General features: G+C 35.5%; 1 protein-coding gene across 1 annotated transcript; it reads right to left on the bottom strand.

Moving 5' to 3' along the window:
- Positions 1–55,807: 55,807 nt before the first annotated feature.
- LOC118585196 (translation machinery-associated protein 7-like) lies at positions 55,808–56,033 on the bottom strand. Its single transcript, XM_036189442.1, has one exon. It carries the CDS (start codon positions 56,031–56,033, stop codon positions 55,839–55,841), a length of 195 nt encoding a protein of 64 aa, XP_036045335.1. The 3' UTR covers positions 55,808–55,838.
- Positions 56,034–144,179: the final 88,146 nt, after the last annotated feature.

Here is a 144,179-nt window from a genome sequence, read left to right as displayed (position 1 = left end):
TATAATTAGCATTGACTTATGAGTGAGTACATACCATGTTCTTCTCTCTGAGTCAAGGTTACCTCACTCAGGTTGATATTTTCTAATTCTATCCATTTGCCTACAAATTTCATGATGTCCTTTTTTTTCTGTGTAGTACATATATATATATATATATATATATATATATATATATATATATATATATATATCTCACATTTTCCTAATCCATTCTTCAGTTGAGGAGCACCTAGGTTTCTAGATATTATGAATAATGCTGCTATGAACATAGTTGAGTATGTGTCCCTGTAGTATGATTGAGTATGCCCAAGAGTGGTACAGCTGGGTCTTGAGGTAGATTGATTCCCAATTTTCTGAGAAAATGCCATACTGATTTCCAAAGTGGCTGTACCAGTTTGCACTCTCACCAACAATGGAGAAGTGTGCCCCTTGTTCCACATCCTCTCCAACATAAGCTGTCTTCAGTGCTTTTGATCTTAGCCATTCTGAGCAGTGTAAGATAGTATCTCAGATTTGTTTTGATTTGCATCTCACTGATAATTAAGGATGCTGAGCAATTCCTTAAATGTCTTTCAGTCTTTTGAAATTCTTCCTTTAAGAAGCCTCTGTTTAGCTCTATATCCCATTTTTTAATTGCAATGTTTGGTATTTTTATGTCTAGTTTCTTGAGTTCTTTATATATTTTGGAGATCAGCACTCTGTTAGATGTGGGATTGGTGAAAATCTGTTCCCATTCTGTAGGCTGTCATTTTGTCTTATTGACCATGTCCTTTGCCTTACAGAAGCTTCTCAGTTTCAAAAGGTCCCATTTATTAATTGTTGCTCTCCATGTCTGTGCTGGTGCTGTTATATTTAGGAAGTGGTCTTCTGTGCCAATGCTTTCAGGAATACTTCCTACTTTCTCTTCTATCAAGTTCAGTGTAACTGGATTAATGTTGAGGTCTTTGATCTACTTGGACTTGAATTTTGTGCATGGTGACAGATATGGATCCATTTGCAGGCTTCTACATGTTGACATCCAGTTATGCCAGCACCATTTGTTGAAGATGTTTTCTTTTTTCCATTGTATAGTTTTTGCTTCTTTTTCAAAAATCAGGTGTTCATAGGTATGTGGGTTAATTCCAGGGTCTTCAATTCAATTTCATAGGTCCACATGTTGGTTTTTATGCCAATACCAAGCTGTTTTTATTGCCATAGCTCTATAGTAGCACTTGATGTCAGGAATGGTGATGCCTCCAGAGGCATCTCCCAAGTTGTTTACTATTTATTTCACTTCTTTCATTTTCTAAACTGATCCTGGGGTGCTTTTGTGGTCTGGGATTCATAATTTATTGTTGGGCAGAAAGTGTCTAGGGCTTTGGAATTACTTAAATGAAAATCAGCAGGGTTGTGAACCTGCCTCAGTCTCATTAAAGCTGAGTAATGCTAGGTCTTCTGAGTAGGCAAGCAAAAGTAAAGTCCTAGGAGGGTTATTTGTAGTGTTCCTAGGAATGCAGTTCATGAAAACTGAAAGAAAAAAATCAATAACATCGTAGTAGAATATTTTTCAAGAACAAAGGGCAATGTACCTAAGAAAGGCAGATTGCTTTCTTTACCAATCCAATCTTCATCCAAAGAAGATATATGAATAGAAAGTAAAACATTATTTCCTTGACATTTCAAAGTTTGAGAATTGTGATTCCATTAATGTGTACTGATAACCATACACTCAACTTGTTTATTAATAATATATTACAAATCTTCATAAGCCTATTAGAACTCACAATCACTTTTCATGCTAAATCCTCACTATAGGTTAGGTTTGATCTGTTCCATTGAGCTTCTTTTTTCAATCCTTGTGGTAGGAATTGCAGCCCATAGATGGAGTATCATCTATATGAAAAAAAATAATGAAAAAAAAAAAAACAGTGCTTTCTTCTTATAGTATCAAATTTGAAGTGAACAGAGACACTTTTCTGGATGATTGTAGTTTAACAATATAGAAAATGAAGTTATTACTTCAGACAGGGGGCAGTGATAAGCCTGTTTTTATAGCTCTCTTCAGGGATAAATGTAGAGGGTTTTATTTGTTTGTTTGTTTGTTTAAGCTGAGGATCGAACCCAGGGCCTTGTCCTTGCTAAGCAAGCAGTCTACCACTGAGCTAAATCCCCAACCCAAAATGAAGAGATTTAAGTACTTTTAATAGACATGTTTTCAAACAATGATACAACATGTGAGATTAGAATGTAAGTAGATTTGTCTGGATTTAAAAAAAATAATAAAACTTGTTTAAAAATTGAACAAATATTTGAGATAGGAGAGAACACTAAAAAGATAAACAAGTTCACTATCTAGATTGTAAAATTAAAATGTATATGTATAAAATAGGATATACATTAAATATTCAAACTCAATAAGTATGCTGTACAACTGAAGTCATAGCAGCTATAGATTCTTTCATTGGTTCTTCATTAGGACCAGGATGTCAATAGTCAGTTTTGGAAGGAGGAGGAGCTCAGGGGACTTGAGTCCTCACTGTTGAAAACTTTGCTAATGTTTGATGCAGGAAGAGTGCTGTTTATTCATTTGTATGCTACTTGTGGCCCACCATGCTCCAGTGGGTATTTCCAATCCAAGGGTCATGCAAGTAACCCTACTTAAAATAAATTGACACCCAATGAAGATAAAAGTCTCTTGGAAAGAGACTGGTAGGGAGAATGCTTAGGGTTTGAGAAGAGTGATAAAAGAGCATAAGGAGAGAATAATCAGATTGTGTTATGTATGAAATTGTCACTTAATTTTGAAAAGCTAATATTTAAATTGTGCTGCATAAGTGAGATACTATCATTGCCTCGGTTTAATTTATCAATTTATTTGAATCTTGATGAAACCATAGAAAGTAGCTAAAGATATACTTTAAATAACATGATGTAGTGCCAGTAAGTAATTTTAACTGTCTTATTTTCAACTTCCTATTTGAGGAAAGTAAATGTCACTATATTAATGGGTTTATAGGGAATGGCACTTTTAGGAAGTGTGGCCTAGTTGGATTTGTGTGGCCTTGTTGGAGGAAGTGTGTTAACTGAGGGTAGGCTTTGGGCTTCCAGATGCTCAAAACAAGCCCAGTATCACTCCCTCTGCCTGCTGCCTTCAGATAGGAATATAGAACTCTCAGTTCCTTCTCTAGCAACATGACTGCCTGCATGCTGCCATGCAGCCTACCATGATGATAATGGGCTAAACCTCTGAACTGTAAGCAAACCCTAATTAAATAGCTTCCTTCATAAGAGCTGTTGTGGTCATGGAGTTCACAGCAATAAAACTGTAATTAAGGCAGACATACTTGAAAAATATCTTGAGTTTACCCCACACACCTAAGGTCATCAACATCAGGAAGCATACTGTCCTTTCAGACAGCATAGCATGCATAAAGGGATCCTTGATCATTAAGCTGGTCAGAACCAGAGGACACTCTTTGGGTTCTGGGTTTAAATTCTTTTACTTAAAGTTTTACAACTGGTTGAGATCACCTATGAACAAATGTCATGAGATTTTTTCAGATTTAACCCATGGAGGTACTAAATACAAAACAAACCATAAACCAAAGAAAACTTACAAAAATTAAAATTTAGACTCACTACAAGAATTTAACAACAGTAATGTTCCAAATCAAACTAAAATATTTATACTAAAAAATATAGGACACATACAAATTAAATACAATAAACTGAAGTAATTTGATAAGTTAGAGAGGGGATATTAGTAACTGCTATTAAAAGGAAAAGCACACCAATTGGTTGTCCAGTAACAAGTAGTTAGCCCTGAAAATTTCAACAGAAGTAACATTATATGGATGGGACAGGTTTATATATATTTCTGATACATTCATTTTAGAAAGCATTTACACATTTATTCATTTGAAAAGTAAAATATAATGTAGATATTATCTAGAAAAAATAAAATTTTTCATTAGTGGAAGTTTTGGAAAACAAGATGATTATAATTGCTTGATTAAATATATCTACTAAAATAATCAACTTTTGAATTTATGAATAAACTTTATCACAGATAAATATTGTGTACATTCCTGTGAATGATCTACAATAGCCACACCATTGGTTTTGAGTGAGTGATCTTTTTTGGTTAAATATATAACAAAAGTATAAGAATATAGCATGAGTAACAGAAAAAAGAAAAGAGCAATAAGAAACCAAACACCATCAAATGAAGACCTTCTTTGGAATTCACCTAGTAGAACATAGCTGAGGCAGCCAAGCAGATCATCTGGAGTTCCCAATTGAAGAGAAAACATGATGAGCTATCTTTTTTGTCTTTTACATGGATGAGTTTGCACATTCTCAAGAATTCTTATATTGTGAGATAAAGAAATGCAACCTCAGTAAGAGCTGTTTACATTCTAGCTGTTCTGAAGACACAGGTTTTCAACATCCTTAGCTATTGGTGTTTTTCTTTCTCCTTGTTACAGAGCCAGGAATAGCAGCTCATCCATGTACAAGGAGATATGGAGAAGTCTTGAAATAAGTATACTGGATTCTGGGGCAGTAGAGCCTGCCTCTTTGCCAGGTGTGTGTTTTCAATGAGTTTAAAAAGACATGACTACCCTACCAGTTGAATGTACATTGCAATAACATATCTCAGTAAAGACAAGTGAGAAACACAAAAGTGTGCAAGGAAAAGGGAAGATAGTTCAGACAGGATTCAGAATATAACCTTATAAATAATCATTTGAAAAAAATCCAGAGATACATATCATAAAATGGAGAATGAATCAGAGGAAAATGCTATGTAAAGGGAGTCTATCACATACTACCCTAAATAGGTCAGATTCTCTCTTGAGAATTATTTCCTTAGTTATATAAATTTATTTGGGAAAACAACTGCATGCAATATGGACAGCATCATTGCCTGTCTGGGAGATTCAGAGTATTGGGGAAAGTAAGCTAAACAGAACACATTCAAGATTTTCTAATTCCTTTCCACATATTCAATGGCCAGGTTATCCTGACCTTAACATCATGATAGACAGTACCTTGGATTTCAGGCCAAAGAAAATGCTTCTTGAGTTGCTTTTGTCAGAGTATTTTATTACTACTAATTACAAAGATAGTAATAAAAGAAGTAATAAGCCAGAAATTGTATTCTTCTTCCTCTCCTTTTCTTTTTGCAATATAAATTCATAGTTTATTAAATGTCTTTTCACATTTAATCTTTTGTCATCTTTAACATGTCTTTAATTGAAATAGAATTATATTAATACCATCCTACTTTTCCTCCTTCCTGCCCCTCCAAGTTATACTGCCTCAAATTCCTCCCATGACCCCCCTTCACTTTGGAGTTGATAGCCTTTTTTTATTTGATTATTATTGTTAAAATATATATGTGTAAATATTTATGTGAAAATGCTATGGGATGTCTTTCTGTATACTGTGAATATGTGTTGCTCCAATTGATTAATAAATAAACCCGCATTGACCTATGGCAGGACAGAATAGAGCCAGATGGAGGATCCAATTGCGATAGAGAGAGGAGAAAGGCAGGGTCAGGGAGGATGCTCAAGATGCCACCACCAGAAGTAAGATGTGAGAGAACATGTAACCCCAGGGCCATGTGAGAAAACATAGAATAATAAAAATGGGTTAATTTAAGATGAAAAGTCTGGCTAGCAAGAACCATGAGTCACAGGCTACACAGTTTGTAAATAATATTAAACCTCTGAGAGATTATCTTATAAGAAGCTGTGGGACCAGAGATGGGAGAGATTGGTCCAGACCACTTGGCTGGACAAGACTGGAGAAACTTCTGGATACATGAAAATGTATAGCAAAACAGTCCTCTGAGCTTGTTCATGTCCATATGTCCTCAAGGATGGCGACTTTACATCGGACAACCAATAAAGGAGCTCCTCCTTAGGACAGGCTAGCCCCCGCCCCCCAGCATTCATTAGTTTCTTGGCAAAATCCAGATACATAGACCAAAAGAGTAAAATAAATGTCCTAGTCATGTGTGCTGGTGACTGCAGACATCTGATATTTGACAGATAGCTAAAAAACATACACTTGAGAAAAGACAGTATTTTAATGAATGTTCCAAAGATACTGTCCATGCACACAAAAAAGTGAAATTTGAACCATTTTAGTACCCTCAATAAAATTATATTAATTGGGATAAGGGTTTGTCTATCTAGTTGATTTCCTCAAAGAACCTACTCTTTATTTCATGGATTCTTTGTATTGTTCTGTTTCTATTTTGTTGATTTCAGTCTTTAGTTGGATTATTTCCTGGCATCTATTCCTTCTGGGTGAGTTTGCTTCTTTTTGTTCTAGAGATTTTATGTATACTGTTAAGTCATTAGTGTGAGTTTTCTCCAACTTCTTTATATGGGCATTTAGAGCTATGAATTTTCCTCTTAGCATTGCTTTCATGGTGTCCCATAAGTTTGGGTATGCTGTACATTCATTATCATTGAATTCTAGCGAGTCCTTAATTTTTTTCTTTATTTCTTCCTTGACCCATTGGTGATTCAACTAAGCATTATTCAGTTTCAATGCATTTGTAGGATTTCTGTAATTTTGTTGTTGTTGTTGAAATATAACTTTAAGCAATCGTGGTCTGATAACAGGAGGTTATTCCTTTTTTTTGTATCTGTTGATATTTGCTTTGTGATTGAGTATGTGGTCAATTTTAGAGACCATGGGATGCTGAGAAGAATGTATATTCTTTTGTGTTAGGATGGAATGTTCTGTAGATATCTATTAAGGCGATTTGAGTCACAACATCTGTTTGATCCCTTATTTCTCTCTTAGGTTTCTGTCTGGAAGAACTGTCCATTGGTGAGAGTGGGATGTTGAGGTCTCCCACTTTTAGTGTGTGGAGTTTGATGTGTAATTTAAGATTTAGTATTGTTTCTCTACATATGTGGGTGCCCTTGTAATTGGGGCATAAATGTTCAGAATTAAGACTTCACCTTGGTGGATTTTTCCTGTGATGAATATGTAATGTCCTTCCCAATCTCCCTTGATTGATTTTAGCTTGAAGACTATTTTGTTAGATGAGGATAGCTACACCAGGTTGCTTCTTAAGTGCATTTGATTGGAAAGTCTTTTTTCAACCTTTTACTCTAAGGTAGAGTCTATCTTTGAAGTTGAGATGTGTTGCTTTTATGTAGTAACTGAATGTACCAGGCTTTACTGACTCCTCAAGGGAGGCCTTACATTTTCAGAGGGAATGGGGGTTGGGCTGGGGGAGAAGCCTCAGGGGCAGGTGAGAGGGAAGAGTGGGGCAATCTGTGGTTGGTATGTAAAATGAATAAAACAAATTAATAAAGAAAAATTCAATTAAAAGTTATATTAAAGTGGACCAGAAACATCAATTTGTAATCTAAAACTGCTAGAAGAAGTTATAGCCTGTACTCTAAGGTGTCGGTTTTGGAACAAGATTCTAATAGCTAAAGATTTAAGGCCAACAGTTGGCATCTGGGACATCATAAAACTAAAAACAACAACAACAACAAAACCAAACCACTATTGTAAAACTAGACAAAACAAAATAAAAGAACAAAATAAAAAATAAAATAAAAAACAAATAATTAATTGATGAAACCCACATAATAGGAGAGAATCTTTGACAGCTAAACATCTCACAGAGGTTTAAATTCCCAAATACTCTAAGAACTCAAGAAGCAGAGTGAAAGAAATTGCCCAATTGAAATGAGCTCGTAATCTAAATAGACGTTTTCAAACGAAGAAATAAAAATGACCAAAATATACCTTAAAACTTGTTCACAAACTTCAGCATTAGGGAAATGCAAATTAAAACAACATTGAGATTTCATCACACAAAGTCATAATTTACATTGAATGGCTTATAAAACACCTATAATATAAAAAATAATAATCATTTTTCTGATACAACTATCATTGTAAGTACTTTGTCAGATCATTCTCCACTTTTTAATAAAATCTTCAGCAATTCATTTGCTATTAGATTATATTCAACTGTATAATTAGTAGAGTTTTCAGGTATAAGAAAGCACAGAATATTTCAGTAACACTCTTAATCTCAAATCTCCTAATAACTTCTATACAGTTCAAGATTGTGATAAGAATCAGAAATGAGTACACAACTGAAAACATTACACATATCTGAACTTCTCATAGTAGCTTGTTTATCAAATGTTTGCTGTTAGAAATAGAGTGAGCACATATCCAAGAATACACATATTTGTTTGTAAATTTAATTGAATTCATTATCTCATTATATTTTAGAACCAAGATTTTTCAGAATGAAAAGATTTATTGTTTAACATTAAAAATTGAATCTAAAGCTTAGATGTAAATTTACTCCTTTTATATAGAAGTGAAATTAGAGTTATATGCATTTCATGCATAGTGTGTAAATTATTTTGAAATAATCTACCTGTTCGGGAAAAAAAAAAAAAAAAACTAAATGGATTACAGCATGGAAAATGTTAATAAAGTTAACGGCCTCTCTAAAAGTAAAATATCTGAATTATGAGCCCCTTGAAGATCACTGGTTATGGTTTGAAGAAGATGAGACATTGATAATGATGTTGTAGCGTTTGCTCAAGTCTTGAGCTCTTTACAAGAAGAATTCAACAGGATAAGAAGAAAGATGCAGCAGGAAAGTTTTATCAGAGCAGAGGTATACTCACAAAGTCAGTAGCATGAGGGGTCTTTCTATGGAAGCACCAGCTCGGAGGGTGAGGGGTCCTATCCTTTCATCTCTCTGTTCTGTCTTCTCTGTGTATTTCACCATTTGTGGATATATCATTTACTTTCCCGTTGTTGTAATAAGAGATCATTACCAATGAAAATTTATAGACGAAATAGGCTATGTGGTACTGATATTTTCAAATGTCCATGGACATCATGGCAGGGAGCAATGACAATAGGCATGCATGTTTGACACTGGAACAGTACTTGAACTCACCTCTTGAGACACAACCACAACCACAAGACACAGCCACAAGAGTGACAGAGAGACTGAAGGTAGAAAGAGCTTCTGAAATGCAACTCTTTGTTGAAATGTCTACCCTTTAGAACTTGACAGAAACTTACTCTACTAGTTATTTGGGAAAATATTTCATTGGAAGGTGGTTTTTGTTTTGTTTCTTGTGTGTGCGGGTGTGTGTGTGTGTGTGTGTATATGTGTGTGTGTGTGTGTGTGTGTGTGTGTGAGAGAGAGAGAGAGAGAGAGAGAGAGAGAGAGAGAGAGAGAGTTTTAAGGAAACAGTGAATTGCTGAATCTAAAATGCAACTAGAAAGACTAGCAAGCATGATTTGGAATACATATTGAAAATTCAATATATGTACAGAACATGTCAATACAACACATATAGCACCCTGAAATTATTTACAAGGCCTCTAATGGGCAATGAAGTTTCATTCTTGACCTCAATTTAATGTTTACTATGACCTTAAAATCAACTCCTTTTATCAGTGTCTTTCATATAGCAAAGTGATACTTCATCTGCAAAATATTTGATAACCTCAATTTGTGCTTTTGGATTATTGTCATTTTTATGTTTAGCTTAATTTTAGGACATGGCTCCTCTGATTATGAGGGACACATAGTAAAATCTTATCTAAACAAGTATATCAAAATGTTGGGCTTCCAAATGAGCTGTAGAAGACTCATAATCTGAGTTAGAGTTAGGATGGAACCTATGGTGGGAGGAGGGAACTGATTTCATCTGACTTCTACATGTACACCATGGCACATTAGCACATGCTTGCCCCCCCTGCCTCCAGCACAAACCCCAAAACACAGACACTGAGACACACAGACACACATGCATACACACACACACACACACACACACACACACACACACACACACACACAAGGGTAAACACATTCTAAATCATGATTTAGGGTTAACCCTTCATTCAAATCACCTTATCTGTAGTTTAGAGAAATAAGGAGTCCCATAAATTTAGATAAAGCATGGTGTGGTTTTCAATTGGACACAACTGTTATTGGATCTGATGATTGAAATTATGTCAATCCTGACATGCACACTACAGATAAATACATCACACTTACCAGTTAGCAAATGAATGTTCCCTAAGTGATGTTTAGTGTACAATATATGAAAACCAACTATGCAGATATTCCCCCATACCACTAGTTCAATATCTCTAGCTGAGTAGTTAGTACTAAAATATAAAGAAATTTGATTGAAAACACCCATTGTACTCTGTACTTAGGGCACATTCTGAACTAAAGCTTGCATTACAAATGCCTTGATTTTACCCCATTTAGTCTGATATTAGACTTTTAATTATCAGAAATGTAAAATGATATGTCTATATAAGTTTTAATTGTTATATTTTGGATGCTATGTAAAAGCAAAACAAAGATACTAAGCTACACTTTTGTTACAATACAATTTTCACATCAATGTGTAAAGAGTGAATTATCAATTCAGGGCAACTATCTTATTTCTCTAACCCTTATTTCACTTACATACCTCCTTATGTGTTTCTTGCCATCACTGCTCTGGCAAATCTTTCATTTAACATTAGTCCATTGCAGAGTCTGTTAGTCCTCCAAGTCCTTGAGTAAACACATTCAAACTCATAAAAAAAGCTAACCCAGAATCTCAAATCTCAAGTTCACTGAGTATAAGAAACAGAGTGGTGTTGCCTGTGGTAATACCACCTTGTCAAACCTGTGGTATTGCCAAGTGGAGTAAAGTAGAGTACCCAGAAAATAGCTCCATTGACCAAACATATCAGGAGAGTCAATGGGAAAAAGCCTATCTGTGCTGAATCATACACCTGCTAGTGGCTATGATGAATTTGTGAGAAATGTGTTCTCTACGGTGTAAGGAAAGCAGTTTATGGGTAAATTATGATCTGAGGGCATTTACTACAAAGCCATTGCCAGTGAGGACCAAATGTTTGGTAGTTGATATTGGTTCTCTCCAGCCCAGGCAGTGTCAGGCTGTTCAGAAGCTGTGAGTACTAAAGGAGTCCACTGCTGGAGAAGCCTAGATATGCTGAAACAGTTGCAAATACCACAATGACAGGACATCAAATTTGATATTCTTCATGTCTTCCATATATTTCTACTGACAAAAATTCAGTGCCAGGTGTTAATTGAATAATAAATATAGGGATCAGATTCATTTCTCACATAGTGGTGAAAAGGGTGAATTTACAACTTAGTGATAATAAAATAGTAAGTGGCAAACCATTAAAATTCAAAAAACTGAACAACCATGAGATTATCATAATATTTAGCTTATATGTACTTGGTTTCATTTATTTTTCCAATTTAAACTCTTACAAGGTAAGTGAATAAAAACTACAAAAATATAATCAAAATTTATATTAGTGTCATCCAATGAACATATTCCTTTCCCTTATTGTAAGTAAGAACTGCTGTTAAACACTTCCTATTGTTTTTCTTAGCTAGAGTACTGAATTTGCAGCATTTACAAATTCATAATGCTTTTTCTTCCATTTGCTCTGCTATTTCTAGCTGTAAACTTGATTTCAAACTGGAAAAGCATGCTTACATAAGTGTTATGAAATTGTACTTGCAGATCATCCAGCACATTTTTCATAAATCAAAATAAGCACATTTTTAGGAAGAATTCCAAAACATGCACACACAAAAAGTGATTGAGTTTTATTAGGAGGAAAAATCTCCTTTGACTGGAAAGGAATTAATTTATTATACATTTTAATGCAAAATTTGTGTATTTCAGATATTTATTAATGAAAAATATGTTTCATCTAGAATGGTCCAGAAGACAACAGCTAAAAAAGGTTTACAGAGAGTATACAAATACTTAGAAATATAAATAATCTTAGTGATGCAGTTTTTATTTGTGAGAGCCTTTGAAGTTCAGAGATGCAGAGTTCACTTATTTTCTGAATAGAGAAATGTTATTGCTGTGGGATAATGCTTTTGTACACTGGTTTACTAAAACACTGATTGGCCAGTAGCCAGGTAGGAAGTATAGGCAGAATAAGCAGACAAAGAGAATTCTGGGAAGAGGAAGGCTGAGTCAGGAGATGCCAGCCTGCTGTCCAGGGAGCAGCATGTAATGGCACACAGGTAAGGCCACAGAAAGTGTGGTGACATACAGATTAACAGAAATGGGTTAGTTTAAGTGTAAGAGCTAGATAGTAGTAAACCTAAAGTAATGAATGGGCAGTTATAATTAATATAAGCTTCTGAGTGATGATTTTATAAGTGACCTGTGGGACCACAGGGCTGGTGGGACTAGAGAAACTTCCAACTACAAATGGCATCCAACATGGGGCAAGAATTTTCACCCAAAACCTGAAAAAGCTTCAAAAAAAGGTTCTAAGATGAAGCCAAGAGCAACTTCCTAGTTGTGTCTCTCAGGAAAACTGTGATACAGAGACACCGAGGCCTGTAGGCAAGAGTTACATTATGTCAGGTTCACACTTTATGGGCTCCTGCTGAAGTACCCAGAGGCATCTCCAAGCCACATGGTGAATGGTGGATTTAGCTTTTGCTAGTACAAAAAGAGGTTTCTGGGCTACATACTGCTTTGATAGAGGCATAGACCCACTGCCTCCCAGAGTCGGCAGAACATTATCTCCACCATGTTGGAAAGATGAGGTAGGCAGAGCCAGCAGCCAAAGCTGCTTTTTCAGTCTTAATAATGCCACAGTTAAAAGCAATAGATTCAAATTAAGTCAGAGTCAGACTAAATAAACCTCTAAATGGTTTACACTGTATGTAAAAATGTATGTAGGCTTGAAAGAAAGAAGAAAGGGAGGATAGACAATTAAATAAAGAAATAGATAGTTTTTAAAAATAGTCTTTAAAGAGACAGTGAAGGTAATATAAAAATAAGCGATGTAAAGAAGGAAATCACACAGAGATTCTGGATTATGTTGTCTTTGGGATTTTTAACAGCAGAGAAACATTTGATTATAACAGCTGCTGAGTTAAATATATATATATATATATATATATATATATATATATATATATATATGATAATCTTGATTTCAAAATTCATGTTTAAGTATATGTTGCTTTGGAAGAGAAGTTCTGCTTTTGTTTCCACAGAAGATGAAAACCTATGGATTGCTATGATTTGAAAAGCCAAGACCCCCTGGAAGGTCTCTGATGACACCATGGCCCACATGATCCAACATTCAGAACAGCTTCAATGTAGTTGGCTCAGACAATGCAGCCTCACAGACATTTCCAGTCAGGACTTAATTATAATTCTTAATTTTCTCATAAGAATGCAGAGCCCTCTATCATCAGGAAGTAGCCTAGAAAATATGCCCATATTCCCCAAAAATGTATTATGTATGCTTGTCTTTGTTTAGGTTGTTGGTTACAAATTGTTATTGGTCATAGTCAATATCTTCCTAAAAGAAGAAAAGGGGATATGATATTGAAATATAGGAGGTAGATATGATTGATAAAAGGGTAGACTGTTGAATCTACATTTAAAGAGCAACTTGTTTAAAATGTTTTACATTGGCATAGATTTTAGTTTATTGATACAAATTTAAAGTTAATTTTGTTGTACTGTATGTACATTTCTACTCTTGGCTAAGATATTATGTTTGTACAGCTCATTTACATTCTAGTGGATAATTAAGAAATACAGATTAATAATTAGAATAATTAATCTTCTGTAATAGTCAAATTTATATTCATGTTAAGTTTTCTAGATATACATAGATATAATTCAATTAGATATGTAATCTTCAAATACTTCAAAGACATACAGAATGTGGCATTTAAAATGTTTTCAGAACTTTGACTTTCTGGACATTGAGACAAGTCTACTCCTGGCAGCACCAATCTACTTCAGAGAAGATAATGGACACTGAAGAAATTACAGAGTTTGCTTTCTTTGTGGCAAAAGATAGCCACTGGGCAAAAAATGTACCCTTTGTTGACTGCTTGATGATATGTTGTATAAACTAGATATGCAGGACCCATTAGGAAGGCGACCACTGAACTTTCCAAGGTGAGATGGTCCTTCAGCTTCCTGCTTCACAAAAGAAACTGGCAGATATTCTACAGGGCACAGAAAAAACATGACTGAGAGACTGGGTCTATGGGCTGAAGATGAATGTCCCAAGTAACAGAGGAATTTTAGGTAACTGTCCAGGCAGGCAGCAGTCTCTGTCATTCTAGATTTTTAGAAGTTGCTGACAATCCTCCTTCTTTTTACTTAGGTAATAGTGTATCCTTCTGTGGTCTTTGATGTTGTTGAAGACTAGATAGTTATAATTTTCCTTGGTTATGATAAAAGGTAAATTAGACATAAAACTTTAGGCTCAAATATAGGATAGACTATTGTTTTTAATTTTGCCAAATACAAATAGACTAGATATTGTAAGTGTATTCTTGCTTGATAACTGTTTATTATATGTAATTTTACTATGTTAAAGTTAAAGCCTTCCTTTTTCATTAAACAGAAAAGGGGAAATACTGTGGGATAACGCTTTTGTACACCAATTGGCCAATAGCCAGGCAGGAAGTATAGGTGGAATAAACAGACAAGGAGAATTCTAGGAAGAGGAAGGCTGAGTCAGGAGACACCAGCCTGCTGTCCAGGGAGCAGCATGTAATGACACACAGGTAAAGGCATGGAAGACATGGTAGCATATAGATGAATAAAAATGGGCTGAGTTTAAGTATAAGTGCTAGTAAGTAATAAGCCTGAACTCCTGGCCAAGCAGTTATAATTAATATAAGCTTCTGAGTGATTATTTTATAAGTGGGCTGCAGGACCATGGGGCTGGCAGGACTGGAGAAATTTCCAACTACATATCACATATATGTATATGCAACCATTAGGGTGAATAAAATCCAAACTGGCTAAAAACAAAAGATGTTGTGACCAGTTTAGAGGACAGACTGATTTGTAACAAAATACTAACCATGTAAAAGCAGAACTGAATAATAATTTGGAAGACCCACGGTCTTGTGAATCAGACTAGTATGAGGGATATATGACTTCTATCAATGAATAACTCATAATATACAAATAATGGAGACAAATATTTTTATTATGCTATCTTTATTTTTAACTTATTTAAATTATTTTCTTTTTAATTAGAATAAAACTACATCATTCCCTACCCTCTAATCCTTCTAACACCTCCTGTGTCCCACCCACTACTAAAATTCATGGCTGCTTTTTAAATAATTATTATTTTATGTATATGTATAAATATACACAAAAACATAAATCCATCATTCTGGGTGCTTGCATGTATGATTTTCATGATGTCCTTTTGTATTTTATAGGCAACTAGTGGGATCATCCCTAGGGAAATGTAATTCTCCCTGTCTTAGCAGTGATAAATTTTCTGTAACTTTTTAACAATGGGTGTGTCCACTTGAAAATTAATTCATCTATGCTGGCATGTTAACTAGTATTGAAATTATTCTGCCTTGTCAGAATAATTTATTATTTAATTATGGTTGCAGCATACCTGTCGTTTCTAAAATATAGAATTTCCCAGTAGACTCTCTATTTCTCTGGATATTGTAATTCCTCTGCCTCCCCCTCCATGATGTTTCCTTGTAGAGGTTATAGTCTAGATATGTCAGCAAATGCTGAGCATCCCATTGTCAGGTTTTCTCTGCATTTTCAGTAGTTGTGGTTTTTCTATGATGATCTCAGTCTAATGCCAAAAGAAGCTTCTGGGATGGATGAAAACTACAGTTATCTCTGTGTGTGTAAAGTTAAGCAGTTAGAACACCCTGAATTTAGGATTGTGGAATCAGTGGATTCTCTTCTAGATGGTTGGCTAGGTTTACATTACTATAAGAGACTTTCCTCTTAATAAATGGTCTTTAATATAATTATACACCTGTTGGTTACTGCCAAGATATTAATACCACTATTGAATTTCTAGGGGTTGCTTGCTCTGATGGTCATTATGATTCATATGTGTTAGCAGATAAGGGTTATTGATTGCTTTCCTCCTTTGGAAGCTTGAGTAGAAACTTAGAGAAGGATGAAAGCTAGTCTTCATGGAGAAGGGTTTAGGGTCAGATCCAGCTTGATTCTCTGGGTCCTTCATTGAAAATCCATGCTGTCTTCAGCAATAAGTGCTTATTATCAACTTCTGGGAGGCAACAAAGGACAATCACAATAGCCTATATTATGCAGAAGTCACTTGATTTCCCTAAGCAGCAACTCAAAAGAAAATTTCTTCTGCTTTGTATTCCAATTTTTCTTAGTTAGTCTAGGTTCTTAGGGGGGAATATTATTGCCCCAAATGACATAACCTCATATGCATACAAACAAACAGATATACATATACATACACATACCTATGCATTTTTTTATTTTTATATACATATATATTATACATGTGCAAACATACATACATGTACTATATGTTTTTGGGGGGTGTTTTTGGGCGGTTGGGTTTTTGAGACAGGGTTTTTCTGTAGCTTTGGACCCTGTCCTGGACTAGCTCTGCAGACCAGGCTGGCCTTGAACTCACAGAGATCCACCTGCCTCTGCCTCCTGAGTGCTAGGATTACAGGCGTGCTCCACTAACGCCTGGCTCATGTACTATATGTAATTATAAGTAAATGAAAAATAATTATTGCACCAGGCGGTGGTGGCGCACACCTGTAATCCCAGCACTCGAGAGGCAGAGGCAGGCAGATCTCTGTGAGTTTGAGGCTAGCCTGGTCTCCAAAGCCAGTTCCTGGAAAGGTGCAAAGCTACACAGATAAACCCTACCTCAAAAAGGCAAAAAAAAAAAAAAATTGCATATGACTTTTTCAAACATCTTTAGTGTTATTTATCTATCTTTTCTCCCATTGTTTCCATAGTGTCCATTCCCCAATTTACACCCTGTCCATGTCTTTTCCACTTTCCCCTTTATATCACAGGTTTCCTACTCTTTCTCTTTCCAGAGCTTCCAAATTTCCATGGTCGTCCTATACTTTACTGGCATGTAACATTATCCCAGAGTATATAATCACATCTAAAGATTTGGAGTTAAGAACTACAAAACAGAAATGATGTTAGGTATTTGACATTCTGAGTCTTGCTAACCTCATTCAAAACAATATTTTCTAGTTATATCCACTTATCTGCAAACTTTATGATTTCACTTTTTGTTATAGAAGTATTACACTGTGCATGGGTGCCTTATTTCATCATCTATTCATCAAAAGAATGAATTTTCATTTACTGGCTATTGTAAACAGAATGTCAATGTACATGACTGAGCCAATGTCTTGAGTTTTTTTTGACTATTGTCTACTTTTGTACAGGATGGTAGATATGGGGTTAATTTAATTCCTCTATATGTGGACACTCTGTTTTCCAGTATCATTTATGCTGAGGTTTTGAGCATATGCCAAAGAGTGGTACAGCTGGGTCTAGGGAAAATCCATTTTTTGCTTTTTGAGACTGCTCCAAACTGATTTATAAAAGGCTGCAGTAGTTCACAGTATCAGCAACAGTGATTGTCAGGGGTTATTATTATTATTATTATTATTATTATTACTATTATTATTATTATTATCACTATTCTGACTGGGATAAGATGAAATTTTAAAGTTGTTTTAATTTGTATTTCCTCAATTGCTAAAAATAACGAATACTTTTTGAGATACTTTTAAGCCATTTTTTGAGCACTCTCTGTACAGTCTACAGAATTTTAAATTTTATTACCTTGACTCTTTATTTTGAGTTCTTTATATATTCTGGATATTAATCCACTGTAAGATGGATGGCCATTAAAGATGTTTTCCCACTTGTGTTTTCCTCCTCACATGACAGAATTCTCTTGTTAAGCTCACCTTTCATTTGTTTGTCTTAATTCCTGGGCAAATGGAGGCCTATTCAGAAAATCCTTTCCTGAAGTCATATATTATTTTTATTGCTTATGTTTTCTTCTTGGAGCTTTAGCATTTTGGGTTTTACACTGAAGTTATTGATGATTTGCTGTTATTTTTTGTACAGGATGATAGATATGGATTGTTGTTGTTAGGGTTTCTATTGCTGTGACAAAATGTCACAACCAAAACTAACTTGGGAAGGAATGCACTTATACTGTTTACACTTCCATATCTACATTTATCATCCAAAAAGTTAGGACATGAACTCAAACACTACCATAACCTTCAAACAGGAGCTGATGCAGAGCCCATGGAGGGATGCTATTTATTCACATGGCTTGCTCTGCTTTCTTGTATAGCAGAGGACCACCAGCCTGGGGTAGCCCCACCCACAATTGGTGAGTCCTACCCCATCAATCACTAATTATGAAAATGTCACATAGGCTGGCCCATAGTCCATTTTATGGAGATTTTCCCTCTTCTCTCTGATGACTCTAGTTTGTGTCAAGTTGCCATAAAACTAGCCAAGACATGATCTAATCTTATTCTATATGTGGACATCCAGTTTTCCAGCCAGTACTATTCATTGAAAATATTCTTCCCCAGTGAAGTTTTTGGCATTTTTGTTGGATAGCAGATGTCTGTAACTACAGGTACACCTTTAGTGTCTTCTGTTGCATTCCATTGGTCTACATTTACGTTGTTAACCCAGTGCCATATTGTTTGTATTACAATATTTCTGTAAGGTACATTGGAAATCTGCTATAATAAACTTGGCAGCACTGGTTTTTTTTTTTCCCCATTCAAGTTTGCTTTGTGTAGTTGGGATAGTCTCTGATTCTATATGAATGGTAAAATGAATTGCTAAGTGACCTTATTAATAAAAAAAAAACCAGAGCCAGATATTGGGGTGGAAACTGAGAGATCAGAGGAATAGGACAAGCCACAGCCAATCTAACCTCACCAACTCCTCAGCTTCCAGAGAGAGCTTCTTTTTGGTCCCTGTCCTCTTACTTCCTCTCTCCGTTCATCCATATCAATGAATTTTTTTTATCTATTTCTATGAAGAACGTTGGGATTATAACTGAGGTTGTGGTGGTTTAAATAAGAATAGCCGGCCTCCATAGGCTGATATATTTGATTGTTTGTTTCTCAGTTAGGGGACTAGGTAGGAAGTACTAAGTGGTGTGGCTTTGTTGTCGGAGGTGTGACACTGTGGATAGACTTTGAGGTTTCAAAAGTATACATCAGGCTCAGTCTCTGTCTGCCTCCTGCTTGTGAATCATGTGTAATCTCTCAACTAATGTTCCATTACCATGCTTGCCTGCCTCCTGCCATAAGTTCCACAATGATAATCATGCACTCACTCTCTGGAACTGTAAGCATGCTCCCAATTAAATGCTTTGTGTTATATATCACCATGATCATAGTTTCTCTCTTTAGTAATTTAGCAAAGTAATTAAGACATGGGTGTACTGAATCAAAATTTTCTTTGGTAAAAGGGTCATTTTCACAATATTCATTCTACTGATCCATGAGCATGGAGTCTTACTATTTTCTAGCACAAGTGCAATGACTTTTTAAATTATTATGAAATTCTGAAAATGCTATATCTCAAGAAAATGTCTGAATGCACTAACTGATCATTTATAAGCACATTATAAGCACAGGAAATTATAGTTGGCAAGCTTTCTTTTAAAGGTCTTTTAAGTTAGAAAGGAAAAAATCCTACCCTAAATATATACTTCTCAGAGAAGTGTTTTCTGCTTTGCTTGCAAAAAAAAAAAAAAAAAAAAAAAAAAAACACTAGAAAATGCACCAACTAATGGATTCAACTTCAAATAAACAGCTGTTTATTAGAAAATGAAAAGGACATTTAATTCTACCATCATGTTTGAGCTTTGCTGAAGTAAAAACAAAAAAAATAGGAATATTATTTTATATTTTATTTTAATTTTTGCTACAAAATATTTTTAGTCAAAATGTTTATGAATATACATATATTCCAATATCTATATCTATTTCTATACATAGATAGATAGATAATAGATAGATAGATAGATAGATAGATAGATAGATAGATGATAGATAATCTGTAATTTCTTTGTATTTTGGAACCCAAAGCGGCCACACATGTATGATGTGTATGAAATCAAGCAAACATTATAGGTATTTGAATATCCTTTTGTATTTTATTTTAATTATCTGCTACACTATATTTTAAACAAACTTTATGAATATAGATATATATTTTTCTATTACATGTAATATATATATATATATATATATATATATATATATATATTATGCTATATTCTCTATAAATAATTTGGACCCCAAGGATGTCACACATATATGATGTTTGCAAAATTAAGCAAACATTATGTGTACTGCTATGAATAGATGTGCCAGGAATTATAAATACAACTGACTGTATTTTATTCTCATGCAATGGAATTGTGATTCAGAGAACTACATAAAAAAAGGAGTTTGCTGAACAAATCTGCGACTTGAGAGTCATTTAATAGGCAGTCCTATGCTGTGGAATATTCTGTATGTTGAATGTGTTGTTCTGATTGGTTATTAAAAAAACACTGATTGGCCAGTAGCCAGGTAGGAAGTATAGACAGGACAAGGAAAGAGGAGAATTCTGGGAAGTGGAAGGCTGAGGCAGAGAGACACTGCCAGCTGCTGCCATGAAAATATGTTAAGATACTGGTAAGCCATGTGAAAATAGATTAATAAAAATGGGTTGATTTAAGATATAAAAACAGTTAGCGCCTGGTGGTGGTGGTGGTGGTGGTGCACGCCATTAATCCCAGCACTTAGGAGGCAGAGCCAGGTTGATCTCTGTGAGTTCAAGACCAGCCTGGGCTACCAAGTGAGTCACTGGAAAGGCACAAAGCTACACAGAGAAACCCTGTCTTGCAAAACCAAAAAAAATAAAAAATAAAAAAGAAACAGTTAGCAAGAAGCCTGTCACTGCCATACAGTTTATAAATAATATAAGTCTCTGTGTGTTTATTTGGTTGGGACTTAGCACCTGTGACACTGGTGGGTGAGAAAGATTTGTCCTGACTGTGGGCCAGCCAGGAAAACTCTAGGTATAGTCCTGAGTAGGTGCCACCTAGGGAAAGACTGGTCTTTCCTTACTCTTTGCTGTTCAATAGTTACAACAATATAAGCAAGACTTGGGCAACAGTGAGACAGTTTCAATTAACTTCTTCAAGTAAACATACAATACAATATTGCCCTAATTATTAGACTCTTGATATTCATATAAGCATGATAGTTAGTTGCATCTAGTGTCTATATTTGAGAATGCAATAACCTGAGTTTTTAATGGTCATTATACATGAAAATAACTATGCTGAAATCAATTAAATCTTCTGTTAAATATATTGATTACAAGTGTACTAATACCTGGGCAGTAGTGGTGCACAGCTTTAAGCCCAGCATTCAGGAGGCAGAGGCAGGCAGATCTCTGAGTTTGAGGACATCCTGGTATACAGAATGAGTTCTAAGACAGCTAGAGTTACACAGAGAAACCCTGTCTTATAGACAATTTTCTAAGCAGTCTTATGAAATGAAAAACACACAGCCAAACAGAGAGGTGAAAGCCTTAGAGATCAGGGAAATAGGAATTGCCACCAGATAACCTTACCTCAATAAGCCACAGCTTCCAAAGTGCCATGTCTTCCTGTCTATCCAGGCTTTTATTGCCTTGCCTGCCAAGTGATTCATTAATGATGTCCTTTGAGGGAAAGACTGATTTTAGTTTAGGGCTTGCTAGGTTTGAATGACACAACAGCAGAAAAATCAAGGAAAGAGACATTACCTGTCATATATGCATGAACCCTCCCCTCTACCCCTCAAGATTAACTTTTCAACTTTTTCACTCCATTCTCAGTTCTTATCTCTGAGTTCCTTAATTTAAGTTTTTGGAGCTATTGAGTGAAGATACCCATTGAAAGAACAGAGGAAGTAGAGGTATCTTATGTACATTTTCCTTTATGGTGGTGATATTAAATTGTTGAAAAATGATCACTACTCCACTGACAGAAACCTTTTATTTTCCTTATTTTTCTATATTTGATTACTGTTTCCTTTCTAAAACTCTTGGGGTACATGAATGACTTTGTTGGCCCAATTTATGAAAGGCTCTTAATGTTTAAGTAATAGGTTCTACTGGCCATTAGCCATTATTGTGGCACTTCTGAGGTTACTTATGTGCTATTCTAAAAACTATTGTTAAGATGCAGAAAACTCTTGAAGCTAAATTGGGGGGGGGTAACAAAAATGGTTTTCTCTCTTCTAGAGGTACAAGGAAGTGGTTGCTATGAAATAAACATTAAAGAATGAGATGAGACAAAATGGGATAATAGGTATGTAAAAAGGTCTTCCTATTGTAAGTCAGACCAAAAATTGAAAGGTTTTATAGTGAACAGGAGAGTCTATAAATTAGTCACAATGTATCAATAGTGCCACTGTCCACAATCCTTTAAAATCTCCTCCCACAGGCTATGTAGTTTATGCGTATGAGAGATTTAAGTTCTATTTATACTATATCTAAAAGCAGATCTTTCAAATGGGGATAACAATAGTCCTTGCCACATAAGGTGCTTATAAAGATTAAAAAACTTAATACCTGAAAAGCACTCAGAACAGTACACTCAATACATCTTAACACTTATTAACACTAATAGGATTATGTCTGTCAGCTAACCCACAGCATCAGCCAGATAAGCCTTTTAAAGTTCACCTGAATATATGATTTGACTTTTATTTCTACATTTATATTGAAGCTGTATTCTGCACGTATTAACCCTTCCTTTTTTAACTACTATAGTATCATATTTGTCTTTATAGACCTAAACAAATTAAACTTACTCCAAATAATTAGTACTTGTTTTCATATTATCATTGACTGTTTAATTATCTTCTATTGCTTTTATTACTAAAGTTATCTGTGTATTTATGGCTTAGCTCTTAAAGGTAGCGACAGTTGGATTATGAATAGCAGGAAATTATTCAGGGACCATTCCATTTGTGGAAAAGCAACTTCATTAGAGAACTTAGATCAGTTCTGAATGTGACATGCACAAATTAGTCTTTACAGCCAAAGAAAAGGGTAGGGGCATGTGGATCAAAAAAATCGCTAATTATAGGTATAGAATATAAGGTGGACTGTTGGCTAAATCAGCCTTCAGGTATTATTGCTGAAAATAGATCAGCAAGACAAACTAGGGGGAAGCAAGAGACAAAGGATTTGGCCAAATAACCAAAGTGACTAAATGTGAAAGATGGGAAAGTTCTACCTAACAGAGATATTACTACAAAGACTGGGAGATAGAGATATAAAAAATACTCTTATCTCAGACAGAAAAGTGGAGCAAACCTTGATTCAATTTCCATGAGACTTTTATGGATCTTGAACAAATTCCAGATATATTTTGAAAAGTTCCCTCTGCTCTACAGATTTTTATTTATCCTTAATAATTATGTATTTTCCATATCCCTCATCATGAATATATTTTTAATTTATACTATCATACTTATTTTCATATTGTAGGCATCCTGACATGAGTGGGCATGTCCTAAAGAGAGACACTTGTACTCTTTGAATGTTGGACTATTGCATCAATGATCCTTAAGTAATGAAGTAAGGAATCTCAGAAAAATGAAGGTAAAGATAGAAGCCTTGTGCCACGTAAAGACAGAACAAGAAAAGAAATTTTATACCTTGTAGTTGAGACTGGAAACAAGATTATAATGGGTCATTGACAAAACCATACTCTGACTAGGACAGTTTAATCATGTAAAAATATCATCCCTTATTGAAACCTAAACCTCAAAACAGAACTCCTGGAGACAGACCTGGGTTCCACCAGATATCTTTCTTCCTTTTGTGACATTTCTCCTTTAAATACATTTTTATTTGTTTTTCTCTGCTGTTCACTATTTGGTGTTTATTTAGTTGGTGTATTAAAATTGGTTATAATGCACAGCTTCTTTGTCCTAACAGAGCTCAGGTTCTATCATTATTAAGCCTGGCAATAATATCTATCACCAAACCTGTGTGAAAAGAGGAAGAAAACACAACAACTGAAATTCCAGGTACTCATGAGTTGGAAGTACTAAAACCTAGAAATTTACACCTTGATGCCTCCAAGGACTGGGCTAGGTCCTCTGCATAATCGAGACAGTTGTGTAGCTTGATCTGCTTAAGGGTGCCCTGGCAATAAGATCAGGATCCATCTCTGGTGCAAGAGCTGGCTTTTTGGAGCCCACTACCTATGGTAGGACACAACATTGAGGCAGGGGGAGGCACTTAGACCTGGCACGACTGAATCTACCAGGCTCTTCTGACGCACCATGGGAGGCCATACCTCCTTATAGGAAGGAATGGGGGTTGGGTTGTAAGGAGGAAGGCCAGAGGGGCAGGAAGAAGGAAGAGGGAGATCTGTGATTGGTATGTAAAATGAATTAAAAATTTTCTTAATAAAAGAAAAGAGTGGTTAGCCTCTCCAATGAGGTTCCCTTGGAGAAAACTAAAAAGAAAAAGAATTCTCTTATTAAGTCTCTTACACAACCCAGTAACACCTAGTCAATAGATTTCATAAAGTTACACTTGAAAGTCAATGAGAGAGAGAGACTCACTTTTTCAGTGTAATTTAATGAATGAAATATTCATTGATGTGTATCTAAATGTGCAAAGAATAAGATTAATTATTTATGATGGAGGTAAAAATAAAACATAAAACAAAATTTATCATAAAGTGTAAATAATTTGATATCAGAAATGATTTTTACAGAGGGCTAGTAGTCTGATATATTTGAATAAAATTGTATGTTGATTGGACACAGTGCGTTTGAATTATATCATGCATGTGCTTGTATTTTGTATATGATGTGTGCACATGCATGTGTAGATGTATGTACATTTGGGCATGTTAATTCAAGCAAGTATGTGTTATGACATGTGGCAAGGTCAGAGCACAACCCTGGGTGATGGTCCACACTTTACACCTTGTTTGAGACAATCTCATCTTTTTTCACTATTAACTTTGCTAGAGTACTTAGAGCTTTTATTATTTCATTTCTTTATTTTATCCTTTAAATATGTTTACAAAAATAGCATGAGTAGAACCATTTAGAGAGAGGTTATAGTATTGAAATCTCACTAAAGTCATTTGCTTATATTTAGAAACCTAGAGTTATAATTACTGTCCTAATAATGACATACTTATAAAAATACCATATTTATAAAGAGATAATTATTTTGTTTTTAATTTATTGTTATCACAACAGCATCCTTCCATTGTGAATATGTAAGTATTGCCTCTGGTCTGTTCCTATTTTCTTCTTTGAAGTCAAATGTCTTTTTCAGCATCTCTATTGAAATGTCTGAGAGTGATAGCAGAGGACAATTAAGTTCAAGTGGATCCTGCCCAAAATACAAGTTAGAAATGTAAAGCTTAATTTGACTCTTGTAAATAAGGAAGGGATCCTTGCCTCTACCTTTTTATAGGAGCATTTTCTAAGAGAACATTTCCCTTTTCCCCCCTTAATTTTAATAATATATAATTGTTTAAAAACCTAAATAAGGGGCTGATGCTAAAGTTCACCAGTAATGAGCATTTGCTACTCTAGCTGAGGAATGAGGTTCATTTCCCATTTCTACACTGAATGACTCAAGACTCTACAAACTTCAGAAGCTGGGGAACTGATGTCCTCCTCATCCAAATTCCTATGATATCTGCAAACATGTACACACACACACACACACACACACACACACACACACAAACACACACACACACACACACACAAACACACACACACACACACACACACACAAATATAACCATATACACACACAAAATACATATACATTCACACACAATACACAGACACACACACTCACATACACAAACACACATACACACACACATATACCTGTACCAACACAATCACACAAAATATATAAACACCCACACACAGTACACACACACACACACACACACACACACACACACCCCAAAAATGATACAAGATGCACCTTTAAAAATAGTATTGTTAATTGGGTGGTGGTGGTGCATACCTTTAATCCCAGGACTTGGGAGGCAGAGCCAGGTGGATCTCTGTGAGTTTGAGGCTAGCCTGGTTTACAAAGCGAGATGCAGGACAGGCACCAAAGCCACACAGAGAAACTCTGTCTCGAAAAACAAAAAAACAAACAAACAAAAAAGTATTGTTGTTCCTCCATACACAATCCCTCAGGATCCATGGCTGCAGCCTTCCTTTCCCATTTCCGGCATCTCCTGTGGATCCTAGACTCCTCTAGCATTGCTCTGCCCACTCATTGCTATGTCCCAGCCCCAAACTCAATTAGATGTCCTCTGCACATCTACATGTCATACTTGACAGAAAACCAGGTGGGCTGTCCCCAGACATTCTCAACTCTGTTCCCATAAACCAAATCAGTCTCCTCTCTAACAGGGCAACTGTAGGCAGAAGTTTCTGTCTCAAGTAATCACATAGAGGCTTAATATTAATTATAAATGACTGACCAGTAGCTCAGGCTGTTACTAGCTGATTCTTCGTTTTAAATTAACCCTTATTTCTTATCTATGCTTTGCCAAGTGCCTTGGTACCCTTTTTTCAGGACAGCATGCCATCTTGCTTCTCTCTGTGTCTGCTCATGACTCTTGTCTCCACCCTTCTTCTCAGCATTCTCAGTTTTGCTCTTCTGCCTCACTAACATCCTCCTATTCAGCTATTGGCCAGCTTCTTTACTAAACCAATCACAGTGAGATATATTCATATAGTGCAAAGGAATATTCCACATTTCCCCCTTTTTGTCTAATTAAAAAGGAAATTTTCAACTTTAACATAATAAAATTATATACAACAAAACAAAAAAAGTAAGAATTACAGTTAAAATGTGCAGTATTATAGTAGGTAACCATTCCAGCTTTGACCTGGAAGTACTATCCCCTTTGAGGCTTCAGTAACTGTCATGCCTATAAGGTGGAGCCTAGAGAGGACCCTTAAAGACCTGAGATCTAGATGGGCCAGCTCTCATGGTTCCTGGATCCTGGACGCTGGAGGTAGATTAAGCAGAGTTATCCAGAGAACACCTCTGGACTGTGCTACACCTTTCCCAGTCCCTGTAACCTATCCCTTCACTTGTAAGTTACCCCACAAAACAAACCTTCCTTTCAACTGTGAGGAATTGCCTTCTTATTAAACCAATATAGTATATTTGTATTTGGCAAAAATCAGAGAAAATAATTCATTATCTATCTTATTTTAGTGAGTCTAAAGTTTCATATTTATTTACTTTTTCACCATATGGAAAACCCTAAGTCTAATTATTTAGTCTTTAACTCAAACAAAGACCCCAGAATGGTTTAATCTTACCTGATGACAGGGACATCTTGGTGCCTGGACAGTCACCGAGAATTCTTCTACACCGTTGGGGCATCTAACTTTGTCCTACAGATCTAGTATATCTGACAGACATTTCTGAGAAGCAGGAGATTTTGAAGGATTGTCCTATCTTTTCTTGGATAAGTTTGGCAGTCATCTTTTTTATGTCCTGCTAGTCCACTTTTGACAGTATACTATCAGTATTTGAGGCTAGGGCACCTTGTTGGCATAAAGAAATCCAACTCCATACGGAGGTTCTTCATCATCTCAGAAGTAAATTGGTGCTCCCAAGAGCATATGTGTCAAGAAAAGGCTTATGTTATACAAAAATATTAAATAAAATATTAAAAATATTAAACACATCTTTATATGACCTTGAAAACACACTTAAAATGACTATAAATTTTATTACTATAGATGACTAGTAATTTGCATTTCTTAATTATATACTGCATTTTAACTGAGTTGCATAAAAACAATACTCCAAACAAGAGTGGAAACATACAAACAGTATAACAAACTTAACTTTAAACTTTAACCAATAAACTAAAATCCGTACCAATGTAAAATGTTTTGAGATTAGCAGTTGTTTTGTGAATTAAAGTAGATTCAATAATATACCCTTTTATTTTCATCATTTTTATATCATATCCTTTTTTCCTTTAGAAAGAAACTCTTGAATTTAACTCTTTTGTTTGTTTTTTTTGTGACTCTTATCAATTTTTTAAAGTATTTTTATTTCATAATTAATTTAATTTTACACATCAGCCACAAATTCCCTTGTCCTCCATCCTTCCACCCCCAGGCTTTCCCCTCAATCCACTCCCTATTCCCAACTACTCCAAGGCAAGGTCTCCCCTGGGGAGTCAGCCCAGCCTGGTAGATTCAATTGAGGCAGGTCCATTCTCCACGTCCCTAAACCAAGGCTGAGCAAAGTGTCTCAGCATAGGCCCTAGGTTCTAAAAAGCCATTTCATGTATCAAGTACAGGTCCTGGTTCCACTGCCTGGGGGCCTCCAAAAAAGTTCAAGCTAATCAACTGTCTCACTTATCCAGAGGGCCTGGTCCAGTTCCATGGGGGCTCCTCATCTATTGGTTCACAGTTCAAGTGTTTCCATTAGTTTGGCTATTTGTCCGTGTTTTCCAATCATAGTCTCAATATCTCTTGCTCATATAATCCCTCCTCTATCTTGCCGATTGGACTTCCAAAGCTCCACCTGGGGCATGGCCATGGATCTCTGCATCTGCTTCCATCAGTCACTGGATGAGACTTCTATCATGCCAGTTAGGGTGTTCAGCCATCTAATCACCAGAGTAGGTCAGCTCAGGCATTCTATTGAGCATTGCTAGTAGTCTATAGTGTAGGTCTCTTTGTGGATTTCTGGGGACCTCTCTAGCACTCTACTTCTTCCTATTCCCCTGGGGTCTTCATTTATTATGGTTTTTCTTTCCTTGTTCTTCCATTCTGTTCCTGATCAGCTGGGACCTCCCACTCCCCTAAGCTTTCTTTCCCCATACACTTGCCCTCCATTACATCACCACCCACAGTTTGCTCATGTAGATCTCATATAATTCTCTGTCCTTGGGCAATCCCTGTGTTTTTATTAGGTTCCTCTTTACTAAGTAGCCCCTTTAGAGTTATGAGTTACAGTCTGGATATCCTGTGCTTTACATCTAGTATCCACTTCTGAGTGAGTACATACCATGTTTGTCTCTCTGTATCTGGGTTGTCTCACTCAGGATGATTTTTTTCTAGTTCCATCCATTTGCCTGCAAATTTCATGATGTCATTGTTTTTCTCTGCTGAGTAGTACTCCATTGTGGATATGCACCACATTTTATTTATCCATTTTCAGTTGAAGGGCATCTAGGTTGTTTCCAGGTTCTGGCTATTATAAATAATGCTGCTATGAACATAGTTGAGCATGTGCTCTTTGGTATGATTGAACATTCCTTGGGTATATGCCCAAGAGTGGTATAGGTGGATCTCAAGGGAGGTTGATTTCCAATTTTCTAAGAAAGTGCCATATTGATTTCCAAAGTGTCTGTACCAATTTGCATTAGCACCAACAGTGGAGGAGTGTTCCCCTTGCTCCACATCCTCCAACATAAGCTGTCTTCAGTGTTTTTGATCTTAGCCATTCTGACAGGTGTAAGATGGTATCTCAGAGTCATTTTGATTTGCATTTCTCTGATGACTAAGGATGTTGAGTAATTCCTTGAATATCTATCAGTCATTTGAGGTTCTTCTGTTGAGAATTCTCTGTTTAGCTCTATAGCCCATTTTTTAATTGGACTGTTGGGTATTTTAATGTCTATGAGTTCTTTGTATGTTCTGGATATTAATCCCTTGTCAGATGTGGAGTTGGTGAAGATCTTTTCCCATTCTGTAGGCTGTCATTTTGTTTTGTTGACCATGTCTTTTGCTCTACAAAAGCTTCTCAGTTTCAAGAGGTCCCATTTATTAATTGTTTTCTCCCAGTGTCTGTGATACTGTTGTTATATTTAGGAAGTGGTCTCAGGTACTAAAGCATTCAAGACAACTTCCTATTTTCTCTTCTATCAGGTTCAGAGTAACTGGATTTATGTTGAAGTCTTTGATCCACTTGGACTTAAGTTTTCTGCATGGTGACAGATATGGATCCATTTGCAGGCTTCTACATGTTGACATCCAGTTATGCCAGCACCATTTGTTGAAGATGCTTTCTTTTTTCCATTGTTTAGTTTTGGCTTTTTTGTCAAAAATCATATGTCCATAGGTGTGCAGGTTAATGCTGGGGTCTTCAATTCGATTCCATTTGTCCACATGTCAGTTTTTATGCCAGTACCAAGCTGTTTTATTACTATAGCTCTATAGTAGTGCTTGAAGTCAGATATCCTGATGCCTCCAGAGGTTTTTTGTTTGTTTGTTTGTTTGTTGTTTGTTTTTATACAGGATTCTTTTGGCTATCCTGGGATTTTGAATATTGTTCTTTCCAGGTCTGTGAAGAATTGTGTTGGGATTTTGATGGAGATTGCATTGAATATATAGATTGATTTTGGTAAGATTGCCATTTTTCTATGTTAATCCTACCTATCCATGAACATGGGAGATGTTTCCATTTTCTGACATTATCTTCAATTTCTTTCTTCAGGGACTTAAAGTTCTTGTCATACAGTTCCTTCATTTGTTTAGTTAGAGTTACTCCATGGTATTTTATATCATTTGTGGCTATTGTAAAGGAAGGGTGATGTATCTCTGATTTCTTTCTCAGCCTGTTTGTCATTTGTATATAGGAGGGCTACTGATTTTTTTTTTTTTTGAGTTAATCTTGTATCCTGCTACACTGCTGAAGCTGTTTATAACCAGTATGCATTACTTGGTCGAATTTTTTTGTGTCACTTATGTATACTATCATATTCTAACCAATCCCCTTCATTGATAACAAACATCCATAACCAATATTTTGGGAATGTGTGCATTGTTTTCTCTAGGCTGTTTCTTGTTGTCTAGGGGCACTGGTATCTTTGTAAGAACCCTGAGAAAATCAGGATAATCATTATGTCTTGGATGGAGAATTCTGTGAGGCTGGATCATCTCAGTCAACAACCTTGAAGTTATTCTGGATGGTAGACCACCTGCACCATCTGTTTTTATTGGTGCCTGATCTCCTTGTTCTGAAAATATATAAAATTTTAAAGGTAACATACACACCTGTATATTTAAGTTTCTATAAGTATAAACTATATATTGTTCACAAGTAAGCCAAATTGATTTTTTGTTTTATGTTTGAGCCAAATGTTTTTCTGTGACCTGCCTGGTCTGAAGAAAACACACAGAGGCTTATATTAATTAAAACTGTTCGTCAATTAGCTCAGGCCTACCACTCACTAGCACTTACACTTAAACTGAGCCCATTTTTGTTAATCTACGTGTTGCCACATGTTCCATGGCTTTACCTGTGTGTCATTACATGTTGTTTCCTGGATGGCAGGCTGGTGTCTCCTGAATTCTCTTTGTGTGCTTATACTGCCTATACTACCTGCCTGGTATTGGCCAACCAGTTTTACTAAACCAGTGTACAAAAGCATTATTCCACAGCATTTCCCTTTTTCTGTTTAATTAAAAAGGAAAGTTTAAAAATTAACATAGTAAAATTACATATAACAAAACAGTTATCAAGCAAGAATTACAGTTATAATATCTAGTCTATTTGTATTTGGCAAATTTAAAGAAAATATTTTATTTACCCTATGTTTGTGAGTCAAAAGTTTCATATCTAATTTATCTCTTATCTTAACCAAAAAAATTATAACTATCTAGTTTTCAACTACGTCAAAGAGCTCATAGGGATATATTATTACTTAAGTAAATAGGAAGAGCATTGTAAGCAACTTCCAAAAATATAGAATGGCAGAGACAGTTGACTACCTGGACAGTCATCCTGAGTTCCTGGGGCATTCATTTTCAGCCTATAAGCCAAGTCTCTCAGTCATTTTTGCCTGTGTCTTGTAGAATGTCTGTCAGTCCCCTCTGCAATGCAAGAACCTGAAGGACCATCTTGCCTTGGAAAGTTCAATGGTCACCTTTCTTTGGGTCGTGTATGTCCAGTTGATATGACATTTTGTCAAGCACTCAAGGCAAGAATAGTTCCTTGCCCAAATGGCTATTTTTGCCAAGAAGAAGATAAACATCATATGAAGTGTCTTCAATGCCCATCTTTCTCTTTGGAGTAAATCAGCTCTGCCAGGAACAGACATGTCTCATTGTCCATAAATCTAAGTTTTTAAAACATTTTAAATGCCATATTCTGTAGGTCTTTGAAGTGTTTGAATATTACTTACCTAATTGAATTATATCTATGTATACCTCAAAAATTTAACATGACCAAAAGTTTGATTATCATAGATGATTAGCTATTAATCTTTTTTTCTTTTTGTTATTAATTATATTTGTGTTTTAATTTTACACATCAGCCATGGGTTCCCCTGTCTCCCCCTCCCGAAGGCACCCCAAACTTCCCCCCAGCCCCTCCCCTCCATTCCCATCTCCTCCAGGGCCAAGACTCCCCTGGGGATTCAATTCAACCTGGTGGATTCAGTACAGGCAGCTCCTGTCCCCTCCATCCAGGCTGAGCAAAGTGTTCCTGCATAAGCCCTAGTTTCCAACAGCCAGCTCATGCACTAAGGACAGGTCCAGGTCCCACTGCCTGAGTGCCTCCCAAACAGTTCAAGCTATTCAATTGTCTCACTTATCCAGAGGGCCTGATCTTGTTGTGGGCTCCACAGCTTTTGGTTCATAATTCATGTGTTTCCATTAGTTTGGCTATTTGTCCCTGTGCTTTTCCAATCTTGGTCTCGACAATTCACACTCTTACAGACACTGAGAGAAACAATCAATCAATGGGACCTCTTGAAACCGAGAAGCTTTTGTAGAGCAAAGGACACGGTCAGCAAGACAAAGCAACAGCCTACAGAATGGGAAGATGTCTTCATCAACCCCACATCTGACAGAGGGCTGATATCCAGTATATATAAAGAACTCAACAAATTAGACATCAAAATGCCCAACAGTCCAATTAAGAAATGGGCTATAGAACGAAACAGAGAATTCTCAACAGAGGAAGTTCAAATGACTGAAAGACATTTAAGGAATTGCTCAACATCCCTAATTATCCGGGAAATGCAAATCAAAACGACTCTGAGATACCACCTTACACCTGTCAGAATGGCTAAGACCAAAAAACAGAAGACAGCTTATGCTGGAGAGGATGTGGAGCAAGGGGAACTCTCCTCCACTGCTGGTGGGAATGCAAGCTTGTACAGCCACTTTGGAAATCAATATGGTGCTTCCTTAGAAAATTGGGAATCCATCTCCCCCAAGACCCAGCTGTAGAAATCTTGGGCATATACCCAAGGAATGCTCAATCATACCACAAGGGCATTTGCTCAGATATGTTCATATCAGCATTGTTTGTAATAGCCAGAATCTAGAAACAACCTAGATGCCCTTCAACTGAAGAATGGATAAAGAAAATATGGTATATATACACAATGGAGTACTACTCAGCACAGAAAAACAATGACATCATGAGGTTTGCAGGCAAATGGATGGATCTAGAAAAAAAAAATCACCCTGAGTGAGGTAACCCAGACTCAGAAAGACAAACATGGTATGTATTCACTCATTGTAGGATACCAGATGTAAAAAAAAACGATTAGCTATTAATCTATATTTTTCAAATATACACTATAATTTCAAATGAGTGGAACAAACAAATATTTTAAACAAGTATAGAAATATATATACAGCATAACAAAATTAACTTTAAATTTGTATCAATAAACTAAAATCTATAGCAGGGTAAAATAATTATCTTATATTTCTATTTTGTATCTTCCTATTTATTTTAGAAAGATATTGACTATGACCAATAACAATTTGTAATGAATAATCTAAACAAAGACAAATACCTTTTATTCATGTTATGGGAATGTGAGTGTAATTTTCTAGACTACTTCCTGCTGGATGAAGGCACTGACAATCTAATGGAGATCCTGAGAGAATTAAAAATTATGGTCAAGTCCTGATTGAAATAGTCCATGAGGCTGCATTGTCTAATACAGTTGCCTTGAAACAATTCTAGGTGTTGGATCTTCTGGGCCATGGTGTCATCAGAGACCTTTCAGGGTTCTTTGCTCGTCAAACCCGATGTCAATTAATCTCAAACAAATCCATAGCCTCTTGCTTCCTGTGGAATCAAAAGCATAGCCTCCTTTCCAAAGCAACATATCCTTAGATCCAAATTTTGAAGTCTAGATACCTTTAAAATACATATTGACTTAATTTAGCATCCTTTACAATCAAATCTCTTTCTGGAGTTAAAAATGTCAAAGACGGCTAGGCAGCAGTGGAGCATGCTTTTAATTTCTAGCACTCAGGAGGCAAAGCCAGATGGATCTCTGTGAGCTCAAGGCCAGCCTGATCTACAGAGCAAGATCCAGGACAGCCACCAAAACTACAGGGAGAAACCCTGTCTTGAACAACAACAAAAACAACATAATCGAGATTCTCTCTGTAATATTCATCTTTATGTGGCTTATTTTTTATGCTACCTTTACTGCCTCTTTAAAGATTTTATTTTTTGAAACTATTTTTATATAACTGTCTATATTCATTTTCTTCTCTCTTCCAAGCCTATATACATTTTATACACAGTGTAAAGCATTTAAAGTTTTGTTCCACCTGAATCTGTCTTATTGTGAATCTCTTGCTTTAAAATGCAGCACCACTGTACTGAAATGGCAGCTATGGCTGCTGGCTCCACCCACCTCAGCTTTCCAACATGGTGGAACTACATTTACTGCCAGCTCTAGGGAAACCATGCTCACCAACTCTGGGAGGCAATGTGTAGCCCAGAAACCTCTTTCTTAAGTTTTTTTTTTGGTCTATACTATCAAAGGCTAAATCTACTAGGGAGCATAATGTGCAGCTTGGAGATGCCTCATTCCTGCCATTCTGCAGGTCAAGCCTGCACACCAGGAACCTGCTATAGAGTAGCTCAAGCCTGCAGGCTGTGGCAGGCCTGAGAAAGACAACTAGGAATCTGTTTGTAGCTCTGTTTTAGAATCTTTTTTTTTTTTTTTTTTTTAAAAAGCTCTCTCAGATTTTTGGTGGAAACTCTTGACCCATGGTTTGGCACCATTTGTAGCTAAATGTTTTTCTGTGTCCCACCCAGTCCACAGCTGCTCAGAGTCAAGTAAGCACACAGAGGCTTATATTAATTAATACTGCTCAGCCATTAGCTCAGGCCTACCACTGATTATCTCTTACACTCAAACTAAGCCCATTTCTGTTAATCTATATGACACCACATTTTTCATGGCTTTACCTGTGTGCCATTACATGTTGCTCTCTGAACAGTAAGCTGGTGTCTCCAGATTCAGCCTTCCTCTTCCCAGAATATATATATATATAATGGTCTTGTACTTCTTCTAGATTTATTTCATTATATTTGTAGCCAGGCATTTTGGGTGGTCATTCTAGATCAAACCTGATCATTTTTATATTTGAATGAATCCACAGCCTTTTATTTCCTGTGGAAATAAAAGAAGAACCTCTTTCCCAAAGTAACATATCTTTTGACATCCATTTTGAAGTCAAGACAATTTTAAAATATATAGGTTGGTTTTATTCAGCAGCTTTTATAACTAAATGTCTCCTAGCAGCTATCACTCCTTCCCTAGCAGTCAAAAGGTAACATAATAATATACAGTATCAAGACTTCCTGTGTATTTCCCTTTCCTTGTGGCATTTTTTTACTCCTTTTTAAAGAACTTTATTATTTTAAAATTATATATTTTTAAATCTATGACTGCATATATTATCCCTCTTCTCTCTCCAAAGCCTGTGTACATTTATAAATTCAATGTATTGTAAGACAAATTGCTAAATGGTCTTATTAATAAACACAAGCAAACAAAACAAAACAACAACAACAAAAAACCCCTCAGAGCCAGATAGTGGGGTAAAAACTGAGAGATCAGAGGAATAGGACAAGCCACAACCAACCTTACCTTACTAACTCCTCAGGCCCCAGACAGAGCTACTTCCTGTATACTCACACCTATATACCTTTCTGCATTCTGCCATCTTACTTCATCTCTTTACCCAGCTACATCACTGTAGTGGGAGTTTTCCTGTTCCTACCCGCCAGTCTCGCAGCTGCTTGGACCCAAGCAAACACATAAAGGCTTATATTACTTATAAACTGTATGGCCGTGGCAGGCTTCTTGCTATCTAGTTCTTATATCTTAAATTAACACATTTCTATAAATCTATACCTTGCCACATAGCTTGTAGCTTACTGGTATTTTACATCATGCTTCTCATCACCATGGCTCTCTACCTCAGCCTTCTACTTCCCAGAATTCTCCTTTCTCCTTGTCCCACCTATACTTCCTGCCTGGCTACTGATAAATCAACATTTATTGATTTATCAATCATCCACAGCACATCACTTCTTCTTTTGCCCAGCTGTATCACTTCCTATCTGGCTGTACAGACCTCCAGACCTCTATGGTTAACTAGCACTGGAATAAAAGGCATGTGCCATCATGTCTGGCTCTGTTCCCAATGGGGCCTTTAACTCATGGAGATTCAGATGAATCTCTGCCTCCTGAATGCTAGGATTAAAGGAATGTGCTACCACTGCCTGAACTCTATATTTAATATAGTGACTGGCTCTGTTTTCTGATCCCCCGATAAGCTTCATCAGGTGCACAAATAAAATATCACCATAATTCACCCATTCAGAGCCTTTTTTTTTCCTGTCTGGATCTGTTACTGAATATCTTTATATCTTTATTGTTTCTTGATTGCATGAGATGAATTTTCTTCTTCTTCTTCTTTTTTTTTTTTTTTTTTTTTTTTGATTTTTCGAGACAGGGTTTCTCTGTTTAACAGTCCTGGCTGTCCTGAAACTCACTCTGTAGACTAAAATGGCCTTGAACTTGCAGAGATCCACCTCCCTCTGCCTCCCAAGTGTTGGGATTAAAGGCATGTAATATGACTGCCTGGCTGCATGAGATGAAATCTTAAACTGGTATGTCAACTGGTCATATCAGCTGCTACCTTACCTTAGTGTATGGTAAAAATGCATGATGACTGCCTCTTCCCACAAGCGGCTGCCAAGAGATGGCTCTCTATACAGTAGCCCATGTAAGATGCTGCAAAATCCCTCAGAGTGGCTTAGTTCATGCCTGCCAAATCAAGTCCAAAAGACTAGGAAGCTGCTCCTGGCTCCATTTCTGTGTGTCTAGAACCCTTTCCCAAACTCTCTCAGGTTTTATGTGGATATAGGTGATGAATGTTTGGGTGTCATTTTGGGGCACCAGTTTCTGTCCCATAAGATGCTCCCAAGTAACTACACAGAAGCTTATTATTAATTATAAATGATCAGCCAATATCTCAGGCTTATTAAAAGCTAACTCTTACATTTAAATCCATATATATTTCTTCTCTATGCTTTGTGAAGTGGCTTGGTACCTTTCTGCAGTACAACATGCCCATCTTGCTTCTTCCTGTGTCTTCTTATGACTCCAGACTGTGCCTTTTTTCTTCCTAGCATTTACAATTTGGCTCCTCTGCCTAACCTAGGGACACCTGATCTTTAATAAAGAAGTTGGAAATACACACTAAATAAAAACAGCATCATCAACAAATGATGTTGTTTAAACTGGATGTCTACATGTAGAAGAATGTAAATAGATCCATTTTTATCATCCTGCACAAAACTCAAGTCCGAGTAGATCAAAGACCTTAATATCAAACAAGATACACTGAACCTAATTGAAGATAAAGTGGGGAATAACTTGGAACACATTAGCACAGCAGACAAATTTCTGAACAGAATACTGATAGCTCAGGCACTAAGGTCAACAATTAATAAATGTGACTTCATGAAACTGAAAAAAATCTGTAAGTCAAAGGACACTGTCAATCAGACAAAGAATCATCCTACAGAATAGGGAGCAATTTTTACTAACTCCGCTTCCACTAGAGGACTATAACAATCAGTAACATATTAGCTTCCCAGTGAATTATGATAAGGAATATAAATGATATTTTCTCCTGCCAATTATTTTGATTATATATTAATAATGTCAGTTTGTTTGATCAATAAATCACAAATGTACTGCTATTTGAATATGGTAAAATGTTAATTTATGAGGAAAACTTAAAATATACCTTCAACTATGAACAATTATACTATTTTGTAAAATCTATTGTATATGATTATGAATTACCTTAAAAATTAGCTTTTATTTTAGGATAATTTCACTCAGAACAATTCCACAGACTTTGAATTTAATAGTTCCTATTCTTTCATTGCTTTGTAAGTTTGGGATATTTTTTGTCACAATTAATAGAATGATATGAACGCATTATTTTTTAACTAGCTCACACTTAATGCAGATTCCATCAGAAATTACCTTTCTCTTAATACCTAGGAATATGACAAAAGTATCAATTTATGTTTTGGAAACCAAAACCCATATTCTATATTACATATCATCTGCTTTCATTAGCTTACTGTACTCACCCAAGTGAGTGTATTTTATATATTGATTTTTAACATCTATATCCAGGAATCAGATAATGTGTATTTAAAAGCCACAAACATATCAAAATTTCATTTTAAGAAGGCTTGGGAATTTATTGTTTTGTGTGGTAGAAATTGCTTCCATGAGATTCTTTTTTAGATTTCATATTCAATCCTAGAAGAGAGAGATGAGGTGGTAGAGATAGACAAACACAGACAGAGACAGAGAAAGATTGATTTCATGCATATGAGTGTTTTGACTGGATGCTTGTCCTAAACACACATGTGGTGCACAAGGAGACCAGAAGAAGCCATTGCTTTGCCATGAATTGGAGTTACACATGGTTGTGCACAGCTGAGTGGGTTCGGGGACTGTGTTCCATTAGAGCGGCAAGTACTTTTAACTGCACCTCTCCAGTCCCTGTAGGTGGTTTTATGAATTTCAGATAAAGACATGGTTTCCCTGCAATCTTCTGATACTCTCTAGCTGCAAATGTAGTTCCTGCAATGTGTGTGCTTCCTTCACTATCCTGACCTTGTACTCTGTCATCCCTGTAAGTTAAAGTGCTTGATCAGCTAAGGGTAATTTCTAGCTAGACCATCACTGAATCTTTTAAAAGTAATTTTCAGCAGGCAATTGAACACATTTTTTAATTTATTGTTTGAGGATTTGGACCTAGTGAAGGGATATTAGTCTCAGGGTTAATTTCATAGTTAAAACCTCCTCTGGAAACACAATCCTCTGATCAGACATGTTGGGCTCACAGACACATATGCAATTTTGTTCTTTCTCACTTTACCTTCATGAAGATTTTATACATTTCATGAAGAAGAATGTTAGTATAGGGATGGAGATATGTTGTGTTATTTACTAATTAATTTGCCTGCATTAATTTGGTTCTGATAGATACTTCAAATCTTTGGAAAATAATTCCAAGTTTGAAAATTATACTACTTTTCAAGATATTATGCAGATTTATTGAGCATAGTATATTTTTAAAACAAATCATAACTAATTTCGTAATTTTATCATGTTATTGGCAAAGATAGATTATCCTATTATTTTTAATAGTAAACTAACCAGGAGAAAACAGTTACCTCATAGAATATAAGTCTTTTCTTGGTGGCATAAAATTATATAAGAAATTATTCTCATTCTTTAATATTTTATTTTAACTAAAGGAAATGGTCTTGTTTATCTTCCACATTGGAAAATAAGGGTCAGATAAAGAAAGACACACAGTTCCTTGTGATTGAGTAATGTAACACTTCCCTTCACACATATGTTTGATAGTTAAGGACATTGCCTTAGGATGACATCAATAGACATAAATAGCATCATAGCTGCTATTTATTATTAGAACTTTTGGTCTTGTGCATTTTAGTCTGAAAAAAAAAATATATATATATATATATATATATATATATATAGAGAGAGAGAGAGAGAGAGAGGTGAGAGAGAGTAGGCTCATCAGCTCATGAAGATGTAATCACTAAAATTTGTAACAGTGGCCTAAACAACTGGAACAGTAGAAAGGGTTGTAAAACCATACCATAAACTACTAGTAAATATGAGACAAGATATATTTATTTAATCTTATTTAAATATATATATAATTTATGCATGCATTGAAACAGCATTTGTTACCCAGTCATATGTAAAGTTTCATTTTATACATTAAAATCAACTCAATTATTGATAAGATAAAACTCCAAAGACAATCCTAGCTGCTGGCTTGCCTGTGGTCTCCTTGATTGGTGAGATCAGACTACCTTAGCCATCAGCCTTACAGTTCTGGAGACAGCAATAGTAGCAGAACATCTAAGCATGAGGCACTGAGAAGACACTCTGTGATTCACCCTCCAAATCTTCTCTCTAACCTTACATAGAAGGAGGCTCAGGTTACCTTTCTGTGTTGCTCTTATACATGTACTAATTCAAACCTAAGGTATCCATCCTTACAATTCAATTAACTTCCCAAAGCTCACCAGAATGTGAAATCTTCCATATCTCTAAATGCCTTTACCTAAGACATTAGGAGCTAAGACAGCTGTGCTCAACCTTTGAGTAACGATCCCTTTGGGATCAAATAACCCCTTCACAGGAGTCATCCATGACCACCAGAAAAGACAGATATTGACATGACAATTCAAAAGGTAGTAAAATTACAGTTATGAAATAGCAATGAAAATTTTATGGTTGAGGATCACTATGAAATAAGGGACTGTGTTAAAGGGTCACAACATTAGGGAGATTGAGAACCACAGACCTAAGATGTAACTGTTGAGAGGACACCACATTCAGATCATAACATTCCCAAGGTTTCCCACTCTAAATATTATTAAAAGAGTATTATTTATAATAGATTGAAGTTTACTATAGCAAAATGTATAAATAGCAACTAATTAACAGTTATTGTATACAAGGTTGCTATCGCTAGAATTTTGTTGAATGATGAACATTGTAAATCTTATAAATGGATCAAAATCAAGAGAATAGTTTTAAGAAATGACGAGTTATAAAACTGTATCTTGTGTATTTTGTATATTTATCCATTTATTCAGTCATTACTCACTAAAAGCAAGGTGATCTCACAGCCACAACAGGTTTTGTGTAAAAATACTAGCAACATTTCTGCCTCCAACAAGCTTGCAGTTACAGAATGAATCTTGTGCACTAGAGTCATCCAGACACTTACATGAAAAATATTTAATTATTTTTGTTAAGGTAACTTATAAACTCTGTGCAAGTAAATGAAACAGAGCACAACTAAGTGTTCCCAAGGTCTATTTTAATTGTATAAATTAAGCATTTCTGACTTAAGATTGCATTGAGATATTGGTGATTAAAATAACACAATGTAAGACTATCTTTGTGCTATGGGATATTCTCTATGCTATGAATGTGCTGCTCTGATTGGTTAATAAATAAAACATTGATTGGCCAGTAGGAAGGCAGAAAGTATAGGGGGCACTAACAGAGAGGAGAATTGAGAGAAACGGAAGGAAGGAAGAGAGACCTGCCAGCCACTGCCATGACAAGTGAGATGTAAGGGACCAGTAAGTCACAAGCCATATGGCAAATTATAGATTAATAGAAATTGGTTAATTTAAGATAGAAGAAGTAGATAACAAGAAGTGTGCCATGGCCATACAGTTTATAAATAATATAAGCATCTCAGTGATTATTTTATATGTGGGTTTTGGGACTGTGGGGGTTTGGTGGCACCTGGAGAGAAGCTCTCCAGCAACATCTTTGAGAAAATATTTTATGTAGTGAAAAAAATAAGTGGAAATATCTGAAGAGAGGAAAGATTTGTTTGTTTAGGTATAAAGAACAACATAACCAAACATGTAATCAAAGGCAAGTACAGTAATATAATATCATTTGGTAACAGTACAATATTTCATTTTGAGAAATCATTATAAACACATGCTCTAAATGCTCTAAATGCTGCAGGCTACAAGAATATGTAAGAGATTCAGCTGTACATGATAAAGTGTTACCTAGACAGATCAAGGAATCCTTTTAGAGGAAGTCAGATATCAAGGAATAGTTGTGTTATTGGACTTTTAATATATCAGCTATTTCCTACTATCAATTTTTGTGTGCCCATAACTCCTAGGCCATAACAGAAAACAGTATAAGTTTTTGGAACTACTGCTGATCTGTACTAGGTAACACCCCTACAGAGACAACCCCTGTCTCCTAGGCAAAGGAGACAGCTGGGTATGTAGATGTATGGATTTGCTTCTTGTGCAAATGAAACTCAGACCATCCTTTTGCTTCAAACCAAGTGGTGTTCCAGAGCTATTGACTCAGGACAAAAGGGTTTTTTGTGTAGCCAGGCATGAGCGAACACTGGGCCAGAATTCCTGACTTGGGTAGGGGAAGTGAGAATACCTTAGTCTGAAGAGAAAGCAGGAGGGTTACAATAGCATGGCCTGAGGAGAAATCAGGGAGGAAAAGTTTTTGCAGATTGTAGGTGGATTTGAATCAGGTCAGGAAAGTAAGAGAGGAAGAAAACATGGGAGACAAAGGAACAGAGGATGAAGATGAGATCAATAGCAGAAGAGCTTAATTAGGGCTATGAGAGGACAGAAAAAGAACAGAGAGGAGATAAGCATGAGGGCAGAAAAGAACCTGTGTAGAGAGAAAACTGACTCAGAGGAATAAAGTATATGGACTAAGGAGTTTCATGTACTTAGATTCATTTATTATTGTCAGAGATTAGATATTCAGCTGGTTGTAGATTCTTCTTGGACCCTAGGAGAGGGCTATTGAGGGATTGGACCCCCATAGTCTGTTATATCTAAATGTATAACTTCTATGTGGGAAAGTACTACAGAGAGATCAATATGTAAGACCATAACTTAAAGGAAGCATGCAGTTCAGAACTTTTGTCATCAAGTGTACATGTAGAATAGTATTAAAATATCCCTCAGTACATAGAAATATTTAACACATAAAATGTGTTAAAATATTAAAATGTGGATTTCACCAAGGTATTTTGATAATTAGAATGGTTTCTAATCATTAAAAAAGATGTTACAGAGGTCCCCAGAAATCCACACAGATGACTCCACTATAGACTACTGGCAATGGTTGAGAGAGTGCCTGCCTGAGCTGACCTACTCTGGCGATCAGATGGCTGAACACCCTAACTGTCATGATAGAACACTCATTCAGTGACTGATGGAATCAGATGCGGAGTTCCACATCCAATTCCCAGGTGTAGCTGCAGGAGTCCAATCGATGAGAGAGCAGAGGGATTATATGAGCAAAAGATATTGAGACCATGATTGGAAAAAGCACAGGGGCAAATAGCCAAACTAGTGAAAACACATGAACTATGAACCAATAGCTGAGGAGCCCCCATGGAACTGGACCAGGCTCTCTGGTTAAGTAAAGCAGTTGATTAGCTTGAATTGTTTAGGAGGCCCCCAGGTAGTGGGACTGGGACCTGTCCTTGGTGCATGAGCTGCCTTTTTGGAACCTAGGGCCTATGCTAAGACACTTTGCTCAGCCTTGGTGCAGGGAGGAGGGGACTGGACCTGAGTCAACTGAATCTACCAGGCTGGGCTGACTCCCCAGGGGAGACCTTGCCTTGGAGAAGGTGGGAATGGGTGGTGGATTGGGGAAGGAATGCTAGGAGCTGGGATGAGAGAGGACAGAGGAATCTGTGGCTGATATGTAAAACAACTACAAAATCTCTTATATAAAATTTTTAAAAAGGAAAAAAAAGATGTTACAAACCCCATCAAAAAAACATTTTAAAAAATTGGTAGTCAATGAGGAATACATTCCATATTTGATTATTAAATTCAATGCTTTGTCTTTTTAATAAAGCAAAGATAGATCTCTTTAAGGAAAAATTACCTTATATTTACTCACAAGAATTAATGAGAAAGACAGCAATGCTTATGAAAGTACAGTAGTACAGACTCAAGACATGTGTGGGTCATGATTAAGCATCATACAAAAAGCTGCATGTATGATGTTTTCTTTGGTAGCTTCTGTGGTTACAATGTTCAAAAGTTTTTATGACTGTTTTTCCATTTTTATTTCCTTTGTTCTTATTTATTTATTTTGTGAATGAGAACATAAGATGATCCTTAGGAAAATTTAGACAGGACTACAGGTTGTTGAGATAAAAAAGTAAATTAAAATAAATTTTGTATCTAAGAAGTAAATGGAACCATCAAAGTACTATAAAACAAGGAAACTAAGACATGTTTTGATTTTAATCAAAGTTCTTTATCATGTGTGTGAAATGCATAAGAAGTTCAGGTTTAAAGGAAAAGTAAGGTTAACTTAAAGGTAATATGTTCCTAGACCTTAAGTATGGTTCATTGCTATTTTAATTTTATATAATAATTATTGACTCTATGTAGGCAACATTCATAACAAATTTTGTTAATTTTTCTGGAATTTTTGACTCTCAGCTGAGAATGTTTCAACCGGACTCTGTAATTAGAGATTCTTTTCTCTCCCAAGTTTCCTTATTTTCTGTCTTTCTCTCCTACCTTAGTTTCTCCCTCAGAGACTTGGATTCCTTAACCATAAAGTCTTGCTGATGGCTGAAAGCTATTTTCTGAAATTCTTCAGAAGATATTCTGAGTCATGAAATCACCTAATACAGTTTCCTTGGCAAGTTGAAATTGGCTTTAGTCAGTGTCTACATCCTTATTTGGATTTTTCTACTTCCACAAAGGGTGAGTAGTAGCAGAGCAATTTCTATGCCTTCACCTCTGAAAACTGCTGCAACTACTAAACCTTATAAGTACATCCCTGTTGCCTATATACTTAGAGTCCACATAGCAAAGAAACCTTCATGACTGAGAATGTTGAAAACTATCCATGCCAAAGTTTTACCCTTAGACCACTTTTCTGGCAATTGCCAATGCTGAATTTGACAAAAATAGTTCCTTTAGCATTTTTTTGTCAGCATTGATTACTTCACATTTTAACTTAGTAAAAGACCTTAAATTTTCAAATAGCTATTTCACCAATCTTACATGTCAAAAACTTCTCACAATTTTCTTTGTCAATGTGTCTGATTCTTTGGAAGCATTGGCTAGACATTAAAACTGAATATTATTAAATGAGTCAACATTTGAGGAATGTAATAATAGGAAAATATCATAAGAATAAAGTGTACATAAGTCATATATAATTAACAGTCTTACAAAATTATATTTGAAAATAATTTTTCCTTTTTTAATTTATTATATTTGTGTTTTAATTTTACACATCAGCCATGGGTTCACCTGTCCTCCCCCTTCCCGCCCATGCCCCCAACATTCCCCCATCCCCTCCCATCTCCTCCAGGGCCAAGACTCCCCTGGGGATTCATTTAAACATGGTGGATTCAGTACAGGCAGGTCCATTCACCTCCTTCCAAGCTGAGCAAAGTGTCCCTGTGTAAGCCCAAGGTTCCAAACAGCCAGCTCATGCTCTAAGGACAGCTCCGGGTCCCACTGCCTGGGTGCCTCCCAAACAGTTCAAGCAATTCAATTGTCTCATTTATCCAGAGGGCCTGATCCAGCTGGGGGCTCCACAGCCTTTGGTTCATAATTCATATGCTTCCATTCGTTTGGCTATTTGTCCCTGTGCTCTTCCAATCTTGGTCTCAACAATTCACACTCTTACAGTCCCTCCTCTTTCTTGATAATTGGACTCCTGGAGCTCCACCTGGGGCCTGGGTGAGGATCTCTGCATCCACTTCCATCAGTTCCTGAATGAGAGTTCCAGCATGACTGTTAGGGTGTTTGGCCATCTGATCACCAGACTAGGTCAGATCAGGCTTTCTCTCCACCATTGCCAGCAGTCTACAGAGGATATATCATTGTGGATTTCTAGGGACCTCTCCAGCACTCTGCCTATTCCTGTTCTCATGTGGTCATCATTTTTCATGGTTTGTTATTCCTTGTTCTCCCCTTCTGTTCTTTATCCAGCTGGGATCTCCTGCTCCCCTAAGCTTTCTCTCCCTCAAACCTTGCCCTTCATTACTCCCACTGTCGTCCAGGTTGTTCATGTAGATCTCATCCATTTCTCTGTCATTGGGCGATCCCTGTGTCTTTCCTAGGGTCCCGTTTTCTTTTAAATTGAAGTGCTAACAATGCCATAATTAGATAAACTTTAAGTCCTCTCATGAAGCTATTGAACACTGGCAATATCTGCTTACATGGGAAAGTCAAGCTACAGATATATTTTAATAAATATAATATCTCTTGAAACTCAGTTCTTCATAAATCCTGTGGATAACTTCCATTAAATCAAATGTAAATTTTATAAGTCATTTCCAATGGGGATGAAGTTCCTTTTGTGCTTAACTCTGTAATACTGTAATGTACATTAATTGTCTTGATGTAGTATGTATACTAAGGATGATACTTAATGTACAATGCCATAAAAGAAGACAAACAATTTTAAAACCTGACATTTATGTTCCCTTAAACATAAATGTGAACACAATGGAGATAAATGTGCATTTCATTCACTTTAAGACCATATTTGGTGTTATATGTTCTTAAAGATAGGGTAATGATGAAATTGGCAGCCTGGAGCTTCCTTCCCAGTGATTTTTAATAAATACTGTCTGTTCTCTAAAAACAGAAATACTAGCTACCTCCATAGACAAGGTAATAAGGACATGTTATTTTTCCAATTCTTATCTCCTACAAGTCAATGGTGGGTGACACTAGTTTTCAGTTTGAAATACCTAGTTTTCTCCTTCCTGGTATTACTGTTCCAATTGGAAGCTATAGCGACAGTAAGAATCATGGGGAAAAGCAAGCTCTTCCCTCATTCAAACTTTGTGGAATTTTTTTTTATTCTTTGTTTTTAAGACATTCTGGTGAAAGCCAAAGGTATCACAAAGACCAAAGACCCTAAGAGCATTCGAAGTTTCCTTTCTTTCTGGCTCTTTCAAATAGTCATCATCACAACAGCTGATCAACCAATGTACTTTATTTTCCTACTAAATGGCCAGCTTGTCTGCTGTAAGAGTAGAATTCATTGATGGTTTTCTAAGGTCTTTCTATAAATGCTACCACAATGCAGGCTCTCATTTGCCCTTTTCTTTTGCTATTTAGGTTTCTAACAGCACTTTCTAACTGTCTTGAATTGTCAGAAACCCTGTTTCAATATTTCTTTCAACTTGTCTCATTAACAGGCAAAATTTATTGATTTTATTTGTGCTTGTATAACATGCATACACAGGTAAGTATATACCTAAATATAATTGAGAATTCATGAAACTGAAATATTTATATTATCTTTAAAACAAAAGACTAGTTACCAGCACCTAAATCTTAATTGGTATTCTCTTTAGATATAAAATTTCCCTATAATTCATTTTTTAATTTGGCAATGCACTGTTCCATCTATCTATAAATTCTATTTTTTCTGTTCCTAATATTATAGAAATCCTCTATATTCATGTAAAGAAATGGACTGACCTTGTAACTCTACAAAATGTATGATTTTTCTTTCAAACATTATAAGCTACCTAAATAAAATGTAAATATATGAATTTTCCATTTTCATTTTCTGATATGGAATATGATTTCTTTTTCTATAATTTTATCTTGCTGAGACTTTATTTGAATAGTGTATGAGTATATACACATCTATAGGCTCAACTTGACTGAAAGAAATTTATCAGAGGAATTTGAAGTAGATAAAGATAGCTGATCACAGACTTACTATCTTCCACGATGGGAAAAGAAGGGGATACTCTAATGTATATTTTCAGAATTATTTATTTATATTTTATAATCATATCTGAATACTGAGTTTTCACAACAATAAAGAATGTTTATGAATACATTTTATTTTAGTTCATTTTATTCATTTATTTTGTAATTCTATTTGTGTATATTCTATATTAATGACATATTTCATGAAGGGATCTGTTAAGTATAATGATTTTGCTAGATGGAGAAGCCAAAATTCTCAGCCCTTAAGTTAGTATTTTCTATTTTTGAAAATATAGAATAGAAATCAATGACAAAGCTATGGCAACAGCCCTGGAACAAGACAATGTGGAATGAAGAGACAGACACAGTGGTGTTGCTGAAGTGATCCCTGAATAGGAGATGTTGAGAGAGAGAAAGGGGAATGAGGTTGGAGAGGGTGGCTATCAAAGGCAGAATATTTCAGGAGAAATATGAAAATTTAAATCTCAGAAGCTCCATAGAGGTGTTGAGAATTGTGGTTGGAAAATACCAAATTCTATCAGTAAAATATGTAATTATTCTGACTTTTACCCTCCATTGAATTCTTGGGACTAGCAACTTCTAGAAATATGTGTACATACATAAGCAAAGCACAGAATGCAAACATTTGCCTTTTTATCATATAAATTAGAATATGTATAGTTGCAAAGTGATGAGATAATAACATTCTATGAACAGTCAGTGGAATTTATATCAGTTTTATAGTTACGGTTTTAAATATTATTTAATGAAAAAGAGGACATAAATTACAAAGAAAGCGGGGAGAGGTATATTAGAGGGTCTGGAGGGAGGCCAGCAGGAAGAGAAAAAATGTATATTATAAACTCAAAAAATAAAATAGATAATTTTTAAAACCTTAGAAAAAGAGTTATCTACTCTTCCTAGCACTGTCATCATTACCTTAACATGAACAAAATTTACTGATTTTACTCCACAGTGAGCTCTAGTAGCAGATATCAACTATTTTAAGCATCTTCTTGTGAGTCATTGTCCATATTTGTTGCCTATAAAAGCTTGGCTTGTTAAAGTCATCATGGGCATTTCCTGTGGTTACTGACATTAACTTTGCATCCCCATACATGAATGTACGTATCATTTCTTTTAACACTAGTTGTCAGTGTGAATCTGGAGTCTGCCCATGACAGTTTCTCTCTCTCTCTCTCTCTCTCTCTCTCTCTCTCTCTCTCTCTCTCTCTCTCTTTCTCTCTCTCTCACGACTCCTTTTATGTCCTTCCAATTCCTTAAAAAATATGAAATCTTCGTTATTATTGTAGAGCATATATATATATATGTATGTATGTATGTATGTATACAAATGTGTAGACACACACACACACACACAGCTAGCTGAGTCCAGTTAGTGTTGCTGAAGTGGACTTGTTGTTAGGGCAGCACAGAGGGATTCTCCACATAGAAGACTGATTCTTCTTCTCTCAACAGTCAATAATTGCCTTCAAGTCTTGATCTAGAGATGAAGTCTTTTGAATTTCCCCCATTCAGATTAGCATGTTAAATGGTGTTGTCACTATGTAGGTCATGTTTAGCTGACCATATTTTGAGATCCCATGTGTGCAGTTTTCTTGTCCTATATAAAAGATACTATCTCACAGCTGACATCTTGGCTCCCTGACTCTTATCATCTTTCTGCTGCCCCTCCCATCTTCCATATCACTATTATACCTTTGGTGATAGTTTGCCTTGGTGATCTTTGCTACGATTTGCAAGCTTTACAACTGAGTAGGACTATTGCTTGTCTTGTTGCAAGTACAAATAACACGTTTAGCAACTATGATTGATGTCCTGGGGGGAAATTTCTATGTGAGCTCCAGTTTGTTCCCCGATTATGTATAGATTTTAGTAACTATGCAGTGTGTTCAACAAGAGGGCATTACCTTCAATTCTAGAAAGAAATTGAAGAGTGACAGTAGCATGTATTATTTTGGGAATCTCTTTTTCTTCCTGAACCAACAACTCAAAGGGAGTTTTCCATGTGTGCTGATTAATTGTTTTATCATCTTGACACAAACTAGGGCCATCTGGGAAAATGGAACTCTAACTGAAAAAGTACCTCTGTAAGATTGGCAAGTCTGTGGGGACATTTATTGAGTCCTTATTAATGTGTGATGATCCAAGCTGTTGTGGACAGTACCTCTTCTGGGCAGGTGGTTCTGAGGTATATAACAAAAACAAGCTGACCAGGCCATGGAGGGAAAGACAGTAAATAATCCATGGCCTCTACTTACAGGATCCTTCTTCTGCTCCCACCTGACTTCACTCTATAGTGTATTGAGATTGAGACCTACCTGTAAGACAACGCATTTTTCCCTCAATTTATCTTGTTAAACTCTTCTCACAATAATATTCAGCAAATTAGTACCTATACCTGAGAATGGACCTTTTGTTAGGTTATCGATATTTTGGAGTGTATTCTCATCCCAAGTGACTTAACTTCATTCAAACTATAAGAATTTACCCAGCTGGATAGCATGCAAACCACAACAGTGACTAGACAAACATGGTATCCTCAATGGTTCAAAAGTAGCACTGCTTGCTTGAGGGTAATCCTCTGCTGTATTATTGGACTTCAGGTCTGCTCAATAGGAAGAAATTCATGCATGGCACCTTAAACCTAGCAAAGTACTCATGGCTGGAAATGTCATACAGCAGAGAAGGGAAACTTCTCCTGTGCTTTTGCTAAACTGATAGAACTTCTGTGTTCTAAGTTATTTACCACAGCTAAGAATAGCTCTCTATCCACTACTCTGCAACCAACACAGATTATGACAGAGTTCCACAACTTGTCAGAGTAAAAGACAGTGGACTAGCATACACCAACTGATATACCTGCAATGAAATCCCTACATTAAAGCATAAATAGTGGAAAAGCCAGAGACTCGGGGTGCCTTTTACTATATGTATATATATATCTTGTTCCCTGCCATACTTGGGAAATCTCAACAATACAGTTGCCAGCATAATGAAATCACTGATTGGCATGCAGGTATGATCAGGGAAATTCCACACAGTTCTACTCCTACACGAAGAGCTGCAGATAGTCAATAGACAGTGTCAAAGAAATAATTCAATTCATTCAGGGAAGAGCTCCCACATCAGATGTCTAATCTTAAGTGATTAGATACACGCACACACATACACACACACACACACACACACACACACACACACACACACACGCGCACACACAATGCTAAACGAACTCAGTAAATTATATATGTTTATTTACATATGTATATTAATGTAGTAATAATAAATAGAAGAAGAGTTCATAAGCCTGGGGGAGGAGGGATATAGAAGAATTTGAAACAAGTTGAAAATCGTGGGAATGATATCAATACATGGCATGAATATGAACCTCTCAGTAAAAATATAGAAGACAAAATGTTAAAATCTACTACACTATCCATCCAGGGCAACAGTTCTCAGTCTGTGGGTGGCAACCCCTTAGGGGTAGATCAAATAACCTTTTCGCACCAGGCGGCTGTGGCACATGCCTTTAATCCCAGCACTCTGGAGGCAAAGCCAGGTGGATCTCTGTGAGTTTGAGGCCAGCCTGCTCCACAGAGAGAGATCCAGGACAGGAACCAAAATTACACAGAGAAACCCTGTCTCAAAAAACAAAAACAAACAAACAAAAAAATAACCCTTTCATAGGAGTCACTTAAGACCATCTGAAAGCACAGTTATTTGTTTTATGATCCATTACCATAGCAAAAATTACAATTATGAAATAGCAATGAAATAGTTTTATGAGGAACTATGTTAAATGGTCACAAAATTAGGAAGATTGAGAACCACTGGTCTAGGGTATATCTCAATAATTCAGTAGTTGGGTAAAGGACAGCAGAATCAACAACAGGGTGAAAAGGATAATAATTTGTAAATTCTATTAAGTAATTTTAATTGAATTACATTTCATGTTCTTGAATATACACAGATTAATTAAACATAATTATCCAGACTCATCCTGAGGATTATACAAACCTATAATTGAAAGAAATTTTTAATATTCTGTGGTGATAATTTATTTGTGCTGATATGGGGTGCTATTTTATTTGTGCTTTGATAAGTAAAGCTTGTCAGGAGATCAGGGAGAATAGACCAGCCATTTTAAGTAAACAAAGTCAGACAGCACACGCCCTTAATCTGATCATTTATCAGGCAGGTTCTCTGTGTGTTCAGGGCCATACTAGGGAACAGAGCCAAACATGGTGACACACACCTTTAATCCCAGTACCAGCCATGGAGTCCTGGAGGTCTGTACGTGACAAGGAAGTGAGGTAGCTTGGCTAAGAACCAATGAGAGCCATATAAAGGTTTGGGTAAGACAGAAAGTAGCTCCCATTTGGAAGCAGCAGAGTTGGTGAGGTAAGGTTAGCTGGTGCTAATCCCTATTTCCCTGATCTCTCTAAGGCTTCCTCTCCTATATTTGGCTCTGTGGTTTTTATTTAATAAGACTATTTAAAAATATATATAAAATATTCTATCCAGATTGCTACTTTAAAATGTGTTTTTTCATGTACCTTAACCAAGTGTTTGTAGTGTTCCCTCAAAAAAAAATCTCACTTTCATCTGAATTATTAGCATTTCCAACAACAATACTTTTAGCAATGTCAGAAAGTGACATAAAAGAACTATTCACATTCAGTCAGGAAGACACAGTATAAAGTGGCTTATCACATTTCAAACCACCCATTTTGTCATTCTTAGAACTTATTTTTCTCCCTGGATATCAGACAGCCCTGACAGACTGAACCTGTCACCTCACTCTTCAGGGTACTGTAGGCAGAAAGGGTTTCCTCTGAGATCTATGGTGACAGTAGAGTATATTTATATTTCCATAGTTTCCTTTATATTTTACATGCAGAACTCAGATAATTTTCTTATAAAGCACCAGTTAAATGTTATGGAATATCAAGTAAATATACACTACAAATGAAAATGAATTAGCACAAAAGTATAAAGGTCTATTTCCAAGTATTTCAAATTACCATAAAATAAATAAGATATTTTCATTCAAAGACTTTGTGTTTCTTACTCTTATTTACATCTCCACTACCCTCTGTTCCTCCTTAGACTTTCCCTCAAATATTCTCCTTTTTCTTGTTTTGTCTGTATAATTTAAATTAGTATACTGCATGTGAGGACAAAATGGAAAATGTTTCCATCACTCTCTGTATATCCCTGAAATGTGTGTGTGTGTGTGTGTGTGTGTGTGTGTGTGTGTGTGTGTATGTGTGTGTGTACAGGTGTATGTAGATAAAGCATATGATTTATCTTTCTGAGTTTAGTTTATTTGGCTTAAAATTTTGATCTCAAATTTTGTTAATTTCCCAGCACATGACAATTTTCTCTTATGTATGAGTAAATTTCCATTGAGTATGTACATCATATTTTCACTATCCACTGTGTGTTGATGGACATCTATCTAGTTTCCCAATTTTGCTATAGTGAGTATTGCAAAAGATGAGTATTGAGGGGCAATGTTTGTTCCTATGGTGTTTTTATTCAATTTCATTTGAGTACCTGTCCAAGAGTGGTATAGCTGAATCACATTGTACTGATACAAAACATTTATATAAAACTAAAAGACCAGAGGACCTAGATGAAAATATTTAGTTAAAACTAATTTAAACAGTAGAGAAAAACAGCCTATTCAAAAATGGTGGTAGCTAAATTGAATATCCACGTGTCAAATAACAACACTAGATCCTCATTTCTCAACTTGCCTGAAAAATCAACTGTGAATGGATCAAAGACTAAAGACATTAAGATTTAAAACTATATAACTTCCAATCCCTTCAAAAAATGTAACATCTTTGTTATTTATTATTTTTACACACACACACACACACACACACAAACACACACACACACACACACACAGCTAGCTGAGTCAAGTTAGCATTGCTGATGTGTACTTGTTAGGGAAGCCTAGAAGGATTCTCAACACAGAAGATTGATTCTTCTCTCAACAGTCAATAATTGCCTTTAAGTCTTGCTCTAGAGGTGAAGTCTTTTGGATTTCTCCCCATTCAGATTAGCATGTCCAATAGTGTTGTCACTGTGTATGTCATGTTTACCTGACCATATTTGGAGATTCCATGTATATAGTTTTCTTATCAGATATAGATGGCACTATCTCATAGCTGACATCCTGGCTGCCTGACTCTTATAATCTTTTTGCCCCCCATCATCCATGCTGTTCCCTGATATAGGATAAACTCACTTGGAGGGGGCTAGAATGTAGAATCATTTGGGGAAGTGAAGAATGAGGAGGTTCCTTGGGGTAACAAAGGGTAAATAGGTAAAAGTACAGCATATTTGAAAAGTAGTATGGAAACATAATAATGCAGAAACTTTCTAAAATGTACACACATATAAAGGTGATCCTAAATGAAATTGCCAAATAATGGGTGAGACAGACTTCAAACTGGCCATCTCTTTTCACAATATGAAGCTTTTTGTCCCAATATTCGGTTGCATCTGAGTTATTGGCCAAAGAGGCACCACAAGAATAATTAAACAAACTAGCATGGCTCCAAGCCAATTATTGGTTGCTCTCTACAAAAAGATAGAAAGTCCCCATTGCTGAGAAGAATACCTACACAACTGACTGGACATGGAACTATCAAGCTTGGGCTGATGTAGAGCCTCTACTCCTCCTACCTTCCAGTGTCTTTGGCACAGGAAGATAACTTTCATGCTATCAAAAGAGAAACATAAACATTAAGCCAGTTGCAAACCCTTTATCTGCAGTTCTGAACTACCTTCAAGGTATGCTAGTGCAATGGTGGCACAAAGCTTGTGGGAGCAACCAATCAATAACTGGCTGACTGAAAGGCCCACTCTATGAGATGGAACCCATACCTAACACTGCTTGTGTGACCAAGAACCTGAAACTACATAGTTCAGAGACCCAGGATAATACTAAACAATACTCATATAAAAAGAAAAAAAATAGTAGTGATAAAATTGATCCTAATGATATTCTGCTATAGTCCAAGATAATTGCCATATTCAGCCATCGTTAGATAAACTTCCTTCTGCAGCACATGGGAAGAAATATAGAGACCCACCGGCAGTTATTACACAGAGACTGAGCTACCTTGGAATACTCAAACCTAAATAAAATGCCTTGTAAATTTTCTCTTCTGAGAGCTCATAAATGTATAGGAGCCAGCTGGGATGGAGGACACCAAGAAAACAGGGCTCACTAAATCATCATGCAAAAAGCTCTTACTAACTCACTGAGAGTGCAGCAGCTTCCACAGGGCCTGCAGGGGGCTGTACCAAGTCCTTTGTATTTATATCATGGCTTCCAGTATTGTGTTTTATGGGATTCCTGAGTGTGTGAGCAAGTAGGTATCTGATTTCTGCACCTTCTCTTGGACTCTTTTCCTTCTGTTGGTGTGTTTTGTCCAATTTGATATGAGCTTTTGTTTCATCTTACTATATTTTATATTGTTATATTTTATGAATGAATAAATGAAAAACTAATCATTAGGGCAATGGTTGGTAACTAAACTGCCATTTATAGGTTCTGGGAGAGGAAACATCAAATTTCTCTAATTGAGTGACACTGAGTATATCACAATGTCAGAGAATCCTTCATATTCAGGAGTGGTTGACCAACATATAATGGAATCCATAGGTGTTCTGTGTATTTTTTTTCAAATTTGGTTACATTTTTTTTTCTTTTGGGTGGTATTTATTTTACTTTCTAGGTTTTTGGGGACATGTTTTAACTGTTTTTTGAGAAAGAACTTAAGAACTTAAAGTTGGCTGGTTTGGGAGAGGGGAAGATTATGAAAGAACTTGGGGAAGGAGAAGAATATAGTCAAAACTATTTAAAGTTAAAAATTGTTTCATTTATTTTTTTGCCTTTTAATGAGTTGGTTTAATTAATTCAAAGTGATACAGAATTCAGGGTACAACAAAGATGAAACAGCTCTGGTAGGATTTCGGAAAGAGTTTACTTTAAATTCATAGCTGAGGTAGGAATTGCTGGACACTAGAGACAATGAGCCATTGTATTATTATTATTATAAATATATTTTACAAAAGTTTATTACAATGTACAACAGGCTCCAGGATAACACTTCATTCTAACTATAGGTGGCAAAGATGTTGTGGCAGGGAATCCAGATGTTTAAATAGGAATTGAAAAGGGTCACCATCATCTCAAATATGAGGAACAGCTTACTTTTTGCCAGATTTCTTAATTCCACCTGTGACCAGGGGTCCCTTGCCCATGGCCTTGGCTTTTAGCTCCTTGAATTTCTTCTGCTTCCCTTTCTGTTTCTGCTTGAAAGCCTTATCTTCCTCGTCCATCTCCTTGGCCTGCTTCTTGGGCTGTTTCAGGGGCTTCTTTTCGCCACCTTCACAGCCCGACATGTCGCTTACAGACAGCCCCTTCACCAGACCCCGATCTAAAGCCCTAAAGTTAAAAATTGTTTTAAATAATAAAATATATTATCAAAAGTAATAATATTTATTATGTATATTTCCCATACTTTAATTATCATTCAATATTTGATGGAAAAAAATGGGCTGATTCTTTATTCCCTTGTAAGAAAAAATAAAGTTACAATATTTGAGGCAAAAAATAAAAAGACTCTCAAAATACTTCAAATTTGCATTTTCTTCTGGTATTGAACACTTTTTCAAATATGTATTGGATGCTCATATATCTTTATCATTTTTCTAAGACTGGTCCAGGTTTTAGACCATTGATGTGTTGGCAGTGTTTCTGTCTCTCTGTCTCTCTCTCTTTCTCTCTTGCTCTGTCTCTCTTGTTTGTGTGTATTTTCCTGGTGCAATTATTTGTATATATTGTATATTAATTTTCTGTTTCAAAGACAGCCAGCAAGCATTTTTATGCCATCACATAGGCTGTCTTTCAACTGTGGAGAGAGTATTCTTGCTTGTCTTCATCTTCATAGTTTTAGGTAGAGCCACATGTTTGTTGACTTGATGTTTATTTCCTGTGCCATTGGATTCTTAATCAGAAAGATTTTGTGTATGCTATGCCTTGAAGTGCTTTTGTTGTTGTTGTTGTAGTTGCTGTTCATTTCTCTCTATCAGTTTTAGCATTTCAGGTTGTAAATCAAAGTCTATGGTCCAGTTTGAACAGATTTTGTACTTGGTGAGAGATATGGATCTAGTTTCAAATTTCTTCAGATATCTTGTTTTACCAGAAGGATTTATCAAACTGGATTCTCCTTTAACCAGTGAATGTTTTTTAACATTTTGTCAAAACATACCCTGCCATAGCCAGGCAGATTCTCCTCTGGTTCCTTTGCTCTGTTTTATTGCTCTAAAAATAGTTGGTTTTCTGCCAGTATGACAGCTATTGTAACTATCGCTTTGCCACTGTAATTTGTGATATTTCTAGTTGTGTTCTATGACTTCCCCATGGTCTTTTGTTATTTTCTACATAGACTTTAAGATTATTATTATAATTCATCTGTGAATGATGTCATACATTTTTATGAAGATTGAATTGAATTTCTAAATGACTTCTAGTAATATTGACAATTTCACAGTATTAGCTGAGCAAACACAGATGTATGGGGAATGATTCTGTCATAATGGCTTTTTCATTTGTAACATTTTAAAATTTTGAATTTAGAGGTCTTCCATCTCACTTTCCCTTTTTATTTTTGACCTTTGTATATTACTGAGAATTCAACTCAAAACCTTATGTCTACCATGGAGCAACACCATTTCCTTTTTTTGCATGTTGTAAATACTAATCATTAAAAATTGTCTGTGTATTATTTTCTTGATTCCTATATAATGATAGGAAATCTCTTCCACTAAATTTCTAAAATATTGTTAAGCATATATCTTTGTTGTCTTTGTAATCTTCCTTAACCTTTGTGTTTTGAAGATTACCATAGTAGCTTCCTTGAGAGGACAGACTTCATTTCTTTGGCTACATGCCCTCAAATTCTATTTCTTCATATTTTGAGAACAAAAGAACACATGTTCCTTAAGAGGAATAAGATTATATTGTTGAATGCTCATAAATTCATTTCGTTTCTTTTTCTTTCATTCTAGCTTTCTGAATCAGTAGTCAAGGGACATGTTCCTTAAGAATAAAACTTAATAGACATGAATGTTATCTCTTTTTTTCTCAATCATTCTCTTTAGTGGATTCATTTTCTTATTCTCCTGATGATTCAGGACATGAAGGTGTGCTAATTACAATCTTTCAAAAACTTCTTAAGTCAATATAATAGTAAATAAATCATTCAGAGCAACAATTTACTTCTGAAAATGAAATTCCATTGTTAGTCATTAAGAAATCTGGTGTCTTATTTGCTTTTCTATTCTTGAGACAACAAGAACAAAGCAACTTATAAAAGAATATGTTTAATCTTTGGATTATCATTTCAGAGAGTTAGAGTCCATGATGTCAGAGTAAAGTCTGGATGTCAGGTGTAGACAAGAACTCACATCTTGATCTACAAATAGGAGGCAGAGAAAAAGACATACAAACATTAAAAATGGCATGAGTCTTTTGATACCTTCTAGTCTAGTCCTAATGACACACTTTGCCAAGAAGCTTATGCCTACAACTCTTTCCCCAACTGTTCCACCAGTTTGGATCCAAGTATTCAAACACATGAGCCCAAGTGAGCTCTTCTGACTTAAACAACCACAGTTGGCTTGTTCTCTGATGAAGATCAGTTATAGTATCTTATTGCATTTTCCTCCAGATTATCACAAGATTGAAATGTCCTAAACATTAGCTCTGATTGGAAAACAGGTTTTGATTAAAGCCACGTGGGTTTAGGTAAGAAGCTAATACATTTTTTTTCATAATATAACCAATTTTGTAACTTTTCTCATTAACATACATTTTTATGAAAAGTAAAATAAGTAATAGTCAACTATATTTAAGCAAAAGCTAAATCCATCTTCTCATATCCTCTTTGAATTTTCACTGAATTAAATATTAGAAGATGGTAATACAGTATCTGATGCCATCTGCCACATTGGCAGAAACTCAACATAGTGACAACAATGTCACAGCAAATACAAAGACAGATAGATTTAGGGAAAATGAAATCACAGAAAAAGAAAATGTTTAAGCAATTAGAAAATGTGTCAGTGAACACTTACTTAAAATGTGAAAGGTATATGAATCCACTTTATGTTAGTATTTTGAATTTCTTCAATGACAATATTTAAAATGGAATAATTACTATCTTATTGAATCAGCATTAAAACAAAATCATTTTGTTCTTGCAACAGGTTCTATATCTACCATGTACTTATTTTCCATTGACATGAAGAATATCAGTGGGATTATTGTTTATTCAGATCATTAATAAAATCATCTTAAACAGAGTTTAGTAGTTATTGAGCATTCATTAAAATGTTTCAAGTAAGAAACAATGAAAAAAGATGCTATATTGTTAGTAATAATACTTTATTTTTTATTTTTTTATTATTATGTGTTTTAATTTTATACATCAGCCATGGGTTCCCCTGTCCTCCCCCCTCCCACCCCTACCTCCACATTCCCCCCAGCCCCTCCCCTCCAATCCCATCTCCTACAGGATAAAGGCACCCATGGGGATTGATTTAAACCTGCTGGATTCAGTACAGGCAGGTCCAGTCCCCTCCTTCCACACTGAGCATGTGTCCCTGTGTAAGCCCAAAGTTCAAAACAGCCAGCTCATGCACTAAGGACAGGTCCTGGTCCTACAGACTGGGTGCCTCCCAAACAGATCAAGCTATTCAATTGTCTCATTTATCCAGAGGGCCTGATCTAGCTGGGGGCTCCACAGCCATTGGATCATAATTCATGTGCTTCCATTAGATTGGCTATTTGTCCCTGTGCTTTTTGCAATCTTCGATTCAACAATTCAAGCTCTTACAGTCCCTCTTCTTTCTCAACAGTTGGATACCTGGAGCTCCACCTGGGGCCAGGCTGAGTATCTCTGCATCCACTTCCATCAGTTATTGGATGAGAGTTCCAAGATGACTGTTAGGGTTTTTAGTCATCTGATCACCAGACTAGGTCAGATCAGGCTTTCTCTCGACCATTGCCAGCCATCTACAGAGGATATATCATTGTGGATTTCTGGGGACCTCTCGAGCTCTCTGCCTATTCCTGTTCTCATGTGGACTTCATTTATTATGGTCTGTTATTCCTCATTTTCCCTTTCTGTTCTTGATCCAGCTGGGATCTCCTGCTCCCCTAAGCTCTCTTTCCCTCAAATCTTGCCCTTCATTACTCCCACTGTTGTCCAGGTTGTTCATGTAGATCTCATCCATTTCTCTGTCATTGGGTGAACCCTGTGTCTTTCCTAGGGTCCCGTTTTCTAGGTAGCCGCCCTGGAGTTGTGTAGCAGTCTAGTCATCCTTGATTTACATCTAATATCCTCCTATGAGTGAGTACATACCATGTTTGTCCTTCTTAGTCTGGGTTACCTCACTCAGGATGATTTTTTCCAGATCCATCAATTTGCCTGCAAACCTCATGACATCATTGTTTTTCTCGGCTGAGTAGTACTCCATTGTTTATATGTACCATATTTTCTTTATCCATTTTCAGTTGAAGGGCATCTAGGTTGTTTCCAGGTCCTGGCTATTACAAACAAAGCTGAAATGAACAGAGCTGAGCAAATGCCCTTGTGGCATGATTGAGCATTCCTTGGGTATATGCCCAAGAGTGCTACAGCTGGGTCTTGGGGGAGATGGATTCCCAGTTTTTTAAGGAAGCACCATATTGATTTCCAAAGTGGCTGTACAAGCTTGCATTCTCACCAGCAGTGGAGGAGAGTTCCCTTTGCTCCATATCCTCTCCAGCATAAGCTGTCTTCTGTGTTTTTGATCTTAGCCATTCTGACAGGTGTAAGGTGGTATCTCAGAGTTGTTTTGATTTGCATTTCCAGGATAAATAGGGATGTTGAGCAATTCCTTAAATGTTTTTCAGCCATTTGAACTTCCTCTGTGGAGAATTCTCTGTTTAGTTCTATAGCCCATTTATTAATTGGACTGTTGGGTATTTTGATGTCTAATTTATTGAGTTCTTTATATATTCTGGATATCAGCCCTCTGTCAGATGTGGGGTTGGTGAAGAAGCCTTTTTCCCATTCTGTAGGCTCTCGCTTTGTCTTGTTGACTGTGTCCTTTGCTCTACAAAAGCTTCTCAGTTTCAACAGGTCCCATTGATTGATTGTTTCTCTCAGTGTCTGTGCTACTGGTGTTATATTTAGAAAGTGATCTCTGGTGCCAATGCATTCAAGAGTACTTCCTACTTTCTCTTCTATCAGGTTCAGAGTAGCTGGATTTATGTTGAGGTCTTTGATCCACTTGGATTTAAGTTTTGTGCATGGTGACAGATATGGATCTATTCGCAGCCTTCTACACATTGACATCCAGTTATGCCAGCACCATTTGTTGAAGATGCTTTCTTTTTTCCATTGTACATTTTTGGCTTCTTTGTCAAAAATTATATCTTCATAAGTGTGCGGGTTAATGTCAGGATATTCAATTCGATTCCATTGGTCCACATGTCGGTTTTTATACCAGTACCAAGCTGTTTTTATTACAGTAGCTCTATAGTAGAGCTTGAGGTTGGGGATTGTGATGCCTCCAGAGGTTGTTTTATTGTACAGGGTTCTTTTGGCTATCCTGGGTTTTTTGTTTTTCCATATGAAGTTGAGTATTTTTCTTTCCAGATCTGTGAAGAATTGTGTTGGTAATTTGATGGGAATTGCATTGAATCTGTAGATTGTTTTTGGTAAGATCGCCATTTTTACTATGTTAATCCTGCCTATCCATGAGCATGGGAGATCTTTCCATTTCCTGACATCTTCTTCAATTTCTTTTTTCAGGGACTTAAATTTCTTGTCATATATGTCCTTCACATGCTTAGTTAGCATAACCCCAATGTATTTTATATCATTTGTGGCTATTGTAAAGGGTGATGTATCTCTGGTTTCTTTCTCAGCCTGTTTGTCTGTTGTATATAGGAGGGCTACATATTTTTTTGAGTTGATCTTGTATCCTGCTATGTTGCTGAAGGTTGTTATTAGCTGTATCAGTTCCTTGGTTGAATTTTGGGGGTCACTCATGTATACTATCATGTCATCTGCAAATAGGGAGAGCTTGACTTCTTCCTTTCCAATTTGTATCCCCTTAATCTCTTTATGTTGTCTTATAGCTCTGGCTAGAACATCAAGTACTATATTGAATAAGTATGGGGAGAGGGGACAGCCTTGCCTTGTTCCTGATTTTAGTGGTATTGCTTTGAATTTCTCTCCATTTAATTTGATGTTGGCTGTATTCCTGATCACTCCAAGACCTTTATCATGAAGGGGTGTTGGATTTTGTCAAATGCCTTTTCTGCATCTAGTGAGATGATCATGTGGTTTTTTTTTTTTCTTTGAGTTTGTTTATATGGTGTATTATATTGATGGACTTTTGTATGGTGAACCACCCTTGCATCCCTGGGATTAAGCCTACTTGATCATAGTGGATAATTATTTTGATGTGTTCTTGGGGTCTGTTTGCCAGTATTTTATTGAGTATTTTTGCCTCAATGTTCATGAGGGAGATTGGTCTGTAGTTCTTTTTCTTTGTTTCATCTTTGTTTGGTTTAGGAATCAGGGTAATTGAATCCTCATAGAAGGAGTTTGGTAATATACCTTCTGCTTGTATTGTGTGGAACAATTTAAAGAGTATTGGTATAAAGTTGTCTTCCACTTATACCAAAAGTCTTTAAAATATATTTCTGTTTATAAATTACTGGGTTGTCCTCTCTGTTCCATTGCTTATATTTGGCATTTTTGAACTTATAAACTCTTTACATTACTATAGCTTTATTGTAAATATTGGGGCAGTTTGGTAGAAGTTTGTTATTGTTATTTGATAATGAGTTAATTGCATTTGATTCTTTAGCTTTAAGAAAATTAAATTTAGCTTCCACAGATAACTTTCTGGGATTATGATGTTTGAATGCTTTGTATCTATACATCAAATAAAGACATGATTTGTTGACAATGTTGAGAATTTATAATGAGAAACAGAAAACTTCAGTGTATTAGTAACTTCTTTAACTTCTTTCACTTTGGATGTATAACTATCCACACATATGCATACTTTGTTTGAATTATAATTATTTCATCATTAAGTTTTAATATATTTTAGAGTTTATAATGAAATGTTCCACTTATCCATTGATGTAGCCTGTTAAAATGATATTTTATATTAATGTGGAATACTAAAATGCAACCTTGATATAACCTTTTATTAGTTTTAAAAAGTCTATTGTTATAAGTTATTTCATATACAAGAGATACAGGGTTTTTTTGTTTGTTTGTTTGTTTTTTTCTTCCACATATGGGCAGAATCTGTCTCCACTTTTTTGTAGTAATTCATTATTTTGACTGTCCAGCATCACATGTGATGAATTATGTCTTATTTTTTTCTTAGCTTGGCAGAGAAACACCAATTCTCTTTTCTGTAAGTGTTCTCATAGTGGTGGCTTTTGAGATGGTGTTTGTGAAGGTGAGGTAACCATTCTATTTTTAGCATTACAAGACTTATTTTATGTGTCAATGTAGCAATTTGTCAAATAACTTTACTGTAGCTATGCATCAGATTGTATGGCTTTTCTCCATTTGTGGCTTTGTGTGATAGGCTACATTATTTAGTTTCATAATACTGACAGTAATTGATTTTTTTTTTTTTTTTTTTGGTTTTTTGAGACAGGGTTTCTCGTGTATCTTTGCACCTTTCCTGGAACTCACTCTGTAGTCCAGGCTGGCCTTGAACTCACAGAGATCTGCCTGCTTTTGCCTCCCAAGTGCTGGGAAAGGCATGAGCCACCACTGCCCGGCTCTGATTATTTTTTGTATAGCCTGCGTTCTTGGTAAGTATTTTTTTATTGTTTTATACAACATTTTGATACTTTGCCAAATTTTATTATGTACCATGATAGCTAACTTCTCTCATATAAAATATCATACTGAGATTACTAGTGTGGTTTGAAAATTTAGGTGGGCATGTTAGGTCTTCTGCCACATTTTTCCTCTTAGGTTTTTTTTTTTTAATTTTATTTTATGGTTCTTGTTTGTTTCCCTTATGAGCAGTTTTTGGATTTTATTAACTAGATTTTCTAAGCATGTTAAAATTAACTTTTGTCTTTCATTTTTTTTAATTAAGAGATTTTCTATTCATTTCACATATCAACCCCAGATTCCCCTGTCCTCCCTCCTCACACCATAACTCCCACCCAACTCCCTCCCCCATTCCCACTTCTTCCAAGGCAAGGTCTTCTATAGGGAGTCAGAAGAGTATGGTATATTCAGTTGAGGCAGGTTCAAGCCCCTCTCCCTTGCACCAAGGCTGTGCAAAGTGTCTCACCATGGCACTAGATTCCAAAAGGCCAGCTCATGATCTAGGGATAGGCCCCAGTTGCACTGCCTGGGGGCCACCTAAAAAGTTCAAGGTAAACAACTGTCTCATTTATCCACAGGGCATATAGTCCAGAAACATGGGGTCTCCTCTGCTCATGTGTTTCCATTAGTTTGGCTAGTTGTCGCTGTACTTTTTCCAATCATGGTCTCAACATCTCTTGTTAATAGACTCCCTACTCTCTCTATCATTTGAATTCTGGGAGCTCCACCTGGGGTTTGGCTGTGGATCTCTGCATCTGCTTCTATCAGTCACTGGATGATGGTTCTATCATGACAGGATATTCAGCCATCAAATCACCAGAGTAGGTCAGCTCAGGCACCCTCTTGACCATTGCCAGTAGTCTATATTGAAGTCATCTTTGGGGATACCTGGGAACCTCTCTAGCACTCTGCTTCTTCCTACTCCCATGGTGTAGTCTCTTATCATGGTATCTCTTTCCAGGTATCTGTTTCTGATCCAGCTCAAACTTCCTGCTTCCCTAAGCTCTCTTTCCCCAACCATTGCCCTCCATTAATTCCCCTCACCCCCAGTTTGCTCCTGTAGATCTCATCCATTTCTCCATTGTTGGGCAATTCCTATCTTTCTTAGGGTCCTCTTTACTAGTTAGTCTCCCTGGAGCTGTCTAGTTACCCTTTGATTTATATCTAGTATCCACTTATGAGTGAGTACATACCATGTTTGTCTTTCTGAGTCTGGGTTATCTTACTCAGGATGATATTTTCCAGTTCCCTCCATTTACCTTTAAAACTCATGATGTCATTGTTTTTCTCTGTTGAGTAGTACTCCATTGTGTATATGTACCACATTTTCTTTATCCATTCTACAGTTGAAGGGCATCTAGGTTATTTCCAGGTTCTGATTATTACAAATAATGCTGCTATGAACATAGTTGTGCTTGTGTCCATGTGTCCTTGTGATGAGAATGAGCATTCCTTGGGTATATGCTCAAGAGTGGTATAGCTGAGTCTTGAGGGAGATTGAGTCCCAATTATCTGAGAAACCTCCATACTGATTTCCAAAATGAGTGTTTCAATTTGCATTCCCACCAACAGTGGAGGAGTGTTCCCCTTGCTCCAAGTCTTCTCCAACATAAGCTGTATTCAGTGTTTTTGATCTTAGCCATTCTGACAGGTGTACAATGTATTTCAGAGTCATTTTGATTTGCATTTCCCTAATGACAAAGAATGTTGAGCAATTCCTTAAATGTCTTTCAGCCGTTTGAGCTTCTTGTTTAGCACTATAGCACTTTTTTTTTAATTGGACTGTTAGGTATTTTGATGTCTAGTTTCTTGAGTTCTTTATAAATTCTGGAGATCAACCCTCTGTCAGATGTGGGGTTGGTTAAAAATCTTTTCCCATTGTATAGGCTGTCATTTTATCTTATTGACAGTGTCTGTTGCCCTACAAAAGCTTGTCAGTTTCAACAGATACAATTTATTATTTTTTCTCCCAGTGTCTGTACTATAGGTGTTATATTTAGGAGGTGGTCTCCTATACCAAATGCATTAAGACTACTTTCTCTTATATCAGGTTCAGAGAAACTGGATTTATCTTGAGTTCTTTGATCCACTTGGATTAGGTTTTGTTCAGAGTGATATATATGGATCTACTTGCAATCTTCTGCATCTTGACATGTAGTTATCCAGCACCATTTGGTGAAGATGCTTTCTCTTTTTTCCATTGTACAGTTTTGGCTTCTTTGTCAAAAATTAGGTGTTAATAGGTATGCAGATTAGCATCATGGTCTTCAATTTGATTCCATTGGTCCACATGTCAGTTTTTGGTTTGATTTTGCCAGTACCAAGCTGTTTTCATTACTTTAGCTCTATAGTCATGCTCGAAGTCAGGGATTATAATGCCTCCAGAATTTGCATTTATTTTATAGGACTCTTTTAGCTATTCTGGATTTTTATTTTTTCTATATGAAGTTGAATATTGTTCTTTCCAGGTCTGTGAAGAATTGTGTTGGGATTTTGAAGGGGATTGCATTGAATCTGTAGATTGATTTTGGGAAGATTGCCAATTTGACTATATTAATCCTACCTATCCATGAGCATTGGAGTGTTTTGCATTTTCTGATATCTTCTTCATTTTTTTTTTGTTGTTGTTCAGAGACTTAAAGTTCTTTTTATATAGGTCCTTCACTTGTTTATTTAGAGTTACCCCAAGGTATTTTATATTATCTGTGGCTATTGTAAAGTGTGACGTTTCTCTGAATTCTTTTTCAGCCTGTTTGTCATTTGTATATAGGTGGGCTACTGATTTTTTGAGCTAATATTGCATCCTGCCACTTTACTAAAGCTGTTTATCAGCTGTATGAGTTCCTTGGTTGAATTTTTGGGGTCACATATGTATACTATCATATCATGTGCAAATAGTGAAAGTTTGACTTCTTCCTTTCCAATTTGAATCCCCTTGATTTTCTTGTTTTGTCTTATTGCTCTAGCTAGAACTTCAATTACTATATTGAATAAGTATGAGGAGAGTGGGCAGCCTTGTCTTATTCCTGATTTTAGTGGAATTGCTTTGAGTTTCTCTCCTTTTAATTTGATGTTGGCTGTTGGCTTGCTATAAATTGCCTTTATTATGTTTAGGTAATTTCTCTGTATTCCTGATATCTCCAAGACCTTTATCATGAAGAGGTGTTGGATTTTGTCAAAGGCCTTTTCAGCATCTAATGAAATGATCATGTGTGGTTTTTTTTCTTTCAGTTTGTTAATATGGTATATTACATTAACAGACTTTTGCATGTTGAACAAAACTTGCCTATCTGGGATGAAGCCTACTTGGTCATGGTGGATAATTTTTTTCTATGTATACTTGCCAAAATTTTGTTCAGTATTTTTGCCTCAATGTTCATGAGGGAGATTGGTCTATAATTCTCTTTCTTTGTTACATCTTTGTTTGCCTTTGGAATCAGAGTAACTGTAGCCTCATAAAAGGAATTTGATAATGTTCCTTCTGTTTTTATTGTGTGGGACAATTTAAAAAGTATTGGTACTAGCTATTCTTTGAAGATCTGCTAGAATTATGTGTTGAAACCATCTGGTCCTGCACTTTTTTGGTTGGGAGATTTTTAATGACTGTTTCTATTCCCTTAGGGGTTATTGGTCAATTTAAATAGTTTATCTTGTCTTGATTTAACTTAGATATGTGGTACATATCCAGAAAATTGTCCATTTCTTTTAGATTTTCCAATTTTGTGGTGTACAGGTTTTTGAAGTATGACCTGATGATTCTCTGGATTTTCTCACTGCCAGCTGTTATGTCTCCCTTTTCATTTCTGATTTTGCTAATTTGGATGCTATCTTTCTGCCTTCTGTTTAATATGGATAAGGGCTTGTCTATTTTGTTGATTTTCTCAAAGAACCAACTCTTTGTCTCATTTATCCTTTGTATCATTCTCTTCATTTCTATTTTATTGATTTCAGCTCCCAATTAAATTATTTCCTGGCATCTATTCCTCCTGGGCGACTCTGCTTCTTCTTGTTCTAGAGCTTTCAGTTGTGCTGTTAAGTCACTAGTGTGAGATTTCTCCAACTTCTTTAGGTGGGCATTTAGTGCTATGAATTTTCCTCTGAGCACTGCTCTCATAGTGTCCCATAAAGTTTGAGTATGTAGTACATTCATTTTCATTGAACTCCAGGAAGTCTTTAATTTCTTTCTTTATTTCTTCTTTAACCCATTGGTAAATCAATTGAGCATTATTCAGTTTCCATGAGAAATCTAACTTTAAACCATGATGGTCTAACAGAATACAGGAGGTTATTCCAAATTTTGTATCTGTTGAGATTTGCTTTGTGACCAATTATTTGGTCAATTTTAGAGAAGGTTCCATGGGTTGCTGAGAAGAAGGTATATTCTTTTTGTTAGGGTGGAATTTTCTGTATATATCAATTAAGTCCATTAGAGTCATTACATCAGTTAACCCCCTTATTTCTCCACTAAGTTTCAATTTGGCAAATCTGTCCACTGGTGAAAGTGGGGTGTTGAAGTCTCCCACTATTATTGTGTGGGGTTTTATATGTTATTTACGCTTTACTAATATTTCTCTTACATATGTGGGTGCCCTTGTGTTTAGGGCATAAATGTTCAGAACTGAAATTTCATCTTTGTGGATCTTTCCTGTGATGATTATGTAATGTCCTTCTTGATTTCTTTTGATTGACTTTAGTTTGAAGACTATTTTATTGGATATTAGGATAGCTACTCCAGCTTCTTTCTTAAGACCATTTGATTGGAAAGACTTTTCCCATCGTTTTACTCTAAGGTAGAGTCTGTCTTTGAAGGTAAGGTGTGTTTCTTGCATGTAGCAGAAAGATAGGTCCTGCTTTTGTATCCATTCTATTAGCCTTTATCTTCTTATAGGTGAATTCCATTGATATTAAGGGGTATTTGTGACCAGTGATTATTCATTCCTGTTATCTTTTGGTGGTAGTGTGTGTGTGTGTGTGTGTGTGTGTGTGTGTGTGTGTGTGTGTTTATTTCTCTTCTTTGGGATTTACTGCTGTGGGGTTATCCATTGCCTGTGTTTTTGTGGGTGTATATGAATTCCTTAGGTTGGAATTTTTCTTCTAGTGCTCTCTGTATGCCTGGATTTGTTGATAGATATTGTTTAAATCTGGTTTTGTCTTGGAATGTCTTGTTCACTCTGTCTATAGTGATTGAACATTTTCCCAGGTCTATTAGTCTAGGCTGGCATCCATGGTTTCTTAGTGTCTGTATTACATCTGTCCAGGTCCTTTTGGCTTTCAAAGTCTCCAGTGAGAAATCAGATGTTATTCTGAGGTGTCTGCCTTTATATGTCACTTGGCCTTTTTCCTTTGCTGCTCTTAATATTCTTTCTTTATTCTGTATGTTTAGCCTTTTAATTATTATGTGGTGAGGGGACTTTTTTGGAGGGTCTAGTCTGATTGGATTTCTATAGGTTCCTTGTAACTTCAAAGGTATTTTTTTCTTTAAGTTGGGAATGTTTTCTTCTATGATCTTGTTGAATGTATTTTTCTGTTCCTTTGAGTTGGTATTCTTCTCCCTTTCCTATCCCTATTATTCTTAGGTTTGGCTTTTTTATGATGTTCCAGATTTGTTGGACATTTTCTGTTATGACTTTTTTGGCTTTGTTGTTTTTTTTTTTTCTTTTTTTGACTGATGAATCTATTTCCTCTATTATATCCTCTACAAAAGAGATTATCTCTTCCATCTCTTATATTCTGTCAGTTATGCTTGCATCTGTGTTTCCTGTTCATTTAGTCAGATTTTCTATTTTCTGCATTACCTCTGTTTGTGTCTTCTTCATTGTTTCTGTTTCACTTTTCAGGTCTTGGTCTGTTTCCCTCACATGTTTAACTGCTATTTGATTGTTTTCTTGGCTTTTTAAGGGATTTATTGATTTCTACCAACTTTTTATTTGTCTTTTCCTCAAATTTTTTTTATTGATTTCTTCCCCTTTTTTGCTTGTCTTTTCCTCAATTTCTTCAAGGGAATTTTTCATTTTTTCTTCAAAGGCCTCTAGCATCTTCATAAAGCTATTTTTATTGTTGCTTTCTCCTTCTTCTCCTTCTTCTTCTTCTTCTTCTTCTTCTTCTTCTTCTTCTTCTTCTTCTCCTCCTCCTCCTCCTCCTCCTCCTCCTCCTCCTCCTCCTCCTCCTCCTCCTTCTTCTTCTTCTTCTTCTTCTTCTTCTTCTTGTGATGTTCAGGTCTTTCTGTTGGAGAAGGGCTAGGTTCTGGTGATGCTGTATTGCTCTTTATGTTGTATACATTTTTGCATTGATGTCTGCCCATCTCCTCCTCTGATAAGTATAAAGGTATCTGTGTCTGAGCAAATTGCTATTGTTCCACTCTGTGCTTGTTGTGTCTGTGTGTCAGGTGGTGCCTCTGGGTCCAATCTTAGCTCTTGGTCTAATTGGAGCTGGTAGATTCTGTATCTTATGGAGCTGCTCTTTTCTCAACCCAAGCTAGTTGATTCTGTGACTCAGGGAGACGCTCTTGGTCTTATCAGGGCTCTTGGTCCAGTCAGAGCTGACAGATTCTGTGTCTCAGAAAGCCACACTTGGTCTAATGAGGGCTTGTGGATTCTCTGTCTCAGGAAACTATTCTTGGTCCAATGAGAGCTTTTTGACCAATGAGAGCTGGCAGATTAGGTTCTGTACCTTAGGAAGTTACGGGGGCCACAAGAGGATGGGTATTGGGCCAGGATGTGTAGATTGCAGGGTTCAATGGGAGGGGGGTTGGTTTAGGGGTCCTTCCCATAGGAATTTTCCCTGATGTCTGGCAATTAGGGTAGAGTTGGTTGGGGGTCCTGGGGACTGGCTGTGTCCCAGGGCCTGGTCCTAGGGGCAGACTCACTGGGTATGAGAAGAGTCACTCACATCTTAGTCCAGTGAGAGCTGGCAGTTTGGTTTCTGTGTTTCAGGAAATTACTGGGTTCACAGGTGGATGAATATTAGGGCAGGGTGGGTACATTGCAGGGATCAGTGGTGGGTTTTGATGGGGCCTTTCCCACAAGTTTTCCCTGCTGGCCAGCAATTGGAGCAGAGATAGGTGGGGGTTCCCAGGGACTGACTGTGTTCCAGCGAGTTTTTAATATTACGCAATAATCAACCTATCTTTCAATTATTTTTTCATTTATATAATTTTCATTATATAATTATACATTATGTTTAATTAAGTAATATGTATTGATTTTGTGTATATATATAAATAAATAAATAAATAAATATATATATATATATATATATATATATATATATATATATATATATTGCATATAAGTATATATTGTATATTTCTGTCTGATAGAGACCTGTTAATTTTATGTTGTGAAGCATCTTTGCTGGTTCACATATAACAGGAATTGAACAGGTATGCATGTTTTCTTCTATTCTTTGAAACTACTGTATAAGGCTCAACAAATAAGACAACCACCACTGTAACTTTTTCTAGGAAAATTTTTAGTTATCCTCTTAAATTTCAGTACAAGAGTACTTTTGGATCTGTCTGATTTCAAAAACCAGCAACTACTCACTATCTTTTAAAAAATCTTGATTTCTATAAAGTTCCTGAGATTTTTACAATTGACCTAAAATTCCTCATGTCATTTTCTTTTTAGTTCATGATCACAAAGTCAGTATGATGTTCCCTACCTATGTCTTTCTCGACAGTGACATCCTCACATCCAGGAATCCCAAAGAGGCAAAGAAAGGTTCTATCCCAAATCTTGAATAGAGGTTTTATAGATAAATTGACTTCAGTCTTCTTATATCTTAGCTAGAAAATAATGTATTTAAATTTTATATCATGAATTTGTGGAGGTTTGGTATGGTAGCCCAAGGAACTATTACATAGTGCTAGAGGAACTAGGGTTAATTTTCCTGAGCACACATTATCTTATGAAATAACAAAATGAATAGTTGAAAATAAATTATAGTGTCAAAATCAGTATATCTAAGTGTGCTCTAATCTTATTTCTCTTCTTTATCTAAGAGTGTTACTTAAACTAAAATTTCAAAAACAGATGAACTCTGCGCAACAGTCAATCTCATACTTCACATGCAATGTTAGGTCTACATTTTTTTAGTAGAATTAATTTTTTTTGTCATATTGTAGCCTAAGTAACCTCAAAATAAAACATAGTCTTTATGTTTTATGGTAATGCTTTGTAAACTACTGGGTGCCAGTTGTATAATATGTCTTGTACCTTATGTGCTTGGATCTGATTCATTTGTTCATGTTACTTGATAAAAATAATATAATATTATATTATTGATTTATGTATTTACTTTTAGATTATATATTTTAGCATGTGCTCCCACTATTATAGACAATGAAATTAAATTATTGCAAAAGTGTACTGTGTTATCTGGCAGTAATTTCTGGTAGTTAATTACCATATCTTTTTATTATATCATTATCTCTAGTGTTTGACTTAATTTCATATTGTTTATCATTATGGAACATCAGTATAACATATGCACTATTAAAATCCCAGAAAATGACCATATCTAGCAAATGACCTCAGACAAAATACAAAGTGATTACATAACACAAAGTTAAAAAATTAGTGATGATCATTGCTAAGTTAAGTTCCACCACAGCTAGGATCCTAAAGTACAAGGACAAATAAATAGAGTTATTAAAGTGTTTGTTTCAGTGAAGATAATAAAATTGATGAATTGCACAAAATTGTCCAGGATAGTTTCAAAGAAGGAAAATAATAATTTTAGTCATATATTGCTTTCTTTAACAATAGGTGTAACTATGTTTTAAGAGAGATTAGCTTTATTTTGAATGGTTTAAAAGGACTCAAGTAAAAATAAAAGAGAAGACAAAGCTTGGTAAAATACCTTTAAACTGGCTCTATTAGTACTTTCACTACATTGGCCTTCTTGACTAACCCCGACCTCTTTAATCCATTCTTGGCCATTCTGCCATCTATCAATGTTTATATTTGATAGCAATATAATGACAATGGAAATCAGACCAGCCAGGCATGGTGGCACATGCCTTTAATCCCAGAACGCAGGAAGTAGAGGAAAGTGAGGATATCTGTGAATTCAAGGCCAGCCTGGTGTACCAAGTGAGTTTTAGGACAGCCAACACTGTTATACAGAGAAGTGTTTCAAAAAAATAATAAATTAACAACAACAATAATAATAACAATAATAATAATTATTATTATTATTATATAAAATAAAATCACACCAACCTAGATGAATAAACTTACAACAAATAAGTATATAAGTGTACATTTGTGTGTGAGTATATGTCTATGCTTAATGCTACAATCCTTTTCACTTTAAACTGTCCAAGATTTCTCATTTATATTATGTGTATTTTAACAGAATTGAAAATAAAAATAAAAGAAACAGCACATTCTTACATTCTAGGACTCTTTTCTTCTGTAACTGCACTTGTACAGTGAAGAATCTGAATCTATTTCGAGTAATCCAAGTTGCCTAGAGGGCAACTGCTAACCTTCAGTCTCATGGATGAGATTTGGGCAGTACTATAGTCAGCCCTGAATATATACATACAGGTAATATTATATGGACTAAGCAAGTGATATTTAGGAACACATGTGTATATACATATACTTTTATGCATACATCAAGAACTACTTTAAAAAGGGCCTGAATTTGTAGGAGAGTGGAGAGAAGGGTGAGGGAGAGTTTGGAAGGAGGATAAGGAATAGAAATATGATGTAATCAAATTAAAATATCAAATATAAATACATAAATAAATTAGTATAGAAGATATGTAGTACAAATTTGTCTACAGGCCAATCTTTTGGTTGTGTTTTTCTCAATTAAGATTTCTTCTTCCCAGATGATTCTAGCCAGCAAAAAATAAAAGAACAAGTATCACATTTTTGATGTTAGTGTTGTCAACTAGTCAGAATCTAGAAACTCTTGGGAACTACCATTTAGGCTAATCTGTTTGCAGTTGAGAGAGGAAGACAGGGCGCCATGGATGACGACACTCCCTGGCTGGATTCCATTATTGTTAAGTACAGAAATGGAGGTAAAGCAGAGTGTACATTCCTGTTTGGTGAGCACAAGCATAATGTGAGCACTAAGCTTTCTGCTCCTGTACCAATTCTTCTACAGGCTGCAGTATTGCCTCCTCCATGGTTGACTACACCCTCTGTAAGTACAAGCAAGTACATTCTTCTTTCCTTGATTGTATACTACTGTCAAGAGACTACATTGCATCTAGAGGAAAAAGGTAACCAAAAACCAAATCTAAATACTAAACGTTTCATTAAAAACTTCTAAATGTTGGTCTCAACAATTCACACTCTTATAGTCTCTCCTCTTTCTCAACATTTGGACTCCTAGAGCTCCACCTGGGGCCTGGCTGAGGATCTCTGCATCCACTTCCATCAGTTATTGGATGAGAGTTCCAGCATGATCATTAGAGTGTTTGGCCATCTGATCATCAGACTAGGTCAGATCAGGCTTTCTCTTGACCATTCCCAGTAGTCTACAATGGAGACCAAGATCAGAAAAGCACAGGAACAAATAGAGAAAGTAATGGAAGCACATGAATTATGAACCAAAAGCTGTGGAGCCCCCAACTGGATCAGGCCCTCTGCATAAGTGAGACAGTTGAATACCTTGAACAGTTTGGGAGGCATCCAGGCTGTGGGACTGGTTCCTGTCCTTAGTGCATGAGCTAGCTGTTTGGAACCTTGGGCTTACACTGGGACACTTTTCTCAGCCTGGATAGAGCAGACTGGACCTGCCTGTACTCAATCAGTCAGGTTGAAATGAATCCCCAGGGGACTCTTGGCCCTGGAGGATATGGGAATGGAGGAGAGGGGATGGGGGGAAGTTGGGGGTGGAGACGGGAGGGGGAAGGGCAGGGGAACCCATGGCTGATATGTAAAATTAAAACACAAAGATAATAAATAAAAAATGAGATAAAAACTTCTAAATCTTTTTAAAATCTAACTCAGATTAAAATTTCTTACAATACAGGTAGAGATGATATCAAGCCCTTTAATCATGCTATCTTGGGGGGGGGGTGGTGACGACATGACTCTGTGGTTAATAGTATGTCTCAGAAAATATGCTGTTAATATAGAAACAGTTAACTTTGGCATTTTCATTATGGCATTTTCAAACATTTGTTTATTAACTTAATAAACTTTATTTTAAAATGTGTAAATAAACTAAAGTTTACACATAAATCATTCATGTCTATTTTCATTTTTTTACTGGCTGTGTTCTTTAAACAAATTAACTAAAATGATAGAAATGATTGTATTAGTTTCTACGACTACTGAGACAGAGTGTCCAAAATTGGATGGTTTAAACAACAAATGTCTCTCAGTCATTTCTGACCATGGGAATCTAAAGTTAGCTATCAGCAGAGTTGCTTCCTTCTGCCTTCTGTGAGGTAGGATCAGAGCCAACTTTCTGATTTAGATTTCAGTGATATTTATTCCTCTCAAAATAGCTCTTTTGTAAAACAATAATATAATGTAGTGTGATAACCCTCACTAAGCAACAAGGTTGTAATTGTATTCATACATTACAATGAGTAAATAATGCAGTTGTAAATTTTAATTTATCATACCCACTGTACAAATGCTATTTAAATTCATGACAATTCTCATCATGCACTGGCTGCTATTTTGCATGGTAATACTCTAATATAGCTGGAACATTATGAAGCCACAATTAAGATTTATTTTTAAATTCACATTTGTGATAAAAACATGCTGAAGAGTTATTAAATCTGAAAAGAGAAATAAATGTTATGAATATTATTTAATAATGATTTTGTGAGCTGATGCAAGGTAAGGAAATGAGCTGATTCAAAGTAAGGAAATTGTTGTTTATTATATATTTCACTATCCCAAACCAGAAATATAAAGAAATGTTGTTCTTGAAAAAGTATTAAATTAAATGTTTAATTAAGAAATATATTTAATTAAGCTAATAAGGCAAAGCACAACTGAATCCTTCAGAACATACCATGGCCAGTTAAAAAGGAGTGGGCACCTAAAACAAAGAATAAGTATCAGAAAAAAATGTATTATGAAATAAGTGTGGACCAAAAAGAATAGAAATAAACATACTAGGAGAAAATGAGGCATATGTTTGAAGATAAACAAATTCATCACAAAAAATGACTTATAAGCTTCCTTCATAAGAGCCTTTCTTAGAATTTTTCTTTATGATCTGAACCAAGTTTCTGAATCATTGCCTGAAAACCTATACAACTGCACTTTCAACTCTTTAAAACTTAGAAAAGCCTCACTGAGGGGACTCAAGTGAAAGTTGCAATTTTTCATTTACAAATGAAGTGGGAAAAGAATACCTCATGTTAGATGATAGTCATGCCAACTCCACTACAGTATCAACAGGAATTCTCTTCACATGCTAACATTAAAAACACTAGCTGGAATAATTTTTTTTTCCAGGGCTGAAAGGGTTGTGGATTTAGCTCAGTGGTAGAGTGCTTGCCTAGCAAGTGCCATGCCCTGGGTTCAATCTTCAGCTAAAAAAAAAAAAAAAAAAACCACTAGCAAAAGTAAATGGCGGTAGTTGTGTAGCATGTAGCAAGACCTCTAAATTAAAACACATCCATCTTGGAAACAATTCCCAGAAACAAACAAATCACAAGTCTCAGGAACTCCCTGAAACTTATGAGATTTACTAGGACCTACTTCCTCAAGCTTTAAAATCATTAAGAATTGCTGGAGAAAGAAAAGTACTCCTTAAATGTTCAAGCTGCCTCCAAGTTGTTTAGACAGCTCTGTCGTTCAAACTGTCATGAGTTACCACTCATTCTGGGATGAGCTTATTATTGATGCAAGTACCTTTAATCACTTCATTCTCCTGTTATCCTTCACCCATAACCCTGTAAAATAATCAACTAAGCTCAAGGGTCTCTAAGTTGAATTCTACAAATTAGTTTTCCCTCTTGTTTCTTCCCTGACTATACAAAGTAGATGTTTGTTTATGTGGTATCAGAAAGTTACATGAGAGTGGTTAGTCCAGCAGTCTGAAATTTCACAACTACTTAGACCCTCTGTAATTACTTCAAATAGGAGTGGAAAATATAACAAACATATTTCAAAATTATTAGTTCAATATAGGGAGGTCTGTGTGTGTCACTACAATCTCCATATCACATCCTATTGTCTTAAGCACATTTTGCCTAGTCTTTATGCTTCTATAAACCACAATTGCAGAGAGAAATTTTTATTATTTTTAGTGTTTGTTTCTTAAATGACATCTCAAATTCACATATATGTCATCATAGAGCACACCATTAAAGGGGATATATATGTACAGAATTGGTAAAGCAAGCTAATTAACACTTTATTTTCTCACAATTTTTCTTGAATAAATTTGTGTGTGTATATACTCTGAAAATCTATTGTTTAATTAGTTATAAATTTCTATAAACTATAACAAATATCTTTTAAAATATATCTCTATCTCTTCTAATTAAAGTTGTTTCATTTTCTACTAGCAGAAAAAAATGTTTTAAAAAGATAACTTTTTGTATCCCATATCACTTATGAGACATTTAATATCTTTTGGAGATTTCAATATTTTAAACCTTGAGCCTGCTTTTCAAAACTCTAACTGATAGCACATTTGCTGTTATCTTTCACCAAATACTGAAACACAACAGTGAAATGTAGGGCATTCGCTGAGTCTGATACATTGCTAAAGGCCAGTGTTCTAAAGGGTAGAGGGTTATTTATTTTATCATTTCTTTTCCAGAAAACATGAATTACACATAAAACAGTATTTTAATTAAATATCAAAGAAAATTAAAGTCATAAGATAAGCATAGACCACACATAGTTCCTGTGAAGAAACTTTTGAAAAGTTTGTCCTGATAAATTTCCTAAAATACATTGGCTTTGCAGCCTTTGTCCACATGGCAAATCTTCCTCTTTGCAACCAAACTGTTTTATGTAGAGATTAACCCAATGATCCCACACTTGGAAGAAAATGTTCCTAGACTTCATTTAAATTCCAGCCACACTATTTTTTGGAGAAAGGCTAGGTAATCCATACAAATTGTCAACTGAGGAAGCCACAAAAGGAGCAGAGAGGCAGAAATGTAGTGGAAATTGTTTAAAATATACATGCTTCAGTGAACGCATTAACAATTACAGTTGAAGAGATACAATGTTTTCATTATAATAGATGTTTTTGCTGCTAGATTAACATTTTCTTATCATAGTTATTGGCTATTACATTGTCTAATATGGAATATTTGTGTTTATGTGTGTAAGTATACAAAAGCACATATAGCAATATTTTTAAAACATTGTATTTAGGAAAATTGTGTTAAAAAAGAAGTAGTGCACATAAGTTGTTTATAACTACAATACAAATTTAAAGGGGATTATGAATCCAGCACAGAAAATGGTATTTTGAAGTATAACCTATTGAAAATGTATGAATTAAATGCTATGATAAAGTATAGATATTGAAAAGTATAGCATGTGAATATATAAAGTGTGCTTAATATCTCAAACTCTAAAGATTTACACACATGTAAAATCTAGCCAAAAAGATGTTATGTTTCCACTTTTCTAAAGTATCACTTTATATGTGATACATTACTAAAAATTAAATATTTTTCATAATTTAAAAACATGTTTTCTGACATTGGTTAATATGAAAGCATATGCTAAGGATATCTAGATGTCACCACATCAAAGAAAATAAATAAGCTACTACATCAAATATCCTAAAAATCTATAGAATAAAAATATATTGTACTTGAAGGATGATGAAATAAATTATATTGAGCAAGAATAAATGTCACAGTGACAGCACAGAGAAGAGGAATCCAAGATGTGAGAAACTAAGCAGGAAACAGCTCATTTGCCTGTTCTCGATTAAAGGAGTCTCAAGACTGCATTGAATTTATGCATTTGTGTGTATAATGAGGTCATGTGCACTGATTAAAGTGAAACAGTGGTTGTTTAAGGGTTATTTTACTATTTAAAAATTTTTAATTTCTTATAGGTCCTGATAGTCTGTTTCTGCAAAATGCCTACCAAATTATTATCCTTGAGACTTTGCAACTCTAACAATACATATGGAGAGTCCCATATTATTTCTGCTGAAAAATGCGGATTGTGTGTATTTTATAAACCTTCTCTTTATTTGCTGGAAGCTAGATGTCACATATCCATTTAAAGGTTCTGTAAATAATTTCTATACAGAAAAGGAAAAATGAATAGAACAACAGGTTCTTCCAGTTGGCAACATCTGTAAACAAATCAGTTCAGATGCTATAGGGCAGGACCAGAGTCTTTCATATGCAGCAGATGGGGGTAATCAAGACAAATGTCATGGAGCATTAGATGAAATCAATCAATTGTATGTGAAATAAAAAATAGATACATTTTTGTCATTACAGTGAAATAATTTTGTGAAAAAGAAATTCTTAATGTGGAAAGCACAAACTAGATTGTGATAGAAAAAAATTGGATATTAAAATCTAATCATAGCCAAGATATTTTTTTCACTTTCCCCTCAATGTCTGTGGCAAAGCCACAGAAAGACATCTCACTTCAATCACTCCACAGAGTGGATTGTATGAGACAAATGTTTAGGATTCATTGAATGTCTCTCTCTCTTAAGCTATATGGATCTGAAACCACCACTTAACAGATTTTCAGATTGGGATCTTGCCAAACATAATTTGTGCTTATTCACTGAGAAATAAAAATTAAAATCAACAACTTTAGCAATTCAGTATGAGATTGCTTAATTATATAATTATAGAAGGTTTTTGAAGCTTGTAAATTCCCAGAATCATCTCAAATGAAAACATTAAATATGAAAGCCTATGCTAGCTACATATATAAAAGTCTGTTTATTTCTTTAAAATAAGCATTAATTATTTTCATTGGAAGTATCCAAAGTATGGATGATATATGTCAATTTGCATAACAAGATTAAAAGCAGACAGAAATATATTTAATGTTAAATGTATCTTTTACATACACATTTCATTCCATACTAATCAGTAAACACAAACAAAATACTCAAATATAATAACGTCTATGAGTTTATAAGGAAATTAGTCAGATATCAATTATTCACTAAAAAGAACAAGGAAGGTATAACAGCACAGGTTTATGCTTCTATTTTTTATTTGTTTTTATTTTTATCATCATATCAGAATAAGAAACATCATTTAGTCACATGGTTTTATACAAAATTATCGCTGATGTTTAAACTCCAAATAAAAAGTTCTACATCTTTATTAAATTTTAAATTAATTGATGTAATTCATGAATATTTAACTTTTCAATTTAAAATATGATCAAAATAAATTCTAAGTATTTATATGGACCATGAAAGAAGCTCATAGGAGCTCATCATATAATGCTAATTTTTTTTTTCTTGATTCAGCTTGCAGTTGCTTTATTCAGTAGTACAGTTACAAAATGGTTAAGTTGAAAATTTGGCTAGAAGCAGACCATCATTCCAAACTGTTAGACCCATTTTTTCGAAAACCTGACATGGGAAAAACAGACCTGTTTTTTCACAGAAGTTAAGTGATGTGACTACGCTTCATCTCAACATGGACACAGTGGGTGACATCTGGTTTTATAGAGTTGTCTGTGGAGAGTTGGGGACTGAATTCAACACATCAAATTTGTTTATTTAAATCTTAATATAATCTATAGTATACCAGATTTAACTTTTATTATATTATGATAGGAATTCCTGTTTGTCTGAAAGCAAACTTGGCCATTAGAATGTCAGATTCTAAGTATGCTTATATGTACCCAATTCACTGAGTGATAACTTAACAAAGACTTAACTAGAATTTTTCCTGGTAAAAAATACATGATTGTGATTTTTGTCCCTCTAAGTCTTCATGACAGTTGTCGCGCCCGCCTCGACCAGCAAGGATGACGCAACACCGGGATCCTTCTTATCACAGTTTAATCAGACCTTGTTTAATTGCATTGTCTTTCTCTCTCCCCGGGGCAAGCCTCTCCCAGCACCTAAGTAGGGCTGGGCTGCCAACCCCAAGCAGCCACGTGGGCACTGTCCACAGGTTCACGCAGATGCCAGCAGCACACGAATCCAGCCATAGCCAAATAAGGAGCTGTTTACCCTAAAGAGTGTTTGCCATCGGGAAGGCAGAGGGTAGAAGCCAGAGCCATCTTTAGGGTGCGGCTACACGCAGCTCTCTACAGACAGTTAACAACAATTCAAGACAGTGTTCTCTTTTTGTTAATGTACATCAAGTTATAGATTAGCCATGAGGGAGAAGTGATGATTCATGTCATGAAATGCATATATTTTCTGTGTCATATATAATATGACAGTGATCTACAGCTGAAGAACTCTTTCAATGGCTCCAGGTACTAATTATTGCCTTGTCATTACCAGACTGAATACATTTGCATCAACAATCAATTAACATCTGCTAATTATATATCTATGTTCTGTTTGTTCACAACAGTTCTGAATACATATGACAACACTGCCATTATTATTGAAAATTTCAAAAAAAGAAATGTTTTGTAGAGCAGGAAGAACATGATCATGCCTGAATCCATGATTTTGTATACTCTCAAAGAACATTCATAGCATGAAGCATAAAGTCATATTCAAAAAGCCTTTATTAATTTTAATTGAACTACATAGCTATGATTGTTTTAAATCAATTATAAAACTCAATGAGCAGAATCTGAAGAACTTCTAAAATTAGAAAAAATATATCATATATAAATAATATATTATAACATAGAATATAAATCTTAACAATACATTTTAAAATATAGCATTTTTGTAAAAAGCTTTTTCAGTTTGGTCCAGATTACTAGATTTCTAGTAAAGAAGATAATGTTCCTCAGTGAATAAAATGTGACTGGTAAGCAAAATGATACAAGGATACAGAATCAGACTATTTATATACCAAAAGAGCAGATAAACACATGACCTCATACAAAAAAAATAAATCAAGTCAGAATTTGGAGTATGCCTAGATAGAATAGCATCCTTACATACATTTTATCAAGACCATTTAAATTTTCTTTTAAATATCGTTTCAAATTGGTATACATAATGTACAATGTAGCATCTCTAGCAAAATAATTATATAGTATAATTACAAAATAATATCTAATTGCTGAAATTAAAGATAAATGTGACACTGAATCAAAATCAATTAAGCTAAAAATCCTTACTGAAGCTGATAGACATTAAATGCTAACTTTTGGCTTTAATTTCCTAGCCAAATGAAACTATTGAATTGTGAAATACTTTCTTCCAGAATCAGTGATTACTGACTAATAATTTAATGTATATTTAGAAAAAAATCACAAGCTTCCTACATACATATCATATATTGTTCACTTATTTCATATATATATATATATATATATATATATATACAGAGAGAGAGAGAGAGAGAGAGAGAGAGAGAGAGAGAGAGAGAAGTTAACTTTTTGTAAGTATTTGTATTGTTTCATTACTTCTATTATTCTGAATAGAAGGTACATGGATACTTATTTAAAGCATGTTAGGAAAATGGAAAAAAGTTAAAATATTTGTTGATATATTTTAATAAACAATTGTGTGTGGTGATATTGTGTTTCCCAATATATCATGCACCCTAATAAATTTATCTGGGGAGATAATAGAACAGCCACTAGACAGACATAGAGGCCAGAAAATGGTGACACTCACACCTTTAATCCTAGCCTTCTGGAGGCAGGGATCCATTTGGATTTCTGTGAGTTCAAAGCCACATTGGAAATAGCCAGGAATGGTGATTTATGCCTTTAATCCCAGGAAGTAATAGCAGAAAGCAGAAAAGTGTGTAAGGCTTGAAAACCAGAAACTAGGTTGATTAAGCTTTTAGGCTTTTGAGCAGCAGTTCAGCTGAGACTCATTTAGATGAGGACACAGAGGATTCCAGTCTGAAGAAACAGGATCAGCTGAGGAACTGTCAAGGTGAGGTAGCTGTGGCTTGTTCTGCTTCTCTGATCTTCCAGCTTTCACCCCAATGCCTTGCTCCAGGTTTATTTTTCTTAATAAGGCCTTTTAAGATTCATGCTATAATTGTGGACCTGTGCTATGACTCAGTGGTTAGAGATGTTTGCATCCAAGTCTGATGACCTGACTTTGAACCCCTGTACCCTACCATGGAAAGAGAGAACCAACTTATTCAAAATATCCTTTGACATCTGCATGTGCATTCATTCCCATATGTGTAAACTTGTACACACAAGCACTAAGCAAACAATAAAATCAGCCCTCAAGAGATGAGTCATTCACATTAATGTCCTTATTATCTGTATTACAAGAATAATATAAAGTGTATTCTATTATTGAACATAATTTAAAGAAATATTTTAGTACATAGACTTTCATATAATATATTTTGATCATATTAATTGTTGTCTCCAAGTCATCTCAGATCCTTCTTCATCTCCTTTGCCACCTAAATTCCCCTCTCTCTCTTAAAATATAAAACAGAAACATAAATTATTGGTGAAATTATTAAGGCCACTCCATGTAGATAAAAGGGAGGTTTATTTTGTGGGGTAACTTACAAATGAAGGGATAGGTTGTAGGGTTTGGCAAAGGTATGGCACTGTCCAGCGGTGTTCTCTGGAGAACTCTGTTCGGTCTACCTCCAGCGTCCAGGGTCCCAGAACCAAGAGAGACCTCTCCTCTCTATTCTGGGTCTTCAGCTTCCTCCCTCAGCCCTGCCTTGTGGGCGTGACCATTACCGAAGCCTCAGTGGGGGTTGGAACTTCCATGCCAAAGCTGGGATGGCTACCCATTACAATAAATAGCATCCTACTAGTTTAGTTTGTGTTTCCTGACTAATCTTGTAAAATTTTATGTAGACTCAGGACATTGAACACGGTAAATAAGTGTTTTACTCTTGAGCAATGAATAACACCCTAATGATATTAGTGTTTCTATTGATACTTGTCTCTATGTAAAATGAAGATTGAGTGTATGAGTATGTATTTGTGTGCATTTGCCTGTCTAGCAACTAGTGAGCTCCAGATTTAGTGAAAAAAAATCCAGAAAATTACATGGAGATTGATAGAAGAAATCTAATTTCTTACCCCACCCCTTTCTCTCTCTTACTCTCTTGCTCTCTCACTCTCGCTCTCTCATACACACAATACACACTCACGACACACACACACACACACACACACACACACACACACACACATCAATGCTCCCCTGGGTGACCATTATTTCAATCAGTCTGGTACAGGACGTGGACAACAAGCTCTTTTAAGATATTTATGTTTGAACCTTTTTTCCTTTTTACTGGAGTTTTCATAAACCCTACGCTTTTTAATTATGATACCCCTACAATTCCAATAATTCATTTGGCAAGATTTAATTACATTATGAAAACTCAGTGTAAAATCAGGTATTGAAACCTTAGAATAAACTGAGGTTTTCCCTTTGTTTGAACAAGCCATAAACACCCAAATAGAAGCAGAAATGTTGAAAAATCAAGACATTTTTCTATGTATTATGCAGTGAAGAACTTGAGTGACAGCAGTTGGTAATGTAGAGGTTCCAGGAAGGAAGATGATAACTTGAAACACAGATCAAGACTTCTGTTAGGTTCTCTAAAAATGCTAACTATTTGTCTCTCACTGTCTATAAATGAATACAGTTCCAAACAAATGATACCACATAGTAACTGTAGGCACCCATCTCTGACAGTCATTAACGTGAGGCGAAAAACAGATGAGGAACTTAAATATATCTCACAACACCAGGGACCACACACTACACATATGAAATTGGCTTACATTTTAAGAACAAAGTCAAACCATTGGCCAGCAGTATAGTCTCAAGAGAGTCAAGACTCCTCTTTATGGAAACTCAAGGTGATGCCTTAGTTTTTAAATAATAGCTCTGAACAAGAATAAGTATGAATTTTAATTTATAAGTCTCCAAAACTATCTGGATAGAAAGTTATTACTCTGTACTGTACAAGCATTTCTTTAATACAAATTTCATCACCTATAATATCAGTTAGGATTGTTTGTATTTTCTGATTAAAAGAAGTATACATGGTTCTTATGAATCCTATCTGATGTGTATTTTATACAACTTCAATACACCAGATATTGACAAAGTACTAGCTGATATTAATTCCAGAGGACATTTTATATTTACTATTCCAGGAAATTACTTCTTCAGAATCATATTGTGACTAAATTAATAAAACTAAAATGCCAGACTCATTGTCAGCAAATGTCTACATAGCTGTTCAAGTTTGTACATGTTTAGGACCGCATATCCTAGTCTTTCCTTTTCTGAAACAAGATCTGCTATAATGTTCACTGTTTATTGTGAGTTTAGTTTTGACACATAAACTTATTCTTTTTAACAGTTTATTCTGAAATACTGTCTGAATTTGAAAACAAATATAATGCTACATGGGGTGTGTGGGTGTGTCAGAAACTGCATTAAGATATTGAGGCCAATGCTGCAGTTCAGAAGTTACTTGTTGGGAGTCGTGTACTAAATTATATATAATTAAAGACAGCCATTCCCAGTAAGAAAGATACAGACTGAATAAGAGAATGTATTATCCAATATGAAAGAAGGTAGTCAGTGAAATAAATCAATAACATCATACTGTCGTGGGTATTGTGTTCCCTGAAATATTGTGTGTTGCCTGAAATAAACATATCTGGGGTCAGAGAACAGACAGCCACTAGAACAAAGCCAAAAATGATGGCTAGAAAATGGGAAGAGTAAGCCATAACAGAAGTTGGGCGGTGGTGGTACATACCATTAATCCCAACACTTGGGAGGCAGAGCCAGATGGATCTCTGAGTCCAAGGCCACTTTAGAAACAGCTAAGTGTGGTGACCCTTGCCTTTAATCCCAGAAACCCAACCTTATTCCCAGGGAGTGGGGGCAGAAAGAGAAAGGTATATAAGGCGTGAGGACCAGGAACTAGAGGAGTAAAGCATGTAGTTAGTTAAGCATTTGGTTGGTTAAGTGTTCAGGCTTTGGAGCAACACAGTTCAGTTGAGATTCATGTGGAGGAGGATTCAGAAGCTTCCAGCCTGAGGAAAAAAGATCACATAATAGAATAGAAAACAGAATATATGTGTATGTATGTATTTATGTATGTGTGAATGAATGTATATACATAAATAATGGCCCAAACTACCCTTCTTCTAATGCTAATATTACTCAAAACCCTTGTTTTGACAAATAATTAGCCATAAATTATAGAAATTTTAATATACAAACCATGTTTTGTTTGTTAATAAAATAGGTATAAAAGTATTAAACTCCACATATAGCTGTTCCAGAGAAATCAAAGTTGTTTTCTCTTTCTTTTATTCAGACAATGAGACAAATGTTCTCCTGAAAGTTATTTCCTTACAGATCTCATTTCTGTCTCTCCTTAGCCCATCCCTGTATTTACAACAAAACACAGAGCTGAGGGCTCAGTTTTTCTATTTTGAACAGGGTGAATGTATACTGTGGATATTTTTAACTATTGGGATTTGATTATAAATGTGTCTAGACACCCTTGTAAAGCTAGCCTTGTACTGTCAAGATGAACAGAGCTGAGTGTGCACCTACATGGCCAAGGGATTATGAGAAGAGCCTTCTGCCTCCCCTCAGGAGTTCTTTGTTGCTGTTGCTACTTCATGGAGCAGCTCACATGGAAGAGTGTTTATGAAGAATATTTTCTACATTCAAGGATTATGTTTCTTTATGAAGAAATACTTATTAAATGTATCTTATAGTAAAATAAGATAGCTTCCTCTGATGGGGTGAAATCTAACAGCCTCCATTTATCAGTCTGCTTCTGCAAAGGACTTAGGAAAAAAATCACATTTACAATACTATTTAAAGCAAGTCTTTGTGCCTAAAGAACTATGTATAATTTTAGAGACACATCTATACTTAATTTCTCTGAGAAAGACTTTCAATACATGTGTTAGTAAGTCTGAATAATATGATATATATATATATATATATATATATATATATGTGTGTGTGTGTGTGTGTGTGTGTGTGTGTGTATTCTCATTTTTTTCAATGTTGTTTGAATTCCACATGAAATAATGAACTAATTAATATTCTTTAACTTTATTCTTCTTATCAATGAACCTCAAGGCATATTTTAAATAATTCCAAATATATCACAATTGTATAATTCTTTAACATATAACAGTATATATGTACCTAGTTAGTTTTATCCACTGACATTTTTTCCTGTATATTTGAGAAATACAGTGTGCCATGTATTTCTAGGAGAATATATTTTAGAATTGTTTAAAAGAAGGTATCTGTTCAAAGACCTCCAATATCCCTTCTTTCATGAGTAGTTATTAGGTTGAAGAATAAATCCATTTAAAAAGGAGAGAAATAGTGTTGAGATGTAATAATAAGCAGTATGGTCCTGATATGAAAGCCAACAAACTGAAACTAAAGCCTGAAATCCGGGGATACGGCAATGATCAAGACTGTCATGGTGATGGATTCATGAAGATTAAATGGCATAGTGAGAATCATTTTTAAAGAAAGTATAACCCAAGTCGTTTAGCAGGTTATACGCATATATGATCCACCTATTTGCTTCTAGAAGTTAATTTCTACTATAAGACAGAATATTGAACAGGGAATCATGTTCTAATGAATTATAAAAAACCTTCCTAAAATGTTGGTATTTCGAGTTGGGTCTTTAAATCTAAGAAAAAAAAAAACAATTAAGGTATCAGTAAAGGAATTGATGTTGAGATTAATAATAGCCACATTCTATGTTCCATTTATTATGACCTATACTCAATGTTTACCAATTCATTTCCTAACGGAAATTTTATTGTATGCACATTTTTCTAGGGCATAAAGTTGAATTTAGTTAAAACACCTTACATGGTGAAAAGTATAGGAAACAGAAAGTAATTGTTGCTTGGGAAAAATTCCAAAAGTTTTTTGTATTTAAATTACATTTCTTTTGGGCCCTATACAGGCTGGTCATTCAATATTGAATAAAGCAGATGCCTTTTCTAATGTGAATTAACCAAAATTAAACAATTTTAGTTGCTTTTTATTAATCCTTATATTTTGGTATTAGTTTTAAAATCGAGTTAAACAAAATAGAAAAGCATTTAAGATAAAAATAGATGTAACTCAAACACCTTCTCAAAAAGGCAACATTGGCTAGACAATATCAAATTCTAAGCTCTAAGCCCCATTTGTTTGCAGTAATTTATATCAACTGACTTCCTTGGTTTATCACAGGCTAATTTTGGTAAAGTTTCTTTAGTCTCCCCCTGATTCATCTTCCTTATCTCTAAAGTGGGAACCATGAATATAAATGTATCCCACAAAAATCACTATGTCAGTATATAGTTCTTGGAGAAGTTCTAGGATAACCTCAGTGTCCAATACTCTGTAGCTCTGAAAATAAGGGTAGGTTAATGATATATATATATATATATATATATATATATATATATATATATATATATATATATAGAGAGAGAGAGAGAGAGAGAGAGAGAGAGAGAGAATCATATGTATCCTTTGACTCCAAATTTCAAATAGTTTTATGTGAAATACATCATTGTACTCAGAACTCTTATGCTGTGGATATCACTCTGTATAAAGAAAATGCTGATTGGCCAGTAGCCTAGCCAGGCAGGAAGAATAGGTGGGACAAACAGAGAAGAGAATTCTGGGAAGTGGAAGGCAGAGAGGGAGATACTGCCAGCTGCTGCCATGACAAGAAAGAAATAAGGTACCGGTAAGCCACAAGCCATGTGGCAAAGTATAGATTAATAAAAATGGGCTAAATATAAGAGTAAGAGCTAGACAATGGTGGGCCTGAGCTAATGGCTAAACAGTTTAAATAATATAAATGTCTCTGTGTTTATTTTACAAGTAGGTTGTTGGACTAACAGGGCTTGGTGGCACCTGGAGAGAAGCTCTCCAACTACACTCTTAGCCTCATGGTTTCTTTTTTCTTTTATAGTTATAAAAGCTACATCTCATACCAAGTTGACAGTCTCTGTGTCTACCAATCTGTTTATAAAAATATTGTAATGTGTGTATTTTGTCTAAAAAAGCTGTTAGAAGATAGATTGCCATGTCTTGCTTTCCTTTCATAAGTATGAAACGTAGTGCACATATAATAGTTAGTTGATGATAAGCTGCCACAGATCTAGGAATAACCCCAAAGACCTGGTTTGTTCACGATAACTTACTCATTTCAGGTCATTGTAGGATTTGAAATATGACTCATCCAAATGAACTCTGTGGTTTGAACACTGTGACTTTACATAAGCCATAAACATACCTCGCTAAATTTCATATATCTTGAAAAAAACCAGGCCAACTGATACTTATTTTGAAATAGCATAGAATTTAAGCCCTTACTGAATAGCATTTCAGAAATGTTCCCTTTGATTGGGTCCAGGAAAGAAAGGCCATAACTGAGAAACAAAATCTTCAGTTGAGGTTAATCGTGACTTGTGAGGAGCTGTTCCATAAGTAAATGCTTGCTTCGTACTATTTTGTATTATCTCTTCTGGATGGAGAAGCTGTGAGCTTTAAGTCAGGCCAAAAAGGGGAAAGAAAAAAAGGAAAACTTCTTAAAAGCAAGGGGAAGAAACTAGGCCACGTTTGGCTTCTAAAGCTGCTTTTCTGATTTGTTTGATTGTAGTCCTAAATCTAAAATGTCAAATTTCAAATAAAATAGCTTTCCTCTGTGTCAGTTTTGAACTACAAATGAGGACAAAAAATAATAAATGTTTGAGTTTTTGTTTTCAAGCTGCTTCCTCAACTCCAGGATTAGTTGTGCAAACTCAGACTGTAAAGCCTAGTCTGCAATGCGGACCCTCATTCTGGGCCTAGAAACACTGAATTTATAATGAAATATTTAATTCAATTATCATTATTTTTATTAAAACCTTAGACTGATTATAAGTCGTGAAAGTAAGGCTAAAATACAGGAAAGCTAGAATACATTAACAACGTCCAATGTTAGTAAGACACTAGCAATATATTGCCTAGTTGATTAATTAATCTAAATGCTATGAAATATTTTCACCATTCTTATGAAAAACTTCACAGTTTTACTTATTCAATATTTAAGCAAAAGGAACTCATTTGGAGAAAAATAGATTTACTAAGTGTTCCTTTTTCTTAACTTCAGAAAAATTTCTCATAATTATTGGCTAAGAGTTAAAGATGTACCATACAGAATGGAATATAAAACAACACTTTAAAGTTTAAAATCTTATAATTTGCTCAAAGTCTATGAAGAAGAATATGTTAGTTAATAAAAGAAAATTATTCAAATTCATATGGCAATAAATGCATAGAAATTATTATGTAGAAAACCAGTGTTATTTTTCTATCTATACCTTCCAGAGCCAAAAATTTAACAATAAGATATTCATTGATTATTAATCAATGTAACTTAATCTCAAAATGAAGATAGAAAAATTATTATTGAAAAGCAAATACTTATTCATTTTTTAGGCATAGATTGATTAATATGCTCAAATTGGTTGTCAGTCTCAAACACTTTGTTGATTGGGAAATTTTTCTGAGGTATGTAGATGTGCCTGGAAAACACACACACACACACACACACACACACACACACACACACACACACACACATACCACTACACACACAGAGGCATGCAAACAAATTAATCTTTCCGTACAACCACTGCCAAAAACATTGAGACCTAAGTTAGAGGAAACATGAATACTGAGAGGGAAAGTAATGCTTTTCACATACTTTGTGTGCTATTTCTCTATTTTTTGACAAATTTTATATGAAATCCTATTTGAAGATTGATTTGAACTCCAAATAGTTGGAGATAGTGTATGTTTAATAACTACAATCTATCTTCTCTCCTAAAAATTTATAAACAAGATTAGGAATTATCTATGACATAAAGTCTGTTGAGAGTTTTAATTGAATTTGGATTTGTAATAGTTCTGAAAATAATAATTTTCTCATAGGACTGATTCTTCAAATTGATATATATGCCATTCTCCAAATATTCCATGTATTTTTAAAGTCTTGACTTTTTAAACTTGATTTTGTGATGTTTTATGCATTAAGTGGTAGCAAAGACACTATTTCTATTCCACATTTCCTACTTTTTACACTCTTTTATAAACGTAAATCTTTGTCAACTTTATGTATGTACAATGCATTCTGGTTAATCTCTCTTCCACCTCCTCTTATCATCCTCCAACTCCTATCAGTACCTCTTTCTAACTGTTTCTTTTGAAGATTCGTGATTTTAGGTTATCAAGGTCATCTGAATAAGCTTTGGATTGGGGATTAAGCATCAAAACCAGATGCTGTCACTGCCTTACAAGATGCTTATCAGGATAAACCTAGAAGGCACTAAAGGAAAGTTTATTGTCACTGCACTTGGTTGTTCATCAAAACTAGACAATAAGGCCTTGTTGCTGAAATCACAACAACTTTGGTTGTGTGATACAGGGAAATCACATTGGAGTTGTACTGACAGTCTCCCCCATCTGGCTTTCTTACATAGCACCCACAACTAAACAGGTTACTGGAGAAGAAAAGGTATTAATGGTCTTACACCATTGAGAACTTTTCAAACCATGGTACAATTCTGCCAGGCAGGGGTTTGGAGATTTAGCTCAGTGGTAGAGCACTTGCCTAGGAAGCACAAGGCCCTGGGTTTGATCCTCAGCTCAAAAAAAAATTCTGCCAGGCACAGGATTCCTGCATTTACAATATTAACACAACTGTTACGGGGGTAACCAGATGCTCTCTGGATAAATATAACACCCACACCAAAGGAACGATTCCACATCTGACAATGTAAATCTGCTTGAAAGCCAATGCAAGGGAACTTGGAAGACTTATAAGGCACCACAACACATTAAAAAAAATTTACTATATTGATATAGAATCCAACCATCATATATACATGCACATCTATCTATCTGTCTATCTATCTATCTATCTATCTATCTATCTATCTATCTATCTATTTATCTATTTATCTATCTATGCCAGCAGTTCACAGATGTTATATCATTGTGGATTTCTGGGGACCTCTCGAGCACTCTGCCTATTCCTGTTCTCATGTGGTCTTCTTGTATCATGGTTTGTTATTCCTCATTCTCCATTTCTGTTCTTGATCCAGCTGGGATCTCCTGCTCCCCTAAGCTTTCTTTCCCTCAAATCTTGCCCTTCATTACTCCCACTGTGGTCTAGGTAGTTCATGTAGATCTCATCCATTTCTCTGTCATTTGGTGATCCCTGGGTCTTTCCTAGGGTCCCGTTTTCTAGGTAGCTTCCCTGGAGTTGTGTAGCAGTCTAGTCATCTTTGTTTTACATCTAATATCCTCCTATGAGTGAGTATATACCATGTTTGTCCTTCTGAGTCTGGGTTACCTCACTCAGGATGATTTTTTCTAGGTCCATCAATTTGCCTGTAAACCTCATGATGTCATTATTTTTCTCTGCTGAGTAGTACTCCATTGTGTATATGTATCATATTTTCTTTATCCATTCTTCAGTTGAAGGGCATCTAGGTTGTTTCCAGGTTCTGGCTATTACAAACAATGCTGAATAGCTGATCAAATTCTCACAACCTCATTTATAATCATACTATTATGAAATCAATTAGAACCATTACTTACATTTTGTACATCTAAAATTTTATACTCATGAAACATTTCTAAGTACATCTAATTAGACTGTCAGAGATAGAAAATAAAATGGTCACTACTGGGGGCCAAGGAATAAGAAGATGTTTATTTTCTTTCTCTGATAGTCTAGAAATTTATGAAGTTAGAAGTTTAGTTCCCTAATCATATGGAGTTATTTCTTGAATATTTGAAAGCTATCTAATGGAGACTTCTTAGTCTTTATAATATTTAACATTCCTACAAACAGTTTTCAAAGTTTCCACTTTCTTCATGTATTTGACAACACTTCTGATTTTCTAGGGTTTTTTTTTTTTGTGTTTTGTTTTGTATTGTTTTGTTTTGTTTTATATCAGCAGCCTTAATAAACATATGAGGGCTACTTTTGATTTTGATTCACCATTTGCCTAACAGGTAATTGATGCAGAAATCATTTCATATTATTCTTTGTCATTTATATATTTTCCTTGGAAGAACATCTATTGAAATTTGGTCAATGAACTTAAGTGGTTTGTTACTACTAATTTGTAAAATTTATTTTTATCAGAGATATTAAATCCTTATAGGATATTTTTGGAAATAATTTACTTATTTTATTTTATGTACATTGGTGTTTTACTTGAATGCATATCTGAGGGTGTAAAATCTTGGAATTACAGACAATTGTGTGCTGCCATGTGAGTGCTGGAAATTAAATCCAGGCCCTCTGGATGATTAGTTAGTGCTCTTAAAAGCTGAGCCACCACTCCAGCCCCATTATCAAATAATCTGTGGGCTTTTTTTCTGATTCTATAAGATAGTTGTGTCTTTACTGAATGTTTCATATGATTATGACAGACATATGATTTATGTATGTGATATGTGTCTATTATTTGAGTTTCCTCTATGATCGAAAGCTCTTCAGTAATTTTCATAGCTTTCACCACCTTCCACTGTCACTCCTCCCATTGAGCTCCCTGTACTTCCCCAAATTCCTCTCCTACTTCCATACTTTTCTTTTGTTTTGCTTGTTTTTTTTTTTTTTTTTTTTTAATGGGACCCCTTAGTTTAATGTGACTGGCTGGCCAAACATGGGTAAAAGTTATTTGGCTGGAGCTTAGGCAACATATTTCTTAATCTTAATGGCCTCATCACTCAAGAAAGTGCCATGCCTTCTCCCAGCAACCATTAATACTAGTGCCTTAAAGAGCTGTTGGGTCTCAAGATTCCTTCCCTTTTTTTCCTTTTTTTTTTTTTTTTTTTTTTTTTTTTTTTCTGGTGCTGAGGGCCAAATCCAGGGCCTTGTGCTTGCTAGGCAAGTGCTTTAGCACTGAGCTAAATCCCCAACTTGATTCCTTCCCTTTTTATGATGTAACGTTACAGCCCATAACATGTATAGATACTGTACAGTACAACAGGGAGTTCTTGAAGACAACTGCTATACCATGTCCATAAGATGTCTTTTTGTAGTAAACTTTCCTATCTTCCATCTCTTCCTTTTTTCGTCCTGTTTGATGCTCGCTGAGCCTTGCAGTAGGTGATAGAGATGACTTATTGAGAACGGAGGATGCCAACATCCCTTATTGTTGGCAATTAAATGATCTATGAATCTCGTATTGTTCTCTGATCACTGCAGTCTGAAGCTTCTCACGCATGGCTGAGGGCAGCACTGACCCACATGTGCAGACATGACTCTTTAGAGGCGTGTGTGGCCATGCACTATTTAGTCCAAATGATAGTAGCAGAAAGTCCCTAGTGGTTCGAGCTACCAGCTCTTGACCAAATTCACAAAAAGCAGTCCTGAATTCCCTTCTGTAGAGAGGGAACCACCTTTCTTATTTTGTATGTCATTCAACTAATTTATCTTCATTTTCACTGCTTGTTTTTAGGAAATACAATATTCAAATTGTCAGTGTCAGAATCAGTTTTTTTCTCAACATTTTCTCCAAAGAGTTTTATAATTTTAGCTCTTATATTGACATAGTTAATAAATTACACTTAATATCTCCTCATGGTTCATTGTAAAAATATTGAATTCATTTTTTTTCATGTAGAAATTCAACTTTCTCTGGGCTGTTATAGAAATTGTCTTTGATGTCCTTATTAAAAATTAATAATTGTGTGTTTAATAAATTTCTCTTTCCCTTTTTTGATCCCTGAAGGAATGAAATCAAAGTTCACAGTTAGTAAAATGCTTGTAGACAAATAGGCTTGGTGAAGCAAAAAATCTGCAATTGTTCCTTTATCTAAACAGTACAGTTTCCCAAGAATCAAGTTGGGCTAAGAGGGAAAGAATTTTCATAAAATAATTTTAATTTTTAATTTTGACTCATGTTGCTAATTGTTGCCCTGACAAAACTATTTTCAAGTGAACTTGATTATAGATTTTATATTGAGCAATATAAATTAGATCATTCAAATTCATTTCAATAAATTTTCATTCATATATTCAGAACTTTTTCTGAGTCATCTAAATATTGTATATGTATTTGATTACATTTTGAGGTACAAAATAAAATCATTTTTGATTTTCTCTCCTGATCAATATACCTTGATTAAACTAACTTTTACTTTGCTATTATTATTCCAATTTATCTATGCCTTATTCATAGTCTATCACTACCTTACATACCAGTTTGTTCCAACTATAATTCCTTTCTCATTTTTTTTAAACACAACCTATCTGCCACAGAGATAAACCTTAAATCAATACCCACAAGTCTGAGGAATCATAATCATGACAATTAAAGGCAAACCTGTGTGAGGCAAGGAGATGCAGCTTTAGACAGTAGACTTAGATGTGGTGATGTATTGTGTACCCCAATATACTGTGTCACCCAATAAAATTTACCTGATGATTAGAGGAAAAAGCCAGCCACTATATTAACGTAGAACTCAGGCAATGGTAGCACACACCTTTAATCCTATCACTTGGGAGGCAGGGATCTGTCTGGATTTCTGTGAAATCAAGGCCACACTGGAAACAGAGCCAGGCATGGTGAGATATGCTTTTAATCCCAGCACTAACCACAGAGGTCTTTACAGACAGACAGGAAGTGACAGAGATGGGCAGGAAGAGGAAGTGAGGGAGATGGGCTGAGAGGGCAAATGAGAGAACAGAACAGAAAGGCATATAGGTGTGGGTAGACAGGAAGCAGCTCACTTTGGAAGCTGTGGAGTTGGTGAGTTGAGGTTGTTTATGGCTTTTCCTATTCATCTGATCTCTTTCAGGCTTTAACCCCACTTTCTGACTCTGAGGTTTTTGTTTATTATTATTATTTTTTTTATTAATAAGACTGCTTACCAATTCATCTACACTTAGATCTGTTCTCAAGACATGAGAATGAGAGTGCGGAAATGCGAATAGGGAAGTAACTAAATACACATGAACTCTATGGCAATCAAGGCAGAATTTGAGACTCAGAGCCCATATGTCCCTGATGTTTCCTACAGTAGATTAAGAAGGGATGTAATTGAAGATGCTGTTATTTTAAAGACAACACTACCAACTTTTTTCTTAATAAGTATAGAAGAAATTCTATAGAGCCATTGCTTTTTTCACATTTCTCACTTTCTCTTCTTTATCAATTTAAATAAACACTGAGCTTATCTAAATAAACATCATGATAATCCCATCTATTCCTACAAGTTACTTAGCATTTTGCCTACATACCATGGGATATAGTAAGGATTAGTTATACTTAGGAAAATTCCAGATACATTTGGTATGTATTGTGTTTTATTGAAACTTGAAACATTATGCATATATACTCATGCGTCATATGGTTGTTCCAGAATCAAAGTCAAACTACACACATCTCAGAGAAGAAAGTTGCCCTTTTCCATTTTATGCTGTTTTCTCTGGTGTCATGTCATTAATGGATGCACAGACAAAGCTACAGTGTAGTGAGCTTAGATTTTTTAAAATTATATTTGTGTTTTAATTTTACATATCAACCATGGGTTCCCCTGTCCTCCCCCCTCCTGCCCCCACCCTCACCTTCTCCCCAGTCCCTCCCCTCCATTCCCATCTCCTCCAGGGCCAAGACTCCCCTGGGGATTCAGCTCAACCCAGTAGACTCAGTCATCCTTCTAGGTTGAGCAAAGTGTCCCCACATATGCCCCAGGCTCCAAACAGCCAGCTCATGTACCAAAGACAGGTCTGGGTCCCACTGCCTGGTTGCCTCCCAAACAGTTCAAGCTATTCATTTGTCTCACTTATTCAGAGGGCCTGATCCAGTTGGGGGCTCCACAGCTTTTGGTTCATAATTCATGAATTATGAACAAAACTAATGGGACAAATAGATTTTTTTTTTTGCATACATTATTGCACTAGATTCTGGACTCTCTTTTGGCTATTATCATAAGCCATTTTATCTTCATTCAAGACTCAAATTTTAGTCTTCAGGCCTCAAGTGTGTGTGTGTGTGTGTGTGTGTGTGTGTGTGTGTGTGTGTGTGTGTGATGGAAACTGGTTCAAATATCTGCCACCTGAAAGTTGGAAGACTGGAAAGGCCAACATAAAATCCAGTCTAAGCTATATGAGGTCACTGACACAACATTGTTGCTATGGCCAAAGTTTATGTTTGGGGATATACTGTCAAGAATCTTATGTTCCAAGGTCCAATAACCATCAAACTGTGCGATTCAATGATAAAAAATGGATGGCCCAAAAGACATTAAGTTTATTCCTCATTCATGTGTTTATTCAGCCATTGTTGTAAATAGATTTATTCATGTGTTTATTCAACCATTGTTATAAATAGATTGAATACTATCCATTTTTACTGATGTGAATCTCTACTGACAGAGTTGCTAACATCTACAGACCCCCCTCATCAACACACATAAAAATATTTTCATCAGCTGTCAGAGCCTCAGTACAGTTGACAAAAATTAAATGCTCTTAACACTTTTCCTACAACTATTTCCTGAAGGACTAATGTCTCAATTCTATTCACATATAATAATTAAAAAATATTGTATCTAAATTTCAAACAGTGAATTTTGTATAAACACTTATCAACAATATTTTCAATTATTTCAAACATCAATTCATTTATCAAATAGGTGTTATTTCAGTGGCTGTGTGTCTTCTATGTGAAATGCATCACAATAGGAGCTAGTGTTCAGGAAAATAAATCTGACCCTTGTGTACATGTATCTTTTTATACCTCATAATTAATGCCCAATGTCAAGTAACACAAGTCTAATTCTCTCTAGACATTACTTTTTTCTTGCCAAATACATATTAGCTACATCATAACTTTCGAGTCATTCTACTTTTCCTATTGTTGACTGATGTCACATTAACAGTGGAGGGCTTCACAAAGCCCTGCTGCTATCTGAGGATCTATAGGCTGTTGTTGGTTGGTGGAAGAAAGTAATTCAGTGGGGTTTTTTTTTGTTTGTTTGTTTGTTTGTTTTTGTTTTTTTTTTCAGGGATTTTACGTCTGTTAAATTGTCGTCACACGGATGAATGGCCCTACAATAGACATGCAGTCAGGACTCTCTGTATTCAGGGCATTAGAAAAATAGTATATGTTATTGGGGGAGTGACATAATGAGGAATCTTGGAGGAGTTGGAGGAAATAGGAGGATATAATAAAATACACTTTAGAAGTATATGAAATAATCAAAGGACAAATAATAATACATTGAAAATTGATGGGAATTTGTAGCTGGAAGTTTGTCTGGTCCTGCCTAGCTCCTACAGCCCCATGGCCCAGAAGCTGCTCAGACCCAAGTAAACACACAAAGGCTTAATATTAATTAAAACTGCTTGGTCATTAGCTCAGGCTTACCACTGACTAGCTCTTACACTTAAACTCAGTCCATTTCTATTCATCTATATGTCACCATGTGGGCAATTTATTAGTTGTATTTGATTCTTCCTTCCAGAAATCACATGTGGGATTTTATATTTTCTCCTAATTGTTAGTGAATATTAAAGAGATATTCAGAAGACTATTTCAATTAGAAGCTAAACATTAACAAGAAGTCTACTTATAATCACTAACATTAATGACATGGAAGAGTCTCTCATACGAAAGGTATCAGAAATGATCCGCCATGACAGTAGTAACAGCCCTGTCCTTCTTGACAGCATTTATTCATCTCTGGATTTATGAGCTCTTTTAGTCTGTTGTCATGTTGTTGCTTTTAGAGGACAGAGGAAGAAATATGAAATAGTTAAAAGGAAATCTATATTTAACTTTTTAAAAGAGTTAGTTATTTAGTGTGTATGTGCCTGGGTGTCTGGTGGCGCATACCTTTAATCCTAGCACTTGGGAGCCAGAGGCAAGTGGATCTTTGTGAGTTCAAGGCTGGCCTGGTCTACAGAGCGAGATCCAGGAAAGGTGCAAAGCTACACAGACAAACCCTTGAAAAACAAAACAAAACAAAAAAAAGAAAGAAAAGAAAAAGAAAAGGTGGATGTGATCCCCTGTAATTATATGTACAGATAGTGGAGAGAGGTCTTGTGAGTGCTGGACACTAATCTCAGGTCAACTGCTAGCTAGATAACTAACTAGATAAATAAACAAATCAATAGATTGATTGTATGTGTATATATGTATGTGTGTATATGCATATATATATATATATACATATATATATATACATATATATAATACATGAGAAAATAGCTTATAGTTAAAACATGTTATCTGGATTTGCTTATAGTCTATGATTCAAGCACTTGTTGTTTTAAATTTATGTGTAAGTGTATGAATTTTGTGCATCAAGGGAATGCAGAAACTTGTAGAGTCCAGACTAAGACATGAGATCCCATAAACTCTAATCAGGTGTCAGCTGATTTGATCTTCAATGTCCCACACCTTGGAACCTTGAGCTAATCAATTTATGTTCGTTATAAATTGTTTATTTTGTGCTGTAAATACAAGTATTGAAATGATACAACATGACCTAAAATAGGCAGTTGACATTGGGAAGAGCGTTCTGTTTCTCTAACAAATCCTTAAAATTTGAGAGTTTGTTTTGGGGTTGGAAAATATTGAGGGAGACCGGCTTTGAGAATTTGGACAACAAAATTGTTCAAAAATTTTTAGGGGCTGGAGAGAGAGCTCAGTAATCGAGAACACACATTGATTTGAGAAGACCCAGTTTCAATACCCTGGACCCACCTTGTAATTACAGTATGGACATAGAAAGAACAGAAAACACCCATAAGAACAGCCACATAAACTTTTATCACAGGTTTGATGTAAATATTTAGAAGCCCAGTAATTTTCATTTCATGAAGACAATGAGAAATGACCTGAAAGTATTTTCCACGTCATAGACACCGGCTTGCACATCAGAGAAAGAGAGATCTAGAATGTCAGTGTGTTTTCAAATGACAGATTCTTTGTGCTCTTCTCTAAGCATGAAAATGCTAACCAGAGTCTTTTCCAGTCTCTGTTACCCCAATTTTGTGCATTCCTTTTGATTCAGATCAATTCATTCACTAATCTGGAGACTATAACTGATAAACTATGGAAGTGTTTACATGGTACAGATTCTACAACATGCAGTATGCATGAGCAGTTGATTTGTGGAAGCTTCCACCAGAAGATCCCAGCAGAAATCCATCACAGATAAGTCATAGCGTGTTCAGTAGAGTTACACATAGAATATACACGAGGTATATTGTACTAACAGAGAAATTGTTCTCCACCTCCTCCCTCTCCTCTTCTTATTCTTCTTCCTCCTCATCCTTCTCTTTTTCTTCTTTCCTTCCTCTTCCATCTCCTTTACTTTTCTCTCCCCCTCCTCTTCCTAAGAGCCTCTCACTTCTCCCCTCTATATGACCCTCTCTGTTTTTATTAGTGTATTATTCAGTTACATTACAAAATAAAAATCCTATGCAGATGACAATCTATTAATCTTTGACTTCCTGAATACCAGAATTATGAGCTGATAGCATTCTATTTATAGAAATTCCCCAAGCTTTGGTACTTTGCTATTGTAATTCAAAACAAAGACAAAATACAGAAAAAGGAGAAACTGACACAACATATCTTGATACAAACACTGAGGTAAAATGACTTTGTTAGACTAGAACATAAAACACGGGAGAATCCATTTCAATGGCAGATAATGTCATGGAAAAGTTCTGTGTTTGAAATTATAGGCAATTTGAGCTAACCGTAAGTGCTTCCTTCAAATCAAATACAGAAAATATTTTCTATTAGAAAACTTTCAATAGTGAAGCCAAGAATTTGCTTAAAAGCCTGCATTTGGAATGCTAAATATTTATTTCTTAAAAATATCATGAACTTAGGAAAATCTGAATACTATTTAAAAAATGTGTTTCAAAGTAAATTATGTTCAACAATTAATTTTATTAGTTTCCTACTTGTTTTAAGTAGATTATCATTATATTATAATTCAATCACTTAATCTAAACATGTATAATATATAAAATAAACATAAATACACATATATATATATATATATATTTCAGAACTAGCTTTGATGCATAAGATATGTAAAATAATGTAAACAAGTGAAATAATGGCCAATTTTTATGTGAACATAAGAAAATGTCTTTTACAACTATTGTACTTTTATAACAATGCATCCTTTTGTAATAGGAATCTTAACAGGCCTTATTAATAAAATAAAACCTGAGCCAGGTGTTGGAGTGAATGCTGGAAGATCAGAGAGACAGAACAAGCAACAGCTTCCTCACCTTGCCAGTTCCTCAGCTTGTCTTGTTTCCTCAAACTGCAAATTTCTGTGTCCTCATCCCAATGGCTCTCAACTAAACTGCTGCTCGAAAGCCTGAATGCTTAACCAGCCAAAATGCTTAACTAACTTAGTTCCTGGTCCTCACACCTTATTGTATGCCAACATTTTTTTAAATATCATTTTAAACAACTTATAGTTTAGTCATTTATTTAACAGAATAATTATGGTTACTAAAAATTAGTGGAAAGCTATTTTTGTGGGCTATTGAAAGGGCTCCATGAATATAATACTTGATGCACAATCATAAGAACCTAAATTTATGTCTCCAGCACTCACAGAAGAGCTGGACCTAGCAATATTTGTTTTTAGAGAAACACTCAAACAGCAACTTCATGGAGCTCACTGGCAAGTCTGTCTATTTGAAACCATAAGATGTAGGTTCAGAGAAGACCCTGCTTTAAAAGACAAAAAATATAGAGCAATGGAAGAAATCACCCAGTGTCAACAATAGTTCCATAAAATAAATGTATGGCCTTATGCTCAAGTACATGCAGGCACACTCACAAATACACACACACACACACACACACACATGAGAGAGAGAGAGAGAGAGACAGAGACAGAGACAGAGACAGAGAGACAGAGAGACAGAGAGACAGAGCGAGAGACAGAGGTATTCCTAAAATTGTCACCTATTTCAAGCCAAAATTATAGCAGATTGATATTGGCCATTGTAAAGATAGTCTCCAGGAAAAAATTATTAAACAAATTACCTGTATTTTTCTTTTATGAAATGATCATATGTAATAGAGTAGCTTTAGTTTAGAGTAGTTAACTAAGCACCTGAAAACATGATGTTTTAATTTGAATAGAAAGGCCAGCTTGTTCCATTCAAAATTGAGAATTATTTCTTCATTAAGCATAGCCAATTCTACAGAATTCCAGACGTGTCATTTTATTTTACCTTTTACATCTAACCTTCTAATATTTTAGGATAATTCTTTTCTACACTATGAGGATATACAAAAGGTTTCCCTGACAAAGCACCTTCTGATTGGTTTACTAAAGAGCTGAATTACCAGTAGCTAGCCAGGAGAAGATAGGTAGGACTTCTGGGGTGAGAGAGCACCTGAGGAGTAAGAATTTGAGAGGTGGGAAATTTGCCAACCAGACACAAAGTCAGACACACACGGAATTGAGGATGGTAATGAGCCTCGTGGCAGAACACAGATTAATATAAATTGGTTAATTTAAGTGTAGCATGAGTCTTAACAGTTCTTATTAATAAAAACAAACCCAGAACCAGGTATTGGGGTGAACGCTGAATGATCAGAGAGCCACAGCTACCTCACCATATTTCCCATTTCTATTCTGATAAAAGGAAAAGAGTTGTAACTAATATAAGAAAAACTATATATAGTAAGTACAATAACTATATACAATATATATAAGCAATAAATAACTAACAATGTCTAGTCCATTTGCATTTGACAAACTCAGAGAAAATATTCCATTATCTATTCTATTTTGGTAAGTCTAAATTGTACCTGTTTCACTTTCTACCCTAACATATTACTAACAGAACTATTTTATTATATCTTTCAAATTTATACACTTATGCCCTTTAGTGAGTTTTTTTCTAAAATTCCTAATAAGGAAAACTATATAACTATCTAGTCATTAACTAACTATAACGATCTAATCTTCAACTATAACTATAATCTTCAACTATAACAATAACTGTCTAATCTTCAACTCCCTCAGAGACACAAGAAGGAAATAATATTACCGGGGGGGGGGGGAACAGGAAGTGCAAACAAGCAACTTCCAAAAAATTGTGAGTTGACAGAAACAGCCAGCTGCCTGGACAGTCAAGCAAGGATTCTCCACAGTGTTGGGTCATCATCTTCAGCCTATAGCCTTAGGGTATCTGACAGACTCATTTGTGAAGTAAGGATGTACACAAGGCCAACAGTTTGATCTCACATTTGGTGAGAATGGTCCATGTACCAAAAACACCTGAATTCCACTAGTGTCATGTCATTATTCAGGATTTTAAATTCTGGAAATAGTTGATTTTTTTTAATTTAACTGTCCATTTTTCTTGGCTTGTCTGTGTGGCTTCATCTCAGAATCCTGTTCTTCTCTGCATCTCTCTAATAAATGCCAGTCTACCATTGAGAGTTTAGACTCTGTCAGCGAAGAATAACTGTTTTAGCTACTGTTCCACTGCACATCAGAAGCCATTGGTCCACTGCCAGTTCATCTGCCTTCAAACAAACAGGAACTGTCCCTTTTGCAGACTGTAAAGGCCACTTCAGGGATGGTGCCGTATTGTGCTGGCCTCAGAAGATGTCTTTGGTTAAAGCCACACTACATTTGTATTGTCAAGAATCAGTAGTCCTTGTTTCATGTCCTGTCTGTCCATGTTGTCCTGTTTGTCAGTAGTCAATTTAAGGATAGTTTGTTGTCAAGTGACTAACTTTTGCACCAATGAAAGTTAATTCCATACACAGTTTCTTCAATGCCTATATCTTCTCTGAAGTAGATTAGTACTGCCAGGAGCTGACATATCTCATAGTCATAAAAAAAGAAAAAATTTTCTAAGTTATAAAAATATTTTATATGCCATATTTTGTAGATCTCTGAAGAGTTTGAAGATGACCTTTCTATCTAAAATATATCTGTACAATCTTGAAAACACACCTAATATGACTACCAGTTAGAGTGTAATGTCTAAATACTAACTTTCATTTCTTTATATTCTGTAGTTGGTAATAATAACATTCAAGGATTAGCAAATTGCATTACATTGTTAAATAAACAGGATAAGTACAATATCTTGAACATGATTAGAGATATATGTGTAGCATTTTTTAACAATATCAATCTGAATATATATAATTTGTATACAATATAAAAAATTCCAATCCAATGTAAAGTATTTAGAAATAGTAATTGCCTTTTTTCATTTTAATTTATTTATTTTTATTATTATGTGTTTTAATTTTATACATCAGCCATGGGTTCCCCTAACCTCCCCCCTCCTGCACCAACCCCCACCTTCCCCCCAAAGCCTCTCACCTCCATTCCCATGTCCTCCAGGACCAAGACACCCCTGGGGATTCATTTAAACATGGTGGATTCAGTACAGGCAGGTCCTGTCCCCTCCTTCCAGACTGAGCAGTGTCCCTGTGTAAGCCCAAGGTTCCAAACAGCCAGCTCATGCACTAAGAACAGATCCTGGTCCCGCAGACTGGGTGCCTCCCAAACAGATAAAGCTATTCAGTTGTCTCACTTATCCAGAGGGCCTGATCCAGCTGGGGGCTCCTCAGCTGTTGGTTCATAATTCATGTGCTTCCATTGGATTGATTATTTGTCCCTGTGCTTTTGGCAATCTTGGATTCAACAATTGACGCTCTTGCAGACCCTCCACTTTCTCCACAGTTGGACACCTGGAGCTCCACCTGGGGCCTGGCTGAGGATCTCTGCATCCACCTCCATCAGTTATTGGATGAGAGTTCCAAGACGACTGTTAGGGTGTTTAGTCATCTGATCACCAGACTAGGTCAGATGAGGCTTTCTCTCGACCAGTGCCAACAGTCTACAGAGGATGTATCATTGTGGATTTCTGGGGTCCTCTCGAGCACTCTGCCTATTCCTGTTCTCATGTGGTCTTCATTTATTATGGTCTGTTATTCCTCCTTCTCCCTTTCTGTTCTTGATGCAGCTGGGATCTGCTCCCCTAAGCTTTCTTTCCCTCAAATCTTGCCCTTCATACTCCTACTGTCGTCCAGGTTGTTCATGTAGATCTCATCAATTTCTCTGTCATTGGGTGATTCCTGTGTCTTTCCTAGGGTCCCTTTTTCTAGTTAGCCTCCCTGGAGTTGTGTAGCAGTCTAGTCATCTTATTTTTTACATCTAGTATCCACCTATGAGTGAATACATACCATGTTTGTCCTTCTGAGTCTGGGTTACCTCACTCAGGATGATTTTTTGTAGATCCATCCATTTGCCTGCAAACCACATGATGTCATTGTTTTTCTCTGCTGAGTAGTACTCCATTGTGTATATGTACCATATTTTCTTTATCCATTTTCAGTTGAAGGGCATCTAGGTTGTTTCTAGATTCTGGGTATTACAAACAAAGCTCATATGAACATAGCTGAGCAAATGCCCTTGTGGTATGATTGAGCATTCCTTGGGTATATGCCCAAGAGTGCTATAGCTGGATCTTGGGAAAGATGGATTCCCAATTTTCTAAGGAAGCGCCATATTGATTTCCAAAGTGGCTGTACAAGCTTGCATTCCCACCAGAGGTGGGGGAGAGTTCCCCTTGCTCCACATCCTCTCCAGCATAAGCTGTCTTCTGTGTTTTTGATCTTAGCCACTCTGACAGGTGTAAGGTGGTATCTCAGAATCATTTTGATTTGCATTTCCCAGATAATTAGGGATGTTGAGCAATTCCTTAAATGTTTTTCAGCCATTTGAACTTCCTCTGTGGAGAATTCTCTGTTTAGTTCTATAGCCCATTTCTTAATTAGACTGTTGTGCATTTTGATGTCTAATTTTTGAGTTCCTTATATATTCTGTATATCAGCCCTCTGTCAAATGTGGGGTTGGTGAAGACCTTTTCCCATTCTGTAGGCTCTCGCTTTGTCTTGTTGACCGTGTCCTTTGCTCTACAAAAGCTTCTCAGTTTCAGCAGGTCCCATTGATTGAATGTTTCTCTCAGTGTCTGTGCTACTGGTGCTATATTTAGGAAGTGATCTCAGGTGCCAATGCGTTCAAGAATACTTCCTACTTCCTCTTCTATCAGGTTCAGAGTAGCTGGATTTATGTTAAGGTCTTTGATCTACTTGGACTTAAGTTTTGTACAAGGTGACAGATATGGATCTATTTGCAGCCTTCTACACATTGACATCCAGTTATGCCAGCACCATTCGTTGAAGATGCTTTCTTTTTTCCATTGTACATTTTTGGCTTCTTTGTCAAAATTTATATGTTCATAGGTGTGCTGGCTAATGTCAGGGTCTTCAATTCAATTCCATTGGGCCACATGTCAGTTTTTATACCAGTACCAAGCTGTTTTTATTACAGTAGCTCTATAGTAGAGCTTGAGGTCGGGGATTGTGATGCCTCCAGAGGTTGTTTTATTGTACAGGATTCTTTTGGCTACCCTGGTTTATTGTTTTTCCATATGAAGTTGAGTATTATTCTTTCCAGATCTGTGAAGAATTGTGTTGGTAATTTGATGGGAATTGTGTTGAATCTGTAGAATGCTTTTGGTAAGATTGCCATTTTTACTATGTTAGTACTGCCTATCCATGAGCATGGGAGATCTTTCCATTTTCTGACATCTTCTTCAATTTCTTTTTTCAGGGAATTAAATTTCTTGTCATATAGATCCTTAACATGCTTAGTTAGAATAACCCCAAGGCATTTTATATCATTTGTGGCTATTGTAAATGGTGATGTATCTCTGATTTCCTTCTCAGCCTGTTTGTCTATTGTATATAGGAGGGCTACTGATTTTTTGAGTTGATCTTGTATCCTGCTGTGTTGCTGAAGGTTGTTATTAGCTGTATCAGTTCCTTGGTTGAATTTTTGGGGTCACTCATGTATACTATCATGTTATCTGCAAATAGGGAGAGCTTGACTTCTTCCTTTCTAATTTGTATCCCCTTAATCTCTTTATGTTGTCTTATAGCTCTAGCAAAACTTCAAGTACTATATTGAATAAGTAGGGAGAGAGGGGACAGCCTTGCCTTGTTTCTGATTTTAGTGGTATTGCTTTGAATTTCTCTCCATTTAATTTGATGTTGGCTGTTGGCTTGCTGTAGATTGCATTTATTATGTTTAGGTATGTGCCCTGTATTCCTGATTGCTGCAAGACTTTTATCATGAAGATGTTTTGGATTTTGTCAAATGCCTTTTCTGCATTTAGTGAGATGATCATGTGGTTTTTTTCCTTGAGTTTGTTTATATGGTTTATTTCATTGATGGACTTTCGTATGTTGTACCAACCTTGCATCCCTGGGATGAAGCCTACTTGAACATGGTGGATAATTGTTTTGATGTGTTCTTGGAGTCTGTTTGCCAGTATTTTATTGAGTATTTTTGCATCAATGTTCATGAGGGAGATCGGTCTGTAGTTATCTTGCTTTGTTGCATCTTTGTTTGGTTTAGGAATCAGGTTAATTGTAGCCTCATAGAAGGAGTTTGGTAATATTCCTTCTGCTTCTATTATGTGAAACAATTTAAAGAGTATTAGTATTAAGTCTTCTTTGAAGATCTAGTACAATTCTGCACTGAAACCATCTGGTCCTGGTCCTGGGCTTTTTTTTTTTTTTTTTGGTTTGGAGACTTTTAATGACTGATTCTATTTCTTTAGGGGTTAATCTGGTCTTGATTTAACTTAGGTATGTGGTACCTATCCAAAAAATTATCCATTTCTTTTAGATTTTCCAGTTTTGTGGAGTAGAGGTTTTTGAAGTATGACCTGATGATTCTCTGGATTTCCTCATTGTCTGTTGTTATGTCCCCCTTTTCATTTCTGAATTTGTTCATTTGGATGCTCTCTCTCTGTGTCTTTTGGTTAGTTTGGATAAGGGCTTGTCTATCTTGTTGATCTTCTCAAAGAACCAACTCTTTGTTTCATTAATCCTTTGTATTGTTCTCTTTTTCTATTTTATTGATTTCAGCTCTCAATTTGATAATTTCCTGGCATCTGTTCCTCCTGGGAGACTTTGATTCTTCCTGTTCAAGGGCTTTCAGGTGTGCTGTCAAGTTATTAGCATGTGATTTCTCTAGCTTCTTTATGTGGGCATTCAGTGCTATGAATTTCTCTCTTAGCACTGCTTTGATAGTATGCCGTAAGTTTGGGTATGTGGTGTACTCACTTTCATTGATCTCTAGGAAGTCTTATATTTCTTTCTTTATTTCTTCCTTAACCCATTGGAGATTCAGTTGTGCATTATTCAGTTTCCATGAGATTGTAGGATTTCTGTATGTTTGTTGTTGTTGTTGTTGTTGTTGTTGAAATCTAACTTTAAACTTTGGTGGTCTGAGAGAACACAGGAGGTTATTCCAGTTGTTTTGTATCTGTTGAGATTTCTTTGTGGCCAAGTATGTGCTTGATTTTAGAGAAGGTTCCATGGGGTGCTGAGAAGAAGGAATATTCATTTTTGTTTGGGTGGAATGTTCTGTAGATATCGATTAAGTCCATTTGAACCATAACATCATGTGAGACCATTATGTCTCTGTTAACTTTCAATTTGGCCAATCTGTCCACAGGGGAAAGTGGGGTGTTGAAGTCTCATTTTTAATGTGTGGAGTATTATATGTGATTTAAGCTTTAGTAATGTTTCTTTTACATATGTGGGTGCCCTTGTGTTTAAGGCATATATGTTCAGAATTGAGACTTCATCTTGGTGGATGTTTCCTGCAATGAGTATGTAATGTCCTTCACCATCTCTTTTGATTGATTTTAGTTTGAAGTCTATTTTGCTGGATATTAGGATGGCTACACCAGCTTGCTTCTTAAGACCATTTGATTGGAAAGTCTTTTCCCAGCCTTTTATTCTTAAGAGGACTCTGTCTTTGAATTTGAGGTGTGTCTTGTATGCAGCAGAAAGATGGCTTCTGTTTACTTATCCATTCTGTTAGTCTGTGTCTTTTTATAGGTGAATTAAGTCTATTGATATTAAGGGATATTAATGTCCAGTGATTGTTCATTCCTGTGGTTATTTTTATTTTATGGTGGTAGTGTGTGTGTACTTCTCTTCTTTGGGGTTTACTGCTGTGGTGATATGTATTGCCTGTATTTTCATGGGTGTATCTGCCTTCCTTAGGTTGGAATTTTCCTTCTAGTGCTTTCTGTAGGGCTGGGTTTGTGGATAAGTATTGTTTAAATCTGGTTTTGTCTTTGAAGGTCTTTTTCACTTTTTCTATGATGATTGAAAGTTTTGCTGCGTATATTAGTATAGGCTGGCATCCATGGTCTCTTAGTGTCTGCATTATATCTGTCCAGGTCCTTCTGGCTTTCAAAGTCTCCATGGAGAAATCGGGTGTTATTCTGATGGGTTTGCCTTTATAAGTCACTTGGCCTTTTTCCTTTGCGGCCCTTAATATTCTCTCTTTATTCTGTATGTTTAGTTGTTTATTTATTATGTGGCGAGGGGACATTTTTGGGTGTCTAGACTGTTTGGTGTTCTATGGGCTTCTTGTATCTTCATAGGTATTTCCTTTTTTAAGTTGGGAAAGTTTTCTTCTATGATCTTGTTAAATATATTTTCTGTGCCTTTGAGTTGGTATTCTTCTCCTTCCTCTATCCCTATTATTTGTAGGTTTGGTCTTTTCATGGTGTCCCAAATTTCTTGGACATTTTGGGTCATGACTTTGTTGGTTTTAGTGTTTTCTTTGACTGATGAATCTATTTCTTCTAATGTATCTTCAACACCAGAGATCCTCTCTTCCATCTCTTGCATTCTGTTGGTTATACTTGCCTCTGAAGTTCCTGTTTGTTTACTCAGATTTTCTATTTCCAACATTCCTTCTGCTAGTGTCTTCTTCATTTTTTCTATTTCCCTCTTCAGGTCTTGGATTGTCTCCCTTGCTTTTTCATGATGTTCTTTCAGGGAACTAATGTTTTCTTCTGCTTTAATTGTCTTTTCCTCTAGTTTTTTCTAGGGTTCTTCCCATTTTTTGTTTGTCTGTTCCTCTACTTTATATTTGATTTCTTCTATATAAGGCTCTAGCCTCTTCATGATGTTACTTATAAGGTTGTTTTGTTCTTGTTCTTGTTCTTGTTCTTCTTGTTCTTGTTCTTGTTCTTCTTGTTCTTGTTCTTGTTCTTGTTCTTGTTCTTCTTCTTCTTCTTCTTGTTGTTGTTGTTGTTGTTGTTGTTGTTGTTCTTCTTCTTCTTCTTCTTCTTCTTCTTCTTCTTCTTCTTCTTCTTCTTCTTCTTCTTCTTCTTCTTCTTCTTCTTCTTCTTCTTCTTCTTCTTCTTCCATTTAGTGATGTTCAGGTCTAGCTGTTGGAGAAGGGCTAGCTTCTGGTGATGCTGTATTCCTCTTTATTTTGTTGTATGCACTTCTGCCTTTATATCTGTCCATCTCCTCTTGGGTTCATTCTTGGTCTTATCAGTGTACTTGGTCCAGAGAGAGCTGACAGATTTAGGGAGCCTCTCTCTGGTCCAGAGGGAAGCTCTGGGCCAGATGGGAGCGCTTGTCCAGATGAGAGTGCTGGCTGGATAGGAGCTGGGGGCCTGGACTCTAAGTCTCTGGAAGTCCCTGGGGTCTTCTTATTTTGTCCCGATGGGAGCTTCCCTTTGTCCAGATGGGAGTTCCTCTTGTCTCTGGTCCAGATGGGAGTTCCAGGGAAGGATGGAAGCTGGGGGTGGTCTCTGATTCTCAGGAAGTGGCTGGGGTCTCCTCTGGTTCAGATGGGATTTCCAGGGCAGGTTGGAAGCTTGGGGCTGGTCTCTGATTCTCAGGAAGAGGCTGGGGTCTCCTACAGATGGGTGTGGGGGCAGGGTGTGGAGACTGCAGGGTCTGCCTGCAGTCTCTGGTCCAGATGGGAGTTCCAGGGCAGGTTCTAAGCTTGGGGCTGGTCTCTGATTCTCAGGAAATGGCTGGGGTCTCCTCTGGTCCAGATGGGAGTTCTGGGGCAGACTGGAGCTGTGGGTGTTCTCTGAGTCTCAGGAAGTGGCCATAATTGCCTTTTAAAAGTATATTTAAAAATCTATCATTTTTATCTATATTGAATCCATATCTCCTTTTTAATTTTTTAGTAGATTCAATAATCTACCTTCTATTCTATCATTTCTACATATCTTTAAAAAAAGAAAACAAGAAACTTAAATCTAATCTCCTTTGTTTAGCCCTTTTCCTAACCCTTAACCACAACTTGAAATCAAATCTCTTAATCAATGAAAATTATCCCAGACCCAAAACTTATTAAAAGACCAAAAAAACCACCCACCCTACACCACCTCTTTGGGAATGTGGGCATTGTGTTCTTAAAATTGTTTCCTGCTGGATATGGGCAAAGGTATATTTATTCTTAAAAGAAAAATTTTGGGTTAATTGTCAAATTCTAGTAAAGGTGTCTATATCCTTTGTTGCCCAGTCTGAGCATAATGCCAAAGTTCAGGGCTTATCTCAAGTCCTTATTCAAGTATTCTTTGAAACTGGATCATCTCAGCTAGCCATCTCAAAATTGCTCTGAGCAGTTTGTAGTCCAAAGCTGATCTGCAGATGATTTTTGTCAGCTTAGTGGTATTATTATTGTCTATGTGAAATTATTGTTGTTGTGAGGACCCATCTTCAGTTGATGTTAGGCCTGGCCATGATTTCCTGCACAAAACTGATAAAGACCCAAACACAAAGACATGTATAGGCAGCTAATTGAAGCCTTTTTTTCAAGAATGAGTTAGTATTCTATATGATTCTATATGACCATTAATGTCTTTGCAAAGTTTATATATACATATAAAATTGTGATATGAAATTCATACTTTAAGAAAAGTTTAGCCAGGTAGTGGTGGTGCACACCTTTAATACCAGCACTTGGGAGGCAGAGACAGGCAGACCTTTGTGATTTCCAGACCAGTTGGGCTACAGAACGAGATCCAGGAAAGGCGCAAAGCTACACAGAGAAACTGAAACCTTGTCTTATATAACAAAAACAAAAAAGAAAAGTTTAAACAATCATAATAGAATCAAAGAATTGAGATTAGTAGTAGTAATAGAACAGTCCCTAAGTTTTTGTTTTTTTGTTTGTTTGTTTTGTTTTTTGTTTTGTCTCTTTCTTCTGGCATGATAGAGGGAGTTTGCATTTTCCTTTTAACAACATGCTTGGGTTTAAAGAATTAGAGAGCCATTCTCCAACTCCAAAGCCAGCTTTAAATTTTAATTGAACTGGGACTACAGAAGACAAATAGTGTTAAATGTCTTTAGAGAAGTGCAAAAACAAAAATTTAGGAAGATTTAGGAAATTTTATAGGTGATATACCAATAGGCCATTTTATTCTTTTTCATGGGACATTTTTTTAGATGATTTGCCCTATTTTTTCAGTTGTCTCATTTTTCCAGTGTTCTTCAAATTCCTTAGCCCTCATTCTCCTAAAAGATAAAAACAAAAACTTTTCCCCAAGACTAACTTTGGGAGGTTCCCTTTTGGCAAGTTATATATGATTAAATGAAAAGGCATGTGTAACTCAGGATTTTCCTGCTTCTCCCTCCTTTAGCAAATCCTACCAGAATGTGCTACCACAACCAGCTGAGAGTAGGTCTGAACAGGGGCCCAAAAGGCCACAGACAAGTGGCTTTTTTGTGAATTCATACCACAAAAGTTGGGCACCAGATATAGCATGAATCTTAACAGTACTTATTAATAAAAATAAACCTAGAACCAAGTATTGGGGTGAACGCTGAATGATCAGAGACAGGACCAGTCACAGCTACCTCACCATACTTAAGTTACAAAAACAAGTTGGGAATAAATCTAAGCTAAGGCTAATAAGAATTCTCCATGTCATTATTTGGAAGCTGGCAGTCCAAAGAAAGTCCAACTACACTCTGACTCTATATTTAGGGAAAGTTTATTTTCAATTATTGGACACAATGTTGTCATTTGGATTAAGGAGAGTCAGTAAATTACATTAATGATAAGGATATTAATATTTCTGGATAGGAAAGCTTAAAAATATTATAACTTTGAAATGTGGGTTTAATTATGATATTGAAGATTTGTTTATAATTTCACTTGGATGTTTGAGAATTTCCTATCTAGTCTATATTTAACATTTATACCTCCTTTAAAACACAATAAAATTTAATGAACAGTACAGTAACATTTAGTAACTATTGCTTGAGCTGACATTAGAAGTGATCTTTTCTTTAGAGCATTAACTTGAAAATGTAAAAATTTGTCAGTTTATGTGTTAGTCATATATCAATTTGACCCACAAACTTGAGTTACCTAAAAGGCAGGAACCTCAAATGAGAAAATGTCTCCATGGTAATTGGTTGTAAGCATTTTCTTAATTAATTACCAATGGGAAGGGCCCAGCCCATTGTGTTTGGTGCCATCCCTGGACTAATGGTCCTTGGTTCTATAAGGAAGCAAGCCCAGTAAGTCATGAAGCCAAGCCAGTAAGCTGCACTCCTCCATGGCCTCTGCATCAGCTCCTGCCTCCAGGTTCCTGCCCTGCCTGAGTTCCTGTTCTGAATTTCTTTGATGAAGAATTGTAATATGGAAGTGTAAGGCAAATAAGCCCTTTCATCCACAAGTTGCTTGGTCATAATGTTTCATAATAACAATACTAACAGTGACTTAGACAGTGTATAAATACTATTTGAAAAAAATCTATGCATTCAGATATACTATTAGGAAATGAACAATAGGGTGATAAAAAGTGTGCTAGGACCTCAATGATAGAATATTGGATATAACAGACCTAGGTGATTAATGAGCTCAGAATATCTTCTAGAACCAGACAAGGGTGTGGATTGGTAAATTGGTGTTCCTGTGTGGAAATTGTTTAAATAGCCATCTACATAAATATAAAAATATGAAGAGTCATGCTGACCGCTGCCCAAAGAGTGATAATCCCATTCTTATACTATGTGATACTATACTATACTGTACTATACTATACTATACTGTACTGTGTGTACTATATTATACTAAACTATACAGTAAAATGGAGATATTTGATGCTAAAAATATCTGACAGAATACAGAAATAGTTTTTGTTTGAGGAAACCATAATAATTTCCTTAGAACAGAGATACACAATACTCCTTTAATACTTGGTTCTACAATTTTTTGTGATATAACCAGCACCATTTTCATCATTTATTTTTTATGTCTGTCAAATTCATCTCTAATTTTCAACAGTCAATGACTCTAGACATTGCTATAAATCATAAGTGAGTAAAATGTATTCTTACAGAGAATAATATTCAGTATATACTTATTCTCATTGTACAGAGAACAACAGGATTAAGCTGCTTCCAGGTAACAACTAAAATCCAGAACAAGCATGTTTATGGCAATATAAAACCTTTTACTGAGGGAACAAACTACTCAATGCCCAGTAGTAGTTGACCAACACAAAACTTAATGGTACTTGTGGACATTCTTCATGGTGTAACGTTTTGTTAAGGGGTGTTTTAATGTTACAAATCCTTTGCTCATGTATATGACTGACAGTTTTGTGTTTTTATGAGATTTCTGTGTGAATGAGCATGTTATGTCTCTGCATCTATGTATATTTTCTGTGTTTTTTCCCTTTAAAACTCCTTTTCTTCTGTTTGTTCATATTCAGGTTTGTTTACATTTGTTTTATCTTGTTGTTATTGTTGTTGATGATGATGTTGTTATTATTAATTACCAATATTTTATTTTGGATTTCTGAAGACTTTTTTTTTGGTGTTTGGAGCTCACTCTATAGACTAGACTTAGAGATCCACCTGCCTTTGTCTTTGTGTGCTGGGATTACTGACATGTGTCCCCGTTCACTACTGTACTTTCTTATTATTCTTTAAATATCTGCTTATTTTCTTTTGTTGATGTTGTACCAGATTTTTTTTAAATTCTTCTCCCATACAATACACTTCAACAGCAGTTTCTGCTCCCTCCACTGTTCCCATTGCAACCCTCCCAACATACCTTCCCTAGATTTACTCCTCCTCTGTTTCTCTTCAGAAAAATACAGTGTAACAAGACACAATAAGAACAGGAATAAGCAGTTATATCAAAGCTTGGCAAGACCATCCAGTAGGAAGAAAATTTTCCCAAGAGCAGGTGAAAGACACAGAGACACCTTGACTTTAGATAAAAGTTTCTGTCCCACAAGCCACTCCCAAGTGACCACACAGAAACTTCGTATTAAATACGTGTTCAACCAATACCTCAGGCTTGTTATTAGCTAACTTTTACATTTTAAATTGATCCATTTCCATTCCTTTACTTGCTTCCATGTGGCTCATGGAGCTACCTGTCCGACAGCATGTCTTTCTTCCTCTGCCTCTTCTGGCAGCTACTCTCTCTTCACCCTTCTTCTTGGCAGTGTTCTCAGTCTTGTTTTCCCACCCAAATTTACCCTGTCCAGCTATTGAACAGTCAGCAAGCCTCCTTATTAAACCAATCACAGTGTAATTTATACAGTGTACACAGGGATTATCTCACAGAATTTCCTCCTTTTGTATAAATGAAAGAGGAATGTTTTAATTTAAACATAACAAAATTATATACAACAAAACAGTTATCAAGTAAGAATTACAGTTACAATATCTGGTCCATTTGTATTTGACAAAATCAAAGAAAATATATTTTTATATTATCTTTATGAGTCAACAGTTTCATATCTAATTTACCATTTTAATCTTAACTGAAGAAAATTTAAGTCTAATTATTTAGTCTTTAATTCCATCAAAATCCCCAGAAGAGTGAAATGTTATCTAATGACAGGGACATCTGACTGCTTGGACAATCACCCTGGGTTCTTCTGTATCATTGGAGCTTCCAGCTTTTGCCTACAGTCCTGGTGTACCTGACAGACATTTCTGTGAAGCAAGGGTTTTTGAAGGACTGTCCTACCTTGTCTTGGCAAAGTGTGGCAGTTGCCTTTCTGGTATCCTGCTTGTCCAGTTTGTGTAGTAATTTTTAGCAATTGAGGCAAGGGCAGTTTCTTTGCCAAAATGGCTAGCTTATCCCATAAAGAAAGCAAACTTCATATGGAGGTTCTTCAATGCTCATGATCTTCTTTCAAAGTAAATAGGTGCTGTCAGGAGCAGACATGTCTCACTGTCATGAAAAATAACTTAGGTTATGATACATATTAAATCTCATATTCTGTAGATCTTCGATGTATCTGAAGACCATCTACCTATATATCTAAAGATATTTGTATATGACCTTGAAAACATACCTAATATGTCTATAAACTTTACTATTATAGATGACTAATAATCTGTATTTCTTAATTGGACACCACATTTTTAAATGAGTGGCAGAGCATAATACCCAAACAAGAGTAGAAATGTACATATAATATATTAAAAATAACTTTAAATTTGTATCAATGAATCAAAATCTATACCAATGTAAAATATTTAGAGATTCACAGTTGCTTTTTGATTAAAGTAGATTCAATAATCTACCCTTTTGTCCTATTGCTTCTTTAGCTCCCTTTTCTTTTCATAAAGCCATCCTCGAATCTAATCTCCTTTATTTAGCTCTTTTTTTCTGACCATTACAAATAATAACTTGTAACCACCTCCCTTATATAACTTACATAACTAATATTTTAGAAATGTGTATGTCATGCTCTAGATTACTTTCTGTTGCTAGGGGCATTCATATCTTTTCAGGAACCTTGGGACAGTTAGGATAATAATGAAGTTCTGGCTGAAGCAGTCTGTGAGGTTAGACCATCTCAACCAGCATTATTGAAGATGTTTTAGGTAGAGAATTTTGAGGAGACTCTAACAGAGGCATTTTGAAATGCTGTGTCACCTAGACCATCTATTTTCACTGGCGTTTGGTCCTTTGTTCCAAAAATACTTAAACTTTTAAAAGTAATATACATTTTTATATTAACATAAGTCTAGACTGTGTGTTGTGCACATTAGCCAAAGATGATTTTTTATATTATATTTGAGGAGGTAAAACATATGTTATGTATTTTGTAGTTTTTAAGGTTTATTTCTTTATGTCTATTTTCAGAATTTTCAGGGACTCTTCCTTGATAAAAGCTGATCTTTATCAATGTGGAATGACTTCAAATGAAATGACTTTTTAATTCCTATGGAAATAAAAGCATAACCTCTTCCCCAGTGCAACATAGCTTTTGACTTAAACTTTGAGGTCAAGCTATTTTAAAGTATACATGCTGGTTTAAGCTAGTACCTTTTATAACCCAGTGTCTCTTAGCAGCCAAAAAAATTAAGGATAATACAATAACATACAGGTTTCAGACTCTGTGTATTTTCCATCTTTATGTGATTTATTTCTTTTTTATTACTTTGCTCTCTTCTTAAAGACTTTATTATATTAAAACTGTGTAACTCTTCCTAAGACTGTCTATAACTTCTCTTTCTCTCACAAGCCTATGTATATTTTTAAACACAATGTAACCCATTTAGAGTTTTTGTTATGCCTGAATCGATCTTTGTTGTATATCTGTGATCTTTTTCTGAACCAAAGAGCCTTTAAACTGCTAAGTGGCTTGGCTAGGACCTCCACCTCTGCCGTACTTGGTTCCCTGAGAACCTAGCTTCTTGGTGGAGGTACTGGCTGTTGAGAGCTATGTTTATAGCTCCAACTCTGTGGAGTTTTTGAGTCCACACTGCCACTGAGTAGTGTGTTGCGTGATGCTCATAAACCCCACTTAAATGTTTGGCAGAAGGGCCTCTTAAAAGAATTGTGCCTGCTTTTTGCCCCTAGCACTGAGCCAGTATGCCATCTCTCTCTCTCTCTCTCTCTCTCTCTCTCTCTCTCTCTCTCTCTCTCTCTAATTAAGAAAAATGTTTCATGTTTCATTCATTTTACATACCAAAGATCCCCCTCTTCCTTCCTCCTGCCCCCTCCAACCTCCCCCTTCCAACCCAAACCCTACTCCCACCCACAAGAAGGCAAGGCCTCCCATGGGGAGGCACATTCAGTAGAGGCAAGTCCAAGCCCTTCCCCCTTCCTCAAGTGTGCATGAGGTGTCCCATTATAGGTAGTGGGCTACACAAAGCCCACTCATTCACCAGAGATTGATTCTGATCCTACTAACAGGGGGCCTCCCAAGCTGATCAAGCTACACAACTGTCTCACCATGGTCAAACTGAGAAGCTTCTATAAGGCAAAGACATGGTACATAAGACAAAACAACAACCTATGGAATGGGAAAAGATTTTCACCAACCCCACATCTGACAGAGGGATGATCTCCAAAATGTATAAGAAACTAAACTAGACATCAAAATAACAAACAATCTAATTTAAAAAAAAAATGGGCTATAGAGCTAAACAGAATTCTCAAAGGAAGAACTTCAAATAACTGAAAGACATTTAAGGAATTGCTCAGCATCCTTAATTATCAGGGAAATGCAAATCAAAATGACTTTGAGATACCATCTTACACCTGTCAGAATGGCTAAGATCAAAAACACTGCATAAAGCCATCTGTTAAAAGAGCTATATCTCTGCTTGTTGCTAGCAAATGGAGTCTACATGAGAAAAGACAGTTTACAAGAAGCCATGTTTAGCTCTGTTTTTGTGTGATTAGAACGCCCTTTTAAGCTTTGTCAGGACCTATGTGGAAATTCTGGCCCCACATTGATACACCATTTGTAGGCGAAAGTTTCGGTCCTGCAAGCCACTCCCAAGTAATCACACAGAGTTTTAATTATAAAATACATTAATTATACATACTTGGCCAATTGCTCAGCCTTGTTACTAGCTAACTCTTACATTTTAAATTAACCTTTCCTTTCCTTTACATGCCAGGATGTCTTTCTGTCTCTACATCTCTTGGCAGCTCCTCTGACTCTGTCCTTCTTCTCAGTGCCCTTTGTCTAGTTTTCATGCTTAAATTTGTACTGTCCAGATATTGACTACTCAGCTTCTTTGTTAAACCAATCACACAATAATTGACACAGCATACAGAAGGATTATTTCACAGCACTGACTCCCATTGTTAGGGATCCCACAAGAAAACCAAGCTACATGAACATAATATGTGCACAGAGGACCCAGCTTAGAGTAGCTTCAGTCTCTATAAGCCCTGCTTAGTTGAATGTATGGGCCATGTTCTGGTGTCCTTGAACCCTCTGACTCCTCCAATTCTTCCTTGGGATTCTCTGAGATATAAGATGAGGGACCCAATAGAGATCTCCAACTTGTGCTCTCTCTTAACCCATTGTTTGGCTATGAGTCTCTGGAATTTCTCCCAACAGCTGCAAGAGAAAGCTCCTCTGATTATAATTGGGATAGACTTGACACTCACTGATCAATTAGTACAGGAGAATATCATTAGGCATTAAATCATTTATTTTTTTCCTATTTTAGGTCTCTGGGCTATCCAGCTCATGTCTTCCAGGCAGTGTTGACATGGGCTCCCTTTTGTAATGTGAGCCTCAAATTAGGCCAGGCATTGGTTGTCCACTTTCACAAGTTCATCACCTCATTTGTCCCAGCACATCTTGCAGCAGCATAGACTGTAGGTTGAAGGTTTTATGGTTGGGTTAGTATCCCTGTCCCACTGTTGGAAGTCTTACCTGATTATAGAAAATGACTAGTTCACACTTTATATCCTCTACTTCTAGGAATACTTGGTAGGATTACACTTATAGAATCCACTGAGATTCTCCTGTACTTGGTTTACTTATTATCCCCCAAAGGAGTGAAGGGTATGGATGAGAGGAGATGTGGGGAGGATATCAGAGTAATTGGAGGAGGGGAAACTGTAATAAAATACATTGGATGAAAAATATCAATTTTTAAAAAATAATAAAGGAAAATTTCTTATCTACAGAAAGTTCAAATTCATAACACTGCACATTCAATTTTATTGTTTGGAAAAAGTCTTGCTACATCAATAACTAATGCATTTATTTTTGTTTTTGTTTTTGTTTTTTTTTTGAGACAGGGTTTCTCTGTGTAGTTTTGGAGTTTTTCTTGGAACTCACTCTGTAGCCCAGACTGGCTTCAAACTCCAGCCTGCCTCTGCCTCCCAATTGCTGGGATTAAACGTGTGTGCCACTACCACCTGACAACTAATGCAATTTTCATTCAATATAATGGTAAAATAAATTAGTTAAAAATGATATAGAGTTATTCTACAGACTAGAAATCATAAACAAGGGCATCAAAACAGAAATTTATCACAAAATTATATTAACAAAATTAGCACCAAAGTATATCAGAGGGGAATATACTACATAAGATTGTGTAGAGACTAAATATTAAAGAAAAATTATGGTAAGGGTGAATAAATACAAAATAAGCAAATAGAGTTCAGCTATGGTAACTAAATGCACATAATAGAAAGGTCACTAAATCAACACTGAAAATGTTAATTCCCTGTGTAAATGGATAGCATTTTATAATTTAAATGTTCAAGAAAGTGAAAATACATAAACATATCAAAACTGCACTCTCCAAAGCCATTTACAAATATGTAATATTATTAACACCAGCTGCACAACTCCCAAACAAATAACTGATGACATAATAGCCACTAAACTATTGAGTTACTCATCACAGGAAAGCCTAGAAGGCATTTCCCACTCAACACAACAGCAAACTGAGCTGATGTGAACTTACAGGACAGTGTCAAGCTTAGGGCTTGAAATATACATATTCCAACCCTAAATAATCATCGTGTTTCTTATTTACAAATCACTATGTCAATTTCTTCTACTATACAAGCAACTAAGTTAAGGCTTTACTAATAAAAGAAGTAGGATATATCACAAGGTAGTCATACTAACACTGTAGAGAATATTACAGAATTTTTAAAGGAGGACATATTTTACAATTTTGCATGAAGTCAGAGATCAAGGGAAACACATAATTTATGAATATCTAATAATAGCATTTTAAGGAGTGAAAATGCTATCTTCCCAGTGAAAACAGAAAAAATTCAGGATGTTCACTCCCCTTGTGCTTATATTCACCATTTGCTGAAGAGTCTACCAGGTATATTAAAGCAAAAGACAAGAAATGAGTTTGTGATAGGATAAAAGGACAGAGGAAGACAAGAAATGGCAGTGGGATTGAGGGAGGGAAGAAAAATGAAAGACAAATTAAAACTAAATAAAACAAAAGCTTATTTTGTGTTAACATGATTTCTTATAAAAATTCTTATTCAGTTCAAAAAAGCCCTGATAAATAAAAAATAAACATTAATTGCAAAACCCCACTGTCAGTTTATTTATTTCCAATTCATTATTATCAGTTGAAATACAAAATAGGATAGTGAAAACCATAGACCATCTAATTCTTCTAAAAGAGAAATTTGAAAAAAGTGCTGTGACTTAGATAATTCTCATTACGTTTTATAACTTTTTCTATGTTCATTTATTTTTGAGATAATAATATAATTACATGAGCTACCCCTTCCTTTTCTGCCCTCAAACTCTCCCATGTACCCTTGTTTTGTGTCTTTCAAATTAATGGCCTCTTTCTTCATTAATTGTTGTTGCATGCATACATGTACATACATACATACATACATACGTACATATATATTCTAAACATAACCTGCTCAGTCTACGTGTTATTTGTTTGTACGTTTTCATAGCCGATAATTTGATACTAGGAAACCAATCAGTGTGCTTTTTCCTGGAGAAGGCTATGTCACCCTCTCTCAGCATTTCTTACTTACCTGTAGTTCTTTGGTCAGAGTTGAGACCGTGTGAACTTTCCCCCCATCCAGTTTAGTATGTCTGATACTGTCGGCCTTTTTCTGCTCATATTTAGGCACTTTCTAGTTCTTAATGGTAGGCCATATATCCCTGCCTTTCAATTTGCTCTACATAGTATCATTTTTTGCAATCTAATAGCATTTTATTGTATGTGTAATATAATGTGTAACTAAAATTGAAATCTAATTAATGTGATAATTGGGAAGGTAACTTTTAATAAAGTATATATTTTAATTCCAAATAACATACAATATTTTACAATCACATTTATTTGTCTATTGTACTTAACAGTTACCATACTGCCTGCCTTACAGGCACTGATTCATCAAAATTCCTCAGCATTTCCTCAAATACAGTGATTTTCCTCATCTCATTCAGAAGTCTTGAATTACAAGATAAATTGCTTTTTGTCAAACAGCTTGTGTATCTGAATACCAATGTGTGTATAATTTTCCTTTCTCTAACATCTGACCCAATAAAGCTTTATAATTGATGGATGAGGTAACAACAATTATTACTAAATTCACATAATACCAGGAACAGACAGGCATAGGTCACTCAAAAGGTCAGCAGAAATAGAGCTCCATTAGGCGTGTGAATTGGCAGAAACTAGCCCAGGATACAGTACTTCCCCCAGGGACTGAGCTTTGATGTGGATCATTTTCCTTATCATCTACATCTGGGTTAAATTCCTCATTTCTTTCCCCACTTTTCTCTCTGTATCACTTATCTGACCTGCCATCTTAGAGACATTTTAATTTCCCAAACACAACAGACTGTGTCTAGCTCCATCTGAAACATTCATATGAAGACATGCTGAAAAGAACAAAATACTAACTGCTGTAAATCCTGTCCATCTTTCTCCCTTGAGAGACATTCGCCCAAATCCTATTCTCCTTTAGAAGCAAAACAGAGCAATTCACAGAATTTGCAAATTCTCCGATAACGGCTTTGAAGGAGTGATTAAGACAAGTAGAATTCCAGTTTCTTTGTCCCTGATGAGATTGAGACCATCTGTCCATCCTCACCAGTAGCGTCAAATTTCCTGGAAGAACAAGCACAGTGTGAACCAAGTTGACTAGTGAAATGTGCATTTATGTCTGTTGTGCACAAGTCCTTTCTGAGTTAGCTCCTTTTCTAAGTGGCACCTTCATTGCATTCATATACCAAATTTACAGAGACTTAAAGAAACCATCATTTATTTTGTGTGTTCTATAAGATCTGGACTGACTTCTACTGACTATGAGAGTTCAAGTAATTAATGTACATAGTTCAGTTATTATCATCTTAGCTAGTCTTCTTTAAGGTGTTTTTATCTGAAAGTAAAACATTCCCTAAATTTTCATGAACTAAAACAACCTAGCTGAATTATATGGGTTTTTTATATTTTAATGTTATACCTTCCCAATTATTTCTAGGCAATTTGAGAAAACTAAAAATATTGTTTTTTTTCTTGAAAAGTTCTAGTTTTCATTCTAAATGATATTCCCCTTGTGACATTCATCATAGCTACATATCTTTCAAATAAGATTGTGAAGTAGAAAGGAATACAGTAAATACTGGAACAAAAATGGAAACTCTTAATGTGATAAGTGATAGCTTTCTGCATATAACACATATGTGGCTCATGTATTTATTACACAAAAGAAGTGATGTAACTACGAAAAAAGTCTTAGTAGAAATAAAATATAAAACAACACAATAAAAGTAAAAAATAACTTAGCATAAAGAATATTTAAATACCAATAGAAAATGTCTACCTTCTCTAGCACATTCACAACCAGTAGTCTAGCCATGGGTTTCATGATCATGGATTCTATCACTCTCAGATATAAAGTATGTTTTAAAATAATTACATCTGGGCCTAAGGAGATTACTTAATCAGGAAAGCACTTATTGAAAAAGAATAAGGTCCGGAGTCCAGATCCCCCGCACCCATCAGAAAGGCCAGGAACATCACTGCATGCTTTTTATCCCAGCATGGAGGCAGAGAAAGGAGGATTCCAAAGATTTACTAACAGCCGGTATAGCCAATAATTGTGCTGCAGATTTAATGGGAGGCTATGCCTCAATAAGAAATTAGACAGTGACTGAGGAAGAAACGCAACATTGATTCTGGCATGAGTAGTCATGGACACACACATGCACAGACCTAAAAAAAATTACATTCATATTGAATATAAATAGGTTTTTTTCTGCTTTATTTCTTTATCAATTAAGAACAAGAATTTTGTATTAGAAATGATAAATTGTTTATGAAAAGTGCAAGAAGATATTAGTAAATTGACAGATAATTTGGTCTCTAATTGTCAAAACAACCAAAGGTTATGTGGAAATTTCGCCAAAAATAAAAATATTCCAAGTATCATGTATGAAAACACTGATGACGTTTTTCTTATAGAAATATAAAGTCTCACTTATCCAGAGGGCCTGCTCCAACTGGAGCAGGCCCTCTGGATAAGTGAGGACAATTGAATAGTTTGAACTGTTTGGGAGGCATGCAGGCTGAGGGACCGGGACCTGTCCTTAGTGCATGAGCTGGCTGTTTGGAACCTGGGGCTTACACAGGGACACATGCTCAGCCTGGAAGGAGGGGACTGGACCTGCCTGTACTGAATCAATCCACCAGATTTAAATGAAACCCCAGGGGAGTCTTGGCCCTGGAGGACATGGGAATGGAGGGGAGGGGCTGGGGGGAAGGTGGGGGTGGGGGCAGGAGTGGGGAGGACAGGGGAACCCATGGCTGATGTGTAAAATTAAAACACAAAAATAATAAATTTATGAAAAGGAAAAAAAAAAAGAAATATAAAATCACCCTCAAATTCCTGTGGAATGACCAGTGATACTTCTTTCACTTGCTTTCCTTGCAATTGTATTCAATTCACTCAAGCAATGAAGAAATGTTTTTCAAAACTTTAGTTTTTTTCAATAATTTCATACATGAGTATTATATTCACATCATTTCCAATCATCCCTTCCTCTGCCCCTGTCCGGTTCCTCCCATGTCCCCAATACACTTTTTTCTTTGTAAATTAAAATGAATGGAGACTATTTTATTATTATTGTTATTATTATTATTAATTAAATTTACTCATTTGTTTCACGTCCTGACTACAGTTTCCACTACATCCTCTCCTCCAGTTCCCTCTTATTCCCTCTTTCCACCTGCCCCCTTCTGCCTCCCCAATCCACATCTCTTCTATTTCTGTTCAGAAAGGGGAAGTCCTCCCGTGGGTGTCAACAAAGCATGGCATATCAAGTTGAGGTAGGAATAAACTCCTCCCTTTGTATTAAGGCTGGACAAAGCAACCCAGTATGAGGAATGCTGGAAGCCAGCATCCTCTTAGAGACAGGCCTGCTTCTACCACTAGGAGTCTCACAAGTATATACACTGTCATATATATGTAGTGGGCCCAGATCAGTCCCCTCCAGGGTCCCTAGCTGTTGGTCCAGAGTCTGGAGCTCCTCTGACCCCAGGTTAGTTGTTTCTGTGGGTTCCCTTGTGATAACCTTGACACCCCTGGTTTTTATGATCCTTAGTTCTTCTCTTCTATAAAATTTCCCAAACTTGGCTCAGTGTCCAGCTATGTCTGCATCTGTTTCCATCAGTCACTGAATGAAGACTCTCTAAGGACAATTGAGGTGGCTACCAATCTGATTACAGAAGATGACTAGTTCAGGCTATCTATCCATTATTGCTAGGAATCTTAGCTTGGGTCATCCTTGTAGATTCATGGGAGTTTCCCTTGTACCAGATTTCTACCTGACCCCAAAATGCCCCCTCAAATAAAGATGTCTCTTTCACTACTCACCCCTTCCTTCTACCTACCCAACACAATCCTTCATGGTCCCATCTCCACTGGTTCACAGTCTACCCAGGATATATCTTCTATTTCCTCTTCTAAGAGAAATTAATGAGTACTCTTACCCTTTAGGTCCTATGTGTTACCTAGCCTCTCTGGTGCTGTGGATTTTAATGTGGTTATTTTTTACTTTACAGCTAAAATCAACTTATGAGTGAGTACATACCATGTTTATCTTTCTGAGTCAATATTACCTCACTCAGGATGATTTTTTTTTCTAGTTCCATCAAATTTTCTTCAAACTTCCAGATGTCATTGTTTTTAACAGCTGTGTAATACTGCATTGTATTAATGTACCACATTTTCTATATCCATTCTTTGTTGAGGGGCATCTAGGTCATTTCCAGGTTCTGGCTATTACTAAAACCACTGTTATAAACATAGTTAAGCAAGTATTTTTGTGGAATAGTTGAACGACCTTTGGGTAGATGCTTGAGATTGTTATAGCTGGGTATCTGAGGTAGATTGATTCCAAATTTTCTGAGAAACCTCTATATTGATTTCCAAAGTGGTTGTACAAGTTTGCACTCCCACCAACAGTGAAATGTTCCCCTTAATCCTCATCCTCTTCAGCATAAGCTGTCATAAGTGTTTTTTTTTTTTTTATTTCAGCCATTCAGAATGGTATAAAATCAATTCTCAGGGTAATTTTGATTTACAATTCCATGATGGCTAAAGTGAAGGTCTTTTTCCATTCTGTATGCTGTTGCTTTGTTGTACCTACAGTGTCCTTTACATTACAGAAAGTTTTCAGTTTCATCAGGACACATTTATTATTTGCTGAACTCGGTTGTCTATGCTACTAGCATTCTATTTAGGAAATTATCTCTTGTATAACTTTGGAAATTTTGTTAAAAATTGGACATCCATAGGTATGTATATTTATGTCAGGGTCTTTGATCCATTTCTATTGATCCACCTGTCTGTTTTTATGCCAATACCATGCTGTTTTTAACACTATAGTGCTGTAGTAGAGCTTGAAATCAGAGATGGTGATAACTCTGGAAGTTCCTTTATTGTATAAGAATGTTTCAGCTATCCTGAGGTTTTTGTTTTTCCGTATGAAGTTGAGTATTATTCTTTCAAGGTCTCTAAAGCATTGTTTGGAGTTTTGATTGGGATTTCACCGAATATGAATATGTAAATTGCATCTGGTAAAATGGCCACTTTTATAACATTAATTCTATTGATTCATGAGCATGGGAGATTTTTCTATCTTCTGATACCTTATGCAATTTCTTAATCCAAAGACTTGAAGTTCTATTCTTTTAGGTCTTTCACTTGTTTGGTTATAGTTAACTCATAGTTAACCCATGATATTTTATATGATTTGTGGATATTGTGAGGGGTATTGTTTTCATGGTTTCTTTCTCAGCCCATTTATGTTTTTATATGGAAGGGCTACTGATTTCTTTTTTTTAGGTACTCATATACAGCCACTTTAATGAAGGTGTTTATCAGCTATCTAAGCTCCCTGGTAGAATTTTTGAGATCACTTATGCATACTATAATATTATCTATGAATAATGAAACATTGTATTTTTCCTTTGCAATTTGTATCCCCTTGATCTTTTGTTGTCTTATTGTTCTAGCTAAAATTTCAAATACACTATTGAATAGATATGAAGAGAGTGGATAGCCTTGTCTTGTTCCTGGTTTTAGTGGAAATGGTTTGTTTCTCTCCATTTAATTTTCTGTTGGTTGCCTGTCAGCTTACTTTATATTGCTTTTATAAGTATATTTTTATTTAAGTATATTTCTTGTATCATTGATCTCTTCAAGACTTTTATAACAAATTGTTGTTGAAATTTGTCAAAGGCTTTTTCAGTACCTAATGAGATAATAGTTTTTTTTCTTTCAGCTTATTTATATGGTGTATTACATTGATAGATTTTCATATGTTGAACAATCCTTGCATCTCTTGGATAAAGCCCACGTGATGAGGGTGGATAATATTTTTGATGTGTTCTCTGATTCAGTTTATGAGTATTTTATTGAATACTTTTGCATCAAAGTTCTTGAGGGAAGTTAGTCTGTAATTCTCTTCCTCTGTTGAGTCTTTGTGTAGTTATTGTATCAAGGTAACTGAGGCCTCATAAAAAATTGGCAACATTTCTTATTTTTCTACTATATGGAATAAATTGAGGAGTATTTGTAATAGCCTTTCTTTGAAAGTCTGGTAGAATTCTGCATTGAAAATTTCTGGCCCTTGACTTTTATTGGTTGAGAGACTTTTATTGACTGCGTCTATTTCCTTTGGGGTTGTATTTCTATTTAAATTGTTTATCTGGGTTTATTTAATTTTGGAATGTAGTACCTACCAAGAATTCTGTCTATTTTTTTTAGATTTTCCAATTTTGTGGAGTAGAGGTTTTTGAAATATGACCTAATTATGCTCTGAATTTCCTTAGTGTTTGTTGTTACTTCCCCCTTTTCCTTTCTGATTTTGTTAATTTGGATCTTCTTTTTTTGATTGAATAAGAGTTTGTCTATCTTATTAATTTTCTCAAAGAACCACCCTGTTTCACTGATTTTTTTGTTTTGTTCTCTTTGTTTCCACTTTATTGATTTCAGCCTTCAGTTTGATTATTTCCTGTCATCTACTCCTCTTTGGTGTGCTTGTTTCATTTCTTCTAGGCTTTTGGGTTGTACTGTTAGGTCACTAGTGTGAGATTTCTCCAAATTCTTTATGTAGGTATTTAGGTCTATGAACTTTCCTCTTAATACTGCTTTCATTGTGTTCCATAAGTTTTAATATGCTGTGGATTCATTTTCAATCACTTTTAGGAGGTTTTAATTTCTTCCTTGACCCATAAGTAATTCAATTGATATTTGTTCAGTTTCCGTGAGTTTGTAGGCTTAATGTAATTTGTGTTGTTATTCAATTCCAACTTTAACCTACAGTAATCTAATAAAATGATATAGGAGGCTATTCCAATTATTTTTGTATCTGTTGGGATTTGCTTTGTGAGCAAGTATTTGATCAGTTTAGAGAAGGTTCCATAGGGTGCTGAAAACAAGATGTATTCTTTTACATTTGGTTGAAATGCTCTGCAGACAGCTGTTAATTCTATTTGAATCATAACATTCATTCCCTTATTTCTGTTTACTTTCTTATGAAAAACCTGTCCACTGGTGAAATTCAGGTGTTGAAGTCTTCCACTATTAATATGTGGGGTTTGATATATATTTTTTAAACTTTAGTAATATTTCTTTTAAAATGGGGCATAGATGTTCAGAATTGAGATTCAGAGATGTTCTTCTTCTTGGTGGATTTTTTTCTTTGATGAATATGAAATATCCTTCTAAATTTCTTCTGATTAATTTATATTGACATTTATTTTGTTAGATGTTAAGATAGCTAAACCAGCTTGCTTGTTAGGTCCATTTGATTGGAAGTTTTTTTCCTAAGCATTTACCCTGAGATAATGTCTGTCTTTGAAGTGGAGATATGTCTTGTATGCAGCAGAAGGATGGATCCTGTTTTCGTATCTATTTATGTGGGTTGATTCCATTGATATTAAGAGATATTAATGACCAGTGATTTTTAATTCCTATAAATTTTGGTGATGGTGGTTCTGATCAAAGTGTGTGTGTGTGTGTGTGTGTGTGTGTGTGTGTGTGTGTGTGTGTGTGTGTTTCTGCTCTTTGGGTTATGTTTGGGTGAGATTATCTATTGCCTGTGTTTTCATGGATGCAACTAACTTCCTTGGGTTGCAGTTTTCCTTCTAGTGCTTTATATAGAGCTGGATTTATGGATAGGTGTTGTTAAATTTGGTTTTGTCATGACATATCTTCTTTTCTCTATCTATGGTGATTTAAGTTTTGTTGGATATAATAATCTGGGTTGGCATCCGTGGTCTCTTAGTGTCTGCATGACATCTGTCCAGGCCCTTCTGGCTTTCAAAGTTTCCATTGTGAAGTCAGCTGTAGTTCTAATAGGTCTACCTTTATATGTTTCTTAGCTTTTTTTTTCCTTTTGCAGCTCTTAATATTTTTCTTTTTTACTTATGTTTAAATTTTTAATTATGATGTAGAAAGGTGACCAGTATATTTGGTGTTTTGTAGGCTTCTTGTACCTTTATAGGCATATCCTTCCTTCCTTAAGTTAGGAAAGTTTTCTTCTATAATTTTATCTTCAATGCCTGAGATTTTCCTTTTTTCTATTGTTTTCTGTTGGTTATGCTTGCATTTGTAGTTTTGTTTGCTTACCTAGATTTTCCATTTCCAGAATTCCCTTGGTTTGTGTTTTCTTTATTGCTTTTATTCAAAATTTAAAAATCTTAAAGCATTTCATTGACCTGCTTGATTTATTTATTTATTTATTTATTTATTTATTTATTTATTTATTTATTGCTTTCTTGGCATTCCTTAAAGGGATTTATTGATTTCTTCTAATTTTCTGTTTGTCTTTTCCTCAATTTTTAAAGTGGTTTTCCATATTTTATTTAAGGACCTTTATTATCTTCATAAAGTTATTTTAAGGTAATTTTCTTGTACTTCAACTGCATTGGAATGTTCATGTCTTGCTGTCATAGGATTCCTGCGTTCTGGTGATGCCATGTTGAATGTTTTTACTCCAGCATTTAGATACATGGATTTGGAGTGATTGTAGGTTTAGTTGATTCTTACTTTTGTTTTTGTTAGGTGTGTGTTTTGTTTCTTTGTTTTCTGTTTCCTCTCTTGTCTTCTTGCCTGATTGGCCAAGTGTTCTGGTGACTGGCAAGACTTCAGGTACAGAAGGATAGCTCTCCCAATGTTTGTGGGGCCCTGGATGCTTAGATCCAGCCTGGACTCCTATAAAGCCAAAGTCTTCTTCCAAAGTTGTAGACCAGACAAGGAGCCAAGTGGAGGGGATACTGCTCTTCGGACAGTTGTGGGATGTGACTGTGCCTTTGAAGTCTTATAGAGTTGCTAGAAATTGAATCACTGTCTTCAGAAAGAGCAGCTAGTGCTTTAAACTACTGAACCCTTTGTCTAGCCTGGTCATTTCCTGTAGTAGAACAAATGCACAGAACTTAACAGAAGATTGACGAACAATAATGCCAAAGATCAAAATTGAATTGTTTCTTTTTATTTTTTTTTAACCTATATGCCTCAAAAGCCTATATTAGATGGGAAAAGGAGCTCAGTCACTGTTTAAGCACAGAAAAGTAATGTGGACCAAGGGACTCAACAGCCTATCCAGAGAAGTGTTGGTGAGGGAAATGGGAGGAAGTTGGGTGAAATCATTTTGGGACTATGTACTTTTCTGTGGATGGCAAATATTTATTTATCTATTAAAAAGAACACTGAAATGGGAAGAGAATTCCATTAGTGAATTTAATTCATAATAATGTTTTTAATTTGGTGACATTTAATTTCATTCAATTTCCAAGTGAATAACTTAACCAAACAGCATTTTAAACCATTGTTTTAAATATGTAAATTGGTTGCTGCTGATTTTAACATTTTAATATTTCAACTCAAATAGTCTTGTAGCAGTGGAGATATTTTTGTACAGTCTACTGTTTATTAATCACCACTAGAGGGCAGGGTTATTTCTCAATTTTACTAAAAGTTGATTCATTAATTATGATTCTAATGAAGTAATGGAATTATAACTATAAATTAGTTAACATTTTGCTAAAGCAATTTCTACATATTCCTATTTCAGATTCATCATAATGTAGTTACTTCTCAAATGTTTTTAGATTCATTTCACAGTTTCTGTCCTACTCAATGTATTATCCTATAAATTAAGGACATTCATAGACAATATACAGTTCCTACTCTAAGCTTTAGCCTTCGCTTATTAATATTCACTATATTGTAAATACTTATTTAATCAAGAAAACCACAAATAATACAAAGGTTAAACTATAATAGATTTCATTCCTAAGATAGTATTTTGTTGCAACACCTCATCAAACTTTTCCTTAACAGTCATTTAGTTAAATACTATTATTTTCTTCCCCAGTTTGATTGATTATTTCATTCCAATCTAGTACTTAAATCTGAAAGATTCCCTTTTCTTCTGAGCCTATTTCTATTTAAAAATGTGTGTTATGCTCAAATAAACCTTGTATGTTTTCATCTCCCTTGACTTGTAAGATTCTTGAACACTGATTCAGGATTGTGACAACACATTACTGGAGACACTGAATAAAGTTTCTGTACAAGAGAGCTACAATCAAGAAAAATTAACTGCTGTGTTATAATATTGGCAGAACAAAACAACAATTATTTATTTAGTGTGGAAATATCTGTTATATATCATTTTACAATATTTGTCTATCAATGTAATGCTGAGATTAAAATATGTATTTATCAAACAATCACAAAGAACATATTTTCAATTAAGTTCAAGTTGTAAATCAGTTTTAATATGTTTGCTGCATTGGGCTTGGTAAAAGACAAAATTGTCAAAAACCCTTAAAAGACCAATGAAATTAAAAACATACAAAACAGGGTCTGTTATTCCTTGTTCTCACTTTCTGCTCTTGATCCAGCTGGGATCTCCTGTTCCCCTAAGCTTTCTTTCCCTCAGATCATGCCCTTCATTTATTCCACTGTTGTTCAGGTTGTTCATGTAGATCTCATCCATTTCTCTGTCATTGGGTGATCCCTGTGTCTTTCAGAGGGTCCTGTTTTCTAGGTAGCATCCCTGGAGTTGTGTAGCAGTCTAGTCATCTTTGTTTTACATCTAGTATCCTCCTATGAGTGAGTACATGCCATGTTTATCCTTCTGAGTATGGGTTACCTCACTCAGGATGATTTTTTCTAGATCCATCCATTTGCCTGAAAATCTCATAATGTCATTGTTTTTCTCTGCTGAGTAGTACTCCATTGTGTATATGTACCATATTTTCTCTATCCATTCTTCAATTGAAGGGCACCTAGGTTATTTCCAGGTTCTGGCTATTACAAACAATGCGGATATGAACATAGCTGAGCAAATGATTGATCATTTCTTGGGTATATGCACAAGAGTGCTATAGCTGGGTTTGGGGAGATGGATTCTCAATTTTCTAAGGAAGCGCCATATTGATTTCCAAAGTGGCTGTACAAGCTTGCATTCCCACCAACAGTGGAGGAGAGTTCTCCTTGCTCCACATCCTCTCCAGCATAAGCTGTCTTCTGCGGTTTTGGTGTTAGATATTCTGACAGGTGTAAAGTGGTATCTCAAAGTTGTTTTCATTTGCATTTCCTGGATGTTTAGGGATGTTAATTTCTTAAATGTCTTTCAGCCATTTGAGCTTCTTCTGTTGAGAAATCTTTATTTAGTTCTATAGCCCATTTCTTAATTGGACTGTTGGGCATTTTGATGTCTAATTTCTGGAGTTCTTTATATATTCTGGATATTAGCCCTCTGTCAGATGTGAGGTTGGTGAAGAACTTTTCTCATTCTGTAGGTTGTGGCTTTGTCTTATTGACTGTGTCCTTTGCTTTACAAAAGTTCTCAGTTTCAATAAGTCCCATTGATTGATTGATTCTCTCAGTGTCTACACTACTGGTGTTATATTTAGGAAGTGATGTCTGGTGCCAATGCATTCAAGACTACTCCCTACTTACTCTTCTATCAGAGAAACTTCATTCAGAGTAACTGGATTTATGTTGAGGTCTTTGATCCATTTGGACTTAAGATTTGTGCATGGTAACAGATATGGATCTATTTGCAGCCTTCTACACATTGTCATCCAGTTATGTCAGCACCATTTGTTGAAGATGCTTTCTTTTTTACATTGTCAAGTTTTGGCTTCTTCGTCAAAATTGATATGTTCATAGATGTGGGGGTTAATGTCAGAATCTTCAATTTAATTCCATTGGTCCACATGTTGGTTTTTATGCCAGTACCAAGCTGTTTTTATTTCGGTAGCTCTATAGTAGAGCTTGAGGTCAGGGATCATGATGCCTCTAGAGGTTGTTTTATTGTACAGGATTCTTTTGGCTATCCTGGGTTTTTTGTTTTTTTCATATGAAGTTGAGTATTATTCTTTCCAGATCTGTGGAGAATTGTGTTGGGATTTTGATGGGGATTGCATTGAATCTGTAGATTGCTTTTGGTAAGATTGCCATTTTTACTATGTTAATCCTGCCTATCCATGAGCATGGGAGATCTTTCCATTTTCTGACTTCTTCAATTTCTTTTTTCTTGTCATATAGGTCCTTCACATGCTTGGTTAAGAAGGAATAACAGATCATGATAAATGAAGACCACATGAGAACAGGAAGAAGCAATGTGCTAGAGACATCCCCAGAAATACACAATGATACATCCACTGTAGACTACTGGCAATGGTGGAGAGAAAGCCTGAACTGACGTAGTCTGGTGATCAGATGGCCAAAAACCCTAACTGTCATGCTGTAACTCTCATCCAATAACTGATGGAAGTGGATGCAGAGATCCTTGGCCAGGCCCTAGGTAGAGCTCCAGGACTCCAGTTGTTGAGAAAAAGGAGGGACTATAAGAGAATGAATTGTTGAGACCAAGATTGGAAAAAGCACAGGTACAAATAGCCAAACTAATGGAAATGTGTTATGAACCAAAAGATATGGAGCCCTCAACTGGATCAGACCCTCTGGATAAGTGATACAATTGAATAGCTTGAAATATTTGGGAGGCACCCAGGCAGTGGGACTCAGACCTGTCCTTAGTGCATGAGCTGGCTGTTGGGAACCTTGGGTTTCCACAGGGATACTTTTCTCAGCCTGGAAAGAGGGAACTGGACCTGGCTGTACTGCATCCATCAGGTTTAAATGAATCCCCAGTGGAGTCTTGGTCCTGGAGGAGATGGGAATGGAGGGCATGGTCTGGGCGGGAGGTGGGGTCGGAAAGGGAGAGGACAGAGGAACCCATGGCTGATGTGTAAAATTAAAACACAAATATAATTTTGAAAATAACCAAAAAACATACAAAACAAAGAATTTTATTTAATTTTAAGTTATATTAAAACATGTGTCTATGTGCATGGGTTTATGCACATCAGTGCATTTGATTGGAGGCCAGAGGCACCAGATCTACAGAAGCTGACTGATATGGTTGCTGGAAACAGAACTTAGGTCTTCTGTAATAACAGCAAGTTCTCTAAATTGCTAAAGCTGTCATTCCAGGCCCCAAAACAAATATTGACTTTTTTTTACCCTGGTTTCTTCTTTTTACCTCAAAATGTGAAAGCAAGAAAGAGACAGAGAGAGACATACAGAGAGAAACAAAAACAAAGCAAACAAAAACAAAATGTTCATCCCTTGGATCCATTCTCCCTATCATCCAGCTGTTTTTCATTCCCCCACTAAAGGATTGAACCCTGAATAGGACCTGGTAGCAGGCCAGCCCCTCAAATGAGGTCAGAAACATCGAGTGCCATCTCTTCTATGGAGGTATTGTAGAATGTCTCAAAAGAGTTCTGAGGGTCTCCTTAGTCATCAATTTCAACCTTCCCACCAACAGGAAAAGCCACATCGAGAGAACTAATTGCAGTGTCAGTTTGTCTGTAGGTCAATGGATATAATCATGGTGACAGAAGAAGACAAGAGGACTTTTTGAGACATGGACATTTTCATAATTAAAAGTTTTGTCTTGCTTGTGTTTAAGCTAAAGGCCAGCTTTTTTAAAAAAATCCATGTTTTGGGGAGAGCGTATATAAAAGGGAAATTTTGCATTGTGCTGGTAAAATTAAAGTTGGCATAGCCATTATGGAATAGTGTAGATGGTTCACAAAGAAATGAAAAAATAAGACTGAAGTTGGAGTCAGATATCTCATTGCAGGTACACATGCAAGAAAAAGAAAGTTGACTACATTTAAAGGTTCTTCAAGTATGTTTAAAAACTAATGGCTTCCAATAATTAATCATTAGACTTATACAAATTTACAAAAAGTCTAGGTAGTATAATGATCATATCCATTCCTTAATCTTGTTATAATTAGTACATACTTACAGTTTTCCATTTCCCTCCTTCCTTCCAAATCCTCCTATGTACTCCCACTCCCTCTTAAATTCTCTCCATTTCTTTAATCCATGGCCTCCTTTTCTTTAATCTTACACACACACATACACACACACACACACACACACACACAATTATATACATTCATATATGTACTTACGAATTATATGATTATATATTCATGAATATTGCCTGCTTAATCCATAGAATGGTCACTGTTTTTATATGAACTCAGGGTTGAATGCTTGATGTTGGATAACTATGGTATCTAACTGGGGTCTGTCTCCTTGGGAAAACTACTTCTACCATTCTGAGCATTCTATAGTTGACTTCAGTATTTTGACTAGTGTTGAGGTTCCTTGAACTTCCCCCATTCCCAGTTACCATGTCCACTATTTTCTATTTGTTCAAGCCTGATTTGAGTACCCAAGTTAATGAGAAGTCATAGGTACAGTCTCTGAGTAGACAAAATCTTATGGAAAATTTCTTGGTCCTCTTCCAGCAAGACCCTTAGCATTAAGAGCAGGAATTGTGTTATGTATGTATCATTTATGACTGGTCATAACATGATCCCCTTTTTCTCTGCATTTTCATCAGTTGTGGTTTAACGTAATGGTCTCTTTTGCAAAGAGAAGTTGCTTTTATGGGGGTTGAGCACTACACTTATCTGTTGGTATAAAGATAAATGTTTAGAATCTAGTTAGGGATTCTGCTAGCTTAGTAAAGAGTTTAGTAAAGCAGCTGTAGTTTCTTCTTCATTATCATGACTTCATTAGCTCTGTGTAGATGTGGAGCTTACCAATACAAGGCATGGTTTCCTTTTTCTTGTATGGGGCATTAAACCAATTAGAAAGATATTGGTTACTATCAAGGTATTCATGCTATTATTGTCCCCTTAGAGTCACTGTGCTTTGCTGATAGTGGCTGTGGTTTATAGCTACCATACATAAGTTATTAGTCAGAATTGTCCAAGAGAATTCAGAACATTATAGGCTATTGCTCTTGACCTGGGCTGCCTCCAAGAAGTGAAAGATAAGTCCTATGGCAGAAGATACCATGCACTTTAAACACAAGACCCAGAGCCCCTTGAGCTGGAATTCATATGAATGTATGAAAGTACCATGTGAGCTTCCAAAGGACCAAAGAATGCTTATGAACCACAATTAATGCATCACTATCATCACTATCAATTAAGACTATCCCTTGACTTATTCATTAAATAGCAAAGAATTATACATATGTGTACAAATATGTCTAATTATAAAAATATTAATATATAGTTGTATGTATATGCTGGACAAGACTTGACTTGATAGCACACCAAGTTTTTTTTTTTTTTTTTAACTTAGCAAAGAAAATATATACTGGCCTATAAAAAGTGACTATTTTATTATTTGTGAGCCCTGAGAGTGATTATTCATGTCCTTAAGTTCATTTACTAACACAGAAATGTAAACATTTAGAGGTATACATAGGGATTTCATCTGTGATTCCCGTTGTTGTAAATAAATATAAATATGTACAGTGTATTCATCCCATAATGTCTGTTGTGGACCTGGTATAATGAAACCATAGTGAGTATTTTTTTAAAATCCTTATCTGCTGCCTTCAGCATATTAAAGTTTTTGACAACACAATAGAGAAGACATTATAACTTCCTACTCTCAGACTTCAGAAACACATAATCAGTCTAAATATAACCCACATTCCTGAGAGACAGACAAACTTAAAATTAGAGCTATGAGTAATTTATAACTGGCTTAAAGAAATATGAATATTAAAAAAGCATAAGAAGAAAAATAGACTAGTTAATTATAATTCTCTTCCTAATTCCATTTGCATAGAAAGGCTAGATGGTATATTTAAATGATTTTTTTCACACAATATGTTGCATACTTGGCTAGTGAAGAAATACAAATAAATTAACCTAAATAATTTTCTTTGGAGATGTATCAGAAACTAAATATGTTACTGCAACATAGTTTCTGTTTGTATGGTGAGAAATTATGTCATTTTTGTTTCTCTCTTTGTTTTCTTCCCAGGTCTGACTTTTGAGGATTAAAATCTTCATATATATATATATATATATATATATATATATATATATATATTATACACACAGAGAGAGACAGACACACACACACACACACAGAGAGAGAGACAGAGAGAGAGAGACAGAGAGAGAGAGAGATTTGTATATGTATGTATTCCTCAGAGACCAGCTTAGGATTTTAACATTCTCTTTGGTGTGAAGTAGGCTTTTCAAAAATAATATTTCTCCAACTCAAATTAGATTTTATTTGTATTATTCCATTGGGTTAAGGAAATATTCCTGCAATAGAAATACTACTGTTGGGACTATGCTCCATAGAAGGGTTTCTGCCGGCTCTTCTTAGTTCAGGAAGACCGTAGGAGTCTGATTCTAACAAATGGCGTTGCTGTTGACTGTTAAATCTCATCGTCTCCACCTGACTGCTGTTACCTTTTGAGAAGAGAAAACGCAATAGTATTCTCAATTATCAGTGCACCCTGGTCTATGCTATATACTTATATATTTAGAAGATGGTTTGACAGCTAAACCTCTTAGTAGAATTAGTAATATCAGATTCTACACTAGGGCCTATGACATCGTAATCCATGAGATTCTGAGAATGATTACACTACCAGGCATGAAATTCTCTCATGTGGAACAAACCTCCATCAAAAAAAAAAAAAAAATGCTGTTAGATACCCTATAATGGTAGCTTATATTTGCAGTGACAAGAATTCAATGGAAAGACACATAACTTGTCAAAATGCTGAGAATAAAGCATTGCCTGCTCAGCCATAGATGATACGTCTTTTTTTAGTCCTGCACCACTAACACTCAAAGAAATATTGTGAAAGAGAAGGAAGAAAGACTGGAAGAGGAGGAATATGAATAGTGCTATAGAATCTTTTCCTCTAGACAGTATGTGGCTATCACAGCCACAACTCACTGCTACTGTGGTACCTGTACCAGATAAGCCAGCCCAAATCCAAACATTATATAGAGTGGATGATCTCTAGTCCCCACCCTTAACTGAAAGCTATTGACAACTGATAGTTCCCAGAAGAGAAAACCATTCAGTTTTGTGGATGTGGCCACCAGTGTGATGCCCATGTTCAGTGCATGGGCCTGCAACCATGTACATATAGCTGGCACTAACTGGACTTAGTGGTCTATCAAAAAGACAAGAAATGACTTGAAGATTGGAGGGGACATGTTATGTGAAGGGGCATGAGGAGGAAGTTGGAGGTAGGAAATGAGGATATGCATTAACATGTTTCCCTGTGTTCGTATATAAAATTCCTAAAAATAAATCTTTTAAGATATATCATTAAGATAAATTTACTATTTTAACTAAAAATTTGATAAATGGCAGGTGAAATAAGTCTGTGCAGTCCTTCTTGTAGTTTCTTAAAAATATAGCATGGTACACAAAAAGCTACAGATAACTAAGAAATAGTGAGACCAGGGGAAATAGTTTTTCTCAGGGAAAAATACACTAATTTATTATCCAAAATCAAGTTGTCAGCCCTAGATACAAACATCCAAGTAACCAAGTAACAGTATGTAGACAAAGAAGGTTATATTTAGGAATATCTATGTATATGCACACACACACACACACACACACACACACACATATATATATATATATATATATATATATATATATACATATACATATATATATACATATATAATCAACAATTAATGGATAAGGAGGTTATGTATTTGAAAAAGAGCAAGGAGGAGCACATGGGAGGTTTTGGAGGGAGTAAATGGGAGGGAGTATGTTGTAATAATACAATCTCTAAAAGATCTTAAGAGATAGAACACTCAATTCTCATGTGAATGATGTACTTCCTTTACTAAAAGGATATTAGATTCCTCTTTGCATAGATGAAAAGTCAAATTTGAGGTACATACATGCTATGTTAAATGTAGCTTACTTGTTTTAAGCCTCAAAATTCATTTGTTTATAAGAACTAACCCTTTTTGTCCAATCTAATGTGTATGGATCTGACTCCAATTTTATTTTGGGACTTCATTGATTAAGATTTCCCTTGCAATGGAAGTCATGTATTTTTCTTTTCTCTTGTTAAATTTTAATATATCTATTTACTTTTCTGGCAAAACTAGGATCCTAAGAAAACAAAGAAAATTTCCTTACCATGACATCCTCATTGACATGTATTATAGTCAATTATCTATATAATATTGTTACTCAACAGATAGTTTACTCATAAATACAGGAAATATTTCTTAAATCTATAATGCCTTGCTACTTATTACAGGGAACTTTTCTTAATAAATATTTACCTACTTGTATTCACGGTTATATCAGAATATGAATTAAAATGGTTGTTAAGAACCTACATGGTTTATGAAAATTAATATCCTTTCAATTTATCCTGACTCCTTCTTGACACTGGGGAGTAGATAAATAAAATTCTAAATCATATACTAATATAATCTAGGCTTACATACTCAATAATACCATATAACACATTTGCACAATTGTTTCTCATGGTATTTCAATATAAATAATGTTTGAGGAAATATTCATTTTAGTTTTCCAGTGAAGGATCTATGGCATGGAATGAGTATATATATGTACATATATTTGGGGTGCTGACCTGAACAAAACCATAGTAATAAATAGGAACAATGTCTTTTTTTTTTTTAAATCATCATTTGAAGGAAATATTGGATATATTCACTTAACAATGATACACTCATACACACAAGGACACAGACAAGGTAAAATGCATTTAACATTGCAAAAAATGTAATTTTGAGACTAAAGGCTCTAACGCAGCATTATCTGGGAAAGGCAAGCATGTAGGCAATATGAGGAACAGATATTAATAATGACCAGGTGCACTTTTTCAAACATCATTTGCCTATACAGGACACTGAGACTTGTTCAAGTATTTGTTCTCTCTAGAGAAAAAACAGGGATACAAGATATATTATGGAAGAAAAGTAAAGTAGACAATAGTCTATCAGAATATTGGAGAGACATCAAAAAGATACTAAACCCAGCTTATAGAGAGATACAGATGAGATATGGATAATACGGGCATCAACATATATAAATGCATTACAGTGGAACATATCACAAAATAAAATAACACAATTGGATCTAAACATGTAAAGATTAAACAAAATTTTAAATGTTTGATTAGAAATGGGATATTCATTAAGTTTGTCTTGATTTGATAACAACAATATGACCTTAACAGAACAATCTGTGTCCCAGATGATGTACATATGCCAGTTTCACAATGAAATCCCAACCAGAAGTACATGATGTTAACATAGTTGTAAGGAAATACCAGGCAATACTAAATCAAGTACACTTAGTAAGGTAACTAGTCTTTCATCTTCAAAAGCATCACTGTCTTAAAATGAATACTGGAAGAAAAAAACATTATTACTGAAGGACATCAGAGAATAAATTGAGGCAATCTGGAACTCATTCCCTTAATGGAAAAGGTAATTATTTGGGGATTTTAGGAGGAAGGCTATATTAACATGATTTGAATGATTTTTTATGATTAAATTATTATAGCTCTCCATTTCTACATGTGAAATAATCTTCAATCTAGGAAATGTCAAAATAATCATGATGATTTTACTTTACTCCCAGATCCTCTGGATAGTGATAGACAGAACTCAGAGGAGATCCATTTCTATTGTATAATATGTGAAAACTTCCATAGAAAAGGTTTGATTTCTGAGAGGCTAAATCTCTCACAACCTTTCAAACTACATGCCTAGTGTTTTCCATGGCCTACTGACTTGGGACACAGACTCTCCATGTTTACACATGACTTGCCTCAGAGCAAGACTACTATGTTCCAATAGCGGGTGCTCCAAGAGAATAAGACTGCATTTCTATCATCCTTTAAAATTTATTCTGAAAAGTGACAAAGCTATTTAGCTCCAAGAACAGAGTATCAATTCCTTCCTTCCTTCTCTTCCCCAGGCCAAGTTCAGATGTTTGCTATGAAAAGCATGAACCACACTTAGTAAGAGGCTGTGAAGTAGAAAATTTGAGATGCAGCCATATCATTGTGGGAAAATAAAATCTGCCTCTTGTGTAATTATAATTAACTGACTTTGATAGATGTGCTATGGTTTTATAAGATTATAAGTAAATCTGGTTCTTAAATATTCAGGGGTGGTGGGGCATTATGTTGCCAATATGTCCCTCTAACTATGGAAATGACATGTCATAATTTTCCTCATGTTTTTAAATGCATCAAAATTAACAATAAATAATTCAAATAAATAGCTAACAAAATCAATGATGGGTTTCAAAAGTAATTAATTTTGTGAAATAAAAATTAAGGATACTCAAGATTGTACCAATATGTGCAACTGTAATATCAAGATTATTAATATGGGGATTTATTAGTTATGAATCAGATGTCTATGTCAATCACAGACATTCTTGTTCTCTATCATGCTTTTAGCTATCAGAGTAATTAGAAATCCATGAATAAAAATCAGCTTACAAAGTGAAGCACTATATTGAGTGAATTTGGGTAGGAACTGTAATGGTAAATATCCAGATGGGGAATTGGCTAAGTGAATATTCACTGTTCTGATAATGAACAACCAAGTTGATCAAATAAGTGCATTAACTGGTAACTGGGAGTATTACATGAGTATATCTGAAACAATAGAACAGTATGTCTCAGAGAAATGGAAAGAACATGTTCTATTAGGAATACATAACTAATCATTACCAATAAAAATATAATTAGAAGTTATGACTTTACTATTAACTATTACAAATAGAGTTGGTACTGCAGATAACATTTTTTGCCACAATTATGCTAAATAACAAGTCATATTTGTTGAGGGCATGTTCTCTAGGACTAGGTTATTCCCTTACTTGAGTCTGGGATCTTGAGTGAAAGATACAAATTCTTCAAGCTATATTCTGCTTTATTTTAGCAACACAGACATCTTATAAAATACTGTGAAATAAAAGAACTAAAAAGTAGGATATATGCTCTTAAATATTCAATACATGGTTTGTGTGGGAGCCCACAAGTGACTCAATTTCCTAGTTTGAATCTGAAGTCTATTCTGAGTCAATAGAGTTCAATCTTTCATGATCCAGGGTTGTGAGAAAGTCCTGATTAGCCTGTGAAGTCTCCTTGAGGGCTGTGAGAAAGTCCTGAATAGCCCATGGGAAGGAACATACTATCTAGCTATACACAGCCTGCTACCAGCCAGAGGTACATTGAGATAGAAAATGAAACTGCCTGCTCCTTGACCCAAGTACACGATAGATAGTGGTTGAATGCTTGTGCTGTGCATTGTTTAATTTCTGTCCTTCAAGGTAGTATATATGTTAGCTGTGAAATAAACTCAGGCACTGTCTGGCATTGACTGCCAGTCCTCTCAACTCTGTTCTGTCTTCTTCATTGTCTCTACAATGTGCATGCCTCCACCCAGCTAGCTACCCAGTCGACTCATTGGCAGGTTCTGACAGGTTAGCATTATTACTGATGAAAATGTGAATGATAGTGGTCACAATAATATGAATAGCTGCTATAAGGTTTCTTCCATGGCACCCACAAGTGGAATTTTGCTAATGCTTTGGGGAGGAGTTATAGTTTCCCTGAGTGACAGAAATGGGGTCAACTCCTACTTGAAGTAGAAAATAACTTACCCTGAAAATAAATGTTTAAAACGTTCTTTGTTTGCCTATTTGCAGAGAACACAGTGACTTTTAGAGATAAGACAAATACAGCTAATATGGAAGAAAATACTCTTCAGTTTCCAAAGACAGAATTTGAGAATCACACACCAAAGCTATCATCTTAACTCTGGTGCTCAAGTGTTGCTTTGAATTCCCAGGCGGAAGATAAATGCTAATTAATATCACAATCCACTTTTAATTTCCAAAGCAGAAATGTTCAGTGGAATTGTAATGAGATTTTATTTGTGTAATATTAAAGTTAACAGAAGCCATACTACAGAAGAGCAAAATGAGCTAGGCATGATGGTATACAAATATCATTTTACCTCTTCAAGAGACTAAGAGTCTGAGAAAGGAAAACTTGCCCCATTTAAAGATTTTTTGACTACAAAATCAACATAAGGAATTTCTGTCTTCCCCCCTAAAAATGTAAATAAAACAGTGAAATGATTAACATTGTTTTATCTGACACAGATGATCAAAATAGTTCAACATGCTATAAATATTTTAATTCATTGATTTTCTATATTATTTCTTGGGGGATATATCAAACCCCCAATGTCAATTTGGATATAAAAACATCTTAAGTGGGATAAAATTTAAAATTTCTGAGGAGGGAGGTGGGGCTGGGGACAAAATTTTTTTTTCCCAATAACTGTATAGCAGTTAAAAGAGGGCATCTTTTTGAGTTATGTGATCAGTAAACAATAGCCACAAGAAATCTCTTCTCCAAGAATGAGTGTATTGCATGCACATTTTATTATATTTAGAAGTGTTTATTTTTGAGATTATAATTACATTTCTCTCTTCCCTTTTGCCCCTCTAAATCCTCCAGTGTACCCTTCCCTGTTCTCTTTCAAATTCATGGTCTCTTTTTTTTCCTGATTGTTATTGCATGCATATCTGTTTATTAAAACTAAATATATAAATATAGTTTTATGTGATTAAATATGTTTATATATAAATATAGTTTTATATGTTTAAATGTACTTAGGTATTTAATTAATAATATTTAATATATAAATAACTATTTTAGCAATTAATATATTCCTATATTTATATTACAGTTATATATAATACATTATATGTAAATACACACATTTGTGTACTCTTCCCTGGGAAAAATGACTTCTCCTGCTCCTAGCCTATAGATATTTGTGTAGCATTGAGCCTCCTTGCCTTTTCTTAATAAACTTTGGCATGTCCGTTTTTGCTGTCCTTGGGAAACCACATTTGGGCAGTAACTTAGGTGAGATTTTAT

The sequence above is a fragment of the Onychomys torridus genome, chromosome 6 (assembly GCF_903995425.1).
Source record: "Onychomys torridus chromosome 6, mOncTor1.1, whole genome shotgun sequence".
NCBI lineage: Eukaryota > Metazoa > Chordata > Mammalia > Rodentia > Cricetidae > Onychomys > Onychomys torridus.
Note: the sequence above shows the minus strand (reverse complement) of the source record. Positions and strands in the feature narration are given on the sequence as shown.

Coding starts and splice junctions, on each gene's coding strand:
- LOC118585196 (XM_036189442.1), bottom strand. CDS start 56,033: ATGTCGGGCTGTGAAGGTGGCGAAAAGAAGCCCCTGAAACAGCCCAAG.